The sequence below is a fragment of the Aricia agestis genome, chromosome 7, assembly GCF_905147365.1.
Source record: "Aricia agestis chromosome 7, ilAriAges1.1, whole genome shotgun sequence".
Classification (NCBI taxonomy): domain Eukaryota; kingdom Metazoa; phylum Arthropoda; class Insecta; order Lepidoptera; family Lycaenidae; genus Aricia; species Aricia agestis.
Genome location: NC_056412.1, coordinates 13,395,746 through 13,517,641, shown reverse-complemented (window position 1 = coordinate 13,517,641; position 121,896 = coordinate 13,395,746). Strand labels below are relative to the sequence as shown.

At 36.0% G+C, this 121,896-nt stretch overlaps 3 protein-coding genes and 1 long non-coding RNA gene across 9 annotated transcripts; 1 reads left to right on the top strand and 3 right to left on the bottom strand.

Annotated features, from left to right (window-relative positions):
- Positions 1 to 1,088: 1,088 nt before the first annotated feature.
- On the bottom strand, positions 1,089 to 84,231 carry LOC121728786 (proton channel OtopLc-like). 6 transcript variants are annotated; one of them, XM_042117064.1, is made up of 11 exons: positions 84,075 to 84,231; positions 81,273 to 81,340; positions 80,961 to 81,241; positions 32,873 to 33,106; positions 26,788 to 26,925; positions 21,418 to 21,535; positions 20,470 to 20,578; positions 15,211 to 15,390; positions 13,115 to 13,275; positions 11,445 to 11,607; positions 1,089 to 2,563 (listed from the first exon to the last, which is right to left on the bottom strand). In XM_042117064.1, the coding sequence occupies exons 3-11, from the start codon at positions 81,179 to 81,181 to the stop codon at positions 1,557 to 1,559; spliced, it is 2,331 nt and encodes a 776-aa protein (XP_041972998.1). In that variant the 5' UTR covers positions 81,182 to 81,241; positions 81,273 to 81,340; positions 84,075 to 84,231; the 3' UTR covers positions 1,089 to 1,556. The 6 variants fall into 6 exon arrangements, with proteins under 6 accessions (XP_041972998.1, XP_041972996.1, XP_041972999.1 ...); XM_042117062.1 differs by having other exon boundaries at positions 80,961 to 81,340; XM_042117065.1 differs by lacking the exon at positions 81,273 to 81,340 and having other exon boundaries at positions 80,961 to 81,260.
- LOC121728787 lies at positions 74,078 to 86,419 on the top strand. Its single transcript, XR_006035866.1, has 3 exons — positions 74,078 to 74,088; positions 85,967 to 85,971; positions 86,361 to 86,419. It is a non-coding gene; the product is annotated as an uncharacterized LOC121728787 (long non-coding RNA).
- A 10,440-nt stretch (positions 86,420 to 96,859) lies between these two features.
- Positions 96,860 to 108,011, bottom strand: LOC121728663 (vesicle-associated membrane protein 7). Its single transcript, XM_042116887.1, has 4 exons — positions 107,568 to 108,011; positions 107,252 to 107,480; positions 102,021 to 102,088; positions 96,860 to 97,369 (listed from the first exon to the last, which is right to left on the bottom strand). The coding sequence occupies exons 1-4, from the start codon at positions 107,769 to 107,771 to the stop codon at positions 97,211 to 97,213; spliced, it is 660 nt and encodes a 219-aa protein (XP_041972821.1). The 5' UTR covers positions 107,772 to 108,011; the 3' UTR covers positions 96,860 to 97,210.
- Positions 108,012 to 108,767: 756 nt separating this feature from the next.
- LOC121728662 (pyridine nucleotide-disulfide oxidoreductase domain-containing protein 1) lies at positions 108,768 to 110,290 on the bottom strand. Its single transcript, XM_042116886.1, has one exon. The coding sequence runs from the start codon at positions 110,233 to 110,235 to the stop codon at positions 108,814 to 108,816; it is 1,422 nt and encodes a 473-aa protein (XP_041972820.1). The 5' UTR covers positions 110,236 to 110,290; the 3' UTR covers positions 108,768 to 108,813.
- Positions 110,291 to 121,896: the final 11,606 nt, after the last annotated feature.

Sequence of the window (121,896 nt, the reverse complement as noted above, 5' to 3'; positions counted from 1 at the left end):
TATATTCAAAGAAAGACCAATAAAATATTTTTATTTATAGTCCAGCGAAGATCTTTTTAAACTAAGCCATCTTGTAAATTATTGTCACTTTACGAGATGGCCATGTTAACAAGTATTTAAGTTTTGCATTCAAGCCACCAGATCAGTAGCTAAAGATCTTTTAGGACAGTATATTATGGACTTGTAGATATTTATTTATACAATATACTTATTGCCAAAACACTATAAGACTTTCAAAATTAGAAATAAACATAAAATTTTTAAAATATTCATCGAGACTTATCAAAGTAATAGGTTTAAACATGTACAATGGTTTTCTATAGTTACTTTTAACTATTTTAAAGAACTTTAAACAGAAAACTCATGGACAAAACTAGATCTAAGTAGGTAGTAAAAGTAGAATATATTCCATCTCGGTAAATATATTAAAACTTCGGACTCTACTGTGTAATAAGCTCCGAATTTCCTACCAAATATATAATATAAACTTTGGTGTTACGTTTCCCTAAATACTGGAACTAGGACATCGTCTACTTTAAAAATTTTCGAAAATATCAGAGTCACATCAAAATTCAATAAATCGCTACAAAAGCTATAAAATTACTTCCGATTCTATCGTGCTTCCCTTCCTATTCTTTATTCGTCCCGATCAAAAAGATTTCCAAAAAAATATTTTAGGTCGTCAAATTGTTCCCGTTGTATCGTAGAGGAATTGCGAGCGACACACTAAAAGCATGTGCGGCTCGTATAAACCAATAAAAATCTGTAAATTCTTCCAGTTGCAGATAATCTATACAAAATTCTAGGATGCAAAATCTAGGCACGAAAACTCTGCGGCGAGTCTAGTTCTCTAAGTGAAAGAAAATGTGAGTTACAATGATGATGGATAATATCGTGATGAAGTACAATCTATTGGAAGACTTTCTTTTGAATCGGGCCTTGTACCATGAAACTGTTTTGAGACTCAAACAATCGGACGAGAATGCCGCCTCCTACTCTAACAAACGTGAAATGACGTCGTTAGAGCAGGACGCAGCATCCTCGTCCGATTATTTGAGTCTCACATAACAGTTTCGTAGTAGCCCTACTGATGCGTAGTAATGGAGTGATTTCTGGAATGTGGATGCGAACTTACTACTTAACCTTACTCCTACTTAAACTAAGCAAGATGAGAAATGAACACAGAATCTAGTAGATAACTACCTAACAATAAAAGTAACTTTAAAACGCTAGGAGCTAAAATAAACTAACCCGTCTCGTTGAGAAATACTGTCGTATCAGTTCTGCCACGTTTAAAGCGTTATAAAGCTACAAATAAATAACGTAATAAAATATCTAAATACAATAACTTAACATGAGAGCAGTCAACGTCGAACAACACGCTAGGAGCCGGCGAGCTATGAAATGACGCGAAACCTTCGGCGCGACACGGCGAGAGGAAACTACGACTATACATACATAAGATTACAGTTCTATACAACCTATGGCACTAATTTTCTCGTGAGTATTTCAGATTACAGATGGCACGAGCCGTTGGCGAAGCGGATCCTTCTTTGCTACATGTAGGCGGGCTTCATCTTGTAGGCGCGCTTCCAGATCTCGCAGAGGCAAACCGTAGAGTGGAACCTATAGAATATAGCGAGAGGCATCGACACGTGCGTGATGATGGTCCAAGCCCACAGCCCGTAGAAGTGGAGCTGCACGGGATGGGACTCCGCCCTCGATTTCTCCAGGGTGTTGATCGCCCACATGGCCAGGTTCGTCACCAGCAAAAACGTCACTATCTCTCTGCCCGGCTTCTTGCGCAGCTGTTCCGGTGTCTTAGCGGATCGGCGACTGGCGTCCAGGATAAACATCGTCTGACACGTCGTCTGAATCAGAGAGGACAGAGCCGTGATCAGAATCAAAATGGTATTCTTCTCGATGGTGAAATGTCCGCCGATGATGGTGAAAGTCCCGTAGATGAACATTCCGGTCTGAGCGCCTACCAGCAGAATATTGTCCAACTCGAGATTCCTGTTGCCGTCGTACTTGAGATTCCGGACGCAGAACATCCCGGCCAAACTCGCTAGCGTGGTCATCGCGTACAGAGCTAGCTCGCAAACGTTCACCTCGACCACGGCCAACGTCGCGTAATCCTTCTTCGACACCAATACGAAGAATAGTATCAGGGAAATGATCGTGAGCACTAGAACGAGTATTCCGAAGAACAAACCTTTGTGGGCTCTCGCGCAATCCACGCTGTATAGATGGGGGGACTTCTTGTACGCTAGACCCTCCAGAAGTCTCGCTTTAGCGATGGCCTCGGCGACATCCTTCGAAGGATACTTGGAGATGTTCTTCCACATGACGTAGAGAATGGCTGCGCATATGAGCGAGTATTCTATCGTGCAGGGGAAGAGGAAGGGGGAGGCGTCTTGCACTAACGAGCCCATTATGTTCGTCCTCCGGCATTCGAAGATGTGATGGGGCCCCTTCAGCCCCCGCGGCACCCGCAGATGCGCCGCCGCGGGGTGCGACGCCGGAACTTCCGTAGACAGTGAAGCGAACGCCTTTTGAAACGCTGGAATAGATAAAAGTTCAACGTTACTTCTAGTGTTTAAAGATGATTTTTTTTAAACCAAGAGCTACATATACGTCAAAGATTTATATTTTAATATTGAATTTAACGATTTACTTTAATAAAATGAGAAGTGTTAAGTGTTTACTTAAATATTATGTATGAGCAGTACCTACATAATATTTTACTAAACATTAATTAGCAGATCCCGTTAACGGTAAACGTAAATATTAAAAAATAATCAAATAATATATAACTGATATTGAATAGTCAACTACTGAGGTACTATCAAGAAATTGTCACATAGGTAGATGACTCAGTTAACTACGTAATTTGATCGGATTATATCAATCCTAGATGACAGAATAATTATCTCGACCCGACCCGTAATAACCAAAACCGACCAAATAATTTAGGGACGCCTTCTGCCTTCTTATCGACTAATGTGTCTGATAGTACATCAATCATCATACATGGTAGAGGTCCGCCTTCTTCTTATCAATGTATTTTTCTGATAATACATAATATTATATAGAAGGGGTTTTGTCACAAATCCCATAATATATTTTCTGTTAAAGACTTCATTAAATAACTTCTTAAATTTAATTACGCCCGTTAACTCATATTAATACTTACCTGCCAATACGCATCAGATGCTTATAACAAATGAAGGCAGAAATAAGAAAGAAGATTATAATGTATCATTGAGAACCCTCGAATCAACATTCTGCGGTGAAGAGGCACTGATACCTCCTCGAGTTAATGGCTTCGGTCGTTAGAATACCGCTCCTCATCCATCAATATAAGATATTGAACTATAAAGACCCGTAATTGTTTTGCTTCATAACGACAGGCCATTAAATATATCCGACGACCTTTGAGATTCTATCTAAAGTCTAGACATTTGATAGTAGGTATTCCAGTTATCGTCGTTTAAGTTCTATCACCAAGAAATTCATTTTAGGAATTTTTCAAGAGGGACAAAAACCGACTAATTTGATATCTAACGGCCGTTCCCAATATTTGATCTATCTCTGGTTTTGCCCTACTACAGATAGGAATAGCTCACAATTGACATTAAATATATGTCTCTAATGTCTAATGTGAGCTATTCCTATCTCTAGTAGGGCAAAACCAAAGATAGATCAAATATTGGGAACGGCCGTAAGACATGATGTAAGTTACTTCTACTCTGGGTATACTTCAAAAATAGTAAAACAATTTTTTAATTATTTAGAAATAAAAAAGGCAAAATTAGTCATTTTTATCAAATTAATCGGTTTTGTATCTCATGAAATGTTCCTAAAATGACTTACGTGGTGATAAAACTTAAACGACTTATGAACAAATATAATATAAGTTATAATAATTCTAAATTATAATGGTATATTATATGTCTGTAGCTATATCATAGTCAGATAGGTACTAGACGTCTGGTGAATCTTTTAAGATTTAATAGCGAAGTAATTAAGTTTGCATTCAATAAAATGTTTGATGAGAAAATATTTCGACCTTTCAATATATTTCCCATGCCATTTTGCTGTAACAGAAATATTACAGAATATGTCTTACCTATTTCCTTGAATATGAAAAAAACTTTCAATTACGATATTAAACTTGCTGGAAACTCCTCTATTATATTTGCCCACTATTCAGAATCCAGTATTATACTCGTGACCTATTAATACGATATTGGAAATGGTTTACGTTATCCAGTGGAGTGGAATTTTGGAATCGAGGACAGAATTCCTTCCGGGGTCAGGAGCGGTATCACTCGACATAGTTCCGTTAACTTTCGATGACATACTTCCAGTTATATTCTTCGGCCTATTTCCTATGCTATAATATGCCATATTTATAAGGGTCCGTTGCGCGGATGCGCTACTTGGTAAAATTCAACTAAATTATAAATTAAAAGCGTTGATATTTCAATTTCTATAGTTGTCTAGTTGTGTATCGTATAGTGTGAGTAGGTCATAAAGTTAATATACCTAGCGGAATAGAGCAACAATCTCGAGCTGTCAAACGAAACCAAAATTGGTTTTCATCTGTGTGAAAAATATGTGTACGAAATATGTATACACTTACACAAGCATGATTGAACATGAATTCTATGAGATTAAATTGTCAACGTGCGGCACGTGCCGACTGGACGTCAAAAAAAGAGTACTGCTGTCATGTATCACACGTCTCTTTTTACCACGCAGTGTTACTTATCAGGCCTTTGTTTCTCTATTCCGCTAGGTATATTAACTTTATGTAGTAGGTAGACTTTACCTATACACTATACAGTTCGGTCACATAATTAGGATTTAATGTACAACGAATTTTCTTTTTCATGATATCAATTTACAAGTAGCTTGAATAATCTATTATCCAGACAAATTACGAAGCTTCTATCAAATGTAACTAGTTGTATTATATTAATTAATTCAAGGGAACACTTTAATTATTTCGTATACCTTAATTGCTATTTTAGAATATTATTTTTTTTGTTTCATAGGAACTTCATACAAAACGCCTAGCTCGATCAAAAAGGAAAAGAAGCTGCATTAATGTAGAAATAAAATATTAAATTTTAACAGGGTATTAAAATATGAAATAAGATATAAATTATAAATACAGCTCGTAAAGAGACCGAAGCAGATAAAGTTAGATTAATGGCATAATCATTTACAATTTGAGGCAAACGTAAAATTCAAATGAAGGGTCAGAACTCAGAATAAATTGAAAGGGAAAGTGTTTTCTGAAATAAATTACCTTCAATGCATAAGGAATGAGATTACTCCTAGACGGAGCTTAGGGCCGATTACACCTACCGAGTACTGTAGCGAGATAGTCACGACTGCCGAGACAGTGCTCTCGGCCGAGTTTATTATGTATTAGATGACGCCCGCAACTCCGTTGTTTAACACCTCCATCGTGGGTATCGCAGACACAATAGATTTTCAATTGTTATGCGGCAGCCGGCTGCCGCTTGAGAATTGTTGGGTTGATTCGTTTATCAAGCGGAAATAGTAAAAGTATGTTATATCCCGGGACTCAAAGTATGTTCATACCAAACAACAAATGCGGTTCAGGGTTTGGGCGTGAAGAGGTAGATAGACATACACACTTTCGCATTTATGAAGGACGGATGAGCACTCTCGCCAGTTCGCCACTCTACTCGGTAGGTAAGGTGTAATCAGGCCCTTAGTCACAGAATATAATATGTATAGGTAATAGTACTACCTAGTGTCGTGACTCGGGACTGGAGACAGACTGAGTAAAGATCACCAAATTGCATGTCATGAATTTCAATTAATTCTGAAGGTATTGTGATTAAGATTTAAGATAGTTCTACTGAATACTTTTTGGGTTTTTTCTGTGTTCAACGCTTGGAACGTCTTTTTATCCTACGACTAGCGTATGTAGAGCGGTTTTCAATATAAAATGTAGCCAGTGTAGAATTTTAAATATTGTAGTTATGCTAAAAACGAAATCAATAAGTCTCTACTCTCTGGGTGGGTTGGTCAATTTACATCTACACAAATAGGTATAATAAAGACTAAAGACGACGACGAAGACATTGACGATCTTTGTGGCTCACTTGGTGGGCTGTTGGTAGCTCAAGCCGGGGGTTGCGGGTTCGAATCCCGCCGATGGAACAAAAAGTTTTTCCAAAAAGTTCCTGGGTCTTGAATGTGTATTAAATATGTGTATTTTATAGTAAAAATCTTATATGTATGTATAGTATAAAAGTATTAAAATAATATTTTGATCATTTTATACTGACAGACAACGGAAATATATTTAATATATTTGCGTTGTCTGGTACCTGTAACACAAGTCCGGTACTTAGCACGGGGCCAAACTGACGTGGTGTGAAGCGTCTATAGATATTAGATAGAATTTAATTAAAATATAGAAATTATATAATAGATAGAATTTTAACACCGATAGAAAGCTTGGTATGTTCCTGAGTGATATGGGTTCTATTTTATAATTTAGGTATATAAAAAGTTGAATTTTTTTCCTGAAATTATTTCGCTCTCAGAATTCCACGCGGGCGAAGCCGCGGACAAAAGCTAGTTGTTAATTAATATAATAGAATACTTACGGCCACACTCAGAGACATTTTTTAATGATGATAAAACCTCAATATTATAATGAAGAGTTTGACAGATAATTATAATAAGGGGCTTATGTCAAAAGCTACAGTTGAAAGAGATAGGTACCATAAATCATAATATTTAAACCAGGGTTATCTCTAACCCAGCGCTTATATTATCGGGATATCTCTATAGTTAAGAATATAGGGGCGTTAAATGAATTGTCCTGATGTTGGCCTCAGTTGATATAAACTCAATTTAACACGGGAAACTTTCATTAAGCGGCGTGAGGTTAATTGTTATTGTTATGAGATTAATTGTCTGTTGTTTTGTAACTCAATTTAGTCGGGAGATTGAAATTTGGACTTCATGATTTAAGCAAAATAATGCTGTAAAATGCTCATAATAATTTCACGTAGTTGGCCATTATACGTCTCCTACATATTTTAAAGACAAGTAATATTTTTAATTATTAATTACAATTCCGAAGTCCACTAGGTATATAAGTAAAGCAAATGATCAAAGAGTAACACAAAGCAAAACGATTTAAGTAACTATAAATCTAGGTATTTAAATCGTTTTGCTTTACTAGTAAATTTGATTTTAAGTTTGTTGTTTTGTCTTCGTCTGTCGAAACACACACTCTTATATCAGACAAATACAAAGCACTGTATAACCTTTAACGCCTGTATACACACTACACAGTACCTATACCTAACCCTATGGATATTATTATTTATTATAACTAAAGAAATCCGTACGGTACTAAATATACTATAAATGCTGTTACTACGCTACGTTAATACGCGAAGTGTGTCTGTCTGTCTATTACCACTTCACGCCCAAACCGCTCAATCGATTTTGCTGAAATTTAAGGAGATACTTTGGAAAGGACATAGAAAGTATCCTACATTTACGGTTTTTGCAGACGTCATCTAGTAATTCTATAAAATCGAAGACTAAGTAAACATGTATTCACGCGGGTAACAAAAGAGTCACAGAGTGGTTGGAATATCGATTGCAAGGACACCATTGCGGCTAGCACGCCAGCACTTAGCAGGTAGCGGTATTTATTTGTCATTACAGAGTCCATTTAGTGGTATTTTACCTCTGGCAGACCCTTATGTGGACGGTATAATGATCACCTTATCTTTGTAGAAAGTTCGAAGCTAAAGATTTTGAACTGACTAAGTATATAGGTTTTATGCCAAGTTTCTGAATTTGTCACACAGGAGTTTCTATTCTAAATAGTTTTTGGTTTGTGTTACAAATGAAATTTAAGACTTCATTGGTTTTTTGATAACCTCAATACCCAAAATGCACTTCTAAATTCCACAGACTTACAAGGATACGTAACCAAATAAAACCCCCAACCTAACAAACCCCTCCCCCCCATGTTGTAAAATGGCACTTGACAAAGCTCTTTCTCTCCCACCTGTCAATATCCTCATTCTGTATGGCCAAGACGAAAACTCAAAAAACCTCTACTATCCCCACCCCATAACAATTTGGCTTATCATCCTTGAACTAAAAGAAAGAGCATCCCCAGAGAAAACATTCCAGACTATTTTAATCCTTCAGAGATAATTCCTTAATACAATTAACCACAAGCAAGTTCGTACTGGCAATTCTTAATAAGTTACGACTTGGGAACTCTGAACCGGCAAAGTATTCGCCCAAGAGATAAGTTTTGGATAGTTACACCTTGTTTATCTACACTACTATTATAAAGAGGAAAGATTTGATTGTTTGTTTGTTTGTCTTGAATAGGCTCCGAAACTACTGGACCGATTTGAAAGATTATTTTACCATTAGAATCCTACATTAATTCTGCTGAACATAGGCTAAATTTTATTTCGGAAAAAAAATTTCGGACGCAAGGTGTAAAAAATCAACCAGAAATGTTACTTTTTTCGCGTACGCTGCCTAAAATATAAAAGATAGAACCATAAAATGTTCCAAATAATTGTAGATCTTTTAAATATCTACAAAATAGTCCGCGACACACTATACCTATCAATGTTGAGTGAGGCACAATAACCATTTTTTTATTAAAAAAATATTTTTAGGCTACATTTAAATGCCTTTATTTTACTCATCACATTAATTCTTATCAAAATAAATTATTTCATTACTAAGTACAGTTAATGTAGATAATATTTGGTCTTTGAATGATTAAAATTGGACGTTTAGTTTTAATGTTATGGCGAAATTAAAATATTACGATTTCTGCTGCACGTTGCGAATTGGGCGTCGTCAAGGCGCGCCGCGCGGGTGTGCTCGCCCGGAGAGTCCACGTAAATATTAATTATTATTACCTCGATCATGGGAATCGCAGACACAATAGATTTATAATATAATAGTTATGCGACATTGGTAGCCGGGTGCCGCTTCAATGATGGGATAATATTATAGTGCTTCATTAATTCATTACGTTTTGAATGACTATTATTTTTGATTGCTATTATAATTAGCTATTATAATAGTAGTTACAGGCTAAATAGTGTAAACCATTTTTATGTTCTGCTTAACATAAAGATTGACTAAGAAATAAAGATTGAAAAAAATTTATTTAAAAATCAATGTCCATCCGTGCGAAGCCGGGGCGGGCCTCTAGTGAATTATAAAGTTAGAGATATGTAACAAGTTTGGATGCTCTTAGACTCTGTTACTAACATTTAGAAGAAGTATAAAGACAAAGGGTTTGCACACCGCAGTGCTGACACAAGTGGAAACGAAATAGTAGAACTGGGGGGTGAGCCAAAATCTTTTCGTTTTCGCTTCGTTATAGAATCGCTGATCAAAGTGTATGGAACTGACATTAACCCTAGAACCGTACCCATCTTAAACTTTATCTAACGGTAACCTGGGGTACTAGTGCACCCCAGCAATAATAACACATTTTTAAAAAGATATTAAAGTTTTTATTTTTAAATCAACTTACATAGAATTATTAACATTAATCTCAGTCTTTCTAAACATAATTAAATCACATTAATTAGGTACTTAAAACAATTTTGGCATATTTTGTTCTGGTGAACAGTACAAATGAAAGTTTTGCACGTCTCACATTGCGTACGTGATTTGCGGTCTTTGGACCTCGGGAAGACAAAACACATTCCAGATTTGAAATTAGGAGAAGCTATAGAAGGCGTTGCGCGTTTCTTCCCCAGTATATCACCAATACTTATTTGTAGATACTTTGGCAAAGTTCGGTATTGAAATCTGTCTTCTGAGTGCGGTTTTATGAAATCAAAAGCGAGAGTCTTCAGGTAATTCTTGAAAATTTGCTTATTAGCAGCGTCTGAAGAATGTAACAGTATCATAGAATTGATCCCTACAGTATTTACTTATTTAGTATTCCAAAGAACACACAGAGGCTCCAGCGGCGAGTTTTGCGCGACACACTGTAGGTCTGCTTTTCTGTTTTTTTTGTACCTCTACCACGTAAAATATCTGGAACGCTGAGGAGTGAGGACAGTGACTGGTTACGCATTAGAACTGAACTGCAAAGATACTTCTTCTATTTCTTCGTCTGAATCAGGAGGTGACTCTACTTCTAAAGAGTGAGGACTCTGAGATAAAATTGCGTTATCGTGAAAATCTTGAATAACTTTATCCAGCTCTTCATCAGATGTCTCACCTAAAAACAGATCTTCACCATCTTCCGATTCCAGAGGAATATTGTCTATTTGATTTTCACGAAAATTACGTCGAGACGCTAGCTGAAAAAAAGAAAATAAGTTAGGAGTGCATAAACAATCCTATAATCTATAATGCCATCAAAAACAAATAAACCCACAATATAAAAACTGCTTGACCGATCTCGGTAAATTTTATGTCGGTTTCTTCAAATTCATGCCCCCAAATAAAAAAAAACAACAAAACGATAATAATAATAATAATATCTATGGACGCTTCACACCACGTCAGTCTGGCCCCGTGCTAAGTACCTAAAGGACTTGTGTTACAGGTACCAGACAACGGAAATATATTTAATACTTTTATACTATACATACATTTAAGATTTTTATTATATCATACACATACTTAATACACATCCAGACCCGGGAACATTGAAAACTTTTTGTTCCGTCGGCGGGATTCGAACCCGCGACCCCCGGCTTGAGCTACCAACTCGCTCACCACTGAGCCACAGAGGTTGTCAAAAACGATGAAAATGTTCAAACAATAATACTTACGTTTAAAGTGCCCTGGGGTACTGGAGTACCCCACAAGCCATGTACCGCTTCCATTTGCAAGCAGGACCATCGCCCGACTGAGGTATCGGCGCGTCACCCTGCCCCAAGTAAATACACGGACACGCGAAACAAACCATCGAAAAGTAAAAAAGTATAACGAAATTTTTTTTTTTTTTTATTTGTACCCCAGGGTACGGTTCTAGGGTTAAGACGAGTCGAACATCAACGTCATATTAACAAACGCTTATGTCAATTCCATACATTTTCATCGGCGATTCTATAACTAAGCGATAACGAAAAGATTTTGACTCACCCCCCAGGGCATATTAAATATGTTCGCCGCGATTTAGACAGAGAATATTACGTCCTCTCTTATGACTTGCCGTGCGGTCTACAATCCCTTCGTCTTATGAATTTTTGGTCAGGTCACGTGTTTAATATCCTGATCAAAAAATTGCACAACTCCGAAGTGTACACTCTCTTGTATTTTCAATTCAAATAAAGTGAAAATTCTTAAAGTAAAAATTCAACTTAAATACAATTCAACGAAAAGATTTTTTTAAAGAAATTGTCAAAAGTAAAAATGCTCACCTAGTCTGTGCGAGAGTCCGATGGTCTTATTTTCCGGGTCGTAGAAGGTCAGGATTTCATGTTTCGTCTCCTGCACTAGGACGTTGAGCCACACGCTCAAGTTCGTCCCGACCATGTGCATCAGACCGAAACGCGCGACTATCTTGTGCTTGTACACTTTCATCTGAAATACGTAAGACAGATCTTGTACTATTCGCTTTAAGCTGGGATATCACCTCTTGGACTGTAGTTAAAAGGTTTATTATATATCGACTATTTTGTGCTTGTACACTTTTATCTGAAACACGTAACACGAATCTTGTACTTTTCATAATGTTAATATCGGCTCTTTGACTATAATATTATATATTGTATAACTGGAGTGAATTAATGATTTTATAAAAAGGTCTATCGACTATTTTTAGACATTAGTTTATCTATCCACTAGCCAGTGCTAGCATAGTTGTAAACACTTTTGTTTGGCTAAAAGCAACAACGTCAAAAAGTCAACCAATCATAGACGCCAGTGAATAACTAGATAAAATTCTGTCAGAAAACCTTAGAAATTGGGCATAATACCGAATAAAAAAGGTTATCATAGTCCAAAATAATAAGAGAGCAGACAACGTAAAAGACAGAATAATTATTACCTGTATAATAATTAGCAAAAGAAGTTCTAAGCTCGATTTTGAAAAATATACTGCATTATATTATTTAGTTTACGTAAAATATATTTAGGAAATATAATTATTTGTTGATCATAATAATATTATAGTTAGGTAGAAGGGAATTATTATAGATTCAAGTGCAATTGTTCAGCTCAATGTAAATGAGGTCTGATCCTTTTATTCCATATTTTCAGAGCGCGGGTACCCATTAAGCACTAACCAGAAAAGTTTGGCGCAGACACTGCTTACCATCTGCGTCTATTTTAACGAACATTTTACAATTATCGTTTTTACATTCGAAATTTAAAGTTAGTAGAAATTGTCTCCTACAACTTTCCATAAGTAGTGTAGAGAGTAGTAATGCAGTCTAGAAATTAAGAATATACATAACACCATAAAGGCCAGGTCAGGCCATAATGGATATAAGCAAGATTTAACAGCTACGATACCAAAATCACCGTCGATCATTGGCAATCATTGACGAATATTTTACACGTTTCTATTCACCATAAGCTAATGGCTCATCAATACTTATAAACGAATATACAGTGTGTAACAAAAATAAGTGATAATACTTTAGGGTGTGTACATGTTCCTTGTAGAGAGTTCGCTGTGAAAGTAGCAGCGCTGAAAGACCAAAATTTTTTTTCACTTTTGTATGGGGAAACTCGTGACGCTCGGGCCCTTGCCCATACAAAAGTGAAAAAAAAATTTCGTCTTTCAGCGCTGCTACTTTCACAGTGAACTCTATACAAGGAACACGTACACACCCTAAAGTATTATCACTTATTTTTGTTACACCCTGTATACACTCTGTATTAAGACTATTAAGGGGTGGCAGTTGCGGTAGGTTCTATCGCACCCGCAACTTTGCCTTAAGCGGGAAGTGGAGCACCATGGGGTTTTAGTAGGCAGACCAGAGAAAAGCATCGACACAGGAGATACAGTGGTGGAAATGTGTGGTGGGCCAAAGCCCGTTTAAAAAATAGCGTAAAGCATTTCACCATGTAAGAAAGGACTTACCTCGTTGTTCAGAAAGATGAAGTACATCTGTATGAAGATGAAGGCCATCCTCGTGGCCGGAGTCAGCGCGAGCAGCACGTTGTGACAGTTGGTGTTTCTCTCCAGCTCCCAGTACTGACCGAACTCCAGACCGGAGTAGATCATGGAGCCGATGCCGAATGCTGGATGACATGGATTAGTCATTAGATCTAAGTTAAACTATAAGTTGTAACCCAACTACGTAAAAAAATTTACTAAATAGCCTATGAAATCCGGATCAGAACAAGGGTCGTGTAGTAAATGTTGAGTAAATGCGTGTTTTCATAACAATTTCTTTATTTTTTTTAAGTTGAGATTTTTGTTATCTGCGCACCCTGGATAAGTGCCCAAGATCTTCATCAGAAAAATTATCCAATCCTCTCCTCGCGGTTTAATACTCAGGTCTCAAGCAGGATAAAGATTAAAATCCATTTGAGTTATAATTAGGGAAAAGATTTGAGATTAAAACAGTATTTTCTAAAATGTTCAATTTGCAATATAATTTGTCGCTACAAATAAATAATAAATCATCATATTATACAACAGAATTTATAGAATACACTAGTCTTGAGTACGATTTTCGTTAGAATCGCTTCATGAAAATCCCGCAAGCTTTAAAGTTATTGCTGATTCTAAAATGAACAAAGCAGGAGCAAGCAAGGCTCAGTAAATAAATTCTTTGTTCCATTAGTTCCTGGGGACCGCCTGCAATAACAAATGTCCGTGTATTCTGCATAACCTAGATCCGCAGGACAAAAGACTACAATATTAATGTTTTGTTACGTTTTAGAGTTCCGTAAATCCGGGGTAAAAACTTTACCACTTAGGCCCGTATAAAAAGTCAGTACTTAAGATGCTGACCCGGTCTCAAGACGCGGTTCGGCTCTGTGATTGGTCCAAATTTTGATAGCCAACCAATCACAGAGCCTGAACCGTGTCTTGAGACCAAGATGCATCTTGAGTACTGAACGCCTAACAGGCCTAAGACTTTAAACATAAACGTTACTCTGTACTTTGCTGTTTACCCCTCTGTCTGTCACCCGGCTGTATCTCAATAATCGACGGCGATAGGTTATTAATTGTAAATTTCAAAAATTAATAATTATTTACATCTGCTATACCAACCACTATCCAAAAAAAGGCTTAATATTTTTGGGGGTTTTTAAACAGGCAAAAGTTTGCGCCTTACCTTACTATTAAAATTGCTATTAACCTTGAACCTTGCATTTTTTTGGTACGGTTAACTTGAAAATATCATAAAGTTCTTATTCAATTATATGAAACCCCGCATGCGTGACACCGACTCGCGCTTGGCCGGTTTTCTATGTTAATATCCCGGGTGGATGCGGCCATTTTGAGGAGATTACGGTCCAGTTCCAACTGTAGTATAAGCCTCTCAGGAAATGAGATTTACGCGTTTATATAAATGGCTTGGATTTTTAATGCACAACTTTTTTAGATTTGGAAATTATATTTTAGAATTACAGTTCTCCAAAATTGGTAATGCGCATGAATAACCGTGAATAATGACCGTGTTACAAAACGTCTACAGGAATATCACGACAAACTTTGACTAAATTACATGTGTCTTAAACGCAATATCGTCTACCGTCGCTCGGGAAATAAGACCGTTGCCGAAAAATTTCGAAAACTTCTATGCGCATTATAACTTTGGGAGCACTGTACTTTGGGGACATTGTAGATTATTCAGAGTTGGTATGTTTGGTTACTACCAAAGGTGTTTCCTAAAGATTTTTGAATTCGTAATTTAATTAGTAAGAATATATCTTATATCTTTAAACGAGCAATTCTTGTGTATATATATATATATATATATATATATATATATATATATATATATATATATATATATAAACCCCCTATATACTAAATTTCATGAAAATCGTTGGAGCCGTTTCCGAGATTCCAATTATATATGTTTCGAGGGCGATAAATCGATCTAGCTAGGAGTCATTCTTAGAAAATGTCATTTAATAGTGTTTTATCGAATACCGAGCAAAGCTCGGTAAAATAGCTAGTAATATAATAATACTATGTAATACAAGATAGCGACTTACCAACAGCACCCATTCTTAGATAGAAGCTTCCATAGTGATGGGTCCTGGAAGCCAGCGCGAAGCCCAGAGACAGTCGCTTGGCTGCCAAATGCGGTGGTAGGTGTGACGCGGTGGCCATACTCTGCTCCGTGTGCGACGAACACGAATCCGACTCTGATGGTGATGAACTCGATTCTGATTCTGAATGAAAAGGTTTTGTTAGATTCGTGGACGTGGACACGGACGCCAGACTGAGCGTGTACGCTCAGTCTGGCGTCCGCGTCAGTTCAGTCCATCAGTATGGTCAAAATGACGAAAATTATCGTCTAACCACTTTCTTGACGGACTGATATTTTTTTTGTTATGTACTTTTCTCTCATCATTCTGGCGTCCGCGTCAGTATAAGACAAATGGACTGAACTGATGCCAGACTTATACTAGGGTTACACGGTCAGTCTGGCATCAGTACTGTCCTTCAGTTTGGTACGGAATGACGGGACAATGATCGTCTACCGGCTGCTTATTGACGGACTGATATTTTTTCTGGCGCCAGTCTAAGGACTAAGACAAATGAACTGAACTGATGCCAGACTTAGAATCACATAAGGTTGTAGCATGGAGGGTCACGTTGGGCTATGTTAGTGATTGCTTCTAAACTCTAAAGTATGCACAATGGACATCGACAATAATTATTGACGAATACTATCCTCTACAAGTAATTACATATGTTCACCATCATGGAGCAAAGACTTGAAGCCCAATTAGAAATTTCATCTTATAGTACAAATTGCTTATCAATTATTATTATTATTAAAGTTACATCCAAAACGGGAATTTTCTATAAAAAAGTAGCTAAAACTTTTCTATTCAACAAACAAAATAAAATTATTAAGGGAAGGCAATAAAGGATTTTATGGAGATAAAAATGACCTTTAGTTACGAGTGTCACTTGAAAGAGAAATAATCTTTTGTGTGCGGCTGGCTTTGTCCCATAAGCGGCTTACTTTGGATCCAATCGGAATTTCTCCACCAGCCAAAGTTTTTACAGATGCAAATCTAATTTGCTTGGGTACATTTTCTTGTTATGACAGCTCAAACCGATGTTTTCAAGACGATATTTCTTAATTTCGCTTGAATATATTTGTTACATTGTTTTCGTGTTTTATAATACATAATTTATAAAATTATAGCGATTACAAAACATCTCATGCAGGACCTGAAATATAAAAATTATTATAATATTCCACAGTATTGTTACCGGTTTTATTCTGCATTTGTTTAGCTAATTTAAAACATTTAAAAATATTCCTGAATACATTATACAAAACACACATTTTCTTACATTTCTCCTACAAATTTGCCATGATTAAAGCAAACTTTTTGCCCAAATGTTAAACACTTAAACTGCGTCGAAATATAAAAACACGAAAACTTTTAAAATGCGAGTGATAAAAAATTTCTCATTATCAGGAAACGAACATAAAAGGTTACCCGGGAGCGTCTCTCGCCCACTTAATGAAGTGCCAGCCGCGGTTTTGCTTTTTATGAAAAAAGTTTTAAACTGTTTAATGAAAAATATATAACGGAAAAATATTGATAAGTATAAATACTAAAACTTCAACAGAACTGAATATTCACTACATTTTCAGGTGAATTTATAAAAAATTTAAATAAACATTAATTTGGCCAGGGGTAAGGGAAAAATCAAAATTGGTGTATGGTAGGCGTTCAAGTCTGAAGAGACAAGAAACAGACGGATACATTTATTTTGTCACCATGAATTACATAAACCCGCATTCCATTTTTAATTGTTTTTAACATCAAATGGAACAGACCAGGATCTGATGGCAATTTTTGACAGCAGATTTTCAAAAAATATCTTTGATCATTGGATAAATTTTTGTGATTAGCATGTTTAACACACAGAATCAGCCGCTATAAGAAAAAAAGAAAGGGTCAAAATGTTTTACTCAAATTACCTCGGTCTTGCTAGAGTCAATTTATTTTCTCACTTTTTGCCATCAGATTCTGGTAGACCTATACGCTTTCAGTTGTGTGTCCCTATTGTACGCACATTGTACGCTAAGAATTTTAAAACTACACAACGGATTCTGATGAGGTTTGCCTTGGCAGAATGTTGTATAATACACGTGAAATACAGTAGAAAGTATACAATCGTTCAAACTTTAAGAAATGCGCTTTGCCCGAGGCAGCGGAGAGTAAATACTAAATAAGCGTAGACTGTAGAGTATGGATTATTGACGTTCGTATGTTTTTGTGTCATCGACAATTCACGAAGGGTGTGAAACCCAAACACAACCTGCATAACGAGCCGTCGTCTGTCGCGTGTTTGCTTTGTCTTTTTGTCTACAGAAACTTCAAAACACACATACACACATACAAACAAACAGACTTCAAGCGAGATCATGCACTAATTACTAATTAGAATTTGAAGTGAAGCGATTGTCTTAAAGTGATTGTTTTCATGATTTCGTTCTAGATGGCTGATGTATTTGATATTTGTTTGATAGGCAAACTGAGCTCAGGATGATATTGTCGATGGGGCGATGATTTGAAGAATGTGGCAGGCAGTCGTTGGGAGAGGCATCAGACAACATTGGACGTGGACAAGATAACATAATTTTTTGATTATATTATTATGACTTACACGTTTGCTATTTCGACTTACGTATTGAGGTTTGTTTACTTTGACCAATGGATACTTATTTATACGAACGTTTTCTTGACATTTCCTATTTAGGTATTACCCAAGATTGCCCAAGAAATAGTAACGTAGGCCCCAATAAAAAAAAATGTTTTATTTCTGAATAAATTTGAATCAAATATTTTCAGAACGTTGAACTACATGTTGCCTACCACCGGTTCGGGAACTAGCCCGGCGAGAAGAACCGGCGTAAGAAACTCGCACGGGGCCACTTTTTAGTAAAAAAGTGGAAAATTTGTCTTTTAAAAAAATAAAATTTACAATGTAAATATGTAAATAACTTAATCTATACAATATGAATACACAATTGTAAGTCACATATAATAAATGTAGAAGCAGCCTTGCAAGCAGCCATCCTACTCCCAAGATGTGCTATCGTTTAGGAAATCGTTGACCGTATAGTAGGCTTTGGCACACAAACGTTCTTTAATTACTTTTTTAAATTTATTAGTTGATAGATTTTGAACGTTTTCCGGGATTTTATTGTAAAGGCATATACATTGACCTTTAAAAGATTTACTTACTTATTTTGCTAAGTCTGATCACTGGTATTTCCAGCTTGTGCCTATTTCTAGTGTTTCTACCGTGACTATCACTTTTAGTTTTAAATTTAGTTAAATTCTTTCTAACATACAATACATTATCCAAAATGTATTGAGAAGCAACAGTTAGAATACCAATTTCTTTAAACTTTTCTCTCAGAGATTCAAAAGCTGACATTTTATAAATTGAGCGTATAGCTCGCTTCTGCAGCACAAAAATTGTATTGATGTTTCCCCATAAAAGGATACCATAAGACATTCTACTGTGAAAATAACTAAAATAAACTAGTCTTGCCGTGTCTTCATCAGAAATTTCCCTAATTTTTCTGACTGCATATGCTGCAGAACTGAGCTTACCTGCAAGATTAGCAATATGAGGACCCCACTGTAATTTACTATCTAATGTAATGCCTAAGAATATAGTGGAGTACCAATTATTACACAAATTACAATAGAGTAATAATTTATAATCCTCCATGGCAGTAGGGTAAAAATGGCTGTATTGAATTCTACAGCTACATAATCAATGCAAGCGACTACCTAATGCCTTTGAGGTTGAAAATCTTAACTAACAATAAAGAAGATGACAAGCAGTAATAATGAATAGAATAACAAATTGACTTCTGAAAGTAGGGGGACGGACGCCCCGAATCATGCACACAAAGCGTTTTATTGAAAGACCAGAATTAATTTACGATGAATTTTGTCATCGTTTGCTTTTACTATCTTTAGGCATGGTTTTCGAATAAGAATACATACATTTTATCTGCAGTATATTACGCTAAATAAGAAACAACCCGCAAGGCTAAGGGCGCCTATGTGCCTATTAGACGTGCGCGTGTTCTGCGCGTATTTTCCCAAACGGTACACCAGAACACGCGCACGTTTAAAGGCAACCTAAGAATTGGAAGTAAAATGAGTGGATATAAAGACTCTAGAGTCTAGATCATGGTGTGATACGGCATAATCATGTTAGCACAATATGTAGAGTAGAAAAGACGAATATTATTATCCTCTAAACTGTAAAGTCTACATGGAATGAGTAGAGCAGCACATTCGGCCATAATAATATCCCATGACGACGTCATGTAAACTTATAGATACCTTCACAATCATGGTCATCAATCTAAGTCCAGTTTGAAGAATTGTTATTATGAGAATTCTCTACAAAATAGCGTATGTACTATCAGAGAAGTTGATTCCTAGGCAGGTGGCGGACCTAAGTAATTTGGTCGTGTTAAGTCAAACCCATCCAATCGATCACAGCTAACATTGAATTGACATAAGCCGACCAAATGACGTAGGTCCGTCAACTGCCTAGGAATCAATTTCCTCGATGGTACTTACAAGTCAGAAGCAAAACTTCTGTCAGAAAAAGTCCTGAACACAATATTGTGTCGACCTGAAACTGATCAGTGTCTTAAGGTCACGTCATGAAAAATATGCATAACGTGGCCTTGAAACACTCTCAAAGGACCCAAAGAAGTTTCAGTTCAATAACAAAATCTTTCATATAAAAAAATGAATTTCCTATTTTGTCAGTCTCTCTAAAACTCGAGAACCAGAAGTCCAGGGAAGGTTTATTTTAGGAGGGAAGGGACGCGATGTTCACCGGGTCATCTAGTCAGAGATAGTTCGGAGCTTACTCTTACTTCACTATGGGTAGGAACCAATTAATCCTTACCAGAAGCCTAACTGGGCACTGCAAGCTCAATAAGCACATTAACACAATAGGCGTTAGCATAACGACTAGCAGATTCTGCGAGGAGGAGGACGAGACACCTTTTTACCTTCTCTTTGACTGTCCTACTCTACTACAGAGTAGAAACAGACACCTTAGTCGATACGAAGACTCATCCATGGAGGCAATTCATGGCACCAACCCCAGCTACATCGCTTAATTTATGAGCAGCATTGGGTTGGGGAGGTGCCTTAATGCGAAGGAGTCACAATAGATCTATGTGGGTCGATTCGACAACATGTGTCAGGACGAAAAAAGAAAAAAAAACTTACTCGTTACTACAACTTTCTCTGGCGAGGAGCGCGACCGTTCCCTCATGAGAGCCGCGTACATGTATAGCAGGAAGACCATACTGCCTATGTATAGGTATAAGTAGAAACCCTGAAACAAATAATACTATTATTATTACTAGCTGCTTCCCGCAGCGTCGCCTGCTTGTAGACTCTACAGCACCAAAAGTAAGTGAAAGCGTGATAATATCCAGCCTATATGTGGACACCTCTTAGTAAGTCATATTTATAGAAAATTAGAAGTGAATCCATGCAGTCCTTTTTGAGTTTACACTGGACATACATAGCACATACAGACAAACAGAAAAAAATTCTAAAAACTATATTTTGGTTTCATTATTGATGGTTTATCACACCCGAAGTATTATTTTAAAAAAATATATTCAATGTACATATTTAACTTTCCTAAGATTTTAATAAGTAAGTGTAGTAGAAGATAGTCATTACTCATTGTCGTGGTTCTCTTATGGTGTGTTGCAACTTATTTAAAGATTGAGAAAATTTTATTTCTTAATACAACTCTTGGATGGTAGCAGTTGCTTTGCTGTAAAGGCAATCGGTCATAGAATTTTGTTATCTATACCTACTCCTGGTTATTTCCTTAACAGAGCTTAGTGCCTCGGGATGATCGCTTAAAGATATGCCAGCTTAAGAAAAAATATGTAGCAAAGTGCTACGAGTTACGACTTATTGTCGGTTAGATGCACTGTCTGCCTGTCTGTCCGTCTGTATGTCTATTAACTTTTCACGCCCAAACCGCTGAAACGATTTTGACGAAGTTCGGTATGGAGATAGTTTGAGTCATCAGAAAGGATATAGGACACTTTTTATCCCGATCGAATGTACGGTTCCCGCACGATAAATGAATTTTGACACAATCTTCTAGTATAGTGTAATACACTCTTATTCAGGGCAGAAACCATGCCTTACCTCATAAAACGACGGTGGAATGTAGGTGGATATGACTTCAGCCATGGGGAACGCGACCCCCATCACCACTAGCAGCTTGCCGTACAGCGCCGATAGAGTCGTCGCCAGCGCGTCACTCCTGTTCACAAAGGTACGGATTATATTATACATATAAATAGCCTATAGCACTCATACATTGGTGAAAGATTATTTTTTTATTTGTTCAAACAAACAAACTCTTCAGATTAAAAGTATACTCGAGACCCTGAAAAGTAATAGATCTATTTAGCGATTAGCCTGTATATTAATTTAAGAAAAAATTCCTTAACATAACATTTTTCAAATTCCTAAGCATTCAAAGGGCTCATTAACATAAATGACGAAAAGCTTTTCGACATTTATAACTGCCTAGAAGTAAATTTTCTAATAGTTTGTCTCTTTGCTCTAGTGTAGAGCAGTTCTATAGGTATTACCTAAACCAAAAATGCTTCTTTAAACCGGTTTGTCTAGAAAAGTAGGTATACAAAATACACTGACAAAATAATACAAAAAATAAAATTAGAAAATTAAATCAAATTGAAACTTGGACCAGCATAAACCACTCTCATTAGGTGAAAATAATATAATCTGTGGTAATTCTTTGAAAGCGTCAATATTTGGTGCTGTAAAAATGGCGGAAGGGAAAATTTTTAAGCTCCTTTTAACGGAATTATGGGCTTCATTTAAAAATTTGAGGCAAATTTACTTGAAGCGGATCCTACTTTCGTCGTGATGAGAATAATTTCCAGTTATCATCAGCAACACTTAATAAATGAGTATTCATTTTATTAATTAAGTAAAATTTTATAACTGCAGTCTGCAACAGACTAAGGGTCTGTTTTACCACTTTCTGATAAGTGTCGGAATAGGCAATTTACAAATTATCTGTCAGATACTCTATATCTATCTCTATCAGGAAGTGGTGAAGCAGTCCCAGTATTGCAAGATAATTAGAAGTACTGTTGCTTGGCTTGCGCACTCCCGTGCGCTTAGATATCAACAACTAATATTATACAATACGAGCTTTTGCCCGCGGCTTCGCTCGCGATAAGAAGTATTATTATATACAAACTTTCATCCCCTATTTTAACCCCTTGGAGGTAGAATTGATCAAAATCCTTTCTTAGCGAATGCCTACGTCATATCATCTACCTGCATGCCAAATTTCAGCTCGATCGGTCCAGTGGTTTGGGCTGTGCGTTGATAGATCACCATGTCAGTCAGTCACCTTTGAGTTATATATATAGATACAATATACTACATACAAAAGAGTTTATGTCTGTTATACCGATTTTGATGCAATGATAAAGAGATAAGTTTTTTAAGAGATTTTGACTTGGAGGCGCGGAAAAGACCTTTTTCAAAGCAAATTTCTTCATAAAACATCTAGTTTTAAGCAAAAATTCTCCAAAATACACCTTTTTGTAGAGATCACTCATCAGTTGAAACTTTTAATAAAAAAATAAGGCTCTACAGGAACCTATTACTGCGATGAGGGGTGTTCAACAATGTTCATACAAGCGTCTCTTAGAACGGCCCTATAAAATATTACGACGCTTTTGATCCATGACTGAAACACACCCCTTGCATGAAAATCCCCAATGACTTTCCTATTATTTCGTTTAATACGAGTAGCTACAAGATGGCTACAATCTATATTGATAGTCTGGTGTACCTACAGTATTATTAGCTCCTATTAGCATATTATTACCAAAAAGATATAAAATCGTAACATAATAAGATCAAAGCCTAGATTCTTACTAATATTATAAATGCGAAAGTGTTTCTGTATGTTCCTCTTCACGGTTAAACGGTGGAGGTGATTTAGGAGAAGATAATTTGATATACGGAAAAGGACAGAGGATAGTTCCTGTTGCAGACAAAATTAACATAAGGTTCACACGCCATAAATTTTCGGTGCAACGGAGTTACGGGCGTCATGAATGCAACGAATCTTCAGGCATTTTAAAAAGAACAACCACTCATCGTTCTTTAAATATTTTGTACCATTACACCTTATACTTAAATCCTCAGGCGCTCAAAAAAAAAAAAGAAAAACAAAAAGAAAACAAGAAAGAGTGTCTCATACATCGTCGGTGCTAAACTCAATAGCAGCAAATAAATCTACGTAATAAATCACGTTCCACGGCGAGTCTACGTGGTCGTTTTACTGAGATGCCGTCCTCAGGTACAGAGGGGACCTCATATTTTTCAGGACGAAAAATCCCGTAATACAATATTAAAAAATTACCCTCGTAAGCTCCATACACGCGGTCATATTTTATATCTAACTGACGACGCGGTTTCACGCGCGTGGACATTTATTCACAAATCGCGGAATTCTGTCTGTAGCGGTCATTGACTCCCTGTCAAAAAACTTATAATTTTCTATACAAACCGTGATTGACAATGAATGTATGAATTGTGACAGAATAATATGTTTCTAGTCTAGGGTGATATTGTATTTTGCATACACGATGTGAACAGTGAACACAGTATGAATAATTATATCACTTCAAACTCATAAATAGTTGGAGATTATCATACGAAGAGCTAACCAAGACGTTTTCCGATTAAAATATAATAGTCTATTTCTTTACAAGAATTCAATTTTATTCTTAAGTTAACATAATGCAGTGCGAGTATTTTTCACATAGCTCCTAGACTAGAAAGGTCAATGACCGCTGGTGCCACCTCAAATTGTCCTGACTATAGATGATAGCTAAAATCATTCTTCTAAACTTTCTTTTACGAAAACGCTGAACCGATTTTCATAAGCAGCAATTTAAAATAGTTCACGAGGAAAGGACAGTTCACATCGCTACGATTATGATACTAATATAATTCAATCAAAACAGCTGTACGTGATTGTAAAAAAAAATCACAAAATATCTGCTTAACGGATTTCTATTAAATTCGACAAATTGGGCACGATAAAAGTTTAGGGCCTTGATTTAGACATAGGCTACTTTTTGGCCAAAAACAGTGTTAGATTTTGCCAAAGCAAGTACCTATAACAAAAACCTTTTGTATGACACCTTAGAAAATTTAAGTGACTTCATGACTGCACGTGACGAAGCAGCTTTTAGAAAATTAAACTTCTTGTGTCACCGAGGACAAGGTGCACGAAACACTTGTACCCGGTGACCAGAAACGAGAGACCCCTGGGTTTTATATTCGACAATCTGGGCGCAAAGCGTTATCCGTGGCGCTTCAAACTCGAGGTGTCTTATTGTCTGGTTTTCCGAAGCCCTTGGCGCTCCCTTGGGGAAAAGCCCCCTCGTCGTCGCCATGGTAACGGTGTGTTATTGGCTCCCCACAGCTCCGTCACATCTTCATGGAATAACGAGTTCGCTCTAATTTCCAGTATCCACGTCATATTCCATTGTTTGATGAAATCGTGGCTTTGTTTATATGTGCTCGATATGGGTTAGCACTTGTGGATTTGTAATTGATCAGTTCCAGTGTTGTACATCATAATGTAGCGAGTTACTAAATAATTTAGATCCTGTATTTTTATTTTCATGAAAAACTATTTGTCTATTTTTTAAAAAGATTAGATTTTAATTTTTACTTATATATTTGCGTGATGAATGGGTGAAATAAGATGGTACAGAAAGTATTAAAATTATTCACTAAGAATATGATATAGCCATATAGATCAAACTGTATTATGTCCAGCCAGGGCCCAGGTATAGCAACTTAAACAATCTCTGATATACTGTTTTTGAATCATTTGGGCCCACCTTTTTCAATCTTAAATGGCAGTACTCTGTGAACACAGTTTTTCCATATTTTCTCATCTAAATTATGTGTTGAAACTTAAAGGTCTTAGCTTTGTCCACACTGTGCCTTTTTTGTTCATCAAGGGCATGCGTTATAGCGCAGTCAACATCGCACGTGAGGCATGCCCGCGACGCTATGGCACTTTTCTTTCCAACGCGGGTGGATTTTGACGCATTCAATTATTGATTATTTTAAAATGAAAGTTGAATAAAAAGATGATGACGAAAATTTAAGATTAAATTGCTTAGTGTGGACATAGCTAAACGTATTTAAATTTTTCGTTTATTATGATACGCAATGAAGGTGAAACAGGGAATGTGCAGTAACTATGCGCGCACTAGCGGCCAAGCCGCGGCGGCCAGGTCGCGGCGGCCATCGAATGTATGGTGTGGCCGCTGACCGCCGTGCGGCCAGGTGCGCGTGGTCTATGGCGGTTTCGTACTAAGGGCTAAACCCGGGCGCGCACTAACGACCAGGCCGCGGCGGCCGCGAGCGCGAAAGTATGGTGTGGCCGCTTGACAGGTGCGTGTGGTCTATGGCGGTTTAGTACTAAGGTATATGTCTCGATGGCCGCAGCGGCCTGGCCGCCACGGCTTGGCCGCTAGTACGCGCCCGGGCTAATTCGCAGCAATTTCGTCGCTTATCTACACATAACTCACCTTATTCAATGAAAAAATAGGAAATAGTAAAATTTTCTTAGTCGATATCCAAAGAACCCTACCCGCGGATCCCAGTTTGGTAAAAACAATACTTCCCTTTCCGCAGTCGTATAAAAGTCAAATCCATAGTAGCAGGAACAATATTAATTTTTGAAACGCGTGAATCGTGATAGATTCGAAGTATGTCACTGGTGAGCCTGAAAGCCTTTCATTAGAGCACTCGGTGGAAATTAAATTTTCCTCTCGATGCAAACTCAATAGAACATGGGAGTTATGGGACCGATATTGAATCATGCCGTTATTAATTTTAACGTTGACAATATACAGTCATGGCAGTCATCACACATTTTAATCCAATTTTAAATTTGGCTCTCCACTGGGGAGGTCGCAGCCCGCAAGTTTGAGGCTTGTTATTGTATTTTAATTTAATGTTTTAGTTTTCGACTCAGAGGTCGTGGGTTCGATTCCCATGCTGGAACAACTGAAATAGTTTAAGTTTGGCAAGGACAGTATTACAGGCTGATCACCAGATGACATGACATGTAAAAAGTCGGAGCTGCGCCTGATTTCTCTTCAGTCGTGTTTTAAATAATTGTTGGCTTATAAGAGTAAATAAACAGATTTTATCCTTGTGTAATGCACACAGACTCAGGCACAATTATAACAAGATTCCGACTACGTGAAAAAACCCAATTCAAAGAAATGTTCCATATTATTATGATTTGTTCGTTAAAGGAGACTATAATATGATGTCCCTAATTTAAAGAAGGTCAAAACTTAAAAGCTATGAATATAAAATGTACGTGTACGATTACGCAGCTGTCAAATCCTGCTCTTTACCCCACTTGTACCGCGCTTATAGAGTGCATGTGCTGTCAATCGACCTGCTGATCTCACTTGTACTTACGCGCTTATAGAGTGCATGTTCTGTAGGGCGGCGGAAGGGCGGGATGGGCGGCGGGCGGGCGGCGGCGGCGCGCCCTGGCCGTACAGTATAGGCTGCAGGGATACAGTGCCCAGCGGCATCGCTGGCGGGCTTGGTAATCTGTAACAAGGAGAACAACGTTATGCCAAATAAGGGGGCAAACGAGCAAACGGGTCACGTGATGGAAAGCAACTTCCGTCGCCCATGGACACTCGCAGCATCAGAAGAGCTGCAGGTGCGTTACCAGCCTTTTAAGAGGTAATAGGGGAGGGTAGGGATGGGAAGGGAAGGGAATAGGGGAGGGTAGGGAAGGGAATAGGGTAGGGGATTGGGGTTTTCTGTGAGAACGTGGCATTTCTCCGGTCGAGCCGGCCCATTCATGCAGAAGCATGGCTCTTCCACGTATGAATTGGTCAAGTTTATGTCAATTCAATGTTGTGACTTGCGGTAGTCTTCAAGTCGTGATCAGTTAGCTGGGCTTGATATAGCCCGACAAAATTACGTACCTACCATCTGCCTGTACGTAGCTGCCGAGGCCAAACCACGTGTGACGGCAGCTGCTAAGATCTAACATTTCCTCTGCTTTTGTATCTTAAGTGTTGACTATATTATTGTCACCGTGATTATGGCGCCAACTGATCGACTTCGATGCTATGGAAGCATGTATAATCGACATGGATCAAGGGCAATCATAAACGTATACACTATACAGATTCCTTAAATTTTTAATCCTTCCTAAATCAATTGTATGTGTCCATAATTGGTCCATCATGGGCCAAAGAGACCGCATATAAAATGCTTTTACAGTTTGTTAAAAAAGTATATTTCCCATCTAAGATCAATTATTATATTGGTTATGTAGCTTATAAGTTTGAACTGTTGTGCTTTTATTCTTGCTTGCCATTTACAATAAAACAAAGACAAAATATCTACAGCTGAATATAGAACCTCCTATTTTAGAAGTCGTTTAAAAAGCGTCGCATCGAGACTTCAATGCTACAGACAAACAGACACTGAAACTTATAACAACCCTCTTTTAACAGGTGAAGAACTAGGGTAGGTGAGGAGCCCTCTGATCCCCTAGCACTTGAAGTTTTCGGAGTAGGGCCAAGTACCTTAAAATTCTTTCAAATTTAAATTTGACTCTGAGTTTTATCTTAATTGATCCCGAATAACAACATGAAACTCAAAGTTTGAGTTGTTTTTAAGAAATTAAATTTAATGATCTTGAACAACTAATTGGATACTTGGATAACAGTTTTTTTACATCATAATGATATCTTCTATGTATATTTTTATATTTCGTAAAACACCAACTACCATACGTCAAAGTTTTAATCCAGTAAACGGTACGGTTCCTGCAAGCTACTATGAGAACGAAGTTGCGAACAACTCTATAATTTTTTTTATGAAATAAGGGGGCAAACGAGCAAACGGGTCACCTGATTCGACTTCCGTTGCCCATGGACACTCCCCTTTTGGCCCAATTTCCTTCCCTATCCTCCCCTTTTCCCTTCCCTTCCCATCCCTACCCTCCCCTATTATCCTATTCCCTCTTAAAAGGCCGGCAACGCACCTGCAGCTCTTCTGATGCTACGAGTGTCCATGGGCGACGGAAGTTGCTTTCCATCAGGTGACCCGTTTGCTCGTTTGCCCCCTTATTTCATTAAAAAAAAACTCGTATTCGCAGAAATCTTGTCAAAAGACCCGTTTATTTTTTGGACATGAAACTATCATAAATGATTTATTATGTTATTTATTTCTATGGACCACCTCTGGACTCATACTATTTCATCCAAATCAGTTCAGACTTTCGCCATTATATTAGTATTTTGTCTAATACTATTCAATACACTTTTCCACTAACAAATGCCTTTTTCAGTTGAGTGCGCGCAGTTAGCGAGATTTACGAACAAAGCCTTCTTGTCGGATTTATTGCTTGAGCAGCGCGTTTTATTTAGAAGGCTGCCTTTTAGAAATAGACGCATTTTAAGAAAACTTGATGGTATATAATATGACTCTATGGCTAATATAATGGGCAAAATGGACATGACAGTAGCCAGTAAACATCTCAACCTTAACCACCAATTATCTTATACCTATCTTTAAATCGATCTAGCTAGGAATCATTTTCAGAAAATGTCTTTTTATTCGTGTTTTATCGTTATTAAGTAACACGAAGTCAATGAGTGTTTGCTATACCGAGCAAAGCTCGGTCATCCAGGTACTTTTTTTTAATAGCACTCAAGTTAAGGCGAGGATAAACCCCAATTTGTTATTTCGTGACTTCCGGTTTACCTAGTTCCAATATAATAACGAAGTTTTAAAAAATATGAGGTATAAAGCACAACATTTAAAATACCTTAAACCATAAACATTTTAATAAAACTTAATACTTTGGCTGTAATTAATTTACAAACTCACCTCCGATAAAAATCTATTTCCTCGAAATATAAGTATTAACTAGGATAATTATACATTTTATTTGAATAAATTGTTAGTAAATCTATATTAAAAATTCTTTAACCGAACAATTTTGTTTCTTAATGTTTATTTCCAAAGATATTTAAAAAAAATATGAAAAATAGAGAAAATCCGCTCGAGTGACTTTAGTTTTATGCTAAGCTAAAATAAATCTTATTGCGATGCTTATACGCTTGGTCATTGGTTGTGTGCAAAGTTGTCGTTTTGGATTGAGATTAATCCCCGCCTTAAGGACCGCGTAAAACTCTAAAATCACGCGGAGGAAATCAAGAGTGGAGGTTCAATTTTTAGGTCTCTTTGGTGGATATGTATTATACATGTTATACTGTATAATATATTAAGAATTAAGATACACCAATAACCCTACAGTTTCGACGAGTTTCGTTTGGCTTGTAGACTTGTAATTTAACCTTAAACGTTACATACCTTGTGACACGAAATCACAAGAACGTGTCATTTACATATTTGCACTCCGTCTTAATATTAATTTTATCCACTTGTTTGTCCGTGGCATTGAAGTTCCAAAATCCTAACGGACGAACCGATTTTAATCTAGTTTGTTTTCGAAGCTGTACTTACTTCATCAACATTGATTTGAGCTTCATCAACATTTTTCGCATACACTGTTGTACAGTTTTCTTTTTTTTTCTGTTAGTGCCGTGCGATGCTTGTATATCAATCACTCTACGTTCACGTAGATTTACGTAGCTATTGATTATGGGAGGCAACGTAAACGTAGTATGATTTAACCCCGGAAGCGCGTTTCCGCCTGTCTAGACGTTATGCGAATCTGATATCTAGTCAAATTCTCATTTACTCTTATGGTTTCAAGTTTACAAATTTTTTTACTTTATATTCGAAGCAATTAAGTATACCTACAGTATTATAGCGAATACGTCTGTGCTCAGTGCTACGTATGAATCAAAATTTTATTGTAGTTTTTAATTTGCTACTTATGGTTTTCTAGCACGGGCTTCTATAAGATCTTTTCTCAGGGCTTGAGACCTAAAACACAAAACCTAATTACATACTAAATATCAAAATCAAGGATACATAGTAAACCAAATTAAAATTAATTATACCACGTATAAAACTCGGTTCAAATACGCGTCCTTATTCCGGACTCCGTATGGAGGTTAAGAGTTCTCTGCCTGTTGACCTACTGCTAGAACTTAATTGCAGTACTTATTAGGTATTAAAGCCAGTACGCAAGTTTTTATTACTTGCTTTATGTGAAATAGGTTATAGGAAGATCGGGCTGGGAAAAAATAAACGAACGTACATAATAATATAATTACTCATATAAGAAAATCAATAGCTATACTGAACGAAAGTTTTTTTTTTGGTTGCTTTGAGTTAGCTCAGAAACTTTTTAACCAATTTCGATTAAAGCATATTGGTAATGTAGACTACGTCTCACGACTCACGAGTAATGGATACATAAGTACGCTACTTTTTATAGCGCAAATCAAAAATTTCACACATAATACTCTTTTGCGCGCACATTCGGCTGACGAGCAATGACTTTTCTAGACGGTGCTGTTTCACAACTTCCAGATAGGCTATCTACAACTTACCTGACAGATGGAGTATAGAGTATCTGTCAGATAGGTTTTTAGGATAGCCTATCCAGCACTTATCAGGAAGTGGTGAATCAGGCCCTTACTTCTACATCTGCATTCTGCAACGATCAAAATATATGAGTTGAGACAACGCTTTGCGGTTGTTTTACAACATTTTAGGCCAACTATTGTCAAAATGAACTAAGGTGGCACCAGCAGTACTGACCTTTCTAGTCTAGGAGCTATGTGAAAAAAGCTCGCATTGAATTCTGAAACTGTAGAAAAAAATTGAACTCTTTTAAAGACACAGACTATTATGGATTTATCGGAAAACCTATTATACCTCTGTATTAAAGTTTAACATTTTGTATATTTTACAACGGGGTTTTTGCTCAGTATTGTACTAGTATTAAAAAGTTTTCACCGACAGCCCTCAGCGGATTTAGACCAGCTGGGCGGACGTCCGAGTGTTTGTGTAGCCTACACTTCGCGCTAAACGGATGCACTTGCGAATTTTATGTTTAGCTTTATCTTTCATCTGATTCTAAAAGAACGAGTCTATTTATAATATGTTTTTATAAATATGAAAAAGAGAATTTTTAACATATTTTAACTTGCTACCGCGCGCGCAGCGGTCTACAATACAATCTGTGGAACTTGTAAGTTATTCAAGTTTTTATGTTACCAGTTTTTCTCAGATGTGTTATTATAGTAGCTAAGAGTGGAGATAATTATTGTACAAGATCCTTATCCCTTTTTATAAATTTGATAAAAAGATCACTAACAGATAACTTCACATACAAGCAAGTGCCACATATTTAACATGACCATATTATGTTCCTACCAAAGCGGTATTGGATCTAGGTAATCGCACTAAAATAACCTACAATGGCATCTGTTGGGAAGTAGAATTCTACCTAAAAACGGTAATTATACAATACAATTTAGTAGGAGTTTACCAATCGACAACATCGACTTCGTAGGACACGGGAACGAGTCGACAAAAGTGTTCCTCTGGCAAAAGATTTCGCTGAAGTCTGAACGGCCTCTACCTTTATATTACTATCGAAAACGGCCTAAGCGAATCTATAAGTAGCTTAATATATTACTGGATTATTCTTGCTTTATAGCAAAAATTAGGACATTGTCCGTCTTGTCCCCCACAGCGGGACAAGTCTGAAATCGGAACGGATGGTCACGTTACACATATTACATGCTGAAATAACAGATACAGCGCTGCTCTAGCGTCCTAATCCAGTTAATCAGCATTCAGCAATAATGGTGGGTTGCACCAATTTTAACTATAACTTTAACTATAACAAAATGTCGAATGAACCGTCAAATCTCTGGTTAAACTTTAAAGTCAATAATGGACGTTATATTTGGCGATAACCTTAATTGCGCAATTTCGCTCGGTTAAAATTTAGGTTTCATTTGATATGACTAACCTAACCTAACCTAGGCCGGCTCGACCGGATAAATACCATGTTCTCACAGAAAACCGGCGTGAAACAGCGCTTGCGCCTTTCGCCGAGTGAGTGAGTTTACCGGAGGCCCAATCCCCTACCCTATTCCCTTTCCTACCCTCCCCTATTCCCTTCCCTTCCCTACCCTCCCCTATTACCCTATTCCCTCTTAAAAGGCCGGCAACGCACATGCAGCTCTTCTGATGCTGCGAGTGTCCATGGGCGACGGAAGTTGCTTTCCATCAGGTGACCCGTTTACTCGTTTGCCCCCTTATTTCATTAAAAAAAAACCATAAATGTAACAGCTTTGACTATAACTGTAACTATAACAACAATCTCCTCTCTTGCAAGGTCTCCTCTGGTGCAAGGCACCCTAAGGGCGCGTTTCCACCGGAGATGAGCTAAGCTGCGTTGCGAGGAATGTATTTTTAACAACTAATAGAAACGCTTTATTTGCTTGACCACGTTCAGCACAGCGATTCTATTGGTTCTTGATGATTATCTCATCTCCGGTGGAAACGCAGCCTTAATCTAGTAATAATCACACAAGCATACCTCAAAGGTGATTCCATGTGAACCCTATGCGAGGAGCACGATGGCGCGGGGTGCGCCGGTATAGGCGGGGGGCTGCTGTGGCGGCTCAGGGTCTCCGGCGACACTAGAGCAGCCCCCGCGGACGCCGGGCTCGGCAGCGGCGGGGCGGAGCTCCCCGAGAACTCGGATCCCCCAAACGTCGCCCGGGACACGTGGGACCCCCCCGACATGTTGTTCGCCGGGATTGAGAAACAACTGGAACAAGAAAAATAACCTATACTATAGATCTGCACTTAATATAATAAAGAGGTAAGGTTTGTTTTTTTTGTTTGTAGGAGGTAATCTCTGAAACTATTGTAGATTGCAACAATTTTAACACCGATAGAAAGTTATGTTATTTTTAGTAAAATTATATCATTCTCAGTTAATTCCACGCGGGTCAAAGCTAGTTCTATATAAAACCGAAGAGTTGCTTTGTTTGAACGTGCTAATCTCACGAACTGTTTTACCAATTTTTATATAAATTGGCACAGATATTGAGTAAAGGACGGAAAGGACATGTTACTTTCTTGCAGAAAAAAGCCGCGCGGAATGTGGTCAAGCTTATAATTATACCCCTCTTTTTGATTAAAAAATTTGATTAAAACATATCTATACTAATATTATAATTCTGCAGAGTTTGTTTGAACGCGCTATTCTCAGGAACTACTGGTCCGATTTGAAAAAATATTTTATTGTTGGATAGCCCATTGATCGAGGAAGGCTATAGGCTATATTTTATTACGCTAAGCCCTAATTTCACCAACGACTGTTAAAGTTAACGCTCGAATTAGTATCACGTTACCTCTTTCATTTTTCTTATGAATGAAAGAGAAGACATGACATTTTAACAAGCTGTTAACACTAACATACGTTGAATAGGAGCTAAGAAATAGACTAAAAATGTGGAAAAAACGGCGGAAATTATATGAAAGGGCTTATTTGAACGCGCTTATCTCAGGAACTACTGGTCTGATTTGAAAAATTCTTTCAGTGTTAGATAGCCCATTTATCGAGGAAGGCTATAGGCTATATTTTATCACGATAAGACTAATAGAAGCAAAGAAATAGATGAAAATGTGGAAAAACGGAGGTAAATTATTTGAAATTGCTTATTATCTTAAGAACTACTGGAGCAATTTTTATGTTATTTGGCAAACATGAAGAGTAGACCACGTGAAAGGACATAGGCTATTTTTTGCGGAAAAATGTACGGTTGCGTGAAATTCCTAAATAACGCAAGCAAAGCCGCGCGGAACATCTATATATTATAATAAAATCGTAGGAAAATCAATTCTGTACATTGAATATTTTTGTACAATAAATAATACTTGGGATGTGATCTACTATGCTAACGCGGACGAAGTCGCGGGCAACAGCTAGTTTGTACATAACGTGCTTGATGGGACTGTGCGCTTTGGAATGCAAGAAACTAATTTGAGGCATGAAAATGTGATGTTGGCTGATGATTTTCAGACCCAAGGGACTTATCCCTTGGGACTATGCTTACATACATCAACAAAACCAGTCCAATAATTTTTTAAACATGATTTTCATCTCAGGCCAGTCATATTATATTTGAGCGCGAGTCGCGACGTCTTAAGTTACCAATTAAAATGTTCCACTGCTTTTAATGATTAAGTTTTCTAGCCTTTAGCTTAGAAATATAAATTAATAATGGCAAGGTTCTCCGCTAAGTGCTAACATATCAGCTTTAGCTATTTAAGTGCTTTCATAGTCGTAACTCGTAAAGCAAAAGCTTATAAACGCTTCACCGCCTTCAATATTGATTTAAAATCAATAAACGACAATGAAATTTATTATTAGTAGTGCTTAAACGTATTACGATGGCGAGACTGCGCGCCATTTCCGGTTCCAATATGGCCGCGTTTGATTTCCGCTTTCGTTTCCCGCGTTAACCGTTTACGTTTGTATTACACGCTACGTTTGTTTTAATCAAGCCAATTCCAAATTTGACATGATTGGCAGTTAAAACTATTAAAACTAATCCGAAACATTTAATCAAATTAATAATTATGTATTCAAAACCCTGTACTTAAATTAAATGTAAGTACTTTAATTTCATTTCAGTTAGTTTGATATCTAGTTTTCACTATTACTATAATACAATTCAAGGAGACGGATGAGAGGCAAATGGAGACATAAAACATCATAATATAAAAACATCAAGCGCGGCCTAACTCTAGCCCTAACTCCAACAAATTCTACATATCAGTAAGTATGTATGGCTTGGCTGTTTCTTTACTTACTTCAGATCAGAAACTAAATACTTACTCGTAACTATTCGCCTCACCTCCACGACGGTAGCGAAACAGCGAAGCCACTTACTGATAATATGTAGAATTTGTTGGAGTTAGGGTCGATAGAGTTTAAGGCCGCGTAGATTCAGAACGTTGGCTCTACATATTTAGATCTGATGTCTTTTTTACAGGGCAAAACTTTTGTGTTTGTCGTAGTAACATTTTACATGACATATTTTTGGTGGGATAATTATTACTTTACTGTAAACAATTAAATGAATACACTACGCTAGTTATTAAACTAAATTAAATAATAATATAATATTAAAATAATATTAAACTCTAGTTATACTAAATTAAATAAACCTAAAAAGAAACAAAGACAAAAAGTATTAACTGTACTCGAAGACAGCAAATCCGATAACAAAAAGTAATTCAGGCCATAAATTAGAAGTCCACCTGGAGCGGGACTTATGGACTTGGCTAACGAGCCGGTGTCACGACGAGCCTTCAGGGACTTTGCTGTTTACATTGGACTGTGTCTTTTTATTACAGGATTTCCCTGAGTAATGTGAAATATGTAGTTCCTTCTGGGAATCGGCTACTACAAGTAAACACATTATTACTTCTTTTGGAAATAGGCAAATTTCTTATTTGGATATTACAAGAGTAGGTTATTTTGTATTACAATATAAGCCGGGAATTAAAAGTACGGGAGCCCTAGAACAATTTTTTTATTACTATCAAGCTATTTTTTTGTCAGTAGCTTCATTCTGATAAGACGAACAAAAATTTTATTAAAATCTTGAAAGTGGTAGCTAACAGAAATAGAAAGGATTTCATACTTTGACTTGATGATCCTGAAATATGGATTGTTCTATATTTTGTAAGACAATGTTACTCTTAAATTATAATATTATAACTTTTCATTTATCAATATACAAACAATCTGCTTGTTCGGGTTTCGTTTTAGGGTTGTAGTCAACCAAGTTTTGTTGATTACAGTACGCTATAACGCAACCCTAACGAGCTGATTTTTTGTATATTGATAGATTAGTGGTCATATAATTTAACAGTAACATTGTCCTACAAATAAAACAGTCCATATTTTATGACCATCAATTCAAAGTAAGATGCCTTTAGTAAAATTATTGGATTTGATACGTTCGACGACGAAATTAGAAATCAAAAATGTGTACAATTTCACATAATATCGCATCGAAATCGCTATGTGATTTTATTTATCTACGTTATGGAAATTTAAGTACAATTGAAAAATAAACAATCGGCCGAGTCGGACTCGCGCACGAAGGGTTCCGTACCGTTGTAGAGCAAAAGTTGTGATTTTTGTATACAAAAATCACAATTTTTGGCCTACATTTTTATTTTATTTTAATAAGATTGTCAATTATTAAAGTACACATATACCTACTTAATTAAGGCCTTTGTGAAAATTCCAAGTGCTTACCTGTTACCGTTATTGATAACGAGCAAAAACGCTATAAAAATCATGTTTGTTGTATGGGAGTCCCCCCTTAGATATTACTTTTGTTTGTTATTTTTTATTTGTTGTTATAGCGGCAACTTATAAACACAAAATGTAAAAATTTCAGAAGTCTAGCTCTAGCGGTTTTTGAGGTACAGCCTGGAGGTAGACGGACGAACGGATAGACGGATAGACAACAAACTCTTAATAGGGTCCCGTTTTTACCCTTTGCGTACGGAACCCTAAAAATATATTTTCGCACCAACGCTTAGTGAATAACTAGGTAACTAGCAATATTATTTTATGAATGTTCATAGAAAAAGCCATAAAAAACAATCAAAAGCGCATTAATATGAAAAACAAAAAACCCGTGAATAATTGCGACACTTGGTCGTTTGTGACTTCATAAATTAAAACTAACGACGCATTAAACGCACCACAATATCCATTTTCAGATGAAAAACTGTCGGACCAATAATATTCAACTGAAAAATATATTAATGTCGAAGCTTTTGGTTGATATAAGCCTCGCGTAGCTTGATGATCGCTCGGCAAAAAGGGTAGGACGAAATATTCGATTTGTAGGTCTCTTTGGTGGGGCGAGGAGTACGCGGGGCGGATTCGCGCATGTAGACCCCCTATTGGTAGATCAGTGATCAAACGAGTTGTTATTGGTAGATTTCTATCGGTGAAACTTTATTAGTAGCTATTGTACATTTTCCAATACTTTAAGATTGTTTGAACAAGTTTTATTCAAAGTTTGTATAAATAAAGAACAATTTAAATTCAAATTAGTAATGATTTGAAGGAAATCGTTTTTAAAATCCGAGTGTAAAATAAAATCGCTTTCGCTGTCTAAACGTATTATTCTTTGAGCGCCAACGCAAATACTATTACACAGGTCTGGCGTAGACAGAACGACTGGTCGTACGAATTTCAACTGAAATCCATTGTGTTACGATTGGTTTTCGAGTGGCCGAGAGCTCGTCCGTAGCGTTCCCTTTCGTTACTAGCCAGTGATCAATGAACGTCTATAGTAAGTTTTACGTTCAACGTATTTCCGTACTTGAACGTTTTAAAAGTGAAAATGAGAGGCTGGACGGCATAAAAGTCAAAACGTACAAACTCCTCAAGGGTGATTGAAATCGATAATTGAAGAGCCTATGATGATTAACCATGATTGGCAGGTATTACACAGATCAATATTATCATGATTCTAGTATCACCACAGAATAGATAATAGTACAAGTAGTATCACGCGATTGACAAGACGTGTACTGTGATACTGCGATTCGGCCTATTACACCATCAATATTATCACGAAATCGTGATAATATTTATGGTGTAATACCTGCCATTGTCAACATAATTGTGAACCGTTTAGCACACACAAATTGAGCATCGATAGGGCGAAATGGGCTTATCACGCGGAAACTGGATATATTTCTGTGAATAAACTATCCATTTAGTCCTTTCCGTAGACTTAAAATATACCCTTTCCATTCCATTCTCAAATTACCGAATTTCACCAAGATCGTTTCAACCGCTTAAGGTAACAGACATACTTACCACTTTATTAGTATGGCTAGTAATTGTCTGTCAGCGGCTTTTACCAGTCGGGTCTCACCGGTCGATACAAAGCCAGCGCACATGTTGACAGAGCACGCGGTCAACATAGACTGAACAAGGAAACAGATGGGACACTCTGATGATGCCTATCAACGTGCATTTTGATTAGATTTCGAACATGTGTCTGTTAAATCCTAACTAATATTATAAATGCGCAAGTCTTTCTATCTGTTACCTCTTCACGCCCAAACTGCTGAATCGATTTTGCTGGGTATGGAGATATTATGTACTTTGAGTTCCAGGAAAGGATATAGGAAAGTTTTTATCCCGTTATTTAAGGCGGGGATTAATCTCAATCAAAAACGATAACCTTGCACACAACCAAAGACCAAGCGTATACGCATCGCAATAAGATTCATTTTAGCTTAGCATAAAACTATGGGTTCTCGGGCGGATCTTCTCTATTTTTGCTGTTTTTTTTAAATATCTTTGGAAATAAATATTAAGAAACAAAATTGTTCGGTTAAAGAATTTTTAATATAGATTTATTAACAATTTATTCAAATAAAATGTACAATTATCCTAGTTAATACTTATATTTCGATGAAATAGAGTTTTTTCGGAGGTAAGTTTGTAAATTGATTACAGCCAAAGTATTACGTTTTATTAAAATGTTTATGGTTTAAGGTATTTTGAATATTGTGCTTTATATCTCATATTTTTTAACACTTCGTTATTATATTGGAACTAGGTAAACCGGGCGTCACGGAATAACAAATTGGGGTTTATCCTTGCCTTAACTAATTTAGGTGCAACGGAGTCGCGGGCGTCATCTAGTGCAGTGTTTCCCAACCTGTGGTCCGCGGACCCCTGGGGGTCCGCGAGTATTTGTTTGGGGGTCCGCGGTGTCATCTCTGGACCATACATAATCCGATTTTTTTTTTGCTGTTTTTTTTATTAAGGGGGTCCATGAAAACCGTGCTTGACTTCCTGGGGGTCCGTGGCTGAAATAGCTTGGGAAACACTGATCTAGTGCATTATAAATTTACAGCAAAGTAAGTTATTGCTTATCCCCCTGGCTGATTACACTCTCTCAAAAGCTTTGGCCACACTGTGCTTTTTTCTGTTTGTCAAGGGCATGCGTTATAGCGCAGTCAACAGCGAACGTAAGGCATACAAACGACGCATGCCCTCTGACCGTATGATGTACCAAAACGAAAGTTGAATGAAATAAGAGGACGAAAATTGAAGACGAAAGCGCATAGTGTGGACATAGCTAATGAGATTAAATGATAATAATTAATTTAATTACGAGTATAACAGAAAATGTATTATGAAGTTTTTGCTATAGGTACCGGCATGAAATTAAAGTTACTAAACTTAAATATCTCTCTGAGTGCGAACTTTAGTATTGCAATTATTTTAACATTAATTGAATGTGTTTTAGATATTCATTAAAACCTTGCCTTCTCGCGTATGTTTTATTCTGAAAATTAAAAAAAAAAACAAAATTTCGTATCTGGCAAAACATTGTGGTACAATAAAAAAACTACGAACATTCATTTATTATTATTATTAAATATTAAATTAATTTATTATGAAATTAAACTGAATTCATTTAGTCCCCCAAATATTATGTCATGTGCCTATCACTCGTCATATCTAATGTTGTTACATCTACAATAGTGTAAACATAACAAAAACAGCATGCTGTCGAAAATGTATGTTTTGTTTTGATTTTTTGTTATCTTTACCACCTACTATGATATACATTAATATTTTGAATTTTCACATTCGTGTTCGAATTTCATATTTATAATACCTTTCATTTTTTTTTTTTTTTTCGCAACTAAGTAGCCAAACGTCTATCCAATATCCATACCAAATTTCAGTAAAATCGGTTCAGCGATTTGAGCGTGATGAATGAAGAGGTAGTAAACAGACAGACACAGATTCGCATTTATAATATTAGTAAGTATATTGTACATTTTGTATCCCTGATCACCATTATTAATGTCAGGAAGTTCTGACAAATTTACTCCCTTACAATAATCCAAACCCTCAGGCGTCAGCGTTTTTAAATCGAAGGGGTGTTTACGTTACATCTCTATAACAATTATTTATTATTATATTATACGTATAACGTACTATTACTTATAATATTATCTATTCTGTGATACTATACTAACATATTTGTACAATATTCTTTCAAAGTTATCAGTAGAAAGTAGGTACTGGAAAGAATGAAATTTGTTTATAGGGCGCTGACGGACCTACGTAATTTGGTAGGGTTATGCTAAGCTTAGCAAACAGATCATGAGTAATATTGACTTGAAACCTGAAAATATTTTTTGATAATTTAAGCACTTGTACTCAGTCCACACAAACTTACGTCGTAAAGATGAGATTGTATTACAATGTTATTCAATGCAGAAAACCTCTACCCTACCTCTCTTTCTATACAATGTATGTTATACGATATAATATGTATATTATATTATAACTAGATGACGCCCGCAACTTAGTTGCACCAAAATCGTTTATCGCCCGGGAACTGTACATTTTTCCCGGATAAAAAGTATACTATGTCCTTTCCCGGGACTCAAAGTGTCTCCATGCCAAATTTCAGCAAAATCGGTTTAGCGGTTCGAGCGTGAAGAGGTAACAGACACACAGACAGACAGACAGACACACTTTCGCATTCATAATATTAGTATGGATTTATGTTATACGATATAATATACTCTTTAATATAGTAATATACTCTCTAGTGTTAATTTTTGCACGAGTTACCTACTAGTGCAAACTGTGAGAACAGCCATTGTATACCCCACTATACATTGCTCCTGGTGCCCCATAAAAGTGCCATTTTTGGCCCACAAAAGGCTTGCATTACTGTCCTACTTCTTACTCAGATAAAGGATGCGGTGAAAGAAAAAAGTTGGCTTTTCCTGATCCTGCACTCTGAAATCTTTTGTCCGCAGTATTATAGTAAAAGCATTCTTAGCTAGTTTCCTTTTGTTGAAAAATGTGTATTACGAGTCGCAAGGCGCAACAGACGGCATTTGAATGAAATAGTTTACAAGCAAATTCGTCCTTTATTATGTCTACTTAGGATTAAATTTAAAATTATTTGAAACTTAATTCTTGTAATAACTAATAACCGAAGAAACTTGCGGCCTCACTCAGAGCGATGATATTGAATTATTACTTAAACTTCTGTGAAACTCTTCATTAAATTATTATAGTCAAGTCAATTAATTATGTGTCTGTGTGGCCGATAGATCAATTACTTAGTATTTGACAGAAGCTCAATGCTATCCAGCAGCTTATCTATTTCGTTTTTCGACATTTCAATAAATTCCATTAGAAAATATCGTACTTTGCAGGCACATATTACGTTTATTTTTCAATTCAGGAAAATCAGCGAAATTTTGGTACAAAAATGCGACAAATACGGCAAACCCTTAAAAAGTTTTGTATTCGAATCCGAAATGCAGGCGCGGCCTAGTTTCAGGCGTAATCCTTACTCATTTGAATCTGTTAACAAGCGGAATATGGTTCACCCACATTCTCATTATTTACATGAGCTTAATAAAACCGAATGGAACAGAATCCTGACATAGTAGAGTAAAAGGAGCAAGAGTGTAATTTTTGTAGCAAACATAGATAGACCAATACTTAGCTAATAAATGAGAAAAGTGTGTATGTCCTTATTTTCACCACCTGATTAGAGTCCACATTCAGAGCAGCAGCAGCAGCAATTGTAAAAGCCTGTTTTTCTTCAGATGGAACAATAATAAATCTAAGCAATAATAAATATGTATTAATTTAAAAAGTTAGAAGTACTTAATCGTACCACAGAATAGATAATAGTACAAGTAATCGTACTCCCTGAGATCATACCCTCTCGGGACGGAGTTGTAGCAGCCCTACGCCGCTTCTTAAAAGAAGGGTAGATGAATCTACGAGGTGAAGACTAAAAACCAGTTCTAACATAATACAACTAAAATACCTCATCAGCTATGGCTTCAATTTCTTATGAACTAGTAATAATTATTGATATTAGTTGTTCCTGTATAACAAGACAGTAAACACATAAGATATTAATACCAATATCTCTAATCAGTCTGCCGTAATCTCTTAAGCTCGGATATACTGGAGAGGATTACTCCGACATATTAAATATACTCAATATTGTACTTACTGATTAGGATGTATACCACGAACACGAACGGTGAAAGTACGTGTCTAATCCAAGCTATACCGACTTAGAAGCTATACAGTATACTGGCTTCTAATTCGATTTAAGAACTAACAAAAAATGCAATTCGGAGCGTGCGAAGTGGGTGGAGGGGGTAAAGAAAGCGATTTCCGCGTTTGCCGTGGCAAAAATATGCAACCATAGGGGCTCAATTAGTAGTGAAACAAACTTGTCAATCTTGTTTTGAAATTTTTAGAAATTGGTCTTAATGGTTTTTGTATCGTAGACTGCAAAAATAACAGCAAAAATAGGTAGTCAGTATACAAATTTAATGTTTTTCCTAAATCCACTAGGAAATTAGATCAGATAGCTGCTGTAAAAATGAAAAAGTATGCGATTCGATTTATTTTACGATACTGATTAAACCAGATACAACATCTGGTTTAACTGATCTTTTAGAAGCTGGAGATAGAGTTTAAATGAAAAAGGTTTTTCAAGTAAGCAAGTCTTCGATGAAAGGGGTAAAAGTTAAAATTATTATGCTCCCATTTTGAGGGCATAATAATTTTAACTTTTACCAAACCAAAAGGACTTGCTCGCTGATATTGCGCTAGTAAGAATCCATATTGAAGTGATTGAAAGCAATGATATTCTATGTTACTATTTTAGAAACTCATTGAAAAAAAGATTGAAAGTGTATTAATGCAATGACTCAGAAACATGAATAATGTTTGCAGTGTTTTAGTAAGTTTATAGACTCCGATTTTCTTCCTGAGTATTAATGTTGTAAAAAATAAATAAAAACAAGATTTTTAAAAACATTACATTTATTTTTTTCAAGTATAAAGTATTGCTTGTATTTTTGTTACTGATTAAAGCAGCAATATGTTTGCACTTGCCGCTCTGGTTATAAACGCAGCTGCATTATACTCCAGCAACAACCGATCATTATTATCTATCTGTATGATTTATTTCAATGTTTACTATTTTTTGTATGCAAATAGCCTATGTCGTTTATTTTCTTGTTATAAGTTGATAATTAGTAATTAACTACAAGTGATTATTTTTTACGTAAATCGTTTAGCCGATTCGTGGCGCTTGTTTGATAAATAAAATTCTGTGTTGGGTACGGTTGTGACAAATCTTATGGGTACGGTTGTGACATACATTTATCCTATAATTTTTCTTACATGTCTAAAAACGCTTGCAGGAGACCAAACGAGTTCAGGATATTATCAGTCAATACGACAATACTTACGAAGAAGTCAAACGTAGGACTTATTTACAGAGAACGGAGAAATTCATCAAATGAATCGGATGTCGTTGTTTTGGTTGATAAATATGTTTAGAAATAGACTATGTTTTATACGCTAGATGAATTTGTTTAGAATAAGATTATGATGTTTTATGGTACATTTTTATTGAAATAAAAATCATATAAAACATTTTTTTGTAGATGTCACTACCGACCCCAACCACCGTCACAACCGTCCTTGGGTTGTAGTCGGTTGTGACAATTTCCCTCCTTCTTTTAACGACTAATACATCGTATTTTAGCATGATATATTAGTATTTTATGTAGACAAATAAATAAACTATGGTTTGTGATAAAATTTTCCTAGCTAGGTGTAAAATTAACAAAATTATTGCCCTCCAAAAACCAAAAATGTCACAATCGTACCCAGTCTACCCTACATAGTATAAGTATTCATGGTCCAAGATTGTTCGGTGGTAACTGGTAGAGTTTTTTGAGTTGGAACTTGGAAGGTAGATTTTTCAGATATACTTACTGTTACCTACTCTGAAAATATCTATGACTTAATATTATATCTACAGGGTGTAACAAAAATAAGTGATAATACTTTAGGGTGTGTACGAGTTCGTTGTACAGAGTTCACTGTGAAAGTAGCAGCGCTGAAAGACGAAACTTTTTTTTCACTTTTGTATGGGCAAGGGCCCGAGCGTCACGAGTTTCCCCATACAAAAGTGAAAAAAAAATGTTGGTCTTTCAGCGCTGCTACTTTCATAGTGAACTCTCTACAAGGAACACGTACACACCCTTAAGTATTATCAGTTATTTTTGTTACACACTGTATAAAAATATAATTATGTATGTACCTGTCCTGTGAAATACTAAACTGCCATTAATATAGGCTAGCCTTAAAAAGCTTAGAGTGTTGATTAAAAAGTCCCATTCGCGCTTCTAGCGTGATAGCCATTTTATTTCTGAAATTAAACGTAGGGCACCCCAGTCGACATTCCAGAGGTCAATGACCCCGCGCTATTTGGGACGGCCCGGTATACACGGTTTTACTTTGGAGTTTCTATGAGAGTCACCCTTATGTCTTCGGCATAAAGGCAGGTCAGGGGCAAAACAAATCCGAATGGACGTGCCCCGTAACTCGGGAGGGCGTTAAAAATTTTGGCCACCCATACCAAACAACAAAATCTTGACACTTTGTTCGGTATGCTATGTGGGGAATCTTGCAGACCCTTATCAGAATACCAATCTGGATGTTTAATATATTGCAAGCGCAAATATAATTACGTTTTGCTGTGACATCCCTTTAAAGGCAATTTTGCCAAAGTCATTCAAATTTGGAAAATCGACTTTCTCTTTCATAAATACGAAGAACGAGAGCGATATGTAACTAAATTGTTGATACTAAACACACGGCCTAATCGCATATTGGTACAAGTGGGCCTTACATAATCAGCTAATGGAAAAACATACTTTTCCATAAAAATAAGAATGAAGATACACGGCCTTTACTGTCATGATGCATTCGAAAATCGACGGTCTTCATTTATGGTATCGCAAGCGCCATGCCACTTTGGCTATGCGATGTTGAATCCCATACATTTTGATTTCTAGCTAAAAATTGTCGAATGTAATTACTAGACTTAAGGTCACGTTCGATTATAATAAACAATAAAATAAATTTAAAGTGTTAATAAAAATAAAGTTGGTTAAAAAGTATCAACAATTTTATAGCTATTTAAATACAGCTTCTAATATTCTTGTGGACCTTGAAAGATTACTATGAAAGATTACTATGAAATTTTAAATATATTAAAGGGGCAGTGTTCAAAACCTGCTCTATCTCAGGATCTTTTCTATACAAACTGTGACACGGGGTCCTTTGTAAATACATTTCGATTTATAGCAATGGATTATAAAAATTGACTGTGTTTTACTTTTAAATATATTTTCCTTCTTAAAATATTACCAAACGTCATTTTCGTATTAAAATTTTTACCAAGTCCTTTTTACCAAGAATCTTTGATTGAAACAGTTTCTCCCAGACAACCAAATTCAAAATTGAGCTTAAAAATAATTATTTATGTTTAGGGTATACGGTATACCGTTGATTATTATTGACATTATAAGAGTTAACACCATACAAAATCCTATTATTAGCAGTATTTTCAGACTGAAAACTAAGGTGCCAATAATAGGACCAACGATTGCATAGTATGCCTAAACTGTGCGTGTAGTTCAAAGTGTGGGAACACGTAGGTGGGAACTAATTCGTCAATGGGTCTCAACGAGCCGGTTCCCGATCCACAAACTGCCCACTTCCCACGAGTGCCACGAGTAAGCGTGCCATTTTGGCACAAGATAGAATAGAGAAAGAGATTAAGAGTTTTTGAGACAAGACAAGAGGGAATAGCGGAAGAGAGAATTTTGGGCACAGTGCAAAAAAAAACAAGATAACTGTTATTTGTTTCCAATACGTTCTGCAAGAAATGCGAAAGTGTACGTCTCTTCTTCTTTATGCTTTTTTTATATAGCTATGGACGCTTCACACCACGTCAGTCTGGCCCCGTGGTAAGTACCTAAAGGACTTGTGTTACGGGTACCAGACAACGGAAATATATTTAATACTTTTATGCTATACATATATTTAAGATTTTATTATATGATACACATATTTAATACACATCCATGACCCAGGAACTTTGGAAACTTTTTGTTCCGTCGGCGGAATTCGAACCCGCGACCCCCGGCTTGAACTACCAACAGCCCACCAACTGAGCCACAGAGGTCGTCAAAGGTATGCTTAAAACGCGTAATCGATTTTCATGTATGTTTTGGAAGGACATAAGTTTTTATCCCGGGAAGAAGTACCTACGCCATCCGCGCGACCAACGCATTTCCGCACAAAAAGCACGCAACATCCAGTCAAACAAATTACTGATAGATATAAATCATCTAGAATAAATAAATCTACGAGTATATATATAAAACTCAAAGGTGACTGACTGATTGACATAGTGATCTATCAACGCACAGCCTAAACCACTGGACGGATCGGGCTGAAATTTGGCATGCACGTAGATGTTATGACGTAGGCATCCGCTAAGAAAGGATTTTGATAAATTCCAACCCCAAGGGGTTCAAATAGGGGATGAAAGTTTTTATATAATAATACTTCTTAACGCGAGCGAAGCGGGGAAAAGCTCGTCTAAGAATATAGAGATAAAGTTTAAACTATCTGAAGTTTAAATATGACACGCAAAAGGTACCTTGGCTTCGTTTTCAGGAAGCTCTATGGAAGCAGCCGCCAATTTCATTTCTACGTGTTGCGTTGTCTAATTTTATCTGATTTTACGGGGTGGAAAAATACCTGTTTTTGTCATCATTGGCGTCCGAAGGTTCTGTTATCTTCATGGTGTTCACTGCTCCATAATGTATCACGGCACCACTGACGCACTTACACTGAATCAACGCGGGAGATCTCACTCAATGATACTCCACTAGGGTTGGCAGATCTTCAAAATGAAAATTCGAAAAAGGTACCGTGTACTCAAAGAATATAGGAAAGAGTTGGCTTAATTTGTTATTTGATAACCATATTCGTATAGCCCACACTCTACCCATTTTGATACGATTTCCACTTAAAATGGCGTGTTTGGTTCTGCTTTTTTCGGGCTTGCGACAACCCTACACCTACTCAGCTCGATTGCAGCAATTTTGTAGCCATTATAGTATAGGGCGAGACAGGACATAAGCTCTCGAGCGAAATTGCACACATATTAATAGCTTCATATTCACATGCGACATATTGGGCATAAAGGGCCGGTTTCCTGGATCTTGATACTTGATTGTCTTTGTGCTGTCAACGATCAAGATTTATTGGCTTGACTATACCGCTGGACCATGAATTATAGATCTATTGCACTATAATATTATAAAACCACAAAGCGACGATGGTCAAGGTGGTAAAAGATACCGTAGGACTTAGGAGACAAATTGTAAAATAGGTAAGCTACGTTTTAGTAGTTAATAATAAAAACCAATGTTTTTTACTACACTGATTTTTGCAACCGCAAATTTTTTATAACACACACACTGCACCGTACACTATCCTAAAGAGTAAAAACACATAATCTGACTCCAATCTCGCAGGAAAAAGGTAAATGTAGTAGAGTCAGGACACTAATGTAATCCACGGGTCCTATAATTAGAAATGGCGGCTATCCATCTTGATAAGGCCGCTGGGGCGGACGGGGACTAAAGGATATTGCCGATTGTGCGACTCCCGGGAACCGATCAGCGGGGCTAAAATGGTCACATTTAGCAATTCCTCTCAATCAATTCAGCAAATGAATTGTCAAAACTGTCAAACTGACAAAATGTCAAATCAGTACAAAAATACAGAAATGAATTGCAAGCAGAGTTGCATTTTGCGATTTTAGAAAAATGAATCATATTATGATTCATATCATGATTCTTCAAAGCGACCATTTTAGCCCCGCTGAGCTAAACGCATTTCCATTAACGATTAGTGTTCAATATGAAAGTTTGAACACTAACTTGGACTTTCCCATTGTCTGGGAACTATCCTGGCGAAAATAATTACGGCCGGTTTAATCATAGTTTTTATTATTCGTAGTATTATTATCATTAAGTTTTCTGAAAAAGTTAGGCATAGCCACTGACGCACTGGTTGACCTAAGGCCTTGATTACACCTCCCTAGTAAAGTTGCGGCGAGATAGTGCTCTTGGCCAATCAAATTGGCCGGGAGCACCGAGTGCTTGGCCGAGGGCACTGTCTCGCCACTTTACTCCGTAGATGTAACTAAGCCTTATGACTTTGAATTGGTTTTATCGTCACAAAAGTGCTAACGTCCTACTAGGACGAGATTTTATAGGACGAGAAACCATTGACATAAGAAAATAGGTGTTTGCGAGAAACCCGTAGACTACTTACTCTATCACAATTCACACTATGTATATTTTTCTAATAATATAGGTGCCAAATAATGTAAGCTAGCAGACTAGGTACTACTACAATAGCTTAGTAATAAAATATAACATGTCCCTACAACTCTGCGAACGCTCTATTTTTACGCCTTTTAAATAGAGCGAAACTTATTGATAAATAAACAGTTCAGGTATAAAATCCGCTTACATAGGAAGCCACATAATGGCACAAGTCACAACTTTGCAGCAGGTTTATGAACCTTGCCACTATCAGCACTTTACAGCCAGGCGATCACGAGCAGAGGTGGAAACGCTCTTGAAGCGCCTCCAGTAGATTACGTCGATTTGAATTTACGAGCTTAGCATTCACGACCAGGGTCTACGGGGAGCGATTGTGACGTCACAGGTGAGAGGGGTGACAGTATATCCTTGTCTTGCAGTATTTCCTAATATTGGTATAGATTTGACTGAAACTATGAAAATAAAATATTTCCAAACTATAGTTAACAAGTTTTTCTTACTTATTCCTCGTTCAAAACAAGAACTGTTTTTTATTTAAATTAATTTGAGATGTAACAAGTTTCTATTGGACTCAAAGATTTTTAATACAAAATAGTAAAGATAGGCATCGCATAAAACTTCTAACGAATATTATCTTATGAAATAATTGGGTATCTCTCAAACGCTAACTAGCTTTGCAAAGTGAAAATTTAGCTATTTCAGCTCAAAAAGTCAGCTTACATACTGCATAAGTTAACCGACTGTGCAAACTCGAACATTAGAAAACAAACAAAACTCGGAAAGGACGTGGACAGTTATTTGTATTATTTGTACTGCACACGTTGTTCATATTTAATAGCAGGCGTCGCGCTGTCTATGATGTTAAGGCTACGTCTTCGCAAAGGCCAAACGATTTTGCACTCTGACTCCGAAACACAGGGTTCAATTTAATATAAACGTATTCCGAGGATAATCTTACCGTATTCTGCATAGATGAAGCATTTGGTGATGGCTGGAATGGACGGATATGTTCGCTGGAGTCGGGGTATTTGCATAATATCCTATTGAAGAACTCGCCCGCGATTCCACAAGGACTTACTCCTTACTACTACTAACTAACCCATTTGATGATTCTCAAAACATCTAAAGCAAAAGCGAGTTATGAGAAGAAGCTTTAATTTTTTAGACAAGACATCTAAACTACTTACATTGGGTACTTTCGGAGTTACTACCACATATTAGCTTAAAATGCCTCTATGATATCTTAATGGTTCAGATCTTGGCTCCTGATCTAAGTCTTGCTTGACTCTTGGGTCGATTACCGTGTTAAACAAACGAAAAGTAGACGTATACCTACTTGTCGCTTTCAAGTTTGGTTGCAAGTTTGCAACTTACAACAAAGCAGGCTGATTAATTTGACTGGTAAGAAAGAAAATGATTCATCAACCATCCATCAGATTTAAAAGTCGAAGCTGTTCCTGATCTCTCAATTTCGGTTCGGTCGAGGTTGTTTTATTCAACTCACTGTGTTATGAGACTAAACATGTTCTTGTTCATTGCGCATATACTAGGAAACCATAAAAACTTGGTTTTAATGAAACAGCCCGCCAACACTGAAATCGCTGTGAGCAGTGAGAGTTATGAATTATCTCCAAATAAAGGCAACACTGTGGCTATAGATAATCAAAATAGTTGGAGAACCGACAATACATTATTTAAATAATTAATTTACCTCTGACAAGCCCTTTATTCCAAGAGTATAAAGCTTACTTACCATATAAATTCTAGGCAAATAACAACGGAACACACTCAGCACTCCGCGGTATTTTATCCCTGAATTCTCTATGGTCGTGAAATTCGAAATTTGAATTCAAATCGTTCGATCGGTGCTTATGGAAATTCTGAACTGTAATCTATGTACCAAACTTGTAGATAACTGCAGTTTGTGAACGGAATACTGGATTAGCTATTATTATCTTCGATTGTAGGACGTCTTTATCGATAAATGTGACGATTTCTTGGTTTTTTATTCGTCCAAAAACTAAGTTCCTTTAGAGAAAGGTGACAGTTAAGTCAAATATATAAAGATGGGACATGGGATTGTTTTAAGACTTTGGTAAATAGTCATAAAATGCTGTTGTTACCACTAAACACTTAGCTTCAGGTACCGATTTTGATGAAAGGTATAGACTATAGAGATACTTTGAGTCTCTAGAAAGGACATAATATAACAGTAAGTATAATAATTAATTATATGGCGGAAAATATACGCTAATCGATAAACAAACTTCTGAACGAACAAAGTAGCGAATTGCGACATTGCGGTCTTCAAGCTCTATACCAGAATAGATAATAGTATAAGTAGCAGTCTGAAGATCGCAATAGCATAAATATAGGCGCAGCGCAGACGACAGACTATCCGTGACACACTTTTTAGTCCGTGGAAATAGAACCTATGCAATTTTATGCAGTAACGCACACGTCTGCGCTGCGCGTCGTGTGCATATTAGGTTCTATTTCCACGGACTAAAAAGTGCGTCACGGATAGTCTGTCGTCTGCGCTGCGCCATAATATTACTAGATTTAGTAGATGACACCCGCAAGTCGCAACTCCGTTGTGCCAAAATTTGTTTATCGCGGTGAAAATGTACATTTTTCCGAGACAAAAGATACCCTATGTTCTATCCCGGGAGTTAAAATATCACCATATCATCAATACAGAGAGGAGGTGTGGTAATCAAATTTCCTTAAGAAACAGCGCGTGTCAATTTGCGGGGTGAGGGGGTGTCAAGCTCCGCCCACTTTTCCATATTTCACCTATCTTGTAAAAGCAAAACTACAAGCTTAGGTCGATGTTGATGTTACTACGTAGTTCAGCTATCTAACACTAGATGTCAAAATTATTAAATATTATGGGACGTACTCAGAACTTTAAAAAATGTATATTAATTATAATAAGGTGAATTTAATTAGGGTTTAGGGTTAGAATTTTTAATGTAAAATAAGGAGACAAACGAGTAAACGGGTCACTTCGTGGAAAGCAACTTTCGTAGCCCATGGACACTCGCAACATCAAAAGAGCTGCAGGTGTGTGCCGCCGGCCTTTTAAGAGGTAATAGGGTAGGGAAGGGAATGGGGTGGGTACTAGGTAATAGGTAAGTACTCTTTTTCAAAAATTTCATGAAATTTTTTAATCAATTACCTACGGCTGGCCAAATGTCAGCGCGCGCACATTAGCAAACAAAACTGTCATTGCGATACTTAACCGATTAAATGCGGCGCATATTTTTGAAGACTTTCAGTGATGGCGGCACACAATTTTCTCGTGACAGGTTATCCGTGTCATACGCCATAGAAGTAGATGACACAGCTACCGTGTCACCCGCCACGTTCAAAAAGGTTTATTGTTTAGTTGAGCCCAAGCCTTTGATGTTAACGGAAGGCTACGTTGTTTTGAGTTGACTTCGAGTAGTTTTACTAAGTGTTAACCTGAAAATGGCAGGTAAGCGATTTTTTTATTCAGATGTTGCAAACCTTATGTAGGTTTCAAAGTTAGAAAAATGAGTATACTAAATATAATCGGGGTTTCCGATGTAAATTATTATACGTTCGTAGATAAATTTAAACAAGTTCGTTGTTAAGTTTTTTAACCGACTTCCAAAAAGGAGGAGAGTTCCAGTAATAAAGCTCATAGGTACAAGACCACTTTTAACCGTAGGGAACATTTTATTCCTATGGATAAGGAAGTTTGCGGTAACAGCTAGTTAAAAATATTTTCGAAAGAAACAACTTAGATTAAAACAAAAATCGTTAGTAGATTAGTAATACTTTGATGTCAACGCATTACGTGAAAATTTAAGACGGTTTTGTTCGGATTAAACCTTCTAAAGTGTAATTTAAGGGAGATACAATCGCTTTCTAAACGTGTCATATGCCACACGTTAAAAACCCATAAGACGCGGCTGCCGTGTAATCCGCAATTAATGCACCTTTAAAAAAGGTTGACGGCCCCTCACGTTTTTTTAATTCACAGAATATTATGAGGCGTAGCCTCTAGGCTTGTTCTACGTGGAAAATTAAGATAATTTTGTTCAGAGCAGAACATTCTAAAGTGTAATTTGAGGGAGATACAATAGTTTTTAAATGACACGGCTCACGTGTCATACGCCACACGTTAAAAACATGTATGACACGGCTACCGTGTCATCCGCACTGAATCCGTTAATAAAATAATAATTCTGAATATAGCCCTGGATATTTGTTACGTTTCAAATAGTTATCATAGATGACTACAGGTGGCGGTTTATAAGTAGTATATTATTAAAAGCTATTTAACTACGGTTTTAGCTATTAAATGTGTTTAAGACTAAGTGTATAACAGTAACCAGTATGAAGTATGATTATTGTATGAAATGAATAAAGTATGATTATTCCAATAAACTTATGCAAAATTATACGCATTTACGTCTGTATTATCTTTCAAAGGTTTGGCCATCTAGTGTCAAGTAGTATAATTAACGCTGAAATGTTCTAGAACTTTTATATTTAAATGATATTTAAAATTATTTACAGATGCAATGTGATGTTGTTTATATTATCAGAACGTTTGTCTGAGTAACTTTGACATTGTAAAACACAATACTTCATCCTTTCGTTGTTAAAAACGCAGAAAACACCGATTTATTGGGAGTCTCGTTACGTGTGCACCTGACAAACGCTGAAAGTGTACTGACTTAAGCCCCGCCCACAATGATGACGTCAGGACCTAGTTGAAAATCACAGTGCACAGTTGCTTAGGCCAACTCCTCTTCGTTTGAGCTCCGTGATGTTTACTGATGACATGAAATACTATGATTGTCTTTGGGTCTTATCTTCACAAACCAGCAATTTCATTTATTTCAACCAATTCTCGTACAAATATCGAATAATTTTCCTACTCTATAGAACGACGATTCTACGCGAAATGGAATTATCGCCAGCCCAAATTATTATCCACTCCCCAGCGTCAACGTCAATTGAATGACACGACCCAATTTCATACAACTATATTAGGAAGGAGGGAATTTTCTCTGTGTATACCGTATGTACAGTAAATACAGAAATTTCCTTCCAAACAAAGGTCATGATTGACAAATACACGCGATTACGAACGTGTAGAGTGGTACTCAGAAGCGTAGTGTGCCAGGTGCCTTGGCGGGGCCCCGTAAAAAAAAAATTAGGGGGCCCTAAAGTATTGGTTGCCTTTTTAACTTTAAGAAATGGTGAGTTATTAATAATTTTGCTCGGGCCACGGGCCGGGGGCCTCGTATAATTGATTCAGCATATACGGCGGTAGCTACGCCACTGGTGGTACTTCGTCAGAATTTCCCATGATCGAAGTCGAATGTGCTCACAATAATTGAAATCATGACAATAATATACTTTTAACATGATTATTAGTTGTTGAAACACCTTGCAAAAATCAAACTATTTTCTATAATTAGTATAATGAGGACATAAACGAACATTAGACTTGTAATATGAGCACATTGTTTTTAGAGTTCCGTACCCAAAACGGGACCCTATTACTAAGACTTCGATGTCTGTATGTCCGTCTGTCTGTCGCCAGGCTGTATCTCAAGAACGGCTTCAGCTAGACTTCTGAGATATTCACAGAATGTGTATAACTATTGCTACTATAACAACAATTACTAAAAACAAAAATAAAATGGAAACTTAAGGGGGCTCCCATACAACAAACGTGTTTTTTTTTTGCTATTTTATGCTCGATATCAATGGTGCCTATAGTTAGGCACTTGAAATTTTAAAAAATCCCTAATTATATTTGTACTTCAATAATTGATACAAAAATTTAAAAAAAATATATTTAAGGCGGGCTCCCATACAAAAATTACATTTTTTGGGCTATTTTTGCTCTATAATGGTACGGAACCCTTCGTCCGTGAGTCCGACTCGCACTTGGCCGACTTTTTGTAAATGTTCACGCTAAAGCTATCAGTTGACTAAAATATCAAAGAAAGTCCGAGGGCTGTAAGTAATCAAGCTTAAAGCTTTTATGTATATTCTGATAAGCGTCGGAAAGCTTTTTCAAAGTTTTATTACGATCTATTAACGGTATCTCCAAAGACACAGAAAAAATACTAAGCTTTAACTTTTCAGAAAGTAATGAATCTTATTTTCTGAATATTTTTACTTAAGGACGATATCACATTTTGTCACAAATATCAGCGATTTTCAGGTACCATTTTAAAGAATTAGGAGTCACACTGCGAGGATATTTGGGTTTCAAATGAAAGATAATATATTCATCTCCACGTCTACACCACAAACATTTTATAGTCGCATACACAATTTTCACATAAATACGTTTTAATCGCAAAAGATAAAAAAAAATGGGGTTTGATACACAGAACTAAGAAAAATAAATATACAAAAAAAATGTTGCTTATTTAGTCTCCTGTACGAATAGCTAAATATTTTATATAAAAATAAATAACATTTCCATTTATAAGAAAAATAAGAAACGCTCTCAAATTTCTTCATACATTTTCGCCCTATCAAGAAAGCGGCGAGCGTCGTAACCGCCACTGTACAAGGCGCGCTGATATTGAATGTTATTTTAATGTACTTAACGTCGATATTCGTACTGACCTGCTAATTTTAGTAATAATTTTTGTGATAGCGTCCTTAATCTGTATTCCTCAAACGTTCACTAGTCCTATTCATTTGTTTCAAATATTTGACGCGAAGTAAAATAACGGAACTGAAAACAACATGGCGTCAAAAACAGTCAATTATTTACTTTAATCAAATAACGCCGAGTATTGAGCTGCAATTAAGTTTATTTGCATCGGGGGAAATTGGTTACAGGTGGAACTTTTTTGTAAAACAGGCACGTTTTCCACAAACATGCTACAATACGAATATTTTATTATGTTGTCACTTGTCGATAAAGAAAGGGAATTAAATAATGTCATTTTATTTCGGTAACTTGATAACGGAAATTTGTAATAATCCCTATTCCAACTGCTCTGATCTCACAGGGATGTGAGAACTTTTGATGGTATTTAAAAATAGCCCGCCCTTAAGTGTCCTACAGGCTACAACAACACTTCACTACGCGTCATCGCCCTCACGCGTTTCCTATTCCGTTCTGACGTATTTTACCTCCAATAGAACCTTTATACCAACGAGATAAGTATCATTTTATGATCACAGATTAGAACTCTGCGTTTCCCACTGCGTTCTGAAGTATTTTACCTGTAATAGAGCTTTTATGCCTAAAGATAAGAGTCATTTTCTGGAGTTGTAGAAATTAGAATAGAACTGTGTTTTGTGAGCGTAGGTTTACAAATTTGAGCAGATTTTTGAAATCAAATTTTCTGATTTGAATATAGTTATGTATTTTAATTTAGTATTGAAAAACACCCAGAGACCAGAACATTATTTTCACTTCCTTGTTAATATGGTAATTGAAAGAAACCAGAATAAAATTCAGTAAGTATTCTTAACTTAGACAACTTTAAAAGAAGTTTGATTAACTGAAACCGAATAACAATCGTACTTAGAGACGAATATATTTTTTAATTGTAATTAATTATAAAGATTTTGATAAAAGCCATACATTAGTATTTATAAAACGTCCATCACTTCATTTAATTACAATTAAGTAATTAATGTTTGTCTCTAAGGATTCCTCCTACCTTTACTTTTTTAGGGTACTTCAACGAATAATTCTAATTTTCTACCACAAATCAGGATAATATTGTTTTCGACCCTTGTTAGTTTTTTCACCTGGTAACCCTACACTTGGAACCCCAATAAGCCGTGTAGGCACTACGCAGCATCCTAGACATCTTCAGAGCTCTTCACTTCACAATAGGAGATGAACTCTAAATGACATTACTTTTTAATGCACCCTCTAATTACACAATAGTACATTGATTCTTTTAGTTTAAAATGCAACATTAATGCAGCTTCGTTATCCATTCGATCTAGTACTTCTATTACTGTACGGAACTACAAAAAAGTATACCTAGTCATAAGTGTCATAACTCATCTATCCAAAAAATAATAAGCGGGGGCTGTTACTACATCGCTATAGAAGCCAAAACTGTGGTTAGTTTTTTGTCTGTCTGTCTGTCTGTATGTTTGTTCCAGCATCACACGAAAACTACTGATCCGATTTGAATGCGGTTTTCGCAGATATTTGTCTTCTCCCAACTTAACATCTGGTGTACAAAAATTTTTCCCCCCACCTCTCCAAGGGGTCAAAAGAGGGGGTAAGATTTTGTACCAAACTTTTTTCTTTAACACGAAAACTACTGATCCGATTTGAATACGGTTTTCGCAGATATATTTATCTTCTTCTAACTTAACATCTGGTGTATAAATTTTTCCCCCCTCACCCCTCTAAGGGGACCAAAGAGGGGGTCAAATTTTGTATCAAACTTTTTTCTTCAATGGACTAACTTCATATTTTTGACAGTATTTTCCAATTTAACATCTGGTATATAAAAATTTTCCCCCACCCCTTTAAGGGGGCCGAAGAGGGGGTCAGATATTGTATCAAACTTTTTTTTTAACATGAAAACTACTGATCCGATTTGAATATGGTTTTCGCAGATATATTTGTCTTCTCCCAACTTAACATCTGGTGTACAAAAATTTTTCCCCCCACCTCTCCAAGGGGTCAAAAGAGGGGGTCTTCTTCCAACTTCATATCTGGTGTATAAAATTTTTCCCTCCACCCCTCAAACGGACCAAAGAGGGGGCAGATGTTGTATCAAACTTTTTTCTTGAATAAACTTACATCATAGTATAAACTGTATTTTCCAATTTAATATCTGGTGTATAAAATTTTTCCCCTCACCCCTCTAAGGGGACAAAAGAGGGGGCAAGATTTTGTATAAAACTTTTTTCTTTAACACGAAAACTACTGATCCGATTTGAATACGGCTTTTGCAGATATATATGCCTTATTCAAACTTTGCATCTGCGCCGCCCCTATACCCCCCCCCCCCCCCCCCCCCCGGCCCACCTGGTAATGTTGCCAAGCAAAAACATTTGAGTTTTAATTCTTATTCCTTAGGAACAAACTAAGTTATTAATTAATATTCGTATTGTACACGATTTTCGAATTTCACGCGAGCAAAGCCGCGGGCAAAAGCTAGTAACTTATAAGTCATTACTTCATAAGTGATGACACACTTTAAGTAGGTATAGGTACGTTGGTTTGAGTTTATAAGAATATTTCTTAGGAAAATGACTGGGTCTAAATTGTTTTCACACAAAAATTCACAGTAAACCCAGAAGTCACTAGCTTTGTCCACCCTGTGCCTTTTTCTGTTCGTCAAGGGCATGCGTCATAGCGCAGTCAACAGCGAACGTGAGGCATGCCCGCGACGCATGCCCTCTGACCGTATTCAAAACTTCAAAAATGACAATGTTGACGTTGCGTTCGTTGACGCATTCAAGTTGAATGAAAGAAGATGACGAAAATTGAAGACGAAAGCGCATAGTGTGGACAAAGCTTCTAGTCAGTGACTAGAATCCCACGGAAATCGTATTTCTTCCATTGCAAAAAGTCACGAAAAAATCTCACTTGATACGTCAACACCTAAGGGCCTGTTTCACCACTTTCTGACAAAATCCTCTCTGTTTCTCCATGCTTTACCTGTCAAGTTAAGTGGTGGATAGCCTATTCGGCACTTATCAGGAAGTGGTGTAATAGGCCCTAAGTATCGCAATATTGACAGACACAGCAATATAAAGATGTCATCAAAACGAGGATATAATATGCCATCGAAAACTATTTTTTTTTAATGGGCGATAGCTACAACAAAACCGTATTTCAGTGCTTTCACGTCACAGTGAAATCAGTGTGGCGGGGTCTAAATATAGAACTATCTCCCTATTCACTTCCCAGTTCCCAGCTAAGCCCGTATTCACACGTGATCAAAACCATTGACTCGTTGCGCGTTGGTTATGTTCTAACAGCTGCGATGTACAGGCGAGAAATAGCGTTGGAGCCATTGAGCGTTATCTTTGTTCGTATTATTGTGTAATGTGTATGTGTTACACATCAATTACCCCTTGGGTACGGAACCCTAAAAAGTATCACCAAGTTTTTTTTATCCTACTACTTATATTACTATCTAACTACTTCCTACTAGTATCCTACTATCCTACTAGTCCTACTAATATTATAAAGGCGAAAGTTTGTTTGGAGGTATAGATGTATGGATGTATGGATGTGTGGATGTGTGGATGTTTGTTACTCTTTCACGCAAAAACTACTGAACGGATTTTAATGAAACTTTACAATAATATAGTTTACACATCAGAATAACACATAGGCTACAATTTTAACCGACTTTCAAAATGGGGGAGGTGTTATGTTCGTTTTCTTATGTTCAATGTTTACTTCGCCGTTTGTTAACCGATTTTCAAAATTTTTCTTTTGGTATATAGGGTATCATCCCAATTTGGTATTATATTCACAAAAATGGTGATCTGATGAAGGACCCATAAGTAATCAAAGAAACTCTTCAAAATTAATAGGGAAACATGTGGTGACTTCGGTTTCGTGAAAAGTATTCTAAGCATATGCTACCAACAAGTAAGATTTTGCACCGAGGTATACCTGGTATACCATGGTTCGGAAGGTGCTAAAAGAACTCCTGATTCTTTATAGATACAAGTTTGGGACTTTCGGCGTTATTTTAAGAACGGAAAGCATATGCTACTATGCAAATTACATTCGTCATCATCACCACTACCATATTATACCATGCATCGTCCCATGATTATGAGCCTGTTATTGGTACTTTTCATAGTCTTTTAGATTGAGACTCGAGTTTGTCAAGCGATAATTTAAAAAAAATCTATACTTATAATATTATAAACCTGAAGAGTTTGTTTGCTTGAACGCGCTTATCTCAGGAACTACAGATCCGATTTAAAAACTTATTTCTAATTTCAGTGTTACATAGCTCATTTATCGAGTAAGGCTATAGGCTATATTATTATCATGCTATGATTAATACGACCGAAGAAACTCAGGAAAATGTGGGAAAAACGGGGGAAATATTAGAAAGGGTTTATCTCACGAACTACTGGAGCAATTTTTATGGCAATATTTGGCACATAATATGTACATATAATATATAGAGTAGACCACGTGAAGAGAGTAAGTATAGCTTTTTTTATGGGAAAATGTACGGTTTCTGTAAAATTCATAATTTACGCGGGCGTAGTCGCGCGGGACATCTAGTTTTTTTATAAAATAAGGGGGCAATCGGGACATCTGATGGAAAGCGACTAACGGCGCCCATGGACACTCGCAATTAGAAAAGCTGCAGGTGCGTTGCCGGCCTTTTAAGTTTAGGCAGCCCTGGGCCATCATGGACTTGGACCGGTTACAAGAGATATTGAGAAGCATTAAATATTCGTCTTTGATTTTGCCTATGATCGGATCAATTCTGCTATAGACAGATTAGCAATAATGGTGGCAATCATAGTTATCCAACGGATGCCTACTGCCTATACTATATCACCATAGGCTCATATTAACATTTTGTTCTCAAACATAAAACCAGCTATTTGACCGAGCTTTGCTCGGTATTCGATAAAACACGAATAAAATCACATTTTCTAAAAACGATAGGAATCGTTTTTAGAAAATGTCATTTTATTCGTTAATCGATCTAGCTAGGAAGCTAGATCGATTTATCGCCCCCGAAACCCCCTATATACTAAATTTCATGAAAATCGTTGGAGCCGATTTCGAGATTCCAATTATAACAAGAATTGCTCGTTTAAAGATATAAGATATGCCATACACCATAACATTAAAGGCATCGGACACTGGTGTCAGGACACATTGTAAAAATAGCGATAAACATGTTTTGCAAATGATTATGATTCATTTTATGACATCACTAAGTCGGAAACACTAAATTTTTATTTTAAATTTTTTTTTTTCATAAAAGCTCAAAAACCTTGAAGTCCCACTCGTGTGCCTAAAGAAACGACAATCACAATGAGCGTTAAAAATTTTACAATAATTTTCGACCGGCTCAAAAATATCACATTATAAAATAAATTCTAAGTTAAAAGTCTGAGAACAAGGAACCCTAGGGCATTTAGTAGCTATAAATTCTCCAGCCATATAACATTTATCCACCATGCGACCTCACTTTATCCTTTTATTCTTAAGATTAAAGATAACTTATCTTGCTTTTCTCAAGATTAATGTACTGGAGAAAAGGACATTAAAGTATTTACTTTATAGTTACTGCAACCAAGTACCAAGGTATTTTTCATTTGCTTTGAGCATAGGTACTATAAGTTATTACATGATAAGTTGTCAGTGACTTCTACATATTTTGAAGTGAGACGTTTAGGGCGGATTCGACCAAACTGGAGTAAAATTTTACTCGAGTATAACTGTCTCCTAATCTAAGAGTAAGCTGGTTTTGCATTTTTCCAACTTCTAATCCAAGAATGAGGTAATTACACGGGAGTAAATATTTACACGGGCTATTTTGGTGGAGTAAATATTAAACTGAGAATAGCTGCACAACAGGGTTCAACTGTCACGTTCGGTGTCATTGTGAACTATAATTGACATTTTATTTCATACTCTTTGAGTAACTTGGTAAAATGCAAACGATAATACCCTAGAGTAAATTAAAGGAGTAAAATTATTCTCATGATAGTTATACTCGTGTAACTTCAAGTTTGGTCGAATTGGGCCACATTGTTTTATACAAGTAATAACTTTTTGGTTAGTTTGTTTGTGAAATACAACTTTAAAAAAAGCTTCATATTAAAATTATACCTATGCATGTATAATTTTAATATAAAGCCTTTTTGAGAGTTGTATTTCCGATGATTGAAGGAACGATAGTTTCGATTTTGATTCAGTTAAGTTACCCTACAGAAGGTAACACAACAAAGTGTTATACTTTATTGTGTGCTTGCGTTAATCAAAATCATTTGTTTTATTTTATTCATAATTGGTATCATGAATGCTCTTCATCGGTTTATTTGTAATTATTTGTCTAAGACTTCACCCATTGTTTTCAACTGCTGCTAATTGTTTCATAAGAATCAGCGTTTAATTAGAGCTTGAGAGCTAATCAAGTCGACAAAGAGCCGTCATAGTCACTTCAGAAGTTCCCGGATTGTCGTCGTTTCACAAATGCGGGCCTCTACTCACTACTAACTTGTTGTGGGTTAAGTATATAATATAACTGATGTTTATAGTTATGTAATGGCCTCAAAATTTATAAGAAAACCGTATACTAAGTTTGTATGTTTTATTTTTAGAATCTGTCCCATGAATGGAACTATGTATGAAAATTGTATGACATTCTTTAAAATATAATATTAAATATTATAAACAATACATCCAAATATTTTAAATACGAAGAGTGTCTGTTTTCACTTAAACTGCTGAACTGAGAAAATGGTACGGGATTAACCCAATTCCCGGACAAATATACGGTCTATGCGTGTATGTGATAATTACAGACAAGAATGTGAATAAAAAAATACTGAAACGAGTCATTATTTAATAATAATATTATTAGGTTCCTACGAACGTGTTCCTTATTTCCTTGGAATAAAAGACCTAGTGGTAAAACAACTGTGAACAATCTGTAAACGTCAATAAAGCAACATGTAATGTAATGAAACTCTTCACAGCAAGCGGGAAATATATTTTCATTTTAATTATGAAGCACGAGGTCACAGGATTGAGGCAGAATGGCGACAGCACTAGTGACTTGGTTAATTTTATGCACCACTGCATGATGTACGGTCCCCGACCGACCTTATGTATAAGTTAATAAGGCTTATTTTAATCTCGCAATAACACGCATGACGTATGAAATGTTGCACTCATGTAGAATAATTTGTGAATATCATATTTTCATACTTGCCCAGACTAATTAAACAGATGTATGCAGATTTTAATTACGTTGACCAAATCTTGAATGCAAATTGCTGCAAAATTTTTATCTAGCCGCTTTTCTTTCCTGTTTGGTATTCATATTACGGTTGTCTCATACTCTTTTCCGTACATACTTATATTTTTATTTTATTTTTAAAACATACATTGATTATTTAATTTTTAGAAGGCTGTATAAAGTCTAGACACCATTTACACGTTTCCACATTTAGAGATATTAAAACCGTATTATATAATATAATATTATGTAAGTATTATAAGATACTAAAACCCATGTTTCAATTTAAGTTTCTGCTTTAAAGTCATAAGTTGCATAAATTACATTGAGTGATCAAAAGCTTCATAAAGTGTTTTTTTTTTTTAATCTGATTAATATTTAATTTAGCAACGAACAAGCATCCACTTCTTCAAGTAGGGAAGTTCCGCAGGAAAAGCATCTTGAGGCAAATATTAGATATTAGGTACTTTCAATATACCCTGAAATTAAAACAAAAGACTGATAATAAAACAACACCAAGCCAAGTCAAAGGCAACCCGAGTGAAATGCCTCCTACGACGAGCGATTAAGAAATGATGCAAGGAACAATAGTTTTTGTAGCGTCTGAGCGACACACGAGCACTCAGCACTTGAACATGGGACGCTAATTTCACGCCAGACAGCCGCGCCAGGGACCTAGAGGCAGGACTGAGCTGACATGAAAATGATACTACGAATTCTAAAAAGTACGAAGAAAAAACGTGTGGTTACTGCTAAGAACATAGAGACGGGAGACAGAGGTGGTACATTATGGATATTATGATAATAGGAATTATGAAAAGTAAAAACAGAATTAGACGAGCGATTACTGTCAAGTGTCAACACAAAACTCAAACAAAATATTATGTAAAAAAAAAAAGATTTAAACGCGTAGTTGGTGTCATAAAAACTTAAAACTTTTTGCAAACCGCATGTTTAGTTTGTCCTGACTCCTGGCGTGCATTATGCAATTGCTGAACGATTGCATTGATAATTTGGCGTCTAAATAACAAAAGATTTAATAATTTAAGCTTAGAAGAAGAATTCTATTTGTTTGTGTGATAAAGAGGAAGCTCTACCAGCTTTGTACCTGACAAAATTAAATAAGACAAGAAAATTTTTATGTCACACGCAGTGGCGGTTGGTGGGTTATCAAACTGCGGGGCTAAAAGTCGCTTTGAAGAATGATGATGTGAATCATAATATGATTCAATTTTCTAAAATCACAAAATGCAACTCTGCTTGCAATTCATTTCTGTATTTTTGTACTGATTTGACATTTGTCTGAATTGAAGGAATTGTTAAATGTGACCATGATGACGACCTCTGTGGCTCAGTGGTAAGCGCGTTGGTAGCTCAAGCTGGGGGTCGCGGGTTCGAATCCCGCCGACGGAACAAAAAGTTTTCAATGTTCCCGGGTCTGGATGTGTATTAAATATGTGTATGATATAATAAAAATCTTAAATATATGTATAGTATTAAATATATTTCCGTTGTCTGGTACCTGTAACACAAGTCCTTTAGGTACTTAGCACGGGGCCAGACTGACGTGGTGTGAAGCGTCCATAGATATTATTAGATATTATTATTTTAGCCCCGCTGATGGTTCTCTTTACTTGCTCACTAAATATTAGGTTTTGTTATTGTCTTTAATAAAGCCAACGTTTACGATAATTTTCCCAAACCACTTTACACACTACTTTGTAGAATAGAACCGAATTTATTTGTGAATTTCCATTTCGGAAAATGCTGCGGCTCCTGAATTAGAGAAGTTGTCCCTGTATTGCTTGAGTCTAGATCAGGGATCGGACTTCGGTCAATAATTTCTAAGCCCGTAATTTTAAGGAATCAGACGTAGTTCGAAACCACTCCTAAAGGTAATATAACTCGGAACGGCAAGTAATTAAAAGCACATTTTGTGGAACACTCAGTGCATTCTCTATGTCCGTGGCCGCTACTCAGACTGGCGTTTTAGCCTGCCAAATGCTTCGATAAATTGAAAACCCTCTGTTTGGGTGCCAATTTTGGAAATCCAGCTCGTATAATGTCATTATTAGGCACTAACGACTCTACAAAACAGTGAACATTGATCTATAGCAAGATCCACCCATCCAGAAGATCCATTTAGGTTATACTTAATTTTTTGTTTGTCGCTTGCTGTTAATATTTATTAGTCATTTCCTTTAGTTAAGAAGGAACCCTCATAATCATATGAGGGCTCCTCTTCTATATGATAGTCGTACTCGCGTGGTAGTCGAACACATGTTAAAATATGTTACACAATGTGCTTATTACTCATCTGATGTCCAATCAAAAAATTGGTCCGGAAATACTGATGGCGAAATTTTACACCCAAATTACTGAACCGATTTAGTTGAAATTTCGTTTAGAGATACTTTGAGTCCCGGTATAGGACAAAGGATACTTTTTATCCAGGAAAAACTTCAGGAAAAATGTACGATTCCCACTCTATAAATTGGCGCAACGAAGTCCCGGGCCGTCCAGTCTTTCTTTCCTTATCGGCTCTATGTCTACGAGTTATGAAAATTTTCGTTAAAAACGCACCAATAGTTCTCCTGTTTACAATATTAGTGTAGAGTTGATTACATCTATCCACGCTAAATAATTCGCTAGTCATTTGCAAAATGTGGAAGGAAAATAAAAATTCATTATTTTCATATCAGATGAGCCAAAAACTTAATACGGTATGTGTTTTTCCCCGACGGCGGTCATGCTCGAGTTTTCACGAAGGTTAAAAATTCCCTTTTTATTTTCACCTCATTAAAACATAATAGACTCCGCGAAGACTTGTTATGAGGTAAATCTTTTTAAACTCAATTAAGGCTGACTGCATAATATAGCTTCTGTATAGGTGTATACTTTCGGCATATCATTTCTCTACCTTGACGATATTTTTTGAGGTATAGAGTAACAAAATGGTACTTATATTAAAATACCTTTTCTCTACATTGATAATATTCTCTGAGAAAATAACTAAATTCACCTCCCTAAGTAGGTTAGGACTCGTTAGTACGGGTAGATTTAACAAAACATAATAATTGTAATACAATAAAAAAATATAAAAAAAGGGAAAAAGGGGAAAAAGAAAAAAAAAAAAGGGAATGTTTTATGGAAAAACCTTACAAAAATAAAATAGCAAACTTAGTTAGTGCCCTTACTTAAGCTCTAGGGCCGGGTATTAGGTTTCACAGGGCTTAAAACAAAGGAACGCTAGGACACGGAAGCGAGTCTAGCTAAGTAATGGGCTTTGAACCTATCTAGTACGTGCAGTCGCTGGCAAAGACTCTTAATCATTTTTCGGTCTTATTTCTCGGTAATAAGGCTCAAAAGTAGTATAATATCAGTTTCCCATGTAAACACTTATAAGTATTATGCACCTTTGTTGAAATCCAAGTTATAATATAAAGTTTTTTAAAGGTGAGTATAGATAGTGATAGTATACATGATAACACAATGAAACTACTTATAATATTGTCAAGTTACAGCTCGTTCATGTTATAATCAGTGCCGTAAATAGGGCGGTGCCACCGGTGCCCAGGCACAGGGCGTAGACTCTGAGGGGGCGCAAAAATGGCCAAACTAGGCAGGAGTATTATTTTTTCGGTTTGCTCCCGATAATAGTTCCCGCTGCGCCCCTAGAGCACGATTCCAACAGTAAAATAGACCTATACATTGCTTTGGGTAATATAATATCTAAAAAAGCAAGAGCGCAGTTGTAGAAACTCGCACAGGGCGCAAAAAAGACTGTTTACGGCACTGGTTATTATAACCAGGGCCGGTATCATTAACTTTGTCACTTCAATGCAGTTTCCTTGCAGTTCACTTATCAGTTGTAAAGTGAATGGTTCTGTTTCGGTATCATTACCACTTTTACTTCTGAATGGTTTTAACCTGTAATATTTGTCTCTGAACTGGATAAAAAAATGTAAAAAATGAACGTCAAATTTGACTAACGGAATTGTTTTTTTTTTAGGAATTGAAATGGCTTAGCCATAATGACTAACGGAAAAATTGTAAATCAAGATGAAAATATAGTTTAAAAAAATGTTGATATTTTTATTATAAAATATACTATTTTCTAATATATAACGTGGTCAATGTAGGAATAGTTACTTTTGCACCGATTTATTGTATTTAAAGGTAATTATTATAAATGTGAAAATGATTTTATTTATATTTTTTGGTATTTTATAAGCCCTTTATCAAAATACTGAGAAAATAACACTCCTTCATGTTTATATTATCACAAGCATGGCGATCTAGAGGAGACCGAGAAACGATTCTCTGACATTGGAAACTCACTGTGTCGGCAATTAAAAAAAAGAAGAAGAAGGAGACAAAAAAAAGATAATTAGATATTATTATTTATGTTTAAAGAGATTATGTTTTATGCAAGAAATTGATAAGTTTATTGGTATTTGATACCTACGCTAAATAATGAACCTTAAAAAAGTCTTAGAAATGCATCAAACTTGTGGATTACAATTACATGCATTACAACAGAGTTGATGTCATGAGTTGAACATAGTTTGTTGAACTTGAACTCATTCTTGAATTATATATAATACCTACGTTTTTTTGAGCTTTCAAATAGGTATCATTGTAACATAAACAGGCAATTTATAAGTTTAATAATCCCCTTTTCGTGCCTTGTAAGGCATTTTACATTATTAGTACTGTGTACGCTGAACCAAATATTTTTCAGGATAAAGGATGATTGCTAACACTGAGATACTGTAAGTACTACATTGCTAATAAAGAATTGCAAGTGTAATGATGACGAAGTCCTAGGAATTAGGAATAGGAATTAGATGCTATTTAACTAAAGATTTACGACTGATCATGCTCTGAATTGACGGGGAAAGTCGAAAAATACTAATTTAGACTTATTATTTCGCTAAAACTCTTACCAAAGCTAGCTGTCGATTCTTTTAACTTTTAAGGCTTCACGGGGTAAGCTAATAGTTCAATGACTCGACAACTTCAGCGATGAAATGCAACTTTGAAAATTGATGCATCGAATCGATATAAGAAAAATCACAATTCGATTCCCATCAATCAGATCCCCTATTTTATATCGTTCGAATCGTAAATCGATCATCGTGTGTGTTCATAAACGTTAAATCCGATTTTATTACGCGATAAACTTTAAATTAACTTCGGAGATCAAAGAGTGACAGGAACTCTTCCAATTTAAGTTTATAATTAGAATCAAATCGAAAGTTTTTCTGAGTTCTAGACATTTTTGGAACTTGGAAAAAATGGTCTTTGTCGATAAATAACGAAAGAAAAAATAATAAACTAGATAATTTGACTTGGCACTCTGATGTTATTATATTTCTAAGGCCATCGCAAGCGCTAAGCCACTTATAATACAATATAAGTGGCACGCTTCACGCGCTTCACACCACGTCAGTCTGACCCCGTGGTAAGTAACCCCTTTTTGTTCCGTCAGCGGGATTCGAACCCGCGACCCCCGGCTTGAGCTACCAACAGCCCACCAACTGAGCCACAGAGGTCGTCTTAGCGTGAGCTTTTGGGTTTTAACTTTGCTTTAACAAAATTAATTAACGCAACTTGACCAAATCACTAATCAGGTAGTATACATTACAAGGTAATTCTCAACAAAGCTGTGTAATCAATTTACTACGTACTAATGACCTGTCATGCACCATCAGACATCAATCATTACGCTAAGTATTCGGCATTTGCGTGCTTCAGTTATATAGGGATAAAGTTAATCCTTAAATTAATCGTATACCTTAATTCTCTCTCGTTCTTGTTGTTATAGAATATTCACTATGCACCATTCTGGGCAACTGCTAATACTGTATTAGCAGTTGCCCAGAATGGTGCATAAGGGGACTTTGTTAACCAACGTAATTCCTAAGAAGCATGGGCGTACCCAGGATTTTAGGTAGAGGGGGCAGCATACCTGTTTCAAGAAGTTCGGTCTGGTATCATGAAAATTGACTTTTATTAATCTGACTGAAAAGATATATGTATATTTTGTTTCCAACACTTCATTTTGCGCAGAGTAGGTAACACATTTTTAATTTCCACTTGCTAGGAAAATTGACGTTTATTTTATGGCAGCTGCCACCCCTTTCCCCTGCTCCTACCTGGGTATGCCCATGCTAAGAGGTAATTGTTTGGAAATGCAATGTTAATAATTTTATTTCGCAAACGATACCTTAAATTGCTGTTTGAGTTTCGAGCCTAAAATACGTGGTAGAATCATTACTTATAGTATAACTTATAACTTAATGGGTAGAATCGAGGTACTGTGATCACATAAAGTAATCCAAAGTATAAAAATATCCAGCGATTTAACGTTTATTTAAATCCCTACCGTTATCGTTTCTGGCTGGTAATGGCACTTGATTCGCAATGCATTCGCTACAACTGCGTACGAAGCTCGTTCGACAAGGGTTAAAAATAATGGAACATTCTAATCTAAATATCTAATCTAAATATACCTATATGTGTAAAAAAAAAAAAAAATATACCTATATAAAACTCATAGGTGACTGACTGACTGACATAGTGATCCATCAACGTACAGCCCAAACCGCAGGACAGATCGGGCTGAAATTTGACATGCAGGTAGATGTTATAAAGTAGGCATCCGCTAAGAAAGGATTTTGATCAATTCTACCCCCCAGGGGTCAAAATAGGGGATAAAAGTTTGTATATAATAATACTTGCTAACGCGAGCGAAGCCACGGGCAAAAGCTCGTACTTATATAAAACTCAAAGGTGACTGACTGACTGACATAGTGATATCTATCAACGTACAGCCCAGACCACTGGACAGATCGGGCTGAAATTTAGCATGCAGGTAGATGTTATGACGTGGGCATCCGCTAAGAAAGGATTTGATCAATTCTACCCCCAAGGGGATAAAATAGGGGATGAAAGTTTGTATGAAACATTATCAATTTTAGACCGATCGGGCTGAGATTTTCATACCTAATTAATAATAATAGTTAAGTACTTCTTAACGCGGGCAAAAGCTATTAAATACATAAAATTCCTTTTGGTCGGTTAAATTATTGTATTAAATTGATTTGACAGTTAAAAGTAAAGGTATACCATTCTATTAAATATTCCTTATTGCCATATTGTACGTATTACATTGACTTAATTTTTTTTTGTCGTAAGTTGCTTACGACAAAAGTTGGCTAGTTTATTGTCAATGGTGACCTCCTCTAACTACTACTATATGTCTTTTACAGGCAAAGGTTAGAATCTTCTTAGAAGTAAAACCGTTTTTCCTTTCATAAATAATAAGCTTTTGCAAGCTATTTCCTATATACTCAATAGTTATGTCCACACTATGCACTTTCATCTTCAATTTTCGTCATCTTCTTTCGTTCAACTTTCGTATTGGCGCATTCAATAATTGAATGCTTCAACGAACGCGACGCAACACCAACATTGCATTTTTTTTCAGTTGCAGTATCTGTCAGCTTATTGTAACTTGTGCGACGAGAACATTTTACTGGGTATATAACGTCATGTGCATTGTGCGCCTTATTTGGACATAATAAATTCCAGAAAAAAGAACAAAGCGAAAGTTTTGGATATGGTCAGAGGGCATGCGTCGCGGGCATGCCTCACGTGCGCTGCTGACTGCGCTATGATGCATACCCTTAAAGAACAAAAAAAGGCACAGAGTGGACATAGATAATGCTCTGCCTACAACTTTGTGTGGCAATATCCGGATATTTTTTGCCATTACCTTCTTAATTAATTTGTAATTTGTTTGAGCCATCAAACAGTAAATTATAAAGAGTACAAAATTACTTTGTTACATTCTTAACACAATTATTTTTAATTAAATCCAACTCCAAACATTTTTCAATTTATTTTGTTGGATACGCCTACATGTTTTATAAGGCTTCTCGAGTAATTTCATAATATAATATTTATGAAATTACTCGAGAAAATTACCAATGGGCGATGACACACCATGTCGAAATTCCGCGGCGGAAGTTCGGCATAACGCGACGTAATTTCGGTATGATGTGTCATCTCACTCATCGGTAATTTAAAATATATACCATTGCAGGCGTAATCATGCCGAACTTCGGCCACGTTTTTTCGGTCTAATGTTAGACACTAAAAGCCACTAGGCACTGAGCTATTCGCAAACTAGAAACGTCTCCTAATCAAATCACAAAGATTGAAGCATATGATGAATACGAAGTATACCACTACGTTTCATTTATCCCACCCTAATTCCAAAGATTTAAAGTTCATTTCATGTGACGTAAAAGGTAAATTGTGAACGCGGTATAAAACGTGCAGGATGCAGGTAAGCCAGCTATCGATCATTAATATTGCACACCGCACATCCGCACCCAGCCACGATTGTTTACGCCAGGGATTCATAAAGTGGATAGGGACTATCTCAAAAGGTAATAAAATTAACTACCAAGCCTCTTTTAAAATTATACCACAGATACAAACATAATATTAATATTACGTCTAGACGAACGGTGAACTTCGTATCACTTTCCGTCTAATATAAACCTTCCTTGGACTTCCCTTGGAATATTTCAAGACTAAATAAGCCAAATTTCTCAAGTTATAGCGAACTAAAAACATTTAAAATGTATTCTCAATTATACAAGATGTTAATGTAAACACCGTTATCCTTGAAACCATCAAATGAGCCCGTCAAAATGAACAACTTTTTCTATGAGAACAATGCTGGTAACTCAAAAAATTCGTCTTCATACCCATACAAATTGCCTATCCGGCCATCCGTATGGGTATGAAGATGACATTTTTTTTTTGAGTTCCCAGCATTGTTCTCATAGAAAAAGTTGTTCATTTTGACGGGCTCATTTGATGGTTTCAAGGATAACGGTGTTTACACTAACATAATGTATAGATCAACGCAAATTATAATTATTATGTTATTATCAAACTGTTGCCGATCGCTTTACTAGCGGAGGATTTGATTGATAATCATAAGAAGATGATAGAGCCTCGATGTTTGGTATTACTTTAAGAATTGCATACAGTACTTAGAGTACTGTAGTAAATTAGTGCACTATTGTGGATGTGTGATTTACAGCGTTATAACCTGTCAATATATGTGTATAGTTGTACGCTGTAAGCACTGCGGTTTGCGAGGTGTATGTGGTAGTGAGGATGAATTACACTACAAAAGGCTAAAGATAAACAGAAGTTATATTATGAACGAGCTTTTGCCCGCGGCTTCGCTCGCGTTAAGAAGTATTATTATATACAAACTTTCATCCCCTATTTGAACCTTAGGGTTGGAATTTATCAAAATCCTTTCTTAGCGGATGCCTACGTCATAACATCTACCCGCATGCCAAATTTCAGCCCGATCCGTCCAGTGGTTTGGGCTGTGCGTTGATAGATAACTATGTCAATCAGTCAGTCACCTTTGAGTTTTATATATATAATAATTATGAACAAGAATTAGTATGCAACCGGATTTTGCATTGTATACACTATAGAACGATTGCGATAGAGTACTTCTTTTATTTAATGAAAGTAAGTTATTCATTGTAAATTGTAATGTAAAATTAAATCGAATGTAGATAAATAATAACAAATTTGCAATATTAAGATAATAATGATTAAAATAAAATTCTATACGCCTAAACATTTTTAAGCTCTATTTTTAAAGAAACAAAACCTTTGAAAACTTTAAATCATTATTTATCACACAAAATCCGTATTTCCTGTATCATTAAAATCTTACTTTCTCTTTGCCACTCAAAAGTAAAGTACTTTACACAAGAAACGATGTAAGTAATAAGTATACCGCTATCTTTACAATGGTCGTAACTCGTAAAGTATTGGAACTCTACCGCACTTTATCGGAGCTGTAAAGGTATTTTGAAATACAGTCATAAGATTCTTAGTATGATATTGCTTATAATAAAGAAGCCAACGGTATTATTTTAGTAAGAACATTAAAAAAACTAGCTCTAGCTAGCTATACTGTAGCTACATAGCTAGACAGCTATAGCATAGCAAAGGAAGTAACTGCTGCAAGAAGCTAATGACTAAATTTCAATTAGATAGTGCTATTTAGCGGTTATGGAATGTTTTTTATAACTATGATTTTGTTGCAGCGTTATCTAAATATACGGATACCTGACCCAAGAATATAGCATTTTTGATGCTTACCAAAATTTTCGGTTTCCCCGCAAAAAAACAAGTGTCAGCGTAATTAAGTTCAGGCAACATCTAGCCAGATATGTACATCTTGATATGGTTGTCTGTTTCTTTATTGTAGTTAAATTCTTTTAATTGCGTTCTAAAGTAAAATGATTTTCTTTTATTTTTTTTATGAAATAAGGGGGCAAACGAGCAAACGGGTCACTTGATGGTAAGCAACTTCCGTCGCCCACGGACACTCGCAGCATCAGAAGAGCTGCAGGTGCGTTGCCGGCCTTCTAAGGGGTAATAGGGGAGGGTAGGGAAGGGAATAGGGGTGGGTACGGAAGGGAATAGGGGAGGGTATGGAAGGAAATAGGGGAGGGTAGGGAAAGGAAAAGGGTAGGGGATTGGGTCTCCGGTAAACTCACTTACTCGGCGAAACACAGCGGAAGCGCTGTTTCACGCCGGTTTTCTGTGAGGACGTGGTATCTCTCCGGTCGAGCCGGCCCATTCGTGCCGAAGCATGACTCTCCCACGTCAAAATTTTATTATCATTTTGAAACACAACATTGTTACATATTTAAAATAAAAATATTTGGATTCAATCACAAAGAGCTACAGCGAAAGCCTGTCTTACGAATGCTTTCAACAGTAACATCCATTTGAAAATCCTCGCAGTGTAGCTTATCTTATTTGTAGTGCGCTAAAATCTAGACTTCAGACGCTTTCTAGGTTTTAAAACATATTACATAAGTACTAATATTATAAACTAGCTGTCCCGGTGAACTTCGTGTCACTTTAAAACCTTCCCTGGACTTCTACGAATATTTTAAGACTAAAATCAGCCCAATCCGTTCAGCCGTTTTCGAGTTTTAGCGCGACTAACACATTTGAAAATCCATTTTTATATATTTAAAGATGCGAAGGTGTGTCTGTCTAGTGTCTGTCTTTCTATTACGTCTTCATTCACGCCCAAACCGCTGAACCGATTCTGCCGAAATTTGGTATGGGGATACTCTGAGTCCGGGGAAAAAACATAATATTATTATGATACTTTTTATACCGGAAAAATGTACGATTCCTTCGCGATAAATGAATCTTATATCTTTAAACGAGCAATTCTCGTTAAATTTCTCGTAAAATTCAATCTCGGAATCGGCTCCAACGATTTTCATGAAATTTAGTATATAGGGGGTTTTGGGGGCGATAAATCGATCTAGCTAGGAATCATTTTTAGAAAATGTCTTATTATTCGTGTTTTATCGAATACCGAGCAGATCGAATATCGGTCAGATAGCTAGTTTTGAATAAACGGAGTTGCGGGCGACATCTAGTTTGCATAAAGCTCAGTATCGAATTTATTTTAAGCCCTATCATATTATTTGTGTATGATAAGTGGATTAAACTGACGCGTGTTTGTTTGGTCAATGGTAGCATTACGATATTGAATTGATGAACTTGCTATAAATTATGTTTATTTTGATATCCTGTATTAAAGGAAATTAAATTAAGCTTAGACCGAAACACCTATTCAATTATGATTTATGAAATTACACAGAGACTTATTTACTATTGTAAAAATATAGTGAAAGCCAAAAGGGTATAATATATTTTGTAATACCGAGTTAAACCTTATTACACTTTTTTTTTTAATTAATTGTGGTCCATCACGCCATGGACACTTTTTTTTTATTTTTTTTTATGGATACTTGGATATAGACGAACAGTCCATAGACGGCCACAATTTTATAATTAAAAAAAAAAAACCTTATTACACTATTTTACTTTTTAAAGCACTAGGAAGTTACGTTAGGTATAATGTACTTGTAATATTATTAAAGCTGGAAAAATAGTTAAAACTACAACAAGATAACTAATAAAAATAACTAATGATGTATTCAATTAAATATCTAAAACTAATCATTTAAGTTTGGTAAGATGAAAATCTAGCCAAATCTGGATAAAAGCGTACACGGTACAGACACCACTGTACTGGTTTTACTCATATTAAATTGTGTCGTAAATCGTAATATAAATGGTTTGGACCCTAAAACTATTATAAACCAAACAATTTAAATCCTATTCCGAACGCCAAAATTGGATTTAGATTGACATGATAAACGTTTAGGGAGATCACAGACGACAGAAGTCTGTCGTCTGTGATCTCCCTTAGTCGTAATCCGGGTGACCCCGAGAGAAAGCCCTGCGCGTGCGCTGGCTCCTGTGACCAGTTGCCGGACGGATCGGCCGACCAGTCGGAGGACTTGTCTGACATGTTGGACGAGTTATTTGACATGTGCGGTCTTATACCATTGACATACTATAGTAGAGACACCGCTACATAATTATAATACAATGTGAAAAGCGGGTTAACAATCTTTAGTAACAGCAATATTTATTTTCATTTCTGAATCAAAACATTTTATTAGAATTTAGAACCATGCACAAGTAAATCTTAATTTTTAATCGATCTATAAAAATAATTGACTTAAACTCCTGCAGTTAGTCGAATAAAAATTGAGTTTTTCCGGAGGTTCTTCCGAATATACTTATGTATGTTAGGTTTTTGGTAAGTGTGTCCATTTTCCCCGTTTGTGATAAACGGGATATACTTATTACACATTTTCTGTCTACTGTAAAATATTTTAAAATAACGTTTTAAAAAACGAAAGATCTCATTTAATTAATATGATAGGGTAACTTTGACACCTCCACAACCACTACAAACACAAACCACCACCACAGGAAATGATGATGAAATAATGTAGCTGTCGCATGGCCAAAAAAACACTTCAGGCTCATGATCGCATCACGCATGTGCGACATCCGTATTTTATGGTACATCAATGTACCGTGCGATGCGATCTACATTTTGATGGACGGCGCACGAGTTGCGATTATGACGCTCAACTCTTGCGTCTTGACCACAGCTTCACAATAATAAGCCTTTGCCGCGGTCAAGACAATGATTTACCACACTGATTACTTTAACCGACTTAGAAAAAGTGAAGGCTTGTAAGGATTTTAAGAGGAATTCGGATTAGCTTTGATACTTTATGAAAGATCTTTAAATTGTACGAGTGCAATTTTACAATATTTTAATTAGAAAAATAAAAATATATGTTTATATCAACAACAACATGACGTGACAAAAAGCGGAAAAGTTATGGCAAAGCCCAATGGAAAACTCCGGATGTGAGGATTCCCTCGCGACCAACATGCCGGAAGTAATAACTTTTTAAACCATAGACAAATCGGTACTAGCGGTATTAATGGCGCCAAGTTGCGTTTAAAATTGGAACGCCCTTATCGTGTCGCTTCTACTTCCTCACTTAAAATTATCTACCGGCTATAACTACTGGCCATAGAGAGCTTGCAAATTTTATTAAACTAATCCGGGGATCTTGGGTTTGAATCTCATTATATTATAGTACTTATCTTTATATTATATACAGGATATAGCAAAACAGAGTGATATTTCATTTCACAGACACCTTAGAGGGTGTATCTTGTGTGTCACTATTTTAATTAACTGTTAAAGTAACATCGCTTCTATGTTTCTATGAGAGACGTCACAAAGTCATGATTTTGCCCATACAATAAATAATTGAAAAAGTTCTTTCAGCACTGCTACTTTCACAGTAAACTCTATCAAAGGAGTAGGTATCTTGTATGGAGTCCACTAAAAAGTAAAAGACCCAAATATGCATCCCAAAAATATTATCACTTTATTTTGTTACACCTGTATACAGTACTTACTATAATTTAAATCGTACATTATTTAATTTCGAAATATAAATAAAGATTTAGGGTGGGTTGCACAAACTTACTTTAACTATAACTTTAACCATAACAAAATGTCAAATGAACTGTCAAATCCCTAGTAAAAGTCCATAATGGACACCATATTTGATTATAAACTTAACCTTAACTAAAACTACGCCTTTGGTGCAACCCACCCTTAATAGAGTCTACTTCCTACTACTTTTTCTGCTCTAAACGAATTTATTTCTTGGAATCATATAAAAAGAAGAAGCAGAAAAGATAGGATATTGAATAACCTCGTTTCTTTAAATGCGCTTCCTAGTTTTAAAGCTCAAAAGAATTACAAACATAGCATAAAAATCGCTACAGAAGCGAACATTTCTTGTGCTTCGTATTTCGATTTTAAACTAATTACTTTCTAGGGTTCGGTACCCAAAGGGTAAAAATGGACCCTGTTACTGAGATGCGATGTCCGCTATAAGTTCTAGACTTCTGTTATTTTCGCAGATTGTGTATTTCTGTGCAGCAATAACAACATTCAACAAATACTAGAAACAAAATAAAATCATAGATTTTATTTTGCTATAAGTTTAATCTCCTGACTTATTCCTCATTTAACAGCTTTAAGCTGGTTAAATTTAACTAACATTTAACCAGCTTAAAGCTGGGCGCAATGTAACACTACATTGCGCCCAGCTCTCGACCCGCGAGACCGCCATATAAAGATAATACAGTCATCACCAAGTATGTAGGACTAACCGTTAGTATTACAATAAGATGTAAATGCTGATTGTGCCTAGGTCTCGCCTTAAGCCCTAGGGCGTATTGTTTCAGATACACATGTACGGACCACCTCCTAGAATGTTATTTTGAACACGATAATTTAAATTTTAGAGAACATAATAAATAATAATATTATGTTGTGTATTTGATATTAATTGCTATTATTTTGATTGTATAAACTATAAACTTAGAAAGTTATATAGTCATTGGTTTGATATCGCATTGATACATAACACAAACAAAAATAATTATAAGGGGGGTGAACACCCCTCAGTCACATGTCAATCTTCATACATTTTGTGGGAACGATAATAATCGAGCTTGATTGGAATTTCTGACCAACCTCTTGCAAGGCGTTGCACAAATGCAATGTCACCACAATTAGTTATTGTACCTTGTACTATCTTAAATGACTAAACCAAATGTTGAGCTAATGCAAAACTGTTTTTGGTCATAAATAAATAAATAAATGGACGTTAAATTATATCGGACGTGTTTACCGAGAAGAAATATACGTGGGAGAGCCATGCTTCGGCACGAATGGGCCGGCTCGACCGGATAAACGCCACGTTCTCACAGAAAACCAGCGTGAAACAGGGCTTGCGCTGTGTTTCGCCGAGTGAGTGAGTTTACCGGAGGCCCAATCCCCTAACCCCTACCCTATTCCTTTCCCTACCCTCAACTATTCCGTTCCCTTCCCTACCCTCCCCTATTACCCTATTCCCTCTTAAAAGGCCGGCAACGCACTTGCAGCTCTTTTGATGCTTGACGGAAGTTGCTTTCCATCAGGTGACCCGTTTGCTCGTTTGCCTCCTTATTTCATAAAAAAAAAGAAGAAAGAGAATATACTAGCTGTGCCCCGTATAGTGTTTCCATTTCGTGGTCTATTATTAGGGAAAATAAATTATTGTGATATTTTCCTGCAGTAAAAAGTGGCCTAGTAAATAAATGTGTTAATCTAGGGTATCGAGTATCGACTAACTCCATACAAAATTTTATTAAAATCGCTTAGACGTGAAGAAGTAACAAACATACAAACAAATCGTAAGCTGATTCGATTACAGACTGGGAAAGCTCATTTTCCGAAAAACTTAATGCTGTCTTAATAAGTTTTCTCATCAATCCCCGAGCGGCAACTGGCTGCCGCATAACAATTGAAAGTCTATTGTGTCTGCGATACCCACAATGGAGGTGCTACATACAAAATGGAGCTCGCACTCACACAACTCCTTTGAGCATTTTTCTCTATCTAAAACTTCGACTGTCATATCCATTTTCGAAGTTCACCCCAAATGTGTAACGCCAGAAAAACCTACTTATCTTAAGTGACAATTACGGTTTACGCCTGACCGTTCCCTTTTACTGAGCCTTCGTAATATATCCCCTAAAATATTGGTTCGTACGACAGAACAGATATTTTATCTTATGGGATTTTTATGGTAACTTTTATTTCAGCTGCACATCCCAGTTTTATGTCTACGCGGAGTTTATGGGGTAAATATTATATCGTGTGTAGACTGTAGACGCAGGTAAGGGGCAACCGGAAATTACGATTTTGAAGGCTTTTTGCCTCCCTCCGTCTATAATAATTAGTAAGATTTCCTAAATCCTAACGTAAGATTAATAGCAAAAAAAAACATTTAAAATATACAGAAAAAAATTAAATTAAGAAATTAAAAAAAAAACCTGCCAAACAACTTTAAAAAGTAATGACAAATAAACTTGTGTTGGTTATAGTGCAGAATAATTCCTATCAACAGGATCATATTATATCCCAATGATTACCATCCAGGAATGTCATTTTGGATGAGGCCGTCAATATGAGTCCAAACATGAAACCTCCACTTTGGGTTCATATGTAGCTCGGCTCCTATAGAAACCAGGTGATGCTGCAGCAGCAGCATGCAAACATTTATTGCTTAACTACGCCTTACTACTTGTCGCAATTCAAATGAGGCCAAACACGAAACCATTGCTCTAAGTTGGTGAGGAGTTGTGTATCCTATTGATTACCAGGTGATGCTGCAGCACCAGGTCAACTTTCCATTAATGTGTAAATATTCATAAATGTCACGAACTAGAATGCAATAAAGCCCACCAAACGAGTGCAAGTTGCTAATCGGCCCTTTACGAACCAGATGAACCGCGATTTTTCAGCACGGAGCAGGCTGATGATGATGAACTATAGCTAAAAACACTCTCAATTAAGTCAGCTCTCAAACAAAAAAAAACTAGATCAAAATCGGTCCACCCGTTTGGGTACTACGATGCTACAGACAGACAGACAGACCGACAGATTATAATTTTAGTACTTAAAAACTACTCTAAGTTCTACGCATATTATGACTTATGCTCGAAAAAAGCCACGTGCGTTTTTCTGAGACGATTTTCCAAATTCAAATTCATTTATTTTTGCGTATGTATGTTACAATAATAGGTCTTTTTCTCTTCTTTCCCTTTATCCTTTATCAGTGATCAATTTGGTGAGGTTTGGCTGGTTTCTCCATTTTCTATTCTACCTAGTACTATTAGTACCTAGGTAACGGCTGTAGTCTTATATGAAGCAAGTTCAGATCTAGTTTAAATTTATTGTTCCTAGACAAAGTACAATTAATATCTGTCAGCGGAATAGGAAAGTTTGCCTCAAATGAAGGCGTCCAACAAATTAGTTAAGTTCTTCAACTTTGTGATAAACGGTCTTCGCCAGCTCTTGTGTTTTAGATTTTTTGATACTTACCTATATACTATTGGCTAAAAATGTCATGGCTTTCTAACCAACTTCCAAGTTCCAAAGGAGAAGGTTTCTCAATTCGACCTTTAGTATAATATTACATATTATGTTCTTTCTGTTTTAATTTTAAACAGGCCTTAACATTAAAGTTATGTCAGCCACATAGCTCCCGTCATAACATTAAGTTACAATATGAGTAAAAAATGTGCACTCATTCTACTTTTTTAGCTATAACCGTTAGGACGACAGACCGAAAACGGACGGATATAATATGCCGAAATTATAAGGATTCCATGACAGATCTAATTCCTTTACTTTGTAGAGTTTCAGCTAAATGTTTGGTGAAGTGGGAACTCTACATTTGGTTTTTTTTTTACGGCACAGGATGTGCACTCAAAGTCTCAAACTCAGGAGTCAGTTCTCGTAATCACAATCGAACATTCAAGACATTTACGTGGGAGAGCCATGCTTCGGCACGAATGGGCCGGCTCGACCGGAGAAATACCACGTTCTCACAGAAAACCGGCGTGAAACACCGCTAGCGCTGTGTTTCGCCGAGTGAGTGAGTTTACCGGAGGCCCAATTCCCTACCCTATTCCCTTCCCTACCCTCCCCTATTACCCTATTCCCTCTTAAAAGGCCGGCAACGCACCTGCAGCTCTTCGGATGCTGCGAGTGTCCATGGGCGACGGAAGTTGCTTTCCATCAGGTGACCCGTTTGCTCGTTTGCCCCCTTATTTCATAAAAAAAAAGAGAGATAATCTCTTTTTACGAAGCGGCGAATGTATATCTGCCACTGCTTTTTCGTTCATATTTAGAATATGCAACTCAAAATACATTTTTTTCGTTATTTTTTTTTTGTCAAATTATGAAGAGTAATAAGAAACACTTACCATTGCGACAGATCCTTGTCCTCAAGCCCCGAGGGTGTGGCCAGGGTGTCCGCATCCCCCTCGCCCCTACCCCCAGGGTGCTCCGGAATGATTCTCTCTATGGTGGTCACCTCCTCGATGTCCGAGTCGATCCCCTGAGCGAAGTCCATATAAAACGACTCCCTGGAATCGCTGGACCCCCGCCGCAGCTTCAGCGACAGATCTGGTGAGCTGTCGTCCATCTTGTTGCACTTTTACACACTCAAAATGGAGGTTAAATTTTCCCGCTCTTTGTAATCCATTTTAGTCTTTATCACGACTCTGTTTATCCATTTTACTTTAGTCTTTAATCATGACTCCGCTTATGTTGAATATTGATTTGAAAGTGTATTTAAAGGGGACTGAAAGGATTTTGTATGGTCATTGTTAAAAAGCTATTTTAAAATAAAAAAAAGACTAGGCCTTTACATCTGTTATGGATGATTACAGTATTTTTCAGAGCGAAGTAACCACTCCTCAAATACTGTAGTGCCTGGGACAAGATTTTTAAATGTCCGTATGGTTGCGCAAGAGCATACGGCATTCTCGCATCATAGTCGGCCTAGTCCAGAGGAAAGAACTAGTCAATACGTCTGGGACCAACTATGTGCGGGTTTATTCACGATGTTTTCCTTCACCGTACGAGCGTCCGTACTATGTACTTGAGATCAGAAAATGTCTCATAGGTACGTGACGCTTTCACCCGGGTTCTAACCTGCACCCTCTAAGAGTGCGAACCAAAGCTACTCGTACCCATTAGGCCACGGAAGCTCCTTGAAATCAAAAAGGCACACATAAAAAGGTAACATGATTAACCCAGGAAGGTAATATTATGGTTCTTTGTCTCGCCTGTCTTACTTTAATTTTCGACATAGAATGTAAATTCTACTAATCTGACATTAGTTCTTAATTTCTTGGCTAGGTAGCTAACTGCCGCACTCAGAGTGGAACATTAATTATTTAATGTAATTAATTCAGAATTTTAACATAAGTCCCATACATTATCTGTCAAACTCTGCATTAAATTGAAGGTTAATCATAGTTAAATGTCTCTGAGTACGGCGGTTAGTGCTCTACTTCTGTAATATCCGATTTCTCAGATTTTTAACAGGATTGTATATTGGATAGATAAGCATTGGTAAAAGGTAAAATATAAATTATATGCGCAGCTACAGCTGTCAAATAAAACTTCAGAGACAAGGCAATAATAAACGAAAGTCTAATAATCTTAACATTGTAAAGAAAAGATAGACTTTCAGTTTCTACATTAGAAGTCCGAAGACCCGGGAGTAATATGTAACAATACAAAGTAGGCACGTCACTCCTTTTGTTAATAAATTGCTTTCATCCAAGACAAATGAAGCAGTTTTAGAGCGGTAGGGAATACCGAATACCCTACCGCTCTAACACAACAACCCTGAAATATTACTGAGATACTTCTTAGGAAAACGGAGGATTATTTCTTTTATTTTTAATACTACCCCATGCCTGTTTTTATAGTTCCCTACCCAAAGGTAAAAACGGAACCCTATTACTAAGACTTCGTTGTCTGTCCGTCTGTCGGTCTCCAGGCTGTATCTCAAGAACCGCTATAGCTAGACTTTTCACAAATTGTGTATATCTGTTGCCGCTATAACAACAAATACTGAAAACAAAATAAAATTAATATTTAAGGGTAAGGCTCCCATACAAAAAAACGTGATTTTTTCGGCCTTTTTCGCTATATATCAATAATGGCAAGAGGTAGGCACTTGAATTTTTCACCTATTCTTTTGTTATATGTATGTACTTCAATATTTAATAATAATATTAAAATTAAATAAAAATTTAAGGGGGGCTCCCATACAAAAAAACACAATTTTTAGCCCATTTTTGCTCTGTATCGGTACGGAACCCTACGTGCGCGAGTCCGACTCGTACTTGGCCGATTTTATTATCTTTTTGTATAAAAATCATAATACTTTTGTTTTACAACATTAATTTAAATTTAGAAAACAAAAGAGAATTCTGTATGAAATGTAGAGCTTATTAGTGCATCGCTTATGCGACGTTTACTAGTATTTTTTTTCATTATCAGCCTATTTATAAATTGTTCATCATTGTTGTTATTTAACTTCAAGAAATATTTAAAAGTTATTGTTTAGGTACACAGATTACTTTACATTCCTCAAGCAAAAAACGCAAAAAAAAACAGTGTAAAACACGTTTCAAATTTTTTAACAAAACGGATACTCGATACAGAGTTTTGGAGTTAAAAGAACAATGACCTTTAGTCATTCCTAGTATACCATTCCCTAAATTCGACACCGCTTCCTGTGAAGTCCGTCATTTTACCTTTGTTCGTAAATTGGACCTTACTTAGTCAGAATAAAGGTGATGTAGAGGTAAATTACCCCAAACAGGCTCTACCGGCACGCACATGCTCAGAGCACATTACTTTGATAAATTGTCTTTGTAACAAACACACCGTAAATTCCCTCACTTTTTGTGTCTATTTTGTTTTTTTTTTCTAAGAAAGAAAAAAGATGTTTATTATTTAAGTGCCTACCCTAACTACGATCATTACCTACTTAGTTTTAACACTGGCTTTGGTTTGTTTATATATTTATTTTCATTTTAGTCTTATAAGAATCTAGTCAAATTAGTTATTTTGTAATTGAAGTAAGAATTAAACTATGTTAAGCTGTTTAATAAATGCTAATAATATTATTATGGATATTGCCTAGATATGTACCTACTTGGTTCAGGTACAGTGGGACTAAGTTATACAGGTCTAAAATTATAGGAGGAACTATAAAGCTCTTAGTGAAAATTAATGCAGTAAAACTTTTCTCTGCTAATAATTTAACTACTATAATTTAAGAGCTTAATTCATAAAATATATTAAAAAGCTTTGAGCTACCAGAATCGTCCCCACTCCCCTCTTCCTGTTACATACATAAATAGACAGGAAAACTTAATTTATGGGACTGCCAAAACATTATGTGGTACGATTTCGGACAATGCGGGACCTATAAAGAATAACAATTGATAAATATTAATGAGAAACGCGACTTTGTCGCGATTAATCCTTATTATGACAATCAAAACTCGTACCTACATTTCACGTTGTCTAATCAGACAATTTACATCGTAACATCAGCCTTCTCAATATAAACGGAGTCAATAAAACCCGCGAAAACATTTTCTTTTTCACGCATTCACGAACTCACGGTACACATAGAGCGCGACGCGATACACGCCCTCTCGCCGCGGCGGCTCGCGCGCGAGTGAGGCGCGGGGGGGGCGACACCCTCGCAGGATCAATCTGACGCACCGAATTCGGACATTCGAATTTCGAAGCTCCTGTATCGAAACGGATAAATAAATATCGTCCCTCAAGTCTCAACTCATATTTCAGAGTCCCCATTTTTTGCTAAGATCAGGATTCGATACAAAAATAGAGCCGTCGCAATAATTGTATATTTTGTTTCTTGAGCTTTCATTTGTTTTTATGTGAAAGTCCTTCGATAGAAAAAACAATGATATTACTTATATAAAATATTATTTACTGATACAGCTAGTAGAACAAATTTTGTACGAGTAAATAATTATTAACGAGGTACAGTCTACACTCTACACCTATTAGACATTTTGTGTGGTGCAGCTGTATTCTCTGTATCCACTTCCACTATATCTAGATACTTACCTGCAAACATCAGACCATCTCACTAATTTCACACGCCAGTAAGATTCTTCTCCATGTTAAACAACAGATTGGCACACTATATAACTAGACAGATATCCAAATAGCAGGCGGGATTCGTAAAGGGCAGGGGTACTCGAAAACAAATCCTAAACATCCGTCAGCTGATAGAAAAGAGCAGAGAATTTAATGTTCCAATAGTACTGTGTTTTGTGGATTACGCTAAGGCCTTTGACTGCATCGTCTGGTTCAAAATGCGGGAGGAGATGGGCGTCGCTGACGACACCACGCTTATAAGTAAGGTGCATTGGGGTAACTTCGGAAGAAAAAAAAAATGGGGATATTCCGAAAATGGCAAATAATTACCAAACAGAAAGTAATTTTGAGCTCTGGCTACATTAACCGAGACGCCAATTTAATCACCTCCTCCACTTCCCTTCCCTCGAGCCGGCAGCCGGCAGTGTATGTGCGCTAAGTTCATTTTTTCGCGCCAAGTGCAATTTTATGATTTTTTTGGGATTTTCGAAATTATCGAAATTACCCCGTATTGTTTTACACAGAAATTAGGTAAGTTACGTAATATTTTGTTTGTTTTAAAGAAGCTTTGACGTTTTTTGCTTTCCTAAGAATAGGTTATGTTGCTCTAGCTATGATTTTTAATAAACATTCGAAATAACCCCAGTGGGGTAAATTTGTTAACGAAATTTCCCCAAAAAATTTTTCATAGTCTTTTGCAGGGGTGCGCAACATAATATAATATTCCGATTTGATGGTCCTAAAATATGGATTGTTCTATTTGTAGGACAAGGTTACTCTTGAATTATATAACTATAATAACCTATCATTATACAAAAAAACAGCTTATTAGGGTACCGTTTTAGTCGTTTTAGTTCACTAATCAACAAAACTTAGTTGACTACGGAACCCTAAAACGCACCCCTAACCAGCTGATTTTCTGTATATTGATAGGTTAATAGTTCTATCTCTGTTAGCTACCACTTTCGTTGGCTTTTTTATTGTTCTTATTTTATTTATTTCTTTGCTCCAAATGTTGAGGACATCTGCATCCCCGATGGGGTAATTTCGAAAATTTTTCGGTACAAAACTTAGTTTGGTGTCTTCTACGGCTTGTATGCACAATGTTTTTGTATGGGGTAAAATAGAATAAAAATAAATATGTGCCTTAAATGTATTATTACATTAGGTCGTGTTTCGGCTGTTATCCGAAATTACCTCTTGAGTATTCGAAATTACCCATGAAAAGTAGAAATAGGGTTATATTTTAAAGGGGTAGTTATATCAGAATCCGTAAACACTTTTGAACTAAAAAATATACAATTCACATGGAAATATGTTTATTATAACTAAAATGTTACAGTTATAGGTAACAATATATACAAATTCGTCTTCTAAATTTGAAACAATGACACAATATACTCACTCTTCCAAAAACTTTACGAGATTGCCCCAATGCACCTTACTTACTTGCGAAGTGAAACTTGCTGAACTTCTGGCACGGCTCGAAAAGATTAGTCGAGATTTTTGGCCTCCAAATCAATCGCAATAAAACCAAACTGATGTACGTCGATAAGCTGAACCAAATACAAAAGACATCCTTACTCCAAGATCTCTAACCCGTAGAGAAGTTTGTCTACCTGGGATCGTTGATTAGCAATAATGGTAACTGCGAGAGGGAGGCTGTCCGACGCTTAGAAAAGATATCGAAGATTAAGAACATCTATCGCAGCACAAAAATAACATTAATGCGTTCCATAATACTTCGATCACAGTTTCCAGGAAATGCTATTGTATTCTATTGTTGTCGCGATCACCGGTGCTCTTATGGGGCTTAAAGAATTAATCTTATCAATATTTTTATATGCCTCCGAGACATGGACACTAAAAGTACGTAATCGAGCCAAGATTGACGCTTTTGAAATGTGGTGCTGGCGCAAAATGCTCGGCATCCCTTGGACCGCACACCGGACAAACACGCCTATACTTCAGCAGCTCAAAATTACAACCCGTCTGTCCACGCTTTGTCTACAACGATCACTTGCCTTTTTTGGCCACATAGCCCGCCGGGAGCCTTGAGAGTCTTGAGAGTCTCATACTAGCTGGGCAATAATTAGAGGGGAAAAGAGGCAGAGGCAAAGTGGCTACACGATGGACAGACGCGATTGTCAAGGCTGCTGACTGCACGTTCCAGAAGGCACTTCATCAGGCCAAAAATAGAGACAAGTCGAGAGCCCTATCTCAGAAAGCAAATTTTGGTGGTCTCGTCCCTCAGCCATGAGGATACGACTAGGAAGAAGGAAGAAGACCTGCATACAGAACCTTGAGATCTGCCGTCAGCGGTCAGAGTAGATTTTCAGTGCTAACGCTAAGTACTCTGAGATTTTAAATTTTGTAATTTGTTTTTTTGGTTTTTCTTTTAAATATACGCTGGTCGCTGACAGAGCATAGACAGCTACCTACATTAGTAGGTGACCTACTTAACGTTGTTTCCTATGACCTACTGTAGGTCATAGGAAACAACGTTTAGTTTGGCAACGTAAAAACTATAAGGCTACAAGTTACAACGCTACTACATAAAATCCAAATCATCTAAGCCTATGTTACTTGGGCCTTTATTACAATCAATTATCAATAATAATAATTATAATAACACCCTAACCCAGGGGTTCCCAAACTGTGCGCCGCGGTGCCCTGGTGCGCCGTGGAAAGGCAAGAGGGCCGGGGCGCCGCGCCGTGAGTCGATCCTCCATCATTATCCGAAACCACAAATATTATAAAATACTTAATTAAATTATAATATTTATTATGTAAAGCTGGTAGATCATTAAATATTTAACTTTGTTTATTATTATTTACCTGCTTAACCTATGCTTAACTATATTTATTTATGTATTATATTTTTCTAATACCTAGGTAGAGTAGGGCGCCGTGAAAAAATATTTTACGTGTAACTATGCCGCAGGTTTAAAAAGATTGGGAACCCCTGCTCTAACCATTAGAATCGAATCGAAAGTAAACTATACTTGCAATGATGTAGCAAACATACCTACGTCATATTATTAAGTATGTATTTTATAACTACACGCCCTTCGTTTCCCTGCATACCCCAAAGGCTTTATTTTATAGTAATTAGCAACATATTTTATTTTAATAAGTACCGTACCGTGAAAAAATAAAACAAATAATTTCTAAAAGCTCTTAGGCCTGCGTTGTGGTATGGTGGCCAGCGGTCACAGTATAGCAGATATGTCATTGCTATACTGTGCAGCGGTAAAGCTTACTTAAATTATCTTTTGAAGTTTAATAGTTCAACTAACACATTTTTATAAGTATTTTTTATTTCACAAATATCTCGTAACAATTTTGGTATGAAATAGAGGCAAATATTTAGAAGTAAACTTCAAAACCTTTTTAGTTTTTTCCGCAAAACCTAGTTATTGGGCATGTCCAAATCATAGACATAATATAATGCTAAAGACCAACAAAGAGTGCGAGAGAGAAGAAAATCCTTTATGGAATTATAACAAGATGAAAAGAGAGAGGCAGTCTAATGAAAATTGTAACAACTTTTATTTGACAGGTCGTCAAAAGTCGTCAATCGTTTTTATGCCCTTTCGGTATTTGCAATTTATTATTTAAATCGTATGTTATTTTCAACAAATACTATTATATATAACAATAATAACTTGTGCTGTGAGTGATTGCAGTGTAAATCATAGGAATAATCCTGAAAAATATACATTTCACCCGTAATTAATCTTCATGTCCTAATTGCTACGATGTGTTTATTTTTGCTATATTCTGGTCTTTAGTTCTCTATTTCAAATAAAATATTGTGAATCCTCCCTTTTACTTTCATATTTTGCGTAACTAAAGGTACTATTGTTCCTATATTACACAAATTTTGAAGAAAAATTTTTCATCAAAATTTCTTACATATACGCTAGTGCTTGAATCAAATTTATCGATATGCTTATCGATATTTTACAATAACATAAATCTAAAATAAAAATCATTTACCTTTATATATTTTATCACCTTAAGCCCGGCCGCACATTATCCGAAATTTCTGATCAGAAAAATTCGGACAAATAAAAATAAAAAGGACATATTATCTTATTTTAACTAATATAATATAGTATAGTATAATATAGCTAATATAATATACCTACTATAATATAGAGTGACTCTAAAACTAGAGGAAGGTTTATATTTATATATCATAATCATTTGTTTTACAGATTCCCTCAAGATCCTCTAATAAGAGGAAAATGGCTGAAATTAATTGGGCGTGTTGGTTGGAATCCCAAGAAAAATTCAACAATATGTAGGCAAACATTTCATTGAAAATTTTTAAAGAAAAATTAGAATAAATACTATTTTGGTTAAAGGAGCTAACCCAACTTTATTTGTGCCAGTAAGTTTGACATACTGTTGCACTTGTTACTGAAGCAATTATTAAAAATAAGCAATTATAAGCAATTAATGCTTTTTAGTTCATTTAAGATTATACTTATATGAACTAAAAAGTATTAAATAATCCTTATTCTGTACTCAATCTTCATAATTTTGAAGTCGGTACCAGTCCTAAGTACATAAGTTGCTGTTATACCTATTCTGTCAGAGAACTGGCGATTAGGTTAGCTGGTACTGATTGCAAAATAATGAAGATTGAGAACAGAATTAATACTGAGTACAGAATAAGAATTATTTATTACTTTTTAGTTCATTTAAGTATAATATTACTATTGTTATTGCCATGGAAGTCGGTTTTAATTTTTTGTTTATAAATAAAAATTTTACTCATTTTAGCTGTCCTTAACGTTTTCTATACTTATTTACAGTTGGTGTTTTAAAAAATCAAAATCAAAATTGCTTTATTTCTGAACAAATCTAAAATAAAATATATTTTCAGAATACATGGTGCCTACCACCGGTTCGGTAACTAAGCCGACGAGAAGAACCGGCGTAAGAAACTCGCACGCCCACTTTTTACCAAAAAAAGTGAGAAAAAAAATAATCTTTTAAAACAAAATTTACAATGCTGTAACTAAAAATTATACAATGTAAACATAGATAGATACATAATAATAGTAAGTCATGTAGAAGTAGCCTTGCAAGCTTCAATTTCAATTATGAAATCATTTTGGCTTTGGCACAAAACGTTCTTTGACTACTTTTTTAAATTTATTAATCGAAAGATTTTGAACGTTTTCTGGGACCATATGTTCCCATTTGAATATCAAGGAGTCACTTCGATTTCTCATTGTTTCCATCACCAGACCACCACTTTTGTGAACATGATACCTACTCGGAACAATACAATGTACAGCAAAAGAAAAAATTTGAAAATCGGTTCATAAACGGCGGAGTAATCGTTGAACATACATAAAAATATATCCACAGGCGAACGTCTAGACTCCTCCTGTTTGGAAGTCGGTTCAAAATAATTGTAATAAAATATTATGATACTTTATAATATGTATTTAATTTAAGAATAAAATATCATATAGGTACTATGTGTGTTGTTTACTTTCAACGTTTACTTTCAATGTAAGGACTGATTTACCAGATAGATTTTACCCGAGTAATAAATAAGTTTTAAACTTTATACTCGTAATGTGTTAAGTGTAAATTATTTACCCCTATAAGAACCTCATGTCATAACATATCCGACGATTGAAAAATCATTCCAAAAGACAATGTGTATCTACTTTTCAATCGTCACCTTTTTTTGCCAAAATTTATGATACCTAATTTGAAATACAAATCTATCAAAGTTGCATATTATTTATTTCTTATAGAAACTCAGGTAAAATAACTCGAACGGACTAAACTATCGATAGCAAAATACTATACTATCGATAGTAAAATATACATCACTAGCACACGCACACATTGACAGATCAAAAATGGTCACGCATTTTCGAGTTGTCAGGTGGTCTTTACGACAGTATATATTATGTCTATGGTCCAAATCATGTCATGCCATGGCAACGACAACTGTTTACGACTTGACATTTAACCATTTAAATAATATTAATACCTCGATAACTTCCTCCACTAAATTTTCCAAGTGATCCATAACCATATTTTCCATTCTAAAATAATCAAACACTATTATAGTGTTAAATAAATTATTTTAGACAATTTAGGCTTATGTTTTTATGTTTAGTTTTTATTATTTTAATCATGTATAAACAATTACTTACTAGCTGTTTGACCGAGTTTTATCGCCCCCGAAACCCCCTATATACTAAATTTCATGTAAATCGTTGGAACCGATTCCGAGATTCCCATTATATATATATATATATATATATATATATATATATATATATACAAGAATTGCTCGTTTAAAGATATAAGATTAGGTACGGTACGTTGTATTACGACTTGACCAGCAACTTGTTATGGCGTTGCCATGACATCTTTTGGACATGCGCAATAAAAGGTTTGTCCAAAAATAAGCCGACGAACTTTTAGTAACTATCACCAATATTAAACTTAGACTAGCAAGTAGCTGTACTACGGCATTAAGGACTCTGCTCTCAGCCTTTTGACTTCTTACCCTAAAAATAGGACTCAAAGGGTTGAGGTAAATAGTATAAAGTCCAATGGAACCAAAATAGAATTAGGTGTCCCACAGGGATCTATATTAGGCCCATTTCTTTTTCTTATGACTCATCTATATAAATGACTTACCTTATCTAGTTAAGGATAATAATAATGAGATAGTGCTTTTTGCTGATGACACTTCACTTATTTTTAAAGTGAAGCGACAACAGTCGCACTACGACGAGGTAAATACTAAATAGTGCTCTCTCAAAAATAGTACATTGGTTTAATGTTAACTAGTTATTTGACCGAGCTTTGCTCGGTATTCGATAAAACACGAACAAAATGACATTTTCTAAAAATGATTCCTATCTAGATCGATTTATTGCCACCGAAAGACCCTATACACTAACTTTCATGAAAATCGTTGGAGCCGATTCTGAGATTCCAATTATATATATACACAAGAATTGCTCATTTAAAAATATAAGATAACTTAAGTACTTTTAAATTCTAGTAAAACAAAATGTATAAAGTTTAATTTGCCCAAATATTATGTTAGGCAAGTCCAAACCAATGTACTATTAAATTATGAAAAGATGAATTTGGTAGACAACACTGTATTCTTAGGTGTTAGACTTGATAGTAAATTACAGTGATTCCTAACTTATTACAGTACTTCACATTGTTAATCTTGCAGGTAGGCTCAGTTCTGCAGCATATGCAGTCAGAAAAATCTGAGAAATTTCTGACGAAAACACGGCACGATTAGTATATTTTAGATATATTTTCATAGTAGGATGTCATATGGAATCCTTTTATGGGGCAACGCTGCCGACATTAATACAATATTTGTGCCGCAGAAGCGAGCCACACGTTCTATTTATAAAATGTCTGCTTTAGAATCTCTGAGAGATTTTAAAGAAATTGGTATTCTAACTGTTGCTTCTCAATACATTTTGGATACTTAATCTGATATATGTTAGAAAAAATATAAGTAAATTTAAAGTTAAAAGTGACATTCACAATAGAAATACTACTAATACTAGAAATAAGCATAAGCTAGATATGCCGGTGATCAGACTTAGTAAAGTCAGTAAATCTTTTAAAGTATACGTATAGATACGTATAGAGACTATTATTATAATAAAGTAATATTGTAAGGAAAGTTCCTTGAATATAATTTACGTCATGTTCTCATAAGAAACCGAAAAAATGATATTTTTATATTAGTAAATAAATTAATAAATAAATAAAAAACTCTTTATTCAAACCATTAATGAAACAAATCAGATACAAAGAGGGAAAAAAACAGTGAAATGGCGGCCTTACTGCTGGAAGCAGTTTCTTCCAGGCAACCGTAAACTTAATTAGGTACTTATCTTAACAAAACAAATAACTGAAAATATTAGTTAAAAAGATAGATATAAAAAATAACAAAATGACAAAATGAGATACAATAGATAACAACATAAATATATATTATAAGTAAGTACACAAATAAATATAATAGATACAATTTCTATTAATAAACATACTTACATACATACATACATAAATTAATAAACAAATATAATATTATTATGATACGAAGAAGGAAATAAAAGAAATCAGAGTTTTAAGAGTTTGCAGATCAATCTAAGTAATGTTGTTTAAGTCTTTTCTTGAAAGTATTAATCGATTTGGAATTTTGTATGCATTCGGGTAGAGCATTCCACAGACGGATAGCAGAGACGGTAAAGGAAGAGTTATAAAAGTTGGTGTTGCGAGAAGGGAAGGCAAGAGTTAGTTTATTCGCTGAGCGAAGTGTAGGATGTTTGTGTCCAAGAAAGGTAAAGTTTTGTTTGAGGTAAGCAGGAGATTTGGGATTAAATAAAATATTGTAAAGAAGATGAAGAATGTGTGTATTCCGACGCAACCTCACAGGTAGCCACTTTAGCTCTGTCCGGTAGTTAGATATGTGATCATATTTTCGTAGGCCGTAAAATAAATCGGATGCAAAGATTTTGCAGGCGTTCCAGGGAAGAAAGAAGTTGATCGTTAAGATCACTGTAGCTGACATCTGCGCAGTCTAAGATGGGAAACAGAAGAGCGTGAACTAGTGAGATTTTAGTTGATACAGGAAGGAAGTAACTGAGGCGTCTGAGAGAAGCAGTGGCAGCGAACAGCTTCTTGCGGAGTTCTTGAGTTTGGGTGTTCTATGAAAGAGTGCGGTCAATGTATATACCGAGGTTGCGAACGGAGGAGCTATAATAGGGAATGATAGATGCGTCAAGATTTAATTCAGGTAAGTTAGCCCAGTCGACTTTAGCAATCAGCTGCCTGCTACCAATGATGATTGATACTATTAGTAATTATTGTAGAGACTATATCAATTTAAATCACCCCTTCACAACTTAGACCCAATTTCACCAACCTCTGTTTGTTAAATCCTAACAAGGCATTACTTAACGGACCTTGGAAAATTAAACAGACTGTTAAAATACTTATGTCCCACAGTAAAAATTTAACAGCGGATTAGTAAATACAACGTTAAGTGAACAACGAGTAAATAACATTCAATTCGTTCGTTCTTGTTATAAGGCGATGAAATTGCAATGTACAAGTTTAATACGACATGTTGGCTGCAATGTGTCATTTTCACCTTATTCGTATAATACGTCATCTTCGTAGATAATGCGACCAAATTAAAATATCACTGATCGCATACATTTCTTACACTACAATAGTTCTTTTTAATTTATTTTTAAGGTTAATAATTATGATCTGTCAAAGCTGAAAACATGAATCATGATACAAACTTTTATTTACTTATTTCGGCTTGGTAATTTTGATACAAGTCAGTGTATTTGCAATGTCAAGGAAAATCCGAGGGCTGAATTTTTGACAAAATGAAAATAAATAATTATGCATAAAATGAACAATAATAAATAATATTATGTAAGGATGTGGCGAAACATGGCGGAAACACTCAAAAGTCAAAACAGATTCTTTTATTGATATTGGATATTGTCTTTGAAAGTTGTTGTTTTGACTATTATAACGGCCTGTTATATATTTAACGGACCTCCCCAGCAGGAATTAAAATTTAACACCGTGTTAGGCGATTTGACATGACATTAGCGTATGGTGGAACGCTCGATAGCTCTAACAGGCCGTTAACTGATTTAACAAGCCGTTATTTATTTAACATTGCTTGATGAAACTGGGTCTTATCCTGCTAGATTTTTTAGTATTTTTGTAGATTTTTCATCATAATAATATTATGTACTTAAGTATTTACTATCAGAGAAGTTGATTCCTAGGCAGATGGGGGACCTACGTAGTTTGGTCGCGTTACACACGGTGCGGTAGCGGCACCGCCACCGCGGCGGTGCAGTGTGTAAGGGCTCAAAAAACAATGATGAGTAATGGAGCGGCACCGCCGCCGCGGTGGCGGTGCCGGTGCCGCTACGGCGCGTGTGTAAACACCCTTACGTCAAATCCAGCCGACAGCCGACAGATCACAATTAACATTGAATTGACATGATCCGACCAAATGACGTTGGTCTGTCAACTGCCTAGGAATCAATTTCCTTGATGGTACTTCGCTAAACAGGTGCCCGAAAAATAAAACAGCAGTACAGGATAATTCGATTTTATTTATAATATTATTAAAGTAATTCTTAGTTATTAACAATAATATAATATCACAATACTTCAAAAAGTCTTTATAATGCGATAAAATAATCTAGATAATAATATGAATAAATATTGATTAACTGTATTAATATAATAAAATATTCACAACATACACTACTTATGAACCTACGACAGTATATTATAAGTTTATGTATGAACCAAATAACATACATTATTATTAACCAAAATATTTTTTTTTTCGACGGATCGCCACTTGTGATGTTTAAAATTTTCGGACAATATTGTAAAAATAAACTAAGACACTTATTGGGAAAGTATTAAAACCGACAGGCAAAAAATATCACAAAATGTTAAGATCTTTCAACGAATAATATTATCTTGCATTTATTTAGAAATTATTAAGGAAAAGTAAAAAAATGGAATGCTACTCTAGTTTTAGGTTAGTCTTCGAGAAGTCTGAAGAGACTAAGGAAATATTATATCATAGTAACTGCCAATAGGAAATCTACTTTTGCAATCATTCAATTGCTTTTTTATAACATAATATTATAATATACTCCTATGTGATCTATATTAATTTTTTTACCAACATACACATCGCATATACTAATGTATAAGAATTAGTATTCTTTGTATTCGCTGTAACGTCATCACCTAAATGCTTAAATTGTCCAATAAAATGAGAAATGAGTTTCTTAAAATCTGATTGGTCATATAGCTGATGGTAAATACTTGACGCAAGACTATTGGCAAATTTAATCAAATATTTATTTGAAGGTTGTAATTTAAAACCAATAATTATTTATTTACATGCATAATAATCAATAAAGGCGCCATGGCTCAAACACAATACAATGATAACACCCCTATGGCGAAGTCGGATAAATTACACAGTATTAAAAACAAAATATGAAATTATTATGGAAATAGGTGCATACATACTTTAGAGTTTAGACGAGTATGGATCGTTTCTATTTACAGACCGACAAAGTTTTATAATTTAAGTATATGAACGTGGCGAAAAAAGGAACTAACGCCGCCATAATACAAAAACCCCATTTTGTCATGTTTTTTTTACAGTTCTCCTTTACCGGCAGCTCCCCCGCCCATGTCCATCTAAAGCCTTGTCGGTCTAAATGTCGGTTACTGTAATTGACTTTTAATTAATTATTATCATTACCCTTTCAAGCTTTGCTGAGATATTAAAGACAGATTAAAGAAAAAAATGCGCAGTGGTGGAATTTTTTTTTTGTTTTTTTTTTTTTTGCGTGAGGTTGATCGTTTTTCTCTTGCAAAGACCAAAAAACATTTTTCGTTTCAAATACATATCATATTTTATTTATTTAAATTTAAAATAGTGTATTCTCTTCCCTCTACAACTAGACGTAGACGTAGTATTAACCTTAAACTTATATTTTAACGGAAATACTGTATTTGGGTAAACGCCTAATTTTTTATGTAGTCATTGATGTTCGAGAATCTAATAAAACTACAATTTGAAGTCGTTAAAAGTAACGATATCCGTTGCACGCTCCAGTATGTATGCATCCATACTATCAGTACTTAACTACGTATTGATAAGGTATTCATTACGTTCTAGTCTAACCAGGAATAAAAAATCTCGCCTGAGGAATATTAAATATTGTTAAATCATCGAAATTTAACCAATCACATCCCAGGTCTATGTTGTATACGACACTTTTTATATTACGCGATGCGATAAGCGATATCGGATCGGAAAAGCTAAAAGTCTGCTTAAATGTCTATGTTACGCTCAAAGACCGAAAACGCTCAGTGAGTGGAAAAATAGCTCACAACGCGTAGTGGTCACAGTGAAACAGCCACGACGCGAAATTCGCGTTGTGGCTCAAATGAAAACGGCCACGAGTCACGACGCGTTCTGGCAATAACAAATTTTCATTAGAGCCACAACGCGAATTTTGCGTCGTGGCTGTTTTACTGTGACCACAACGCGTTGTGAGTTATTTTCCCGCTCACTGAGCGTTTTCGGTCTTTGAGCGTAACATCTATACTAAAGTAGTAGATTTTTGTATACAGAATATTCATTATTGATAACCACACCGTAACATAAGAACTTAGAAGTCGATATTGTCCGAATACCGATTTCAGATAAGGATTGGAGATAATGTCAAATCCGAAACGAAACATTAAGATTTAGGATATTAGATATAGATAGGTAGGAAGGTGGATAGAGAGATAGCTACACTTGAGATTGATATCGGTCCGATATATCGTATCGCATAATATGAAAACGCGATAGAAAAAAACCCGTCTCAGTGCAGATTTTTTACCTGGTCAGGCCTAACGTTTAGCCAACACACGACTTCCACGCCAGTCCACCGCAGGCCATCGCGCCGACCAGGTAGATAGCAATCGCGACTATGGAGGCTAGGATCACGTACATTTTGATGTTCTTCCAGAATAACGAGCGTTGAAGCGTCCTTGCCGAAGCGCGGTATGTCACGGACTGGAAAAATAAAGTCATACATCTTAGAATTTCCTAGAATACTATAATTATAATTTTTTTATGAAAGAAGGGGGCAAACGAGCAAACGGGTCACCTGATGGAAAGCAACTTCCGTCGCCCATGGATATGCGCAGTATCAAAAGAGCTGCAGGTGCGTTACCGGCCTTTTAAGAGGGAATAGGGTAATAGGGGAGGGTAGGGTAGGGATGGGAAGGGAAGGGAATAGGGGAGGATAGGGAAGGGAATTGGGCCTCCGGTAAACTCACTCGGCGAAACACAGCGCAAGCGCTGTTTCACGCCGGTTTTCTGTGAGAACTTGGTAATTCTCCGGTCGAGCCGGCCCATTCGTGCCGAAGCATGGCTCTCCCGCGTATAAACTATGTATACTGAGTAAAATACAGGAAAAATAACTAGAAATGTATACGAGGTACTTAATACTTGGTAGTTTTATGTAAAGTTCAGGATTTGAACTGAACCACCACTAGTACAAAATCTAAATTTTCGGTTTAATATTACAATTAGGCTCTTCAGATGACACTCGAGTTTGAGATCTCTGTGTAAAGAAGACCGAAGGTTTATTATCGAATATGACATATTTAATTTATTATCGAAATTTTTGATAATAAATTAAATATGTACTTATGGGTTTTTTACGATATAAGCGTGGAATAAATAAAAGAAGACAGATAATTGATAGGTTATAATAAGTTTACACTTGAGTTACATCATTCTTGCATAAGTGAGAAACCTTACAATGGGCATTGTCCAAGAAAAATCACATGTACTTTTTATATTTTTTTTCGTTAAAATAGGGTATTTTAAGAATATAAATTAAATAATTTTGAAATTCATTGGCTAGTTTTTTCTCAATAAATTTTTAAAGTTTCGCTCTGACGTCATCATCGGCGGCTAATTGACCTCTGTAGTGTTTTAAATTTCCTTTCAATCTTATTTATAATGGCTGGTTCGTCAAATGCAAGTTCTCATTATGTGAAAGCTGATACGAGAAGCTTACCAAAAGTTCGAAATGTAATGTTGGTCGAATTTATTGCTTAATTAACACCATTGAAGGTCAAACTAAGGTTAAACATATTTGTTCAAATATATAGGTAACTAATGGGTATTTTTTTCTTTTATATACAGAAAAACGATCACTGACCTTATTCCTCGAAATGTTTTTGTAATGAGCAAAATTTAAAAAAAATGGACAATCCCCATTATTGATAGCTGTTATTACTCATTATAGAAACTGTCATACGCAATTTTTATACATTTGTTTACAGAGAAATACTTGGGCTATGTTATTTTCTATACGGTACAAAAAGTGCTAAGCAGATTTGGACGGAACTAAGTAGACCGGATATAAGTAGGTTAAACCGATATTACACTACAATAGATTAAGCAGAAGCTATTGTCCTATCGGATTTAGAAGCGCGTACATTGACCCATGACTACTAATGTGTCTCTTTCGCTTTCTTTCTTATCGCGTCCTTTTAGAAAGAGATAGTAGCGCGAGTGAAAGAGACGACAGGAATGTTTCATCCCGAGTCCTGACTCCCGAATCCCGATCCAGATCAAAAATGTGCATCCAGATTTCGACTCTAGTTTTTTTTTTCATATTTAATATTACGATCTATCTCCTGACACTGAGTAATTGTTTTTTTTTAATCTATCTCCTGACACTGAGTAATTGTTTTTTTTTTTTTGGGTTCTTGTCAATAAAACATTTCAACCCCATCGTATCCGCCTTAATGAAATTCACTCTTCAACTTGCACTAATAAATAGTAAATAGCTAAAGCTACACTAGACCTAGGCATGTGCAAACAACTCAGAATCCATCCCACATCTAAAAGATTTATATATTAACTAGCTGTTCCGGCAAACGTTGTTTTGCCATATAAAGTATTTCGCCCATATTATTATTGCAGTGACTAAATAATTATGTCACCATGGCAACGTCCATCCGGATCTAATGTAAAACATTCCAAAATCAACAACTCCTTATAAATAAGAAATTAATTGAAAAAACATTTTCCAGTAGACCAAACTGTAAATCTAAACCATTCTCGAATCTCCACGAACACACACAAAAAATTTCATCAAAATTGGTCCAGTCGTTTAGGAGGAGTTCAGTCACATACACACGCACACAAGAAATATATATATTAAGATTTAGTTGATTTTACTTCTATCCTTGACACATTCCATCAAAACATGCCAGACATCATCTATTTTATTACAATTTTCACAGATATCCTTTGATAGAATGTGTCCAGCGGATTCTTAAAGCTGTTTTGAACAATTTTCTGTTTGTTACTATCTGCAAACCAAGGGATATGAAAGTAATTGTTGTGTTATATTATATGCAGGCTACAGGTAGGTCCTGCGGTAGTTTTTTTTTTTGAGTCACCTTGGGTCGTTATTGCTCATTAGGTTTTTGGCATATATAATACATTCGGATGATTAAAAAATTTCGAGTTACAGTTTTTTTATGTTTTATTTCCTGCATCGACTATAGTTTACGCAAAATACGCAACACGTAACTGTTTTCACTTTTCGTGGGCCGTCAAGATTTGTGGGAGCATAATAATATGCTTTATTTTTAGTGTCCGACCGAACGTCTATTTTTGGCCGAAGCCGAAGCCGATTAATCGGCAATCGCCACAACCTTCGGCCGAAGCCGAAGCCGAAGGTTTATAATCTTAATCTCGACTCTCAGTAATTAATTTTGTTTAAAATTGTCTATAAGCTACAATGAATATTAAAATTAGGTATTTCAATACTTCAATATTGAAGTTTTCCCTCTGTATTGACTGTTTCAGAAGTTGATTTAGAGATAGTAATAAAAGCTTGTGATTTTGTGATTTATTTATTAATTAATATCATAATATCTATGGACGCTTCACACCACGTCAGTCTGGCCCCGTGCTAAGTACCTGAAGGACTTGTGTTACAGGTACCAGACAACGGATATATATTTAATACTTTTTATACTATACATATATTTAAGATTTTTATTATATGATACACATATTTAATACACATCCATGACCCAGGAACTTTGAAAATCTTTTTGTTCCGTCGGCGGGATTCGAACCCGCGACCCCCGGCTTGAGCTACCAACGCGCTCACCACTGAGCCACAGAGGTCGTCTTCATCAGAGATTATTTGTAGTCTGGTTAAGGAATGACTCAAAGGAGGGTATTGACTATTGAGTGCGTGAGCGGGAACCTAAGCGATTTCTACTGGAACTTAGTCAGGGTGCTTAGAGACAAAACATACTGAAAGTCCTTACGTCTAGGAGGTGAGCCGGAGGGAAGGGAACCCGACAATATTCTCAATTTTTAGTTTTTGGCTAATACCTTAAAAACGATGCGTTGTGGCAATAAAGTTCTATAACGAAATAAAAGCTTATTCAATTCTCTATAACTATGTGATTCTATATAGTTTTTCCAAATTCTCGTCCGTTTTTTTGACTACACGCTCTGGAAGTTTCAGAATTGCTCTCAGGCATCTACATTAGCCGCTGCTACAATCCCTGGTGCAGTGACAAAATATATTATTGTTTTAGTGAATTATTGTCCTTGGCGTCAAGAAATTACCTACATTTTTTCACCCCCACTCTTGAGGGGTCAGCTCATTCCCGAATGTTTTTTATACATTTAACTAAGCAGGCTAACAATTAGTGTATGTTCCAACTGATGGAAGCTGGTTACCGTAATGCCTTGTGTCGTCTGCAACACCAGGGGTGCTACTGGTGCGTTGCCGCGTCAAGGGGTGTAATGAGGGGATGGGGGGATGTGCTTACAGCCCTCTCACTTACTGAACGCTGCATAGAAGCAGTAAAGCTACTATTCAATCAGAATTAGAAAGGAATATTTAAAAATAAAACACTTTTTATTTTCACTTTTCCTGAGCGTGTAGTATATGTAGTTTTCCCGAGTGTGTGTAGAAAACGGATGAGAATTCGGATAAAGTGTGTAGAATCAAATTTTTTTTCATTGTAGAACATATTTGCTACAACGGATCGAATTTTAGTTATTAGCCAAAAATGTAGACTTTTGTCACCCTCCCCTCACTCCTGCTCACCTCCTAGACTTAAGGACTTTTAGAATGTTTTATTCCTAAGCGCCCTGAATAAGCAGAAATCTCTTAGGTTCCTGCTCAGGCGCTCACGCATTCTACAACTACTTTATTGACTGTACTATTGTAAAAAAAATAATTTCTTTATTATTTCACAAATAACAATAATTAGACCAATCAATCAGTCTTTGTTTAACTCGACTAGACCGAAACTAGACTAAAAAATAAAATAAACAAACACTAACTTCTTAATAAAATGATTTATTAAGAAGTTAGTGTTTGTTTATTGTATTTGACAGTGACTCCCAGTGGCCTCCGCATACACGACCGGTCCGTCGCTCTCTCACGACTCACTCAGTCTTTCGTTCAATTTCGACGGTTGCTCGGACCTTCGGCAAAGCTTCGGCTTCGGCCGGGTTTTCGGCCGAAGCCGAAGGTTTTGCCGAAGGTGGTTTTTTTGGCTGAAGGCTTCGGCCGCCGAAGCCGAAGCTTCGGTCGGACACTATTTATTTTAAATGTGCTAGAGTGCAGGCAATCGTACTACCGTACTGTGTCAAAGATACTCACACTTGTGGCTAAGTTGTCTGCTTTGTCCACCAGTAGCTCCAATTTCTCTCCTCTCATAGCCATGCTATCTGTAATTTAAAAATTACTCAACTTTAATTTTTTAAAAACAAAAAAAAAACTTTAATAAAAAAAAACAATAATTGTTAACAAAATTAGTCTAAACCTGCAAATTGTCTTTAACATAATCTGAAATAGCACTTGAAGCCATGGCAATGATGATAATAGTCAAAATTAAATGTACATAATATTTAATAGAGTTAGGGTCAGCGCAGACAGAACGGAGCGCAGCGGAGAGGATTTTATTAACGCACTTGAAAATAAACTTTAATATTAATAAGCTAAAGTGCATAATACATATAAATGCTTGAACCTTACAAAAATGCTCGCGCGTCCTCGAGAATACGAGGGAATCCCTTATCGCACTTGAATGAGATAATTTTAAAGCTTATTTTCAATTGAGTCAACAAAATCCTCTCAGCTGGGCTCCGTGTCTTTATGTACCTATTCTATACTAATAAAATAAACGCGAAAGTGTGTGTGTTACCTCCGTTTGAAAACTATTTATAAGTAGGGTTGCCAGATGTCCGGTATTTAAGCGTACAGTCCGGTATTTTCGAGGCCAGTCCGGTAAAAAATAAAAGGTCATACCGGACAGAACAATGTCCGATATTTTGAGAAAAGTCTACTGATACCTAGTTTTAGGTGATTTTCATTTTTAGAAGATCCTACCATTATTTCGTTAAGTAAGTAAGTAAATTGTAGTTTAATATAATAATCAAATATATTTTGTTTCTTGCTTTCACAAAATTAGCATAGTCTTGGCGATCACAATTTTATGACCGCAATAATAATATAAAAAACTGTATTTTTGCGACGTACCATACAACACCACCCCCCACCCTATTTATAAGTACCTTGAGATTGCGACCCGAAAAAACCCTAGGAAAGTTAAAAGTATTATTGCGGAACGCTACAGAGCCTACAGTACAGTTCCCGCGCAAAACAATGTTTTGTCCCTGTTATCATGTCCTTTTGGACATACAACGCGCAACGTCGCGTATCAGTAAATTATTATAGTTTTTCAGAATACTTAATTCGATTTAAATATTCCTTAATACAGGGCTTCCCAAACTTATTTGTACTGTGACGCCCTTGGGACTTTGCCATTTCTTTACGACGCCCCTCAACAGCTCTCAAGTCTCAACCCAGCCCTCAAAAATACTTTCCAATTTTAGAACCAGCCTACATATTTATGAAAGCTATTAAAGCCAGCAAGACTGGCTAATGTGAAGAATGCGCTTGCTTTTCTGAGCATAGCATCTGAAACCGGGAATATAGACTGCCCGGGATGTATGAATGACATTGAATATTTGAATGTGTTAAGGCCCTGTATTCCCAGAAACGGACGATTTTCAAGATTTAAAAGTGACAGTAGACACAAAAATATAGTAATTTAAATTCTGAAAAAAATATATGTATTAGTTAAGGATCTAACACAGTGGAATTTATATTCCATTACACAATTTCATGAACTTCACTCGATAGAAAAAAATCCCAAACTTACCTCTTCTTTTAACGAATTTTCCATACTATGTCCAAATTATTTGGAATTTTCAGATAATTTTTGCACTGAATTAAAGACAAATAATATATCTAGGGCGATTCGTTTTTTGACTCGATTTAATTGATGTATAAAAAAACGATCAAAAAACTATAAAATAGCAGGCGCAAAGGTTCGGCTGGTACGCTTTCAGTCACACACTTTGTGTCATAATTTGGACATAGTATGGAAAATTCGTTAAAAGAAGAGGTAAGTTTGGGATTTTTTTCTATCGAGTGAAGTTCATGATATTGTGTAATGGAATATAAATTCCACTGTGTTAGATCCTTAACTAATACATATATTTTTTTTCAGAATTTAAATTACTATATTTTTGTGTCTACTGTCACTTTTAAATCTTGAAAATCGTGCTATTCTGGGAATACAGGGCCTTAATATGCGACGCCCCTGGGACAATGTCGTGACGCCCGGGGCGTCGCGAGTCGCGACGCATAGTTTGGGAAGCCCTGCCTTAATACATAACCGAATTATGCTCAAATTATGCTAGTTGGTCCCCATTAAAATGAATGATAATATTATTGTGAACACGAATCATTATAAAAATTCATTACGGCACAGATTATATTCAATTACAATTTACAATCGGAAAATCATCTGTTTGCTACAACAACCTTGTAGTGAAGGCCGGTGTATTTTCTACTTAGTATGCGCTCAACACATGTGAGTACAAATTTTGATATGTGTTTGTGATTTTATATATGCCGTATAGCACATAATTAAAGTTATTATAACATAATAGCTTTATTCTAATATTATGCAGTGAAGACATTATTATGCAAATGTAATGTAAGTATATATTGTAATAATTATTATGAATGGATATCATGTTTTGTATTGTTAGGGTTACAACTTACAATGTTACAGAAAATTTATGTTATAACTTATAAGATTAACAGACTGATTAATTACTTTTTTAATTTATGTAATATGCACTATTAATCATTATACTAGCTGCTTCACCGAGCTTTGCTCGGTATCCGATGATTACGATTACGATACGATAACAATATTGTATATTTACTAAAAAGTTACCAATGGCCGTATATCCTCGTTTCGAGGGCACATCTTTAACCATCTCCCCTAGCATTGAGATACTTGGTGTCAACATATCGAGCGAAGTCCAGTTCCGATATCATCTAGAGGGTAAGGCCAAATTAGCCAAAGCTTGGTGTTCTTAACAGAGCGAGACAGTACTTCAGCCCGGACCAACGCCTACAACTCTACAAGGCGCAGGTTCGGCCTCATATGGAATATTGTTCTCATCTCTGGGCAGGGGCGCCAAAATACCAACTGCTCCCTCTGGATCGTATCCAACGAAGGGCCGCTCGAATTATTGACTGCCATAGTGTTTCAAACAGCTTGGACCCCTTGGAATTACGCCGAGATGTAGCTTCACTCTGCATCCTCTATCGGTTGTATCACGGGGAGTGCTCTGAGGAATTGTTCGGAATCGTACCACCTGCAACTTTTCGCCATCGTCCCACGCGAAAAATATACCATCCTCATCACCTTGATGAGTGGCAGTCTTCCACAGTGCGTTTTTCGCGTAACTTTCTGCCGCGCACTGTAAAGCTCTGGAACGAACTGTCACCAGCAGTATTTCCGGACCTATACGACCTGCAAACCTTCAAGAAAAGAGCGTATTCCCTCTTAAAAGGCCGGCAACGCACCTGCAGCTCTTCTGATGTTGCGAGTGTCCATGGGCGACGGTAGTTGCTTACCATCAGGTGACCCGTTTGCTCGTTTGCTCCCTTATTTAATAAATAAAAAAAAACTTGCGTTTTTTATTTCTTAATAATAATTATCCCATAACTGTACTATATTTCATATTTTTCATTAATTATAGTATTTTATATATTCGTGATTCTGGTAATACCAAGCTTTCCAAATAAACTGCATGTTTAGACCAGGGCCCCCGCTACCATATGTGCAATGTGTGCAATGCACACGGGCGCCATCCTCTAGGGGCGCCAAATTGCCATCTTTAGGGGCGCCAAAACCAAGGTCCCAAAAAAATTTGCCTAAAGGGGCGCCAAAATCCTTTTTTTGCACACGGGCGCCAGTACGGGGGCCCTGGTTTAGACAGTTTGCAAGCATCAATGTCGTAACTCGTAACATTGAAAACAATAATATAATATGTATTATGTAGTTATTATATTCAAGTGGTTATGCATCTGTAACATACATACATACAAAATGTGAGTCATCAGTCTGAAGCTAAATAATATATAGGTGAAGCACTGATAACCACTGTTTGTATGGAGATAAAAATAAATCCCAAGAAACAACAATCAAGCATGTTTCATACAAATAAAGGAATCATTTTCCTACAATAAAATTGTTATTAAGCTAACTTACATAGCTTTGAGGGCGGCGAACGAATCAAGAAATTCCGTAACGAAAATACCTGACACATCACACAACCCACTCCGAATGGCACAGCGGTGCGGCGTTGTTGCACCTCTGTGCCGGTCGGCGGAGTTGCCAGACTTCGGCACGGTGTTTGTGTGAGTGTGACTAGACATATGTAACGAATTATAATTGATAAAAAATGCTATGCAATAGCTTTACTGCGGCAGTCTCCGAGTGCCAGACATATTTTTATTATTTCCTTACTACCTACTTGTTAGAAGTTGCCTACAACTTCATTCATTTGTTTATGTAAACATGTAAATTGCAAGGTGTAGGTACATTTTCTGTAAGTATGTCCTTTTCTAAAACTGAATCTTCATACCAGTTCATCAATGTTGGTTCAGTGGTTTAAATGTAAAAAATAACAAATAGACTCTCCTCTGACTTCTGAGTTGCAAAACTATTGTAATCAAGGAAATGTATTATATTACCTACACCCTACTGTGTGAAAATAATTATTGGAATGTTGAGCAACAATAAAATATATTATGCTAATCTATGCTAAAAAATACTTAAATGTATTCAGAATGTCCTGTTTGCCATTCATATAAATAATACATTTCCTCTTTTTACATATTAGTCAAATTATTATTTTGAATGTTTGAAATACTATCATAACTTCAGAAGTACTTAGACATTTTTTTTTATATTTTTTTTACTTTAAAGTTATGTAACATGTACATAACTTTAATATTGTTACATTTAATGAAAGTTACTACATATAGTACGGGAGCCCTAGAACAATTTTTAATTAGAACAATTTTAATAAAAAAAATGTTCTAGGGCTCCCGTACTAATATTGTTGATAAGAGTTAACAATTTTGTTTGCTCTCACTAATTGAATATAAACATGTAATTAATATTATCAATCACTATTACATAAAATCATTAGTCTTCTAAACATAATTAAACTAATTAGGTGACAAAATAAAATAATAGAACTAATAAAGCTAAAAAAAGTTGATGGTAAATATAGATGTCCTAATTCACTGAAGCTTTAAATTATGAATTCTATCTTATACTCTTAGAGCTCAATACTATTGATTTGCTGCCAGCCCTAACTTATCTAACATTATTATAATACTGGTGAAATGTTATTGAATAATATGCTTATTTTAATGAACAAATCTTTTTTAGTCTATATTATTAAGCATTAAGTAATTTTAATTAATAAATTTTAAGCAATTTTATCACTTACCAACATTTTTGACCATAATATTCTTGAGTTCATCCAATTCTCCATGGACTCTCGATATTGTTTCCAGGTCCTTGGACTCACTGTAGTGTTTCATTTCTGTTGCCAGTACTCTGGCAAATTCACTGTTCATGGCATAAGGTATGGCTGTCTGAGCAGTGTCTCCAAAAGACGATGTGAATCTCCGTTTGATCTCATTGAGGAAGAGGAATGCTCGTGATCGTTGGAATTTCTAGAAGTTGAAAAGCAATGTTTCAAGAAAATTAATAGATACATATTAATAAAAGTAGAATTTCATAAAAATTGAAATTAAACTTACATCATCAGTGATACAAAAGAACACCAACTTATTTTCAGCAATGTAATGGAAAAGGTAGTTTCCATGGGAGTAAGTAAGTTTGTCGTCGTGGGGTGGGATCTTGGATAAGATTTGTTCTGTAACTTCTGTAAAGTTTCCAGCACAAGTGGCATATTTAGCTAAAACCACTGTCCCGCGTGAAACGACACTGAACAGGATCGGCATTGTGACTAATTGCGACGATTGTTGATTGCCTAATAAATAGAACGGACTAAACAAAGAAATTTATAGTAACTTGATCTGATGTGAATGATTAGAAAAGCATGGAATTGTAAAATGAAACTACAAATAATTTGAATGCTTTGCAACATAAAAAGTTAGTTTGTTTTGTATTAAAACGTACAAAGAAAATTAAAAAGGTTTATAAAACTGCAGATAGGAAGAAAACAATCACAATTTACAATAATAAAATAATTACACTGCACAGTACACAGATTACTAGTATATATTTGTAGAGGCACAGTAGTCAGTACTTGGCTGCAGACTTCACATTTCACAAATGTCAGTCGTCATTACTCATTGATGTCAAAATTGTGACGTCTGTCAAAATAACACCATAGACAAGATTATTTTTGTTTTATTTTGTAGCAGCAAGGCAAAGATGATTTTTAAAACTGAAATGTATTATATTCCTGTTTAATAAAAAGAGGTAAGAATGACCAACAACTATGGTGTTTCGGTCGCGATTACTTTAGGTTTTCACTTCTGAAGGTCTACCTAACCTTCGATGGAGTATATAGCTTATTATAATTATTTATCTTACTTTTTTTGGGATAAGTGATAAGCTGTCTACACACCAAATGAATGTGCAATTCGCAACGGGCGCAGTCCGCCACCGCTGGTTTTTTGCCCCGGCATTGTCCAGCGGTTATGCCGCCGGGCCCGGCGGCTTTAGTGTGTATAAATGTAGATATATCTATCTGTAAATGTAGGAAGATTCCTAGTCTTGGGGTTTTTTTTAATGAGCCTATGTTGTGCCACTGCTGCGCAAAGGCCTCCCCCAGGGTCTTCCATTTTTACCGCTCCTGCACCATGCCTTCAGCTCCATATCTTCCTTGGTCGGCCACTTGGGTAGAAGTTTGGCTCTTGGGTTATTTAAATAAATATTGTAACTATTATTAAATAATTTTATTCATCTAATTCTGAACAAGCATTTAACAATAAACAATAAAAAACATGTAATATAAATATAATAAAAAATTCTCACTCAGTCAAAGTAATCATCAATATCTATGTCTGGATTGAGAATGTCATCCCCAAATGGTGTCAAATCTATTTGATCTAGAATAAGATTTTCACACATCTCCTCCAAATCTGTTTCTCCTATTAAAATAGCTCCTTGAAGTCTTCCGTCCTTTATAACAAACTTTATATATTCCATATTAGGTGTTGTGCGTAAGAGTATTTCATAATCACTACCTAATCCTTGGCCATTATATTTTCCTAACAACACTACTCTGTATCCAAATAGGTTTGTACAATGTGTGAATAGCTCAAAACAAAAGTCTTGTAATACTTCTTCATTGGTCACTTTAGCATGCATGGCTTTGGCTGCCATGCCGGCCATCTGGCGGGCCTGAGTCCATAGTCGGAGCTGAAACCAGTGAGGAGCGTGTTCCCAACTTGCAGTGGCAACATCACCGGCTGCATACACGCTGTCATGCGAAGTCTGCTGAAATTCATTCACTGCCAGTCCACCATCTTTGGCCTTTTCTGGCTCTTGATCCCAAGAAAAATTTACAGCAGGTTCAACTCCAGTGGCAGAAATAACAAAGTCACAATTTACATGTCTACCATTAGTAAGCAGTACACTTAAAGAAAATTCACAGTTGGGAGTCTCAGTCACAGATTGTACCTGTACTTTGTATATTATCTCTAGCTCCTGCTCTCCATGATAGTTTTTAACATTTTCTAGCTTTCTGTACCAGTCAGGACCTAATGCTGCAGATTTTAAATTTTTATTCAGGGACACTACTGAATCCTCTTCAGTAAATATATGCCTTCTCACCACTGTGTTGGACTTTTTGGCATCAGAGCTGTTATTTTTAAAACTGCTTTGCAGAAACTGTGCAGCACCAGGATCTACAAATGTAGCTGAAATATAGTCATCTCTGATGACCCACACCTTTTGGATGCCTCTCGTTGCGTGCACTATTTCTGAAGCTATGCCTCCATTACCAACGATTAACATTTTGCGACCATTCTTCAATTTACTTTCAAAGTCTTTAACAGAATCAGTGTCTCTTATTCCCAAAATTCTACTTGAATTCTTTGAATCTGCAATTAGTTTTGGTATTCCCCCAGTGCAAATGCAAATAACCTCATATTTAATTGTCTTATCTTCATGTGTTATAGCAATTTTCTCTTTTGTATTCAAATATTTTAGTGAGTCATAAACTATGGTCAAACTTGGGTGGATTTTAAGTAAAGAATTAGCTTCTGTGTCGTGCACATCAAATTTTACTATTGTTTTTGCATAAAAACTAACATTGCTTACATTTTTCACTAATGAAGAGGCAGTTATTAAAATAAGTTTTTCTTCAGGGTGTATTATGGCTAGAGTTTCCACACAAGTTACTCCAGCAATGCCACCACCAACTATTAAGTATTTTGCTTCTAAATTAGACATTTCACATATTTTGATCCCTAAAAGTGAAAAATATAGAAACAAAAGTTTTCAAAAACTAAAATAGCTAGACTATCAAAACATAATATTTTTCATTTTTCACCAAAAACCACAACAGACAACTATCATTTGCTTATCATTTGACATTTGAGTTTTGACATTAACTTCTTTTTTTTTGTTGGCTTTTGGCACTGACCGACGACCGTCTCATAGGCTATAGCACGAAGCTTGGTACGATAGACGCATATAGTGTGCGGCCGCAGCCGGCATTACAATATTTTTCATCATCATTTTACTAAAATATTTTTGGTTTTACTTTAACTTCAAGACGTCTAGACTTGTAGTCTAGTTAGAACTTAGAGTGCGTTTCATCCATAAACCTATAATGCTAAAGACCAACAAAGAGTGCGAGAGAGAAGAAAATCCTTTATGGAATTATAACAAGATGAAAAGAGAGAGGCAGTCTAATGAAAATTGTAACCACTTTCATTTGACAGGTCGTCAAAAGTAGTCAGTCGTTTTTATTCCCTTTCGGTATTTCCAATATATTGTTCAATTTGTTTGTTATTTTGAATAAATATTATTATATTTAAAAATTGTGACTTGTGTTACACCATCCTAACTACGATACACCTCAATATAAGTGTATCCACACCTTTATTTTAATATTCAGAAACCCAAGTGTGCACACAGCTTTACCGCGCTGTACCGCACACGGTGCAAGATTTCAACATCAATTCGAGGGAATATCCAAGTCAGCAGAAGCGGCCACCACCATCGTGCGACCAGCGGAGGACCTCATTCTTTTACTCCACTTCAGTAGGGAATCACTCTTAGTTTGTAATTCGTAATTAGTAATTTTAATTTTAATTAATGTAAAAGTTATAATTAATAAACTATTATTTAAAATTTGCTTTTTTTTGGCACCCACGGCTGCAGCTATCGTTACTGGCGCAGTCTTGTGGATCTATTCGCGGGCCGGTTCGCGAAATTCGGGATAATCATCATCGCGACGCGTACCACCCGTGTGGTAGAAGAACCTACGGTTGCAGCCTACGGGGAATCCAGACATTGATTCGGCTGAGAAAAATGCAAATGTAAGTACCTTGAATCTTTCAAGTTCCTTACGAGTACCAAACCTATCCATAAGTTTCCTATTAAATATAAGTATTCCTTATACCATAAAAATTATATTGCATAATTTTTGTGTTAATTTTAGAATTAGGTAGATTTATTCTTTTGACAGAAATTAAATCGTTTAATTTTTGTGTTAATTATAGGATTAGGTAGATTTATTCGTTACATAAAAATTAAATCGCATAATTTTTGTGTGAATAATAGGATTAGATACATTTTCTTTTTAATTAAAGTTATTTTAGTTAAAAATTTAATTTAAGTAGTATTTCAAAATTTTTCATCCAAGAGAAAATAGTAATAGTAGGTTAAGTGAACGTAGTTCTAGTAGGAATAGTGCTTTTGACGAGAACAGGGATTTTTCAGAAAATATGTCTCAATACGAATTAGATAACATTTATAAATCAATGAGGATGTTACCCGAATTTGACGGGAACCCTCACGTTTTAAATCGTTTTATTAATCTTTGCGATCAAATAGTTTTAACTCACCTAGGCACCCAGCCAGAACATAATTTAGGTAATTTAGCTCTACTTAATGGTATTTTAAATAAGATCACTGGTCCCGCAGCTAGATTAATAAATGCAAGTGGCATACCAGAAACTTGGCAGGGCATAAAAAATGCTCTCATAAATAATTTTGCTGACCACCGTGACGAGACAGCACTCTATAGTGACCTTTCGATGCAGACCCAAGGTTCCAGTACACCACAGGAATTTTATGAGCGTTGCCAAAATCTTTTTAGCACGATTATGACATATATTTCTTTGCATGAAACTTTCAGTACTACTATTGCGGCTAAGCGCACATTATATCAAAAATTAACACTGCAAGCTTATTTGCGAGGCCTTAAAGACCCCTTAGGTTATAGGATTAGGTGTATGCGACCGGAATCTATGGAAAAAGCATTACAATATGTACAGGAGGAATTAAATGCATTATACATGCAACATAGAAATGATAACAGTCATTCGAGCAAAAAGGAAATTAATAATTCAAACCAGCATAGTCAGAATTTGCCTCTCAATAATTTTGTTCCTAAACCATTTAATTTAAATACGTCTAATTTTCCGCGACAATTTGTGAATAATTTTCAGGGTCCTTCAAAATTAAATTACCATCCCCAAATGCAACAGCAACGTGGTCCCACACGTACGCAGCAAATAATGCGTGCCGTACCCCCAAATTACAACCCCCAAAGTAATATGTTCAGAATAAATAGGCCTTTCATGCATCAAAATTATAATAATAATTTTAATCATCATAATCAGCCCCGTCCCATGAGTGGCGTTAGTCATTTTGTTCCGAGAGTTTTGCCACCAACCCTTAGTGGACACGATTGGCGTAAATCCGGCAATCCCCCACCAACTAATTATTTGAAATCGCGTGAAATGAATTATAACGAATTTGACAATGAATATAATGACTTATACGAGTATTACGACCAAGACTGTTACTATTCTGACCATGACCAAAATTATTTGACATGCGAACAAACTGACTACTATGAAAATCATGATCCTTACCCTGAAACAGTGCAAGTGACTGAAATTGAAAACCAAAATACTGCTGACGATGTAAATTTTCATCAGGCCCCGAAATTAGAAAAGCCAAAATAGAAGTTAATTTTCATATTCAGAGACAATTAGGTTATATTCAGATATCCGATCCACCCCTTAAGTTTTTAATTGACACAGGCGCTAATCAGTCTTTTATTAGCCCTGAAGCTGTACAAAAGTATTTTAGCCATATACCATTAAATTATGATCCTTTCGAAGTTACAAATGTGCACGCTACCAGTAGAAATAATTATTCTATCACTTTACCTTGTTTTCCGGAATTTCGAGATAAGGGTGATTTAACATTATTCGTATATAAATTTCATAACTACTTTGACGGTTTAATAGGCTTTGATTTATTGGATGTATTTGGATCAAATATAGATCTGAAAAATAAAAAATTAATTACCCGTAACGCTACAATTCCAATTCGTATGTATGACTCACGTAACGCAAATTTATACGAGGAGATTATTCCGGCTAACTCATCAAAATTAGTTAGATTACCTATTAATTCTTTAAATGGCGATGTTTTAATTGAAAAGCAAGTAATTTGTAACTGTTACATTACCGAATGTTTAACGAAAGTAATTAATAATCGAGGATGGGTTGAAATAACCAATCCTACGCATAATGACATTATATTTTCTATGAATAAACCAGTAGAAGCAGAACTCTATAATGTTGAGAGCCAGCCAGAAACCATATCTGAACGCGCAAAAGAAGTCATATCTCGCTTACGGACAGATCACTTAAATCCAGAGGAACGTGCAAATTTAATAAATTTATGTATTAATTATTCGGACATATTTTATCTTGAGGGCGAGTCTTTAACATTCACAAATAAAATAAAACATAAAATTCAGACTACCGATGAAATTCCAGTTCATACAAAAACTTATAGGTATCCTTATGTTCATAGGCAAGAAGTAAGAGACCAGATTAAAAAAATGCTAGAACAAAATATAATTAGGCCATCCAATTCTGCTTGGAGCTCTCCAATCTGGGTAGTGCCTAAGAAGGCAGATGCTTCCGGCAAAGTTAAGTGGCGTCTTGTAATAGATTTCAGGAAGGTCAACGAAAAAACCATAAATGATAAATACCCCATTCCCAATATATCTGACATACTAGACAAGCTAGGAAAATGCCAATACTTCTCTACTTTAGACTTAGCTAGTGGGTTCTATCAGGTTGAAATGGACCCCCAGGATATTCACAAAACCGCGTTCAATGTTGAAAACGGCCATTATGAATTTTTACGTATGCCTATGGGTTTGAAAAACTCACCTGCAACTTTCCAGCGTGTCATGGACAATGTCCTAGACGAATTGCAAAATAAAATATGTGTAGTATATCTAGATCATATTGTAGTCTTCAGTACCTCCCTTCAGGAGCATATTATAAATTTAAGAAAAGTTTTTTATAAATTACGTTCATCTAATTTCAAAATTCAGCTAGATAATTCGGAATTTCTGAAACTTGAAACAGAATTTTTAGGCCATATAATAAGTAATGAGAGTGTTAAGCCAAACCCTAATAAAATTCATGCTATTCAAAATTATCCACTTCCGAAAACCACAACCGAAATTAAACGTTTCCTAGGATTAATAGGCTATTACAGAAAGTTCATTCCGGATTTTGCACGTATAACAAAACCCCTTCCTCAAGTCTTAAAAAAGGTTCCAAAATTACTCTTGATAAAGCCTATACAGAATGCTTTGAACATTGCAAAACCCTCTTGACAAACGATCTCATTTTACAGTATCCAGATTTTTCCAAAGATTTTATTCTCACTACCGATGCGTCAAATGTTGCTATTGGTGCAATTTTGTCGCAAGGAACAGTAGGTTCAGAAAAACCAATAGCTTATGCCTCCAGAACCCTTAACTCCAGTGAATGTAATTATAGTACAATAGAAAAGGAATTGCTTGCAATAGTTTGGGCTACTAAATACTTCCGACCTTATTTATTCGGCCGTAAATTCAAAATCATCACTGATCACAAACCGTTACAATTCATAATGAACTTAAAGGAATCCAGCTCGCGTCTTACGAGATGGCGTCTTAAGCTTTCCGAATACGATTTTACTGTAGTATACAAGCAGGGAAAAATTAATACTAATGCCGATGCACTTTCCAGAATTGAATTGCATAATGATGAAACGAACTCTATAGTAGTAAATGTTTCAGAAGGATCTCACGATCCAGAAGATGAATCTAGGACAAAAACGAATAGTGTGTCCTCTTCAAGGACCGCAACTGCCAGCATATCCTCTTCAAGGACAGCTACTGCTAGTGCAACCTCTTCAAGGACAGCTACTGTACATACTAGCCACGAGGAACCTATATTAAATATCCCAATATCTAATGACTCTCGAGAAAATATGATAGAAAACCGAAATAGAAATAGGGAACCTGACATTAATTACTTACCTATTCATATATATACGAGGAAAAAACGAAACCCAATCGCCAAAAATAGACTCAAAAGAGTACCTAAATCGGCGCAATTGTTACAGGAAACTGCTGACCCTCTTTCTTCTCCTGAGCGTCGTCCGAGCACAAGAGATAAAACTTGAAAGCCTAAACGACGGACCTGGAATTTTACCTTTTAAATTAGGATCCACTAGGATCATTTCCCATCATCATACCTTTTTAAATAAAATTAATCTTAAAGAATTAGAGTATCAAATTAAGTCTATCGATATTCAATTAGATTCCTTTACTCAAGAATTTCAGAATAAAACTAAATTTTTTCTAGAACCCCATATAGCATACCTTAAAAATAAGCTTACTGGTGTTTTAAATCAGCTAGAGACATTTGTGTCCAACCGTGCGAAAAGAGGCCTTATTGATGGTCTTGGCTCAGTAATCAAAAGTGTCACTGGTAACTTAGATTATACTGATGCTATTCATTACAATGAAGCTATTAAAAATTTGCAGGAAAACGAAAATAATTTGATAAATGAATTAAACAGTCATATTAGCTTATCTAAAAATTGGACAGTTCAGTATTCAAAAATTATAGAAATTATTAAAGAAAATCAGAATAAAATGATGAACATGGTTAATAAAATTAATGATAACAATGTAAAGCAGAATTTCAGTTTAGTGAAATATACTCGTCTCACTCAAATACTCTTAATATTGAGTGACAATGTAGATTCCATTTCACAGGAAATAATTAAGTTGCAGAATATTTTAGCATTTATTAAAACTTCCACTTTACATCATTCAGCTTTAGATCTAGCTAACATACGCTCTATTTTAAGCAAACTGTCATCATTGTACGGCAGTGAGCGTATTCTTAATTTAGATGTAAGAGAATACTATGATATAATTAGAGTAGGCTCCTTTTATGTGGGTAATGAAATAGTTTTAGTTTTTAAATTTCCAATATTTCTAGCTAAGATATTTACTTTATATAAGTTATCTATAGTTCCTAATAAGCACCATGAGATCCTCAAACCCACCTTTCCATTCCTAGTTATCCATGAGAAAGAATTCAGGTACATAGAGGCAGAATGCCCGAAGGCCAACAAGTGGCATATATGTAAGGAACAGCCGAACCCTCTCAACCAGCCAGAGGACTGCGTGCAGCGACTAATATCAACCCAGGAGCGAAGCCCTTCGTGCAAGCCCATCACTGTTACCCTGAGCCATGCAGCATTTGAAGAATTGGATGAGAAGCACTACACTGTCAGTTTTCCTGAGCCAACAAAAGTCCACATGTTCTGCGAACGTCACCAGTACGAGACTCTCCAAGGCAGCTATCTTGTCATCATCCCTAAGCAATGTTTTATGGAGGCCCCAGAATTTACCATTTCGAACTCCAAGGATCGTCTAAAAGGCCAGGCGCTCAAGCTACTGAATATGCCCAAATACACGACTACTGAAGAAGACTCACAGGCTACTCTTACACTAAACTCAGTAAGCCTGAAAAATCTACAAGAAATCAATACAAGAATCTCCATGCAGCAACCTATAAAACTGAAAAATGAAGACAACTACGGTATCTATCACACTACGATACCTATGTATGCATTGATACTATTAAGTGCATGCGCCCTCACTAGCGTGTACTTATGGAAGAGATATACCAGATCCTTGGCTGAAACATCAAAACCGAATGACAATAGCAAGATAGAGATGCCAGCTGTCTACGCTCGACCTAGAAGAATAGATCCTGATCATCCTCCAGCGCAGTTTACGACAACAGTCTTCAACAGGCGCTGTTCTACGGGGGGCGAGGCGCTGTTACACCATCCTAACTACGATACACCTCAATATAAGTGTATCCACACCTTTATTTTAATATTCAGAAACCCAAGTGTGCACACAGCTTTACCGCGCTGTACCGCACACGGTGCAAGATTTCAACATCAATTCGAGGGAATATCCAAGTCAGCAGAAGCGGCCACCACCATCGTGCGACCAGCGGAGGACCTCATTCTTTTACTCCACTTCAGTAGGGAATCACTCTTAGTTTGTAATTCGTAATTAGTAATTTTAATTTTAATTAATGTAAAAGTTATAATTAATAAACTATTATTTAAAATTTGCTTTTTTTTGGCACCCACGGCTGCAGCTATCGTTACTCTTGTGCTGTAAGTATTTTGTTGTAAATCATAAGAATAATCCTGAAAAATATACATTTCACAGGTAATTAATCTTCATGTCCTAATTGCTGCGATGTGTTTATTTTTGCTATATTCTGTCTTTAGTTCTCTATTTCTAATAAAATATTGTGAATCCTCCCTTTTACTTTCATATTTTGCGTAACTAAAGGTACTATTGTTCTTATATTAAGTACACAAATTTTGAAAAAACATTTTTCATCAAATTTTTTTACACATACGCTAGTGCTTGAATCAAATTTATCGATATGCTTATCGATATTTTACAATAACATAAAACTAAAATAAAAATCATTTACCTTTATATTTATCACCTACCCGGCCGCACATTATCCGAAATTTCTGATCAGAAAAATTCGGACGCCCGGCGGAACGCACTCTGTTCATACATTTTGTTGTAGACCCATCATACTAAAAGAATTTCTGACGTGTCAAAATGTATATGCGGGGCGGGGCGTCCGAATTTTTGTTATCAGAAATTCGGATACTGTGCGGCCGAACTAAAAAGGACATATTATCTTATTTTAACTAATATAATATAGAATAGTATAATATAGCTAATATTATTATATAATACAACTACTATAATATAGAGTGACTCTAAAACTAGAGGAAGGTTTATATTTATATATCATAATCATTTGTTTTACAGATTCCCTCAAGATCCTCTAATAAGAGGAAAATGGCTGAAATTAATTGGGCGTGTTGGTTGGAATCCCAAGAAGGTTATTAATCGAAAGATTTTGAACGTTTTCTGGGACCATATGTTCCCATTTGAATATCAAGGAGTCACCTCGATTTCTCATGGTTTCCATCACCAGACCACCACTTTTGTGAACATGATACCTACTCGAAACAATACAATGTACAACAAAAGAAAAATTTTGAAAATCGGTTCATAAACATCGGAGTAATCGTTGAACATACATAAAAAATATATCCAGAGCCGAACGTCTAGACTCCTCCTGTTTGGAAGTCGGTTAAAAATAATTGTAATAAAAAATATTATGATAATAATAATAAAATATAATATACTAGTATAGTGTGTTGTTTACTTTCAACGTTTACTTTCAATGTAAGGGCTGATTTACCAGATAGATTTTACCTGAGTAATAAATAAGTAACTTTATAATGTGTTATGTGTATATTATTTACCCCTATAAGAACCTCATGTCATAACATATCCGACGATTGAAAAATCATTCCAAAAGAAAATGTGTATCTTGTTAGAGAATAGTAAAAGTCTTGAATTATACATTGAGCGATATTTATTCGAGCAGAGTTTTACCTTACATGTCTCAAAGTTAATTACAGAATGAATCAATCAATGCAATATGGCTGGCTTTTATACCATTTTACACAAATGAAACGAACTTCCGTTGACAATTCAAATATAGCAAAATCATAAAGAAATACATTAATTTTAGATAATATGAGAAGAGGAATTTATAACGGAAGTAAATAATCCTCCCGCCCATAACTAACTAATTGTCAAAATCAACTACCTTACTTACTGTGCTGTACCAGTGCCAGAACTGCCAGTGGTCTGAAACAGCGGAAGACATCGAAACAGTTTTTTGTAAAAAAGAAGTAAAATATAATACATTGATGTCAGAAAAATCTACTAGTATCACATCTCATCTCCAGCCAACACGTGGCATTTCTGAAGCCTAAAGGTAATTTATGCATTTTTATTTTTGTTGTATTGTTATCGGTAACATAATATTTTGTCACGCAGACAACTTTACTATTGTAGTAAATAAATTTAGTTCAATTTTAGAATATTTGTAAGGTCACACAGATTTAGTAGGTCACGTAGACACCGTATACGTAGACACCGGTCACGTAGACAGCGATCACATAGACAGCGATCACATAGACATCGGTCACGTAGACATCGGTCACGTAGACATCGGTCACGTAGACATCGGTCACGTAGACATCGGTCACGTAGACATCGGTCACGTAGACATCGGTCACGTAGACATCGGTCACGTAGACATCGGTCACGTAGACATCGGTCACGTAGACACCAGTCACGTAGACACCGGTCACGTAGACACCGGTCACGTAGACACCGGTCACGTAGACACCGGTCACGTAGACACCGGTCACGTAGACACCGGTCACGTAGACACCGGTCACGTAGACACCGGTCACGTAGACACCGGTCACGTAGACACCGGTCACGTAGACACCGGTCACGTAGACACCGGTCACGTAGACACCGGTCACGTAGACACCGGTCACGTAGACACCGGTCACGTAGACACCGGTCACGTAGACACCGGTCACGTAGACGTCGGTCACGTAGACGTCGATCACGTAGACGTCGGTCACGTTGACGTCGGTCACGTAGACGTCGGTCACGTAGACGTCGGTCACGTAGACGTCGGTCACGTAGACGTCGGTCACGTAGACGTCGGTCACGTAGACGTCGGTCACGTAGACGTCGGTCACGTAGACGTCCGTCACGTAGACGTCAGTCACGTAGAGAGTTCTGTACACATGATACATATTAAATTATTATCTCTAATCGTATTAGTTTTATTACAAAAATTATAAGTCAATCAATTAGATCATCCGTGTCTACTTCAGCATCGCTAGTTGAGCAGTATCAGAAGTCACTGATTTATAAGGCCTTAATACCTCACCCCTTACTACAGCTGAAAACTCCTTACTTTTCAATTTTTGGGTCACTTTGGCATTGGGGTCGTTAGTAGCTCCCCCTTTCCACAATACAAGATCACCGAATGAATATTTCCTACATTTCTTGTGAGTTTTGTCTATTTTTCGTAACAGTCATATAATTTCTATCAATTCGGAGTGTTGCTGTTGCCCTTCATTCAGTTAATGCCTGTCGTTGCGAAGTATGGTCACTAGGACCACTGGATGGAATAGCTGGTAATTTAGAGTTATCATGGCTAAACATAAGTTTAAACGAAAGCTGAAAGGAAGGAAGTAGTAGAATTAGGTGTATTATTTATACCCCATACTATATCCATTAATTTGTCAACCGAAACAGTTTCATATTTAGACATTTGATCTGGGACTAGCTATAGCGTTAAGAAAGTGTTTTAGTTGCACGTCTTCTGCAAATTGGTTAAGGTATCGGATAGGAGATGCTTTGCCTCTATGTTATTATGCGGACTGGGTTTCTCTAAAGCCTAATATTATTGTGTTGAATTTATGATTTGATCACACAGCCATCCTATAGATAATATTATTATTGTGTTGATTTTAGGATTTGATCACACAGCCATCCTATATAGATAATAATATTACTATGGATTTGATCACACAGCCATCCTATAGATAATATTATTGTGTTGATCTTAGGATTTGATCACACAGCCATCCTTGATCTTATATAGATAATAATATTTTTATGGATTTGATCACACAGCCATCCTATAGATTCTATGTTGATTTAAGGATTTGATCACACAGCCCTCCTAAAGAGATAATAATATTACTATGGATTTGATCACACAGCCATCCTATAGATAATATTATTATTGTGTTGATTTTAGGATTTGATCACACAGCCATCCTTTATAGATAATAATATTACTATGGATATGATCACACAGCCATCCTATAGATAATATTATTATTGTGTTGATTTAAGGATTTGATCACACAGCTGTCCTAGTCTTATAAATGATCCTAACGGTGTGCATAGGTACAGGTACTTTTCCTATAGGATGTAAATTTTCTCCTCCAGATTTTCCATAATTACCCTTACCGAAAGCACATTGAACGCAGGAATTGATGAATTCCTTATTATATCGGGTCATTTTAGGAAACCAAAACTGTCGCCGAACCCAGGGTGTCATTCACAACAATATCAAAATACGTTCTAATTCTATGGTCTTTCATGTCGGGGGTCATACTTCTGCAATAAGCCATATTTTGCCAATTTGGGAACAACAAATCGTTCTCCATTTGAGTTTTTTCGGAACAGTATATCCTCTTTAACTACATAAAAATTATTAACTATATTATCAGGGTTGTTCGTATCCCTTTAACTGAGAAATAATATTTTGTAAATTAATATCTAAATGTTAGTAACCAATCAGTTTCCTTAATGACGTAAGTATACTGTTTCGTGACCGGGATTCCTACTAAGAGCGTCTAGAAAGAAAGAAAGAAAGAAAAATAAATTTATTTGGTATTTAGCATCTTACATGTCTCATTCTATTCCCTGGATGATACTCAATTTGCAGGTCATAATCTTGTATGCTAAGCCACCATAGAGCAATACAAGGAGCAAGATATTTTGCTAAGGGTTGTGCATAACGCTGCAAATTCCGAAGATTCCACAACAGCTAA

Coding starts and splice junctions, on each gene's coding strand:
- LOC121728786 (XM_042117062.1), bottom strand. CDS start 81,181: ATGGACGACAGCTCACCAGATCTGTCGCTGAAGCTGCGGCGGGGGTCC. Junction 33,107..80,960: donor GACAAGGATCTGTCGCAATG/GTAAGTGTTTCT, acceptor TTCTTGTTCCAG/TTGTTTCTCAATCCCGGCGA. Junction 13,276..15,210: donor TCTAAGAATGGGTGCTGTTG/GTAAGTCGCTAT, acceptor CATGTCATCCAG/CATTCGGCATCGGCTCCATG.
- LOC121728663 (XM_042116887.1), bottom strand. CDS start 107,771: ATGCCGATCCTGTTCAGTGTCGTTTCACGCGGGACAGTGGTTTTAGCT. Junction 107,481..107,567: donor TCTTTTGTATCACTGATGAT/GTAAGTTTAATT, acceptor TTCAACTTCTAG/AAATTCCAACGATCACGAGC. Junction 102,089..107,251: donor TATTATGGTCAAAAATGTTG/GTAAGTGATAAA, acceptor TTTAAATTACAG/ATAGCATGGCTATGAGAGGA.
- LOC121728662 (XM_042116886.1), bottom strand. CDS start 110,235: ATGTCTAATTTAGAAGCAAAATACTTAATAGTTGGTGGTGGCATTGCT.